The following is a 108630-nucleotide window of genomic DNA, read 5'->3' on the forward strand; positions in this document are numbered from 1 at the left end:
GTTTGCTTAGAATGGAGCAAGTGACCCTTCCAAAGCATAAAGTTGGGGACTTTTTTTTTTTTTTTTTTTTTTGTTGCCTGGTATAGAGATTTATAAATTCATCTTTTTCTAAACCAAACTACTTGGCATGTTGGTCAAAATTACCTATTTTGAAAAGGAAGAAAGGATACAAGCTCTAGGAATATATATATATATATATATATTTTTTTTTTTCTCTTTTTGAAATTGTAGAACCTTTGAATGCTCCTAGAACCTGCATTTTTAGTGTCATTATTAAATTTGTGAAATTTATTTATTTGACTTTCTTGTCCTTGACTTTTTCATTATTTTATTTCAAGGCAACAACCAGCCTTGCTTTTGTTATGGGAATGGAACTAAGGTTAGTAAGCTTCACCATATTTTTCTAAGCATCAAAAAATTAGGGAAGCGTGTTTATTATATATTTATTTGTTTATGAAGTTGAATACAGTTGAGTCTTTACTTTTCTTGCTAGTGCTGTAAAGGCCCTTTGGAGTTTCTCTGCTGGTTGCTGGGTTTCATAACTATGGACCACAATTATACCAGGTATTAGTTTTTCTGATATGCTTTAAATTATAGTTACTAACTAGCTCGAATTTAGGACTGGATTATCTAATAGGTTGCACCTCAGAACATTTTAGCATACAGAAAACTTCTTCTACACTAAATTTATGAAATTCTTTAGGCATTGCCTTGTCTCAAATGCAATATGATTTACTCTTTAAAATATTAATTGATGCTGTTAGTGACTTAAAATTGGCTAGTTATAAATGTGAATTTTCCACTCTGGTTGTACCATAAAAAGAGAGTATAATTATGTGATGAAAGTTTCTTCTATTACTTTGGCTTAATTAGCACCGACAAGAAATTCAGGCAAGCTTCGTTTTCCTTCCTCACTAAGCATGTGAATGATCTTACACTTGATGTGAATTAGTCTTGGTTTGGGTTGATATTCCAAGAACCTTGCATAAATTTCACGTTTATAAACTGTTTTATATAATCCTTCTTTCTGTGTTTGATTTTTTGTCTTTGGCATGCGTCTTTCCCTACCTATCACTTTCTCCTCAAATCCCCAAACTGAACCATTGTTAACCACACCCCTCTGTTGTGGTGTTGGTTTTAATTACGATTGATTGATTATATCTGTATAATTTTTACATGTAGGGTATCTTTGAGTTTTATGAGTCTTTCACTGAGTATCTGACGATTTTGCAATTTATAAATTTTTAGTTATTTTAGAATATAATTTTTTTTTGGTTAAATTTCTGTAACACAAATAAGGCAAAATCATTTGCCAACCATCCAATTTGTTGGCGTTGATGATGAGAAAAGCTAGAAGTGCTAGTAAGATTGTTTGCTGGAATCTGATTATTTTTACTGGTTTTTCATTGGTTCTCTTTTTTTGGGGGGTCTATAAGATTAATATACAGATTTTTGTTTTGAACGTCTTATTTACAGAAAATAACCAATGGCTTAAGTAGTTTTTTTAATGGGATAATAATTTACATGAATGACTTATTTCTTTTTCGCAATTTTTTTTTGGTGTGGAGAATTTTTTAACTCAAAAAACGGAGTAAAGATTGAGGTCTACTGATGTAGACATACACAAATCTTGAGATAGTCTTTATCTGAGTTGTGCCTTTCTTATCTTCTACTTATCAAAAGCTTCTAAATTGATGTCGAATTTGTTCAAACAATTTCAGCAAAACCTTTTGTGCTTGTGGTTTCTAATGCCCATTGCATCATAATCATGAGTCTTTCGGTTTCCTAGTGGTTTGGCTCTGTCTACCTCCAACTATACTTATATAGTCTTTTGCTTATTCTTCTTCCTTCTCATCGTTGTCCTCTTGTCCTGCAAGAAATGAGTTTTTTTTTTAAAAAAAAATGCATAGTTCATAATTTCTATTTGTTGTGGGTAGGTGGAGCTCTTTTCTTATGCTAAAATGTTATTTCGAATAGATGCTTCATAACACTTCCATTGTGTGTGTACTTAAAAAACTGTATCCAACTACGCTACAAGAATTAGCTTATTTTAATGGTATTCTCTTGGTTCCTTTTTAAAATACCATAGATACCATCCTATTACTTAACCATTGATAATATTCTATCAATTTTGTAATACATTGACATTCAAGTTGGATGTTGATAATGTTGTCATGGCCTAATGGGATTCCTAAAATTGATTACTAGTCACTAATTATGGTGTCATATATTTATGGGATTCAAATTTTCTTTATGCTTTTGATGTGCTGAATTTTTTTGTAATAGCATGAATCCATAAGCTGTTGGACTTATCTTTGTAATTGCATCTGGCACTCATGGAGTTCATGGGGGCTAATGTTTCTACTGGATCTGGAGCTGTTGCTGCTGCAGAAAGGAGTGCTGCTTTATTGACTGCAAGAGCTGGTTCCTTGGATCTATCTGCAATTCCCTCAATATTCCATGTTTCTGCTGCCCTTCAATATCCTGCTGGTGAGTCATGGCTTCTTTGTTTATACACGACATAAGTATAAAATACTAGGAAGCACCGTTATGGAACGGGTATAGGTATGGGTACGGTATGCTAGAATGCACGGACGCATGAGGGACGCCGCTGGCTGCGCATTGAACTGCGTCCATTTTTTTTTTTTGGTTTCGTGACATGCGCCGACTCGAGTTGATTCGCGCTGAAACACACCGTGCCGGTGCCGAACAAGAAAATGAAAACAAACAAAAAAATGGATAAAAACTTGTGACTGACTGTCTCTTGAGCCAGCAAAGATGGAGAGGAAAGAGGTTAGAATTATTAGGAGAAGAAGAAAGTTGGAGAAGAAGGTGTGGGTTTGGTAAGACGAAGTTGCAGTTGCTACAACCATTCTCTCTCTCTGTGTGATTGTGATACTGGTGGCCTTAACCATTTTTTCTTCTTTGCTTTTTCGTTTTCTTCTTTTTTTCGCCAGAGCCCCTGCCTTCTGTTCTGTTTCTTTTTTTGAAATGTTTTTTTTTTTTGTTTTTTTTTTTTTTTGACAGTAAAACGATAGGATAACTGGATAAGTTAAATGCCTTTGTTAACTTTATTTTGTTTTTTGTGCCTAACTGACCAAACACGTGAGCCAGGCACATCTTCCCTTTTTTTTTCTTCCCTTTTTTTTTTTTTTTTTGGAATGGGAAGAAGTTACACCTATTTTAATACCTACCACATATATCCTTTATTTTGTTTTTGGGCTGACCAAATACGTGAGCCACTACGCCACATCTTTTTATTTATTTATTTATGGAAAGCCTCATCTATTTTAATATCTTTGTCAATCATTCAGTGTCAAAAACTTTAGTGTACTTATTACTATCGATCTATTTATTTTATTATTATTATTATTATTATATGAGTTTTCTATTATTATTATATAAAAAAGTATGCTTAGCAATATATTAAAAATATAAATAAAATTTTTTTTAATCACCGCACCCGCACCTACTTTTTCAAAAATTGTCGAGTCCGCACCCAAATCCAGAAACGCATAGACGGTACGGGGCATAACAATTTTTGAAAAATGCAACTATCCAGGTTAGTTAAGTTTTTATTTCTGTTAGTCACTTCTGATTTGATCTCAAAGATAAATGTCCCTTATAATCTGTTTGAACAGGTGCTCACATTGGACCAGAGCCTACAACACAGAGATTTGTTGTTGTTATGGTATCACAGGTCACCCTCACTTTCTTATGTTATTTTTGAAGGCTAACTAAGTTTAAATGCACTATGTAAAATTTTGAAACTACTTTGGTTTAGACAGAAACTACCATGTGCATATTCTCTCCTTCCCAAGTAGCAAATGGGGCTTTCTGAACAGGTATTTATTTGGGAAATATATTCAAACCCCCCACCCACCCCACCACCACCCCACCCCCACCACCACCCCCCCCCGCGGGTGTGCACGTTGTTTTCCCCTAAGAAAACTGAACCTTGCGAGTTTCCTTCTCCCCATATGGTATTGCTTTATGTGTCAACTGTTTAATTGTGTTACACTTAACCCCCTAGGGCTTTTGGATATAACACCACCTTCCTGTGGTATTTTTGTGAAAATAATATGGAATCTTATAGTTATTTCCCCTCAAAATCTATCTTCTTATTCTATTCTTTACATAATGAAAGATTTTGGTGACTTCTCTTTTGTGCAGAGTTTTAGGTCATGGAATCTTGCACAAGCAATTTCCTCTGAAACGATTTGTTCCCAAATGATTTGGTGAGCCTGAACCATTTACTACTTGTGTTTTATTGTTGGACCGTGCAACGGAATGTTTTCAGGTTTTATGACTCCGCTACCCCAATTTCCCATGTTAAAAAAATTTAATGTTGATATATCTACTAGGGCAACAAAGTTGGATAGGGACCTAAGGCCATATGCTCTCATATCTCTAGATATCGATATTCTTTTCCTAAAATTTAAAGGTTTCTTTATTGAATTAAGATGCAAGCTAAAAGAATTTGCTAGAGTGATATAGGGTTGAGATAAAAATTCTCTTTGGTTTTCTCAATAAATCTCACATCGGTACTTTTCTCCTTATTGTGTTTTAAAAATTTTATATTGAATATAGATAACCTTGTTGCCGCTGTGTTAGATTTTATTTACGATTGAACTTAAATCTCCCTTAACTATTTGATTGACCCTTTTGTGTTATTGATTTTCTCTCTCATGCACACACATATTTGTGTGTTTGTGTGTGTATCTTCCACATAATCATTTTTAGTCTATATTTTATTATTGGAGCTTGGGATTTGTGTTTTCTCTAGCTGCATTCTTAGAGTTTGCTTAATCCTTGGGGTGATGCATTCGCAGTGCTTTAACTAAGGTTGATTTGATTTTGTTGCTTGTCAATGATACATCCTTTTGAGTAGTCTTAAAATGATTGCAATTTAAAGTTGTCCTAAACTGTGTAGCTGGGATTCTGTGTTTTTCAATTAGCTCATGCAAAAAGTCAATACCAACATCACTAAGGGTTCGCGCTTTTATGTAGTGCTTGTTCATCTATCCTATCATCTAGTTTTTGTAGATGTTTTCTTGCTTTTAGATGAACTGGGTTATCCTGTTATGGTGGAAATTCCATGTCCAATTTGGATTGCCACTTATTTTCTATTTATAGGAAGCATGATTTTTTGGTGTTTTGCCAGAGTATCATTTGGCAATATGCTCTCTTTTCCTATCATATTTCTTTATCTCTCCTACATGCATAAGAATTTTGAGGATCATTTCTTGCTTGTTTTAATTCTTTCTAATATTTGGGTCCTTCACTGCTTTTCCTAGGTTTTGATTTCGGGGTGGATTCTAATATCGAATTCACAGTCTAAGCTAACAATGGCTCTTATTAGCTCCCAAACAAGCATCTAGACATTATTACTATTTCAACCTCGATCTATGGAGTGGTTTATTTTGGGCTTATTACTATATATCTTCTGTTTATTCTTTAGTTTCTGTTGCCTAATTTTAAAGTCTATGCAAAGTCTTCTGAAGTGGTATGGGACCAGATTTTTGAGTTTTGGTTTGAAAAAGTAGGAAGCAGGCAAACAATATCATAGATTGTATAGAGTATGTGGTCTTCATTCCAATATTTTGCTAAGTTGTGATATGACATATGTTTATCATCTTCATGCAAGCTATTATAAACTATTTAATCATCATTCTGTTCCCTGTTAATCTACTGCCTTAGGTGTACAGCTGACTAGTATTTTGCACACAAATCACAAAATCAAGACAACAAAATACTAAATTTCAAGAATTTATCTTTTCAAATTACCTTGGTCATATTGCAAATGTGGGAAATAAATCGGTGCCAAGTTCTGGGAAGTGGTTTGTGCCGAGCACAGCATCGATTCCACTGTTCGCTACTGCAGTGACTTGGAACTTCAACTCGAGAAGGTTAACGCATACTACAATGAAGTGAGTTCTGGTAAATTTGTGAAAATTTGTGACTTGTGCTGTTCTGATGGACTTGGAGCCTGGGACCATAGACAGCTTGAGGTCTGGTCCTTATGGCAAGATCTTTAGGCCGGACAACTTCGTTTTAATTCTTTCTAATTTTATATTTGTAATGTTTGATTTGAAATGTGAAATGGGTCGGTAATGTTTGGGGGTTATTATTTTACCACAATTTTTTAGCTTGTTGAAAAATGTTTTTGTAATAATGTGTGTTTGTTTTTTTGGGGGGTTTAGGGTTTCAGGTGTGTCACTCATTGGGTGGTGGAACTGGGTCTGGAATGGGGACGCTTTTGATTTCGAATGTTAGGGAGGAGTACACGTTTTGGCCTTACTAAATTATAGTTATGATGATAGACTACCTTTCTTTGTTTTGTTGATAGTATGAAATAAACACAGCCTAAAAGATCTAATTGTTGGGAAATTTACTATCATAGCCTGCAAGTTTTTTCTAACTGTTTGTTTGTGCTGCCATTTTAATGTTCATTTTAATTTCCATGCAGGTAGATGCTGTGTTGGTGCTCCTTGGAAACATAATTTTATATGAGTGCCAGAACGTGTATCCTCTTATACTGTGTTCTCACACTTTATTTGCCTGGGTGTGGCTTTCCGGTAAAAAAAATTAATTTAGAATGATGTTGAAACGCTTCTGCTTTGTCATTACTAATTTCACAATGGCAACATAAAATTCCTTTTTCTTGATCTCGTCTTTAATTAGCCTCCTTCCCATAAAAGTTTATCATTTATGTTTCCTCTACTTATTATTGATACCTTCCTAGTTAAACTTTGATTTTCTTATCATTCCTAGACTTTTATGATTCTCTTATTTTGAAGTTTCTTTTGTAGTTTTTAATTCATATTAGTTTTGTTGTACTTTCTTTTTGTAGAGAACTAAACCCAGCTGTAATTGATGTATTTAGCTGAAGTGGAGTCGCTTGCTGCTTGCTCTTCTTGCCTGCCGTATATGTGTTTGAAGAGATATTATTAATCAAATTTGTGTTGCATTCCTTCACATTGTAGCAGGGGTGATCAATTTAATGTAGATTAATTGATAGGATTAAATTTCCAACCTGTCTGAATTGGAGCAACAAATTGGTGAGCCAATTGACTGGTGTCCCTTTTTTTAGTGCGCTGGTGGTGTTAGACTGGAAAATAGCATACCTTGTCAGACATAACTTTTCAAACACTCTCATTAAAAATGGTTTTACCTGCTAATTAATGTTTTCCATGTTGTGCCAAGATGTGCTGGGGTTTATTGCCTTGCCTCTTCACGTGGCCAACTTAAGCAGTCCTAAAATCATCAAGCCTTTGGCCAATTCCAGATAGGATGTTAGCTACAACAATGGGAGGGGTACACAACCCCATGAGATTATCTGAAATTATCTTAGAATCACATTCAAAAAACACATCTCATATACATCTCCCAAGCAAAGAGAACTGCTTCCTCCGTGGCCTTTGCTTCGATCTTGAAAGGTCCCAGAGATTGGAAACTCAGTTTGCTCATAGCTGCTGCAACTCTCCCCTCGTGGTCTCTAATCACCACGTCTACACCAGCACACCGAACTATTGAATGCCATCAGTGTGAGTGCATTTTACTTTGATTACATGTCAGTGGAAACAAATTCCTTTTGATTCTCCATGCTTGCTTCTTTATGGTCTTTTAAATAGGACTAAGGAGAAAACAGTCGCATTACTCAGGTCATTTATATGTTTTGTCAATTTTAGTTGACTGTTTAATTTACGTGATATGTGCAGTAAACACTTTTTTGTAAGGTACAAATGTGGATGTAAGCACTCATAAATTGTTGATTTTCCATTAAATGGCAGAAACCATAGTATGTTTTATTCTTGTGCAAGATAGAATTTGTTACCATGATGTGCTCATTTTAACGGTGGAGGGTTGAAATTTCCCTCCAGTATGCATTTACAGCTTATACAATGGCACTGCCTTAACAACAGTTAACTAATCAACCTTTTAATTTTGGTGGTTACATTTTAGAATTATTGTATTGGACCTTTGTTAACATTATGACATACATTGTTAGTTGTAGCCTTTTGTTCTTTCTTAAACACTTATCTCTTGGGGGAATTTTGCGTCGGGAGTTGCGTGACAATTCTGTGCCATCCCTGGGGAGGGCAGATGACAGAACTAGTTTAGCTAATTTGCAGAGTTGTACTTTAGGTTTATTGTAGGCCATACGGAGGGAGAGGAACAATAGAGCATTTGAAGGGTTAGAATGGTCCACGATGGGTTTTAAGATGCTTTTATTGGATTCCTTATGTGAATGGATGACTGCTTTATCATTCTGTTCATGTTCTAATATGTTCAAGTTTCTTGATGATTGTAATTTCCCTTGATTTGACCGCCTGTGTGTAATTCTTGTGCACAGGGTGATGTTCATATTTTCCTGTTCTTTAATCTCCTGTTACAATGTTTTGGTTTGTCTTGCATTGTTGTGATAAAAAGTTCTCCGATATCCCAGGAAGTTTTTTTTGTGCCTTGTTGTGGAGTTTGGTAAAACAATTTGAGTTTGCTAGTACATCTTATTTATTGACATGGGGTTTTTGCTTTTATCATCTTTCAGGTATGTGTAAGAGATATAGTCCATAATCTTCCTTCTCTTTTATTGTCGAAATTGTTAGATATTGATTTTGTTTCTTTGTACATGTACTCGAAACAATGTTAACTGTGTTGATCACTGTAGTTGAGGACATCGAATGCTCTGATGTAGCTGATGTTATTGTTGAACTGAATCTTCTGAGCGCTTCAAAAGAAGGTAATGTAATTCTTTCATTCCTTTGGTTTGTTTCTAGCAATTGCAATATGTAAATGTCATTAACACCTTCAGCACTATCAATAGTATATCAGGATTAATACACTTTTGTGTAATAGTGAGCTTATCTACTGATGTTGCAAAATTTTTTTTTTTTTTATAAGAACTTTTGTCAACTAAGTATTGCAATTCTTTTCCTTTTTGTCTTTGGTGTGAGATTGAGAAAATATTGCAGGTTTATCGCTTGGTGTCTTGGAAAAGTTAAAAGTAATATCCAGTCCTTTAACCTTGATGACAATCATCCTATGTTGTGACTTCTTGATCGTTGTAGGGTGATCGTTATCTTAGAGGTAATGTTGCACGTTTTCCAACTGGATATCTTAGAGGTAATTGTTAGGAAACATTATCTAGGACATTAGGTGAACTGCCCTATTTCTTAAATTCTTCTGACTTGGATATCCCTTCAGTAAAGCATGTAGTATTGGTGTATCTTCTTCTGTTAGTACTCTCAATCTTGTTAAGATACTAGAATCGTAATTAGATTGGTACATGAAAGTATCATCCTTCAATTGTGTTCGCCCAATTCCTTACCGTTTTGAAGGACCATTGTATTAGCCTAAAACTTTAAAGGAGACAATACAGAATGTCTCCCAATTACAAGTAAAAAATGGCCTTAGGGTACATATTGTAAAAAATGATTATGGTGATCACTTCATACAATAAATATTGTATATAAAGAAATATTCGATAATCTGCCTAGAGGTAACACATGCTGTTTTTTAAAATTATTTCAAGTTGTTTATAGTGTAAATTAGATCATGCTATGTAAGGAAAGGATTGCATACTTAGTATCATGCATCTTGGAAATGTTTGTTAGTGCAAAAATGAACTTAGATGTGTAGTTGGGTAGTTTCAAGGTAAAGTTTAATATGGCATACCAAGTCTTATGTCATTATGGAATGATTTTTGTCATCCACTACCATGCACATTAAGCTAGTTTTATTTTGATTGGGAGATGATGAGATATTCTTGAGGTTGGTTTGTATTTTTTTATAATTAAAATTGTCTTATCAAAGTCAGTGCTATATGTGATGTCTAAATCTCTTCTTCTCTTTTTATTTTATTTTTTTTTTTGGTTTTAACTTAGTTTCATATGTTCAATTTCTTTTGTTGAAGAAGAAGCATTAAGACAAAGACTGTGAAACAAACAACAATCATACTTCTCCACCAATTTGCTTCCAAGGAGCTAAAACTTCGTTTTTCAACTTAGTTAATCCAATTTTATGTTAGATGTAAATGTCAATTCTCCTGTTTAATTAATACTAGTTTGATTTGGAGCTCATCAGTCATTATTTTATTTTATTTTTTTCTAATTAGTTGGATTATTTTTATCATATTTGAAGGACAAATTTCGAGCATCAACATTGGGATTAGAATAATTGGTATCTACCAGAAATTCAGGTAAGCTTTGTTTTCCTTCCTCTCTTACAATCTCTCTCTCTCACCGAGTCTCTTACATACACTCTCTCTCTCTCTCTCTCTCACTGTGTCAAAAAAGCCTCCGTTAGGGTTCGGGTTTTTGAAAATATGCATGTCATCACCGAGCCCAAGAAATGAAGGCGAGTTGGGTTCTTCAACTTGGGTGAGTGAACTTCACTGGGCCTTCACTTCAGTGATTTTTTTTTTTTTTTTTTAATTATAAAATTTGTGTTTTTGTTTTCGGAAGCAATTTCACATTTTTAATACTATTTCCTCTGTTTGTTCATGTGGGTTTGCTTCAAATTCTAGAATTGAGGCCAAAGTTTGCATTAAGATTTACTTGGTAATGATTTAGGTTGAGTATTAATTTATTTTGTAATATTAATTTTTTTTTATTTTTGTGTTATTGTTTTTGGAGGCAATTTCACATTTTTATACTGTTTCCTTTGTGTTTGTTCATGTGGGTTTGCTTCAAATTCTGGAATTGGGGCCAAGGATCGCATTAAGGTTTACCTGGGTATGATTTAACTTTTGAGAATTATTTTTTTTTTTATATTAAAATTTCTGTTGGATTATGTTGATTTTAGTGTTTATTTTTTTGGTTGATTATTATGTTCTGCTTGCACGCATTTGTAGTTAAAAGGCATATTTGGGTTCTCTATTTCCCTGTTTGGCTAGTAAGAAAATGTGCGAAATTTCTCTGGGCTGTTTGCTTTTTCTAAAAGGATAGGCAATGTGCCATCGTATAGTGCTCATATGCATGTGTCGATTTGCAATTAGGCTATTTCGTTACTTTTCCTAGGTTTCGTTTCCATTTTTTTGGACGGATTATTAACTCCAGTCTCAGTGAGTAAGCGTTCAAATTTCTCTTGCAATTCATATGCTTTTTTGTCTGTCTTGTTTAATTTTTGGTCATTCTATGTTGGCAACCTTAATATCAATTTCAATAGTTAATCTGACAATGCCTCTTATAGGTTTGGGGTAGTAATATAACAGTGTGACCTGAATATGGTCGTAAAAGGAAATCAAGATAGTGCTTTCTCTTTTACCGGCATGAGTCTGGATTTTGGGGAATTATATGGATTTAACTTATGTTTTGGATTTGCTTCATAATTTGTTAACTTGGATTTTTGCTAATTAGTTTCCTTGTTTTCAAATACTAGGAAGCAGAGAAGAGCTTGACTTTCAGTGTTAATTGGAATTACCTTTATATTTGTTGGGTAATATGCTAGTTTTTCTATTTGTTGTTTTGCAACCCCTGCCATTCTTAGTGCATGTTATAAATCTCATTTTGAGTTACTCTTTACTGTTATTTATCATAATCTTTTTAGCATTTTGCTTTAGGTTACCTAAGTTTTGATTGTGCTTCTACCCTGGCCACTTGTTTCCGATCTACTTTAGCTTTAACAATTGTTTGTTGGGGTTTTTGATTTTCTCTTTTATTTTCTTTATTTCAATTTAAATCTTAGATGATAGTTTTGGTAAATGATAACTATTTATTTTAAAGACAATAATATCCCTATAAAAAGTTGAATCCTCTACGCTGGACTAATAATATGGGGTGGATGCAAGTAGTAAGTTACAAGAAATAGGTCTCTTACGTGTGTTCATTTTGTTTAGAACTACTGATTTGATGGTTGACCAGGTTCTTGCAGTGCAAAACAAGAAGGAATAAAAGTATGCAACTTGGGTGAGTAAACTTCACTGAGCCTTCACTTTCGTGATTGTTTTGTTTTCATTTTTTTTATTATAAAATTTATGTTATAAAATTTATGTGTTTTTGGTTTCGGAAGCAATTTCACATTTTTAATACTATTTCTTCTGTGTTTGTTCATGTGGGTTTGCTTCAAATTCTGGAATTGAGGCCAGAGGTTGCATTAAGGTTTACTTGGGTATGATTTAGGTTTTGAGCATTAATTATTTTTTTATATTAAATTTTTTTTGTTTTATGTGTTTTTGTTTTTGGAGGCAATTTCACATTTTTATACTGTTTCCTTTGTGTTTGTCCATGTGGGTCTGCTTCAAATTCTGGAATTGAGTCCAATGATCTTATTTACCTGGATATGATTTAGCTTTTGAGAATTAATTTTTTTTTTTTTTTTATATTAAAATTTTTGTTGGATTATGTTGTTTTTAATGTTTTTTTTTTAGTTTTTTTTTGGTTGATTGTTATGTTTTGCTAGCATGCATTAGTAGTTAAAAGGCATATTTGGGTTCTCTATTTCCCTGTTTGGCTAGTGAGAAAATGTGCAAAATTTCTTTTGGCTGTTTGCTTTGTCTAAAAGGATAGGCAATGTGCCACCGTATAATGCTCATATGCATGTGTCGATTTGCAATTAGGCGCTTTCGTTACTTTTTCTAGGTTTTGTTTCCATTTTTTTGGGCGGATTATTAACTCCAGTCTTAGTAAGCATTTGAAATTTCTCTTGCAATTCTTATGCTTTTTTGTCTGTCTTGTTTAATTTTTGGTCAATCTGTGTTGGTAACCTTAATATCAATTTCAATAGCTAATCTGACAATGCCTCTTATAGGTGTGTGGTAGTAATATAATAGTGTGACCTGAATATGGTCGTAAAAGGAAATCAAGATAGTGCTTTCTCTTCTACTGGCATGAGTTAGGCTTTTGGCAAATTATATGGATTTAACTTATGTTTTGGATTTGCTTCATAATTTGTTAACTTGATTTTTTCTAATTAATTTCCTTGTTTCCAAATACCAAGAAGCAGAGAAGAGCTTGGCTTGCATTGTTAATTGGAATTACCTTTATATTTGTTGGGTAATATGCTTGTTTTTCTATTTGTTGTTTTGCAACCCTTTCCTTTCTTAGTGCATGTTATAAATCTCATTTTGAGTCACTCTTTACTGTTATTTATCATAATCTTTTTAGCATTTTGCTTTAGGTTACCGAAGTTTTGATTGTGCTTCTACCCTGACCACTTGTTTCCGATCTGCTTTAGCTTTAACAATTGTTTGTTGGGGTTTTTGATTTTCTCTTTTACTTTTTTAATTTATTTTTCTTTAAATGATGCTTGTGTATTTATTTTTTATTTTGTATAATCTATTTAATTCCAGGGGTGATGCATGTGCATCCTTTTATGTTTGCATTCTTTTATGTAAGGTTGATTTGATTTTGTCGCGCTCTTTTTTTTTTTTTTTAATTTCTTGGAAGCGTTTTTCTTGAACTATGTAGCTGGGTATGTGTATTTTCAGTTTGCTACATGTGGTGGATTCAAAGCTTGCGCCACTAAGGGTTTGCACTTTCCTGTTGTACATTTGTCTACTTGTCTTGTTTCTATTGATGTTTTCTTTGTGCAGGACACAGGAAACTTGTTGGACATGGCTGCATGCGTATCCCAACCATTTTTCTGCTCCAAAATAAAGAGCTAAAATGCACTTCCTCTCACACCGATCTCCTTCCACTTCCTCTCACACTGATCTTTTTCTTCTTTTTCTTCCTCCCACGCTGATCTTCTTCTTCCTATCAGGCTGATCTCTTCTTCTTTTTCTTCTTCAGCTCTTAGATCTATAATCCTGTTTCCCTTTTATAGTTTTGGCCTTTTGCCCTTTCTGTCCATGTGTGCTTTTTATTGCTTTGTCTACCTCACAGTGTCACACATTAAGAGCTCTTTTATCTCCAGCCAACCACTTGAACAGAAGATGTGTAAATAGATGTTTCTTTTCAATTTTTTTTTTTGTCTTGTATGAGTTAAAAGCCTACCACCTATCAAGCCAGGTAGTCAACTTTGTACAATTCTTTTTTCATTATCTAGGTTGATAGTATCAGTGGCTAGACTTATAAAATGCTTCTAATAGATTTTTTAACAATTATTTAAAAATAAATAATATTTTTGTTATAAACAAATTTTATAAGTCGGAAATATATATATCCCCGATATACTTGTGTCCTAATTTTTCAAAAAATTGCCATGTTGTACTGTACCCGTAGACTGTCCGTGTTTCCTAGATTGTAGGATATAGATTTCACGTTTGAAGTGTGCATATCTATGTTTTTCATATAATTTAATGCCGTTTCCTTTTTTAGGTTTTGACTTGTGATAATTAGATGGAAAATCAATTTTTTTTTTCCTGTTGTTTTGTGATGCTTTACATGCTACCTTCGCCCTGTGGTTTGTCCACTGTTCCTTTGGGATGCCCCAATATACTATGAATGTTGAAACCCCAATAGGCAAATTATTAATAACTTTCCTAACAGTTACTTTGTTAAACAAATACCCTTTTTTATTTGCTTTATTTCAATTTAAATCTAGGATGGCAGTTTTGGAAAATGATAACAATTTATTTCAAAGACAATAATATCCCTATAAAAAGTTGAATCCTCTATGCTGGACTAATAATATGGGATGGATGCAAGCAGTAAGTCACAAGAAATAGGTCTCTTACGTGTGTTCATTTTGTTTAGAACTACTGATTTGATGGTTGACCAGGTTCTTGCAGTGCAAAACAAGAAGGAATAAAAGTATGCAAATCCCATTGAATTAAGCTAGTTGTGGACTTCATCAAGCATGACAAACTTCAAACTGAGACCTTCATTATCGGGCCAAACCAGTGTAAGTTTTCATTGGTTGACTGTGTCCTACAATTTCAATGCCTATGTTATGGAAAAACAAGTTCCTTTTTTATATTATTTTGCTTATATGTATTGAAAACAATGTGAAGGTTTATTAAAATTTCTCGTTACAATGATGTTTTGGCTTAGCTTGATTTTCAGGTGTCTCATGGCTTTCATATACCCCTTACTTTTTATGTTCTTTGAGCAACAACTCATATAGCCTTTGATCTCTTGCCATGGGCTTTGATCTGATATCTTCAAATCAGAGTTCAAGTTGGTAATATCACAGGTTTAAACATATTTCTCTCTAAATATGTGAATTATCTCTAATTTTCTAGAATGTTATGGTTGCTTTGTTTCAAAGCCGTCCCTCCTTCTCTCAATGTTTTCAAAATTCAAATCACCTAAAATTTTGACTGCCAATTAATATGTGCTTTTATTTGATCTCAGGTTCAAAACATACAGTCTCTTACATTAAATATTGGAGTTGTTTACAGGTTTGTCTTCTGTGTGTTTATTTGTAATTTTGAAAGTTTTCTAAGGTATTCATGTTCAAAAGAGATGTTCTTTGGTGGTTGCCATCTTTCAATGTCTCTCATATAAAATAATATTCTAATTGCATGATTTCCATATGTGATTAGTCTGTTAAAGAAATGGTTGCAATGTGTCTGGCGAAAGATTGAGCAAAGAGGCGGAACTTATTGAAACACACCTTTTTCAAGCATGCAAAGTCTCTTGAGATTTCTGTGAAGAAATTATTCGCTGACTTGCGACCCTTCGGAATCATGTAAAAGACCTCCTGGTTACCCATCACATTGCTGAGATGCACCTTCCGTACTTTCACTTGTCCTGGTAAGCTTGGCTATGGTTAATTTTACAGCCTAAAGATCAAGTACAACTTTGTAAAGAACAGGAGGTAATATCACAAGTCATAAACATTTGTCCACGCCATTAAATTTGAATTAAAATGCATGTAGCGATATTTCTTTAATTTTTATCTATATTTACTACATATTTAATACAATTGGATGCGCATTTCTTAAGAATTACCAATTTAGGATCTCTCACTTAACTTTAGTTATCTGTCAAAACCATCCCCACCCCTCTCTTTTCCCCAATTTTGTTTTGTTAAGTTTTTCCAATTCTTCATATTGACTAAGTTCCCCTTTCCATTTAGGTACACTGATGATATGGAGCTTGATGATGCTGTGCATATGGCTATTTTGATGCTGAAGGAGGGGTAAATGAATGTTAAGCTTTTTTTTTTTTTTTAAGAAATATTTTTATTTATTTAAAAAGCTGTGGTGAGGTGCAGCTAGAATGGTAAAAGCTTGATGTGTATGTTGACAGGCGGAGAAGATGTAGATGATGATTAAGGCTGAGAATTGCTAGATAATGTTTTGGAAGGGTGTAACTTCAAGATGCCATACATTGGTATAAGTCATTGGCTTCTTGGAGAAGCCATGTATGGATAGAAGATGCATTCCTGCCAGAATGGGTATTACATGGAGCCAAACCTAGAGAAAGTAGATTTTCTTTTGTGGTCGTAAGTTGCCTTTTGATTGGAATTTTTCCAGTTCAAGGGCTAGTTGCTTAGTTTGTGGAGAGGAAATTGAGCTAGGAATACCCGAGCCACTAGCCTTAGGACTGGTTTGCTTGGGCTGGTTGGTTTAGGTGAAAAAGCCCACAAGTGCTAGAGAAGTTCATGCTCGGCCTCAATTTGCTTTGGGCAAGAAAGGGTCATGTTTAGCATAGCTTTGGTTCAACACTTTCACATTCTATCTTGTGGATCTAGTCCAAGAGGCAGTTATGTTAAGCATCCAATTACTAGAAGAGACGCAACTACTATCCTTTTGCTTTATGAGTAGTCTGGTAGACGTGTATTCCTTTGGCAAGGTGTAGACATTCTTGGAAAGACATGCCAAACTCCTTGTTTCATATGTCACCGTCACATATGCTGTGCTAGCATGAACTAAAAATGATCATCATTAATTAATTCAAATTATTAAATTTGGTTTAACAGTCATATAAACAATCTAGAGTAATTTTTGGTAAGCATAGCACCTAATTTCGCCAATGGGCTCTAGCTTGAATAGCACTTCTTCTCCTTCAATAGTGGGACATAGGGTGAGGTTGTGGATTCAAAACTCACATGACGTGGCTTTCTAATAACAAAACTAATTTCAGAATGCTAATGAAATGCTTCTGCTTTGTCATTACTAATTTCAAAATGGCAACATAAAACTCATTTTTTTGTATAACAAGTTGTTATAACTATTCAATGGCTTCTAAATTGGTGGGTTTGTGGACATTGACTCAACTATTCTCAATGTGTGGGGATATATCCAACTTTTATACAGACAAAACCCTAACGTGTGCTTTGTTATTTATATGGGTATTAGTTTATGGTTTACTTTGAACCTTTTGATCTCTTTGTGGGTGTGCTAAACCCTAACATATTCTATGGAACTTTAAATTGTGTTCAAGTCTATTAATTTTATTACCACTAAATTGTAATTTCAACATAGAATAATGATGCCACTGAGTTACTTATTTTTTGGGGGGTGTAGAAAATTGTGTATTTGCATGCTATGGTATTATTTGCTAACATGGAGAGGAGTATTGTGGTGGAGGAGAATCATTGTAAGAGCAATGTTAATACTGTCTCGAAGTCAGATGGGCCGTTTATTCAGATTGACTCAATATCTATAGATCTTGTTAGTGTGAGGATAAGAGTGCTAGAAAGTGTGAGCATTTTTCTATGCGGTTAGCCTTCTCCCTAATCATGTAATAATCTTTCAGATTTGTTTTTAATTTTTCAGCTATGTGGCAACGATTCAATACCAGTTCTACTGTAATTGTGTGTGTGTGTGTGTGTGTGAGTTTTTGGTGGTTTTTTTTTGGGTGGGGGGTGGATTCTTTCTTACGAGAATCATGATCTTTATCACTTATAATGCGTACACAATTTCTAGGAAGTTCTTTTCCAAGTATGTTGTCTTATTTTTGAATAATCAGCAATAGTTACCTGATTTTTTTCATTTGGGCTAGGTCTATCTTTTTTTTGTTCTCTGGGCGTTGTAAAGTTCTATAAATTTCTTGAAGGGATCCTCCTGTGCACTTTTGTGTGCTTAAGTTCCTCTTTTTTTGCAAGAAAACTTTTTACGTATCACAAAATTATAAATCCTATTAATGATCATATATGTCTTCTATATTGCTCTAATTAATATTGTTATCCTCATACTTAAAATTAAATTATTTTTTTGAGAAAAGTTTGCAATTTGACTATAGTTGGCAATTAACATTGCATGGGTTACCAATGTTCAGTTCAGTAACCGCAGTTGTAAGTTTTGTTTATGGAATCTTCTTTCGTATTGTCAATATAGCTGTTGTAAGTTCTGTTTGTACAATCTTCTTTGGTAGTGTCAATCTTCTTTGATAGTCTCAGTATATTGAGGGTTCGAGTTCTTGCATATTTCTTCAACTTATTTTAGTTTTAGCACCTTAAATTTTCACCCAACTTGACTCTTCTTTTTTGTTTATTTGTGTACATTTATTATTTTTAGCACCTTAAATTTTCACCCATCTTGTTCATTTTGTTTTTTTGATTCGGGCCTTACTAAATTATAGTTATGATGATAGACAACCTTTCTCTGGTTTGTTGATAGCATGAAATAAACACAGCCTAAAAGATCTAATTGTTGGGAAATTTACTAACATAGCCTGTAAATTTTAATTTTAATTTCCATGTAGGTATATGCGGCTTTGGTGCTCCTTCGAAACATAATTTCACATGTGAGTGCTTAAACGTTTATCCATTTAGACTATGTTCTCACACTTCATTTGCATTATCCTTTTTTCTAAACAATTATGTGATGCCTTCTATAATCGAGTCCATTTACAAAAATGTACATGCTTTAATTCTGAAAGTGTTTTTTTGTCACCTATTCTTCTTCCAGGATTTAATAAACTCATATGTCATCATACCTCAAGATATGTGGGATCTTAGGTTATTTAAAAGAATGCCATCAGTGTAAGTGCATTTTACTTTGATTACATGTCAGTGGAAACAAATTCCTTTTAATTCTCCATGCTTCCTTTTGTGCTTTCAGGTTTCTAATGCCCATTGCATCATGACCTTGAGTCTTTTGCTTATTTTTCTTCCTTCTCATCGTTGTCCACTTGTCCTGCAAGAAAGGGATTTTTTTATAAAAAATGAACAGTTCATAATTATTTTTATTGGGGTGGGGAGAGTTCTTTTCTTGTGCTAAAATGTTATTTCTAATAGATTCTTTATAACACTTCCATTGTGTATGTACTTAAAACTGTGTTTCCAACTACACTATAAGAATTAGCTTATTATAAAGGTATTCTTTTGGTTCCTTTTTTAAATTCCTCAGATTCCATTCTGCCGCTTAAAAAAAACATTGATAATATTCTATCAATTTTGTAATACATTGACATTCAAGTTGGATTTTTATAATGTTATCATGGCCTAATGGGATTCCAGAAATTGATTACTAGTAACTAATTATGATGTCATATTTATGGGATTCAAATTTTCTTTATGCTTGAGCCCCTGAAATTTTCTGTAAAAACATGAATCTGTGAGCTATTGGATTCATCTTTTTAAATGCATCGGGCACTCTTGGAGTCCGTGGGGGCTAGTGGATCTACTGGGCCTGAAGCTGTTTGCTGCTGCAGAAAAGAATGTGGTTTTATGGACGGCAAGAGCTGGTTCCAGGAATCCATCTGCAATGCCCTCAATATACCGTGTTTCAGTTGCCCTTTCAATATCCTGCTGGTGAGTTTTAGGTCAATATTAAACTAGGAAGACAAAAACATTTGCTAAAATGCAACTATCCAGGTTAGTTAAGTTTTTATTTCTGTTAGTCCCTCCTGATTTGATCTCAAAGATGAATGTCCCTTTTAATCTGTTTGAATAGGTGCTCAAATTGGACCAGAGCCTACAACACAGATTCATTGTTGTTATGGTATCACAAGTCACCCTCACTTTCCTATGTTATTATGAAGGCTAATTAAGTTTAAATGCACTATGTATTCGTTTAGGAAAAATATTCAAACCCCCCCCCCTCCCCCTCTCCCCCCGGTGTGTGCGGTGGTTTCCCTTTAAAAAACCGTACCTCGTGAGTTTTCTTCTACCCCCCCCCCTCCCCCTCTCCCCCCGGTGTGTGCGGTGGTTTCCCTTTAAAAAACCGTACCTCGTGAGTTTTCTTCTCCCCCATATGGTATTGCTTTATGAGTCAACTGGTTAAGTGTGTCACACTTAGCCCCCTAGGGCTTCTGGATATAGCACAACACCTCCCTGTGCTATTTTTGTGAAAATAATATGGAAACTTATAGTTATTTTCCCTCAAAATCTATCTTCTTATTCTATTCTTTACATAATGAAAGTTTTTGGTGACTTTTTTTTTGTGTGTAGTTTTAGGTCATGGAATCTTGCACAGGTAATTTCCTCTAAAACGATTTGTTCCCAAACAACTTGGTGAGCCTGAATCATTTACTGCTTGTGTTTTATTGTTGGACCATGCAGTGGAATGTTTTTGGGTTTTATGACTCCGCTACCCTAATTTCCCATGTTAAAAAAATTTAATGCTGATATATCTATTAGGGAAATGAAGTTTGATAGGGACCTAAGGCCATATGCTCTCTTATCTCTAGATATTGATATTCTTTTCCTAAAATTTAAAGGTTTCTTTATTGAATTAAGATGCAAGTTAAAAGAATTTGCTAGAGTGACATAGGGTTGAGATCAAGATTCTCTTTGGTTTTCTCAATAATCTCATATAGGTACTTTTCTCTTTATTGTGTTTTAAAAATTTTATATTGAATATAGATAACCTTGTTTCCGCAATGTTAGATCTTATTTACGATTGAACTTAATTCTCTCTTAACTATTTGATTGTGACCCTTTTGGGTTATTGATTCTCTCTCTCTCTCTCTCTCTCTCACACACACACACACACACACACACATATTTATATGGGGATATTGGGGTTTTGCCCTTATTTAGCAAAAATAACAGCAATATATTCTTGTTTTGAAACTATTTAGATCCGTGTTCCTATTTTTGAAACTCGATTTTAACAAAATCGAGTTTGGTATAAAACTCGATATCCTCTAAATCGAATTATATGTAAATTTTTAATTGAAACTCAACTTTAGCAAAGTCGAGTTTCACTTCAATTTTTTTTTTTATTTTTTTTTTTTTTTTTTTTTTTTTTTTTTTTTTAAATTAAGTGGCAAAATATGCATAGAATTTGATATTGCTAATGTTGAGTTCCACTTATAACTCGATTTTTTTAAAATCAGGTACTAAAACAAGAACACGAACTTAAATAGTTTTAAAACAGGGACATTGGGCTAGATTTTTTACAAAATAAGGGCAAAAGCGCAATATCCCCATATTTATTTATATATATATATATATATTTATGTGTGTATCTTCCACATAATCATTTTTAGTCTATATTTTATTATTGGAGCTTGGGATTTGTGTTTTCTCTAGCTGCATTCTTAGAGTTTGCTTAATCCTTTGGGTGATGCATTTGCAGTGCTTTAACTAAGGTTGATTTGATTTTTTTTTCTTGTTAATGAAACATCCTTTTGAGTAGTCTTAAAATTATTGCAATTTAAAGTTGTCCTAAACTGTGTAGCTGGGATTCTGTGTTTTTCAATTTGCTCGTGCGAAAAGTCAATACCAACATCACTAAGGGTTTGCGCTTTTATATATACTAGTAAGTTGCGTGTGCGATGAATGGATAATGTTGTAATATTTTGTGTAAAATGGTTTTTGATAATTTTGTACATATATTATAGCATAATTGTTATAGAATTTTTTTAGTAATGAGTTCATCATAAGAATAAACAATTATAAATTGCACGTACATATCCATTATAATTATTCAATTCAAGTAATGAGAAATAAAAAACAACTTTGGAGGAATATTGTAAAATAAAAGTTAATATAAAATGTGTCTTTCTCTTTCTCCTTAATTCTTAAACAAAATACACACCCCAAACACCCACAATCAATTACATCATTTACAAAACCCACAAATTTACAACGTTTGACCATAACATCAAAATCGTAATTGTCGTATGCATGCCCCCCTTCCTTGGTCGTGGCTAACTCATATGAGTTAGGATTAGATGAGACCAGAATGAAAAAGCTAGGTAGGTATTGTTGAAAGATTGAAGGTAAATGAAATCATTTTTGGTTTGTTGTATTTAACATGAGATGACATGAAAGGCTATGGGTAGGTATATATAAAAGAGTAGAAGTGCAAGAAGTAAAAATTGTGAATTAAAATGCAAAGAATTTTGTGTGTATATGTGAGTGAGGAATAATCTTGAAACATTGAACCAAAAAATACAAAGAATATTTACTTTATAATTAAAAAAGTCTTGAAATATTGAACCAAATAAAACAAATATTTAATATTTAGTTTGTTCTTATCTCTGGTGTGGCACTTGAGAATATTTCAATTCTCTTTGCCTGGAATGCGTTTCTTGGCAGAACCTCATGCTTTCCCACATAAGGTCTTTACTTTTATATATATATATATATATAAATATTTGTGAATGTGTGTGTGTTTTCTTCCACTTTTATGTTTTCTTGCTTTTAGTTGAACTGGGTTATCCTGTTATGGTGGAAACTCCATGTCCAGTTTGGATTACCACTTATTTTCTGTTTAAAGGAAGCATGATTTTTTGGTGTTTTGCCATAGAGTCTCATTTGGCAGTATGCTCTCTTTTCTTATCATATTTGTTTATCTCTCTTACGTTCATAAGAATTTTGAGGATCATTTTTTGCTTGTTTTAATTCTTTCTAATATTTGGGTCCTTCACTGCTTTTCTTAGGTTTCGATTTCGGGGTGGATTCTAATATCAAATTCACAGGCTAAGCTAACAATGGCTCTTATAAGCTCCCAAACAATCATCTAGACATTGTTACTACTTCTACCTCTATCTATGGAGTGGTTTATTTTGGGCTTATTACCATATATCCTCTATTTATTATTCAGTTTTTGTCCTAATTTTAAAGTCTATGCAAAGTCTTCTACTATGGTTTGGGACTAGATTTCCGAGTTTTGGTTTGAAAAAGTAGGAAGCAGGCAAAACAATACTGTAGATTGTATAGAGTATGTGGTCTCCATTCCATTATTTTGCTAAGTTGTGGTATGACATATGTTTATCATCTTGATGCAAGCTATTATAAACTATTTAATCATCAGTCTATTCCTTGTTAATCTACTGCCTTAGGTGTACAGCTGACTAGTATTTTGCACACAAATCACAAAATCAAGCACAAAAAATATAAAGTTTCTAGAATTTATCTTCTTTAATTACCTTGGTCGTATTGCAAATGTGGGAACCAAATTGGTGCCAAGTTTTGGGAAGTGGTTTGCACCGAGCACAGCATCAATTCCACCGGTCGCTACTGCAGTGACTCGAAACTTCAACTCGAGAGGGTTAACGTGTACTACAATGAAGCGAGTTCTGGTAAATTTGTGTCTTGTGCTGTTTTGATTGGACTTGGAGCCTGGGACCATAGACAGCTTGAGGTCCAGTCCTTATGCCAGATCTTTAGGCCGAACAACTTCATTTTCGGCCAGTCCGGTGCTAGAAACAACTGGGTTAAAGGGCATTACACTGCAGGCGTTGAGTTGATTGATTCGGTACTCCACATTGTTCGAAAAGAGGCCAAAATTGTGACTGCCTTCAAGGTATAACATTGTCATGTAATTTTATGTTTGTAACGTTTGATTTGAAATTTGAATTGGGTCGGTTTCAAGAAGGTAGAAGGTGTAGCGCACACATCATGTACAGGATGGTATACCTGCACTATTTGCAACCAAAGAAGAGGAAAGTAAACCCCAAGCCAATGGTCAAGATGAAGGTTGGTTCAGTTGTGTGGGACTTTGCTATGCAGAAGCAGCAGCCTTTGGTGTGCTGCAAACTGTAGAAAACTCATTACACAATGCAACTGCATCATCCTAGAAGGATAGAATTTCATACAAATCTTGTGGCAACCAAGAGCACTTGAGGTCAAGTGCTTCTTAGGAAGGAGAGTCCTGATGCAGGGAAATTTGAACTTGTTGCATCCTAATGGTCTTGTAAATATTTAGTTAGTTAGTTAGTTAGTTAGTTAGATGATTGCTTAAGCATTAGCCAATAGGATTTAGACACTTGTCAACCACCTAGAAGGCTCCAATGCCAAACAAATAGTATAAGTACCACATCGTAGCTACTTTGTGATTAGTTTTGAATGCAATTACATAGATTAGCCTAGTGCTATTTTCAAGAGATGGATTTCTATTAAGAAGGTTTTGTCACAACTTGTTCGCTGTTCTAAGCAACTCTCATTTCCCTTAATCAATTCTAAGCCTAAAAAGCAGCTCCCTTAGAATCCCTGAATTAGTTCTAACATCCTGCAAGAAAATAAGAACCCAGGTCCAAAACCAAATTGGAGAAGCACTTTCTAAAGTAAAATTACATGGCTGTAGTAATAAGATTCAAAACTTCTCATGAAATTTCTTTTAGACCTCAGCTGTTATGTTTTGAATTTTGTATAACTGGATTTTGATGTGATTTGTTTTGATAATTCGGGTATTTGTTGGATTTGTGTTTGAGAGTTTCTTTTTTTTTTTTCTTTTTTTTTTTCCTATCCCTTTAGTTTCTGTAAGTTAGATTTGCATACGCTCTCGCTTTTTGAAAAATGTTTATAGGAATTGCAATTGGGAAATTTGCTTTGCAACCACATTTTTATCTTTTATTTTTATTTTTTCTAGATGACTATATGTTTTGCTGTCAAATATTGAGTTAAAAAAAAAATTATTTTGACTTGATAATTTGTGAGTTGGCAGAGTAGAAAATGAATTGTTTTTGCAGAATTGGTTTAAAATTGCCACAATTAGGGTGAGATACAAAAATCTGCATGTGGAGGTAGAGTGTGAGGTTGTTCAAGGTAAGCCCCTACCAACACTATGGAATTCTCTTATGTGGCTCTCTGTAAGTACTTTTATTTTCTTAAGAAGAAATGGCTAGAATAAGCTGAAGATAAATTTTTCAATTTATTAGTGAAAAGCATGCTAGGTGTTTGTTTAACTGGTTAAATATTTTATTTCCTGTATTGCTTCTAGTATCTAATATGGATGGGTTTTCTTGGTGTAAAAGATAATAAGTTTTGATGAAACTTCTTTGTGGGTCCATATGGGTCCAAACTCCATCATTCACAACTCATCACATGGGCAAGTCATGACAAAGTTGTGGGTTCTGTTGTGGTTCTAGCATTTTTGAGAGAATCACTGCCAAAGTGCTCTGTAGGGACTTGGGTTTTTCTTGAACGTTGGTCTATTTCTTTTGCTTTCGTTATAAAAATAATTTCATTTTCTTGATGTTCTCTTCGTTTGGTTAATTGGTACTATCTTTTTGCTTTTATTAAATTCTGAAAGTCTTATTATTGGGATGTGGGGGTAAATTTCAATGTCATGTGGAAGTTGAGTTTAATATTAATGCAAAAAACGTATTCTTGCATAATACTAGGGACCTTGGATCAGACCTTAACGGCAATGGAGAAGTGCAAAAACTGTAATTAGTGCAATACTGCCACCGTGGATGGATATAATATTCTATTGAAGCATATGAATGGGATCTAAGCCATGAATGGGTCTCAAAATTGGGCCCTGTGTCCTTTTTATAAATATTGAAGATTACCGGTCAAGTTTTTAATTTTGTTTTAAAATTTTGCTGATAAAATATGATTAGGTTTTGGTCTTTCAGTNTAATAATATATGCAGATTTAGAACCTAAAACAAATGGAATTTCAAAACCTAAACTATCATTATATAAAAAAAAAAAATGCTTTCAACTAATCTACCAAAAAAGAACGCATATCCAAACCTAAGCACTAAGCCTAAACTGAAAGACCAAAACCTAATCATATTTTATCAGCAAAATTTTAAAACAAAATTAAAAACTTGACCGGTAATCTTCAATATTTATAAAAAGGACACAGGGCCCAATTTTGAGACCCATTCATGGCTTAGATCCCATTCATATGCTTCAATAGAATATTATATCCATCCACGGTGGCAGTATTGCACTAATTACAGTTTTTGCACTTCTCCATTGCCGTTAAGGTCTGATCCAAGGTCCCTAGTATTATGCAAGAATACGTTTTTTGCATTAATATTAAACTCAACTTCCACATGACATTGAAATTTACCCCCACATCCCAATAATAAGACTTTCAGAATTTAATAAAAGCAAAAAGATAGTACCAATTAACCAAACGAAGAGAACATCAAGAAAATGAAATTATTTTTATAACGAAAGCAAAAGAAATAGACCAACGTTCAAGAAAAACCCAAGTCCCTACAGAGCACTTTGGCAGTGATTCTCTCAAAAATGCTAGAACCACAACAGAACCCACAACTTTGTCATGACTTGCCCATGTGATGAGTTGTGAATGATGGAGTTTGGACCCATATGGACCCACAAAGAAGTTTCATCAAAACTTATTATCTTTTACACCAAGAAAACCCATCCATATTAGATACTAGAAGCAATACAGGAAATAAAATATTTAACCAGTTAAACAAACACCTAGCATGCTTTTCACTAATAAATTGAAAAATTTATCTTCAGCTTATTCTAGCCATTTCTTCTTAAGAAAATAAAAGTACTTACAGAGAGCCACATAAGAGAATTCCATAGTGTTGGTAGGGCTTACCTTGAACAACCTCACACTCTACCTCCACATGCAGATTTTTGTATCTCACCCTAATTGTGGCAATTTTAAACCAATTCTGCAAAAACAATTCATTTTCTACTCTGCCAACTCACAAATTATCAAGTCAAAATAATTTTTTTTTAACTCAATATTTGACAGCAAAACATATAGTCATCTAGAAAAATAAAAATAAAAGATAAAAATGTGGTTGCAAAGCAAATTTCCCAATTGCAATTCCTATAAACATTTTTCAAAAAGCGAGAGCGTATGCAAATCTAACTTACAGAAACTATATATATATATATATATTTGGTAAAAATATATTTATATATACGTAATTGCAAAAGTGAAATTTCAAAAACTTATAGCATTATCAATGCTTTGTACACATACTTGAATTTTATTATTTCTTGTATATTATTTTGAAACTATATATGCTAAGAATGACTCAAAACTATATTTTTGAAAAAGTATTTGTCATATAATATATCATTAGTATTGGCAATATTGTAATAAACTAAGAATGTTTTCAAACGGTCAACTAGACAGTCTGCAACCTTTGCCAACACAGGGTTAAGTGTTGATCTTCGGCCGAAGTAGTGTTATTGTGGTGTGATGCAGTGTTATCATTTGCTTTTCAAGGCTAATGTTATCGTTTGCTCTTCGGGGCCAGTGTTATCGTTTGCTCTTTAGAGCCAGTGTTACCTCTTTGAGGTTACTGTTATTGTTCCCCATGGGAATCACCCACCGAGTATTTAGCAACTTATGTCTTTTTCTGACTAATGTTTAATGTTTTTCATATCAAATTACTGTTTTATTGGTATCGACCTTTATAAGTGGAAAAATTGTTTATTACTATAATATATTGTTTTTACCTATTTAGTGTATTTTGGCTAACTAAAGTGGTTATTATTTTATTTAATGATTACAGCGTTATAGTTAAATGTTTTATTCTTGACAGTTTTATAGAATATATTATATTACTGTTAAAATTGTTTGTAAATGTTTTGTAAAGACTATATTTTGTCAATGATACTAATGTTTTTCTTTGAAAGACATCCTTATGTTATGTAGTCTCTTATTGGGCTTCTAGTTCACCCCCCCTCTCTCCACCCTTTCAGATTAGAGTAGTAGAATATCTTTTGGTGGTAGATCATTGGAGACATAAATTGAAGACTTCTTTTGGAGTTATGTTAGTTGATAACTGTTTTAGTATATTTTCGTAAGATAGTGAGTTTGGCATTTGTGGAACTCTTTGAGATTGTATTTGAAAACAATATTGTTAAACTTTTTTTTATGGATTTCATAGGAAAGATTTTGATGGTTTGAAATTTGTTTGTGGATATTTAAAATACGCTTTGTTCCATTATATTATTGTTGATTACTTATAAGACAGGTTGTGCATTTAAATCCTTGGTATGGGTTTAGGGTGTTACAGGCTTTTTGTGGAGGGTTTAGAAACAATGAAAGACTAAGTTGCTTAGAACACATTAATTGGTGGATAAGTACCTCTGCAAGAACATAGTTCCAAATAGTACACCAAGGCTAATAATTCATTTAATTACCAAAAACTGATTTACAAAGAGTTTACATTCTCCTACTCATACTAGTTGTTTGTCATTGGCAGCCTCTAGATGGTTGACAAGTGTTTAAATTCTATAGGTTAATGCTTAAGAAATCGTCTAACTAACTAATTAGTTACAAGTGGATTATAATATAAACATATAGTTACTTGAAATGCCCTGCATCAGGACTCTCCTTCTTAAGAAGCACTTAACCTCAAGTGCTCTTGGTTGCTACAAGATTTGTATGAAGTTATAGGATGATGCAGTTGCCTTGTTTGATAAGTTTGCTGTTGTTGCAGCACACCAAAGGCTGCTGCTTCTGCATAGCCAAATTCCACACAAATGAAACACCAATGTAGATGCATATGCATTAAGAGGACTTCCTTTCTTGAAAGCAAACTTGTCCTCAAGTTTGGTTGACTTTTCAATTGTAAAACATGTACACCAAGTTGAACATTAAGTTTTTTGCCTCGCTAATCAATCATGCATATTTTGACACTACAAGGCTTTATTCTTTATTGGTGAATCAACCTTCTTCATCTTGAACGTTGGCTTAGGGTTTGCCTTCCCTTTCTTTGGTTGCAAGGAGTGTGGATGCACTAACTTGTACATGTATGCGTTGAACCTTCTCCCCACGATAGCTTTATATAATTTTTCACATCTTTGTAAAAGATGGAACCCATTCATGGCTACCTCCTCACAAAGAACATAACCTTTATTCTGTGTAAAATCCTCTACTTCTTGTTTTTGAACTTGCATGACCTTTGTTCCTAATTATAAATCCTTTTCTTCCTTAACAATAACAGTTGTTTCATCCATGGACTGATCATAAACAGGTTCAGCCACATATTTCATGCTAGCACTCATTTCTTTTTCTTCACCAATCTGTTCTTCAATGTAATTATCAAAAATAAGCTACCCCACATCATGATCCTCTAAATCTTCAACCAGCAAATCTTGATCTTCTAACTCCCAAAAAGTCTAGAACTTCTATCTCTTCAACCACCAAGGTTTCACCTTTTGACAAAACAGGCTGGTTCTTGGTTGGTATTTTGGAAACTTTATTAGATCTAGCAGTATTGAACTAATCTCAACATTCTCGGTAGGCTGCCTCCAATGCTTAGTGAAGTTTGATGTAGCACCACCACCACTTGGGCTGGTTCTTGAATTGAAAATGGCTGATTGTAATCTCTTTGTTTGCTAAGTCTCAATCAACACTGCTCTATTTGCTACATTTGAATTTGTCTAGCAGTTGTGCAAGTTGCTTTAGTGGGTTTGGATGTGGCTGTACTGAAAAAATTGCTTCTTGAGCTTTTGTTTTAGCCTTTCCCAAGTTTGAATCTTGATTTTTCCTTCCTTGTATCTTTGAATCTTCGACTACTTCTACCAAGATCTTGTCTTGCCTCCCACATTAGTTTCTACCAATTTAACTTTCTTGGATTCTGGAATATCATAACAAGCAAAGATCTCTTCAACTTGGCTAAGCCAATCCACAAACTCCTAATGATCCAAGCTAGCATCAAATTCAGGGAATTCAATCTGAAATCTTGTCCCAATTCTTGTTTGGCATCTTTGGTTGAACGATCACAGGATTGTGGCCATATTTCTCGTCTACAACTAGGAATATGAACAAAAGGTTGTTCATAATCGTTCTCATATAAAGCTACACTTCCAGCAGTATCATGCTGGTAGTACTTTTTGTTGTATCTTCCTATCTCTTCTCAATTGTTCAATCAAGGCTTGTAGTTGCCTCCTCAATAATTCCACTTTAGCGTCTAAGCCATTTTGAACCCTTCTATACCTTGGTCCATTGGCTGCAATACCATCTTCCTTTACTACAAGAACAACTTGCTTCTTGCCCTTATCGCGTACAAATTATAATTCTTTTTCTATATTATGAAGATTATAACTTGTGTGCAAATGTCATGCTTGTTGGAACCAATTCTGTTACACAACTTGTAAGGGAAACTGTAGTTGTTATGCGGGAGTTCACTTAGTCTGGGTAATCAAAATATCTTTAATATGATATCAAATGTGTTACAATCATTATTCGATTTTGGTTGGTATCATTTGTAGAATTGTATTGAAATAAAGAGATGAATATTAGGTGTTTGGAAAAATTATTGGATCCCTATTAGGTCACTTGGACTCTACATGGTCAACAATTGATGGCATCAGGCAGGCCAAGTGGTGGCTAGTAGCCAATGATTCGCAACGGGCATGTAATGATGACCTGCTAGGAATCAAGTGGACCTTGTGACATGCATGAGTTTGGCAAGAGTTCCTTTTAACTATTTGTGAAATTCTAATTGTTTTTCAAGACTTCCTCAATTTATGTTTCAGCTAATAATTGTAGTTGATATGTGTTCCCAGATTGGAGAAGAGCTCATGGACTTCATAATTGTGCTTCATGATTCAAAAGCTGTGAAGACATTTTGTAGTCACATGCATTTTTCTCTTGGTGCTGGTTATAGGGTTGCAACAGGACCTGTAAGGAGAGTGCTAGAAGCAGATCTTCGTGTTGGAGATAGAGGTTCTGGAATGCGCTATATACATACAATTGTAGCAAAGGTATTGTGTTATGATTTAAGTTTTGTGTGTTTGTAACTTTTGGTTACATGAATAATTAGAATCATACATGTATTTAACATGCTATTGTGTATGATGGCTTAACATGAAAAGAAAAAATGATCTTTAGAGGTTACAAGCTGCGAACCTTTTATTATAGTATCATTGGCTGTGATATGAATGTTCCTTGTTGTTTACGGTGAAAGTGTTTTAGGGTTTGATAAGTCAACCCTAACACATAAAATATTATTTATATATGAAGTACATGATATTAGGATTTTGCCCTTATTACTCATAACATTCCCCCTCAAGTTGGAGAGTATATATCATACAATCCTAGCTTGTTACATAATAAACCCAAACGAGTCTTACATAAAGCTTTAGTAAACATATCAGCAATCTGGACTCTTGTAGAAACATATGGTGTAGCAATTACACCATCTTCTACTTTCTCCCGAGTAATATGACAATCTACTTCAATATGCTTGGTTTGCTCATGGAACACAGAATTAAAGACAATGTAAATTGTTGCTTGATTATCACAATGCATAGTCATTGGCAACTTCACAACGAATCTTAATTCCTCAAGTAAATGCTTAATCCACATAAGCTCACATAATGTGTGCCATGGCTCTATACTCAGCCTCTGCACTAGACCTAGTAACAACAGTTTGTTTCTTACTTCTCCAAGTAATCAGATTTCCTCCCAGAAAAGTGCAATACCCAGTAGTGGATTTTCTATCTGACGGTGATCCAACCCAATCAGCATCAGTGTAGGCTTCTACCTGTAGGTGACCATTAGCTTTATACAAAAGATCACAGTCTGGATGTGCTTTAAGATACCTCACAATTTGAACAACTACCTCCCAATGTGGAAGGGGAGGATTTTTCTTAAACTAGCTCAAAACACTAACTGCAAATGATATATATGGGCAAGTAATTGTGAGATAATTTAGTTTACCAACCAAACAACGATATCTCTCAGGAGTAGATAACAGTTCCCCCTGATCTTCATACAATTTGACATTAGGATCCATAGGAATCTCCACTGGTTTAGATCCTAACAAGCCAGTTTCTTCCAAAATATCCAATATAGACTTCCTCTGTGATAAACTGATGCCTTTTTTAGATCATGCTACCTCAATACCCAAGAAATAACGAAGTTTACCCAGATCCTTAGTTCAAAAAGAGTTTTGAAGGTATCTTTTCAAATCATCAATACCCTGCTTGTCATCTCCAGTTATTATAATATCATTAACATATACTATCAACAAAATCTTTCCTATATCAGAGGTATGAGAAAACACATAGTGATCAGAGTGGCAACATCGCAATCTAAACTTTAACACTACTTTACTGAATTTACCAAACCAAGCTCTGGGAGATTGTTTAAGACCATAGATGGCCTTATGCAACCTACACACTTTTCTAAACTCCCCTGAGCAACAAACCCAGGTGGTTGCTCTATATACACCTCTTCCTTCAAATTGCCATTCAAGAAGACATTTTTAACATCTAACTAAAATAATGGCCAACCCAAATTAGCAGCTAAGGAGATCAAAATCCGAACATAAGAAATTTTAGCAACATGTGAGGATGTCTTGCCATAGTCAACATCGTATGTCTGGGTATACCATTTGGCAACCAAGCGAGCCTTCAAACGCTCAATAGAACCATTAGACAAATGCTTCACAGTATACACCTAATGACAACCAACAGTCGTTTTCCCTGGAGGACAAGTAACTAAAGGCCAAGTAGCATTTTTAGACAGGGTAGACATTTTTGCCTCCATAGCAGATTTCCAACCAGAGATGGACATAGCCTTCTGGACTGACTTAGGAACAATAGTAGAATTCAAGGATGTGGTAAAGGCATGAAGAGATGAAGACAAGTTACCATAAGAGACAAACTCAGAGATAGGGTGAGAGGTATAAGAATGCTTACCTTTGCACAAAGTAATTAGAAGAGAGGCAAGATCAGGAGTCGGATCACTAGGCAGGGTAGAAGTCTCTATTGGAGGTTTCTGCCGACGACAATATACCTGGAGTGGTTTCTGAGGAGATTCAATAGAAGACACAGGTGGTAGGAGAGGAAGAGAAGGAGGAGAACTATCACTCGCAACCGAAGGAGAGAAATAGGACTGAGATTCATCAAATGTGACATTAGCACTAATGAAATGACACCGAAGACATTTTTATATAAAAAATGATGTTTACAAGGAAAATGGAAAAAGGAAATGCGTAATAGCTATGAAGAAGCTAGCCCATTTCTTACAAACTTACCCACTTACCTAAGGTTTTGGCAGGGACAGTTCAAGGGTTCTTTCTCTGATTTTGCGGCGCATTAGTCTACAAATAGAAGACACAGGTGGTAGGAGAGGAAGAGAAGGAGGAGAACTATCACTCGCAACCGAAGGAGAGAAATAGGACTGAGATTCATCAAATGTGACATTAGCACTAATGAAATGACACCGAAGACATTTTTATATAAAAAATGATGTTTACAAGGAAAATGGAAAAAGGAAATGCGTAATAGCTATGAAGAAGCTAGCCCATTTCTTACAAACTTACCCACTTACCTAAGGTTTTGGCAGGGACAGTTCAAGGGTTCTTTCTCTGATTTTGCGGCGCATTAGTCTACAAAGTGCCCAGCATTCTGCAGTAGGATGCTGCACATAATTATGCAAATAGCAGAAACATGGGTCCCTCCACTCTTCCTCGGTGAGTTCTCTAGAAACTTGATTGGGTTTAAAAACCCCATCTGTGACCGATTTGTCCAGGAGCACATCTATCTCCTTTGGTGTACATGGTAGTGGCGGGGGGTCTCGTACTCCCTCCCATCTAATTTCCTCTTTTTCTCACCAATGGATACTGCCATAGCTTGAAGCATGGATCTCCGCTCCATGGGCTTGTCAGAACTAGGTCTGACTGATTGAGTGGTCTTTCTGACCTTTTGCAGCAATTGCGTGAACTGCAAAATCTCTAGGTTTTCCAATGACAACTTTGTATTCCATGATCATGTTTCCCATGCACATTTCTACTAATGTCTTCTCTTCACAATGATCATAACAATCGAGGGCTATGTCCCTAAACCTCTTGATGTACTCCATTAGGTCTTCTCCATTCTTTTGCTTAGTTCCTTGCAAAGTTGCAAGTGTTACCATTTCTTCTCCGTGAAAATACTTTGTGCAGAACACATCTACCATATCATCATATGTCAAGATCAACCCTGGCTTCAAGCCAGTGTACCAAGTGTATGCTCGGTCGCATAAGGATTTAGAAAACTCCCGAAGACACAAATCCTCATCTGCTGCATAGGGACCAAGGGTGTCAATAAACTTACTCACGTGCTTAACAACACGTGCCCTTCTGCCGTCGTATTGTGTGAAAGTTCGCAGCTCATATCTCTCAAGATATGGCTTGTTGAGTATCCTCAGCAAATAGGGAGGCCTTCATGCATAGAACCTTTCTTTGGGCGCCTTGGCCCTTTCTTGCTCCAAAAGTGCTGCCACTTCGGCTGTCGTTATAAAAAATTGTTCTACGTTCTACGAGCCATCGCCTACAAAAGTTTCTTCCTTATCTGCTGCATGCTCTGGGTCATGTTGACTTCCTTTCTCTTTCGTCTTATCCGCCTTCATCTGGCGAATCTCTTCCATTAGCTGCTGCTGGGAATGTTGCAGAAACTGCAGCACCTCAATAAAGAAGTTGGTATTGTCAGAATGAGTTCTTTGCTGCTGTTGCGGCCTAGCCCCCACTCTTTTAACGCCTTCCACCTGATTGCGCTGGTGGGGTGTTGCTAGTTAACGGCAGGAAAGACTATTGCAAATGTTATAGCAGAAAAAAAGATGCAGCAAGTTAACTAAAACATTTTTTACTAATAACAATAATACATAAAGAACTCCACGAAGGAAAATATCACAAGATGATTACGAGTGACAAGGCCACGACAAAGAGAAATTAACAGTAAGATAACAAGTTAGTCATTGAAAACAAGAGAAAAGAAGATTAGACTACTAAAGGAATAGGTTTAGCTCTTTAGCAGATACAAGTTCAAAAAGAGAACCAATCTCCAATGTGGGTAACCTCAGAAGGGGGCTACTGCCGTAGAAATTACACATTTTGGAAAAAGGACCTAGATGGCTTGATCTTGGATTCTTGATTCATTAAAGAGTGGGCTATTGAAAGGGAGAGAAATAGGTAGCCTATTGATGCTTGCTTTTATTCCTATCACTCATGTTTTTCCATTACTTTTTGTTTTCTGCATTCCTTCTTCCTTTCCCACTTTGTTTTGCTCTGTTATCTTTTATTTCTTTCTATCTTTCTATTTCTTTTGTTTGTCGTTGTCCTCCCTCTTTCACTGTGCACGTCTATGGCCTTTTATATTGTTTGCCATTATAGGATTTACCATTTTTACCCCTTAACCACTTTTAGCTGGTTGTGATTGTCCTTTCAGGACTGCCCATTGGTCTGCTAGCTACCCAGCCACCACCAATACACTATGTTGGCCGCACCACGCCTCATTACCAGACAAAAGTGATTTTGTTTTGTCTTTTTCCTCCCTTGACACTCCCATCCGAATAAAGGTTAAACTTTTCTCTTATCAACTTTTATAGCATGCATCTAGTGATTTTAGCTCATGTTTATCTCTTTTGGATGAGATGTCATCCTAGCAGGATATTTCCCCCAAAAGAGCTTGAGCGGAAACCCTAAAATAGGCGCCCCATTCTCTTCACCGCCAGACGAAAGTGGAGAATGCACACAGGCCTTTGAACTTTCATTCTCTGTATCCCATCTCTTCTTTAAACTGGGCATTGCTCGGGTTTAGGCTCCCCCCTTTTTACGTGGCCCGTGTCCCTTTTTATCCTACGTCTGTGGGCTGGCTGGTGTTCCTGTCATGCCACTGCACTGCTTCTGCTATGATATCACTTATCCTTTCGCGTTATTGTTACCTCTAGGTTTATAGGCTGAGGCACCTACAATGTTAATTTCTTATATTATTCCTTCTTTTGGTCTTTACTGCCCAACATTCCTGCTAGGCCAATCCATTCTGTACCTTAGGCTTCCTCGACCCATTTCGTTCTTTGGGTGTCCTCGTCCCATTTCATTCTTCCCTACCTCTTTCACTCCCATGGTTTTTTGCTAAATCTTTTAGACTTCCCCGGCCCAATTATCACATCCTTACCTTTCAGGCTTATTGGCCTTTAAGCCAACCCCATGAATTTATTAACTCCTTTCTTTGGGCTTCCTTGGCCCATTTTTACTTTCTCTCCATCTCTTACAATTCTCATAGGCTTACTACTTCATTCTTTAGGCTTCCTCGACCCATTTACTTTCTCCCTAGCCATGTATTATTTTTGTGGGCCTGTTGACCATTACTCCTGCCATTTTGGCCCAATGGTCTTTATTTTACTACTTTCTTTCTCTATCCTTTTCATATTGTTGGGCTTCTTCTGCCATTGGGCCCTTTTGTCAAAAGTGGGCATCAACAATATGCCGCTAGCCAATCCATATCTAAAATTATATCCTAGTCATACATGTCCATCAAAATTAAGTCTGCTAACATTTCCCTATCCTCAACTTGAATGATACAAGACTTAAGCATAGAATTACACACCAAAGAATCACCCAAGGTATGGCCACAAACAAGTCATAATCCATAATTCTAGGTTTCTTATCACATAACTTAACATATCGACAGGAGATAAAAGAGTGTGTAGATCCAGAATCAAATAGAATTTTAGCAAAGTTTGAGAATAATGGGAGGATACCTATAACCACAGTATCTGAAGCTTGAATGTCTTGTGGTGTGAGTGAAAACACTCTCCCCTGTGCTTTCCTCCTCTGATCATTCTTTTCAAGTTGTGCTATTGAGTTTTGTTTAGGAGATGTATAGGTTCAAGCTAAGTGTCCTGTCTTCCCACAATTATAGCAAGCTTTTCCTTCAAAGAAACATGGTTTATCTCCATGAAACCTTCTACATGTAAGGCAAGCATTCGAACTTCTACCTTAAGCATTCTAGAGTGGATTATTATTTTTTGGCCTGTTTGATGATGAATTACTCCCAGGCCTCTTGAAAGATCCTTTCTTATTCCAATGACCTTGAGCATTGCCTTATCAAAAGCCTGACTATCCAATATTTTTAGGTGGGTTCTCATTCCTAACATTGTTCTTGAAATCTTCCTCCAGTCTCATAGCTCTCTTAACTGACTCTGCATAATTATCAACTCCTGATGCAATCAAATGGTGTCAAAGTCTCTCATTCAACCCCTTTTGAAATCTGCTTGCTTTCTTCATCTCAGTAAGGATTAAGTGGGGTCCAAAGCAAGATAACTCTATGAATTTAGCTGCATATTACTCAACAGTCATACTTCTTTGCACCAAATCAACAAATTCCTTCTCTTTTCGTTCTTGAATCACCTCAAGGAAGTAGTTATCATAGAAAACCCCTATAAATTTCTCTCAAGTGATGGGGTTTCTCTCAGTGTCCATTCCCTCCAAAATGGCTTTAGTGGACTAAAAAGTTGCAAACCACACCTTTTGAGAATTAGTGCAATCCAGAGCTTCTAACAACTTCTCCATTTGCAAGAAACAATTCTTAGCTTCTGTAGGATTTGGCTTCCCATCAAAAGAAGGGGGATTCTGCTTCATAAAAGTCTCAAAAGAGCAACCAGTCCTTGCCTCTACTTTACTTACACCTCTACTAGCAGCACGGGTCAACCTGTCCAACAGTTGTGCAGTAGCTTCATCCAAAGGATCTGGGTGTTTCAGTCTTACATTCCCATGAAGAAGTTAAGTTATATGATAAAGAGAATGGAACGCCAAATTCATACATCTATTCACTTTTTCTTTCTGCTTACTCATTGATGTAATAGAGAGAGAGGGAATTGTCACACATTTATTGTAACTCACCACTTCATCCGTGTACAAACCATTAAGCCAACCATGGTAATTTGTCCCTTCCATCGATTTTTCAATGCCTAGCACCTGCCAAACGCCTACTCAAAACTAAGAAAGAAGGGGAAAGATGGAAGAGTAATAGCAACATTCCAGGCCAATCACCCTGGGATGTTCATTATCTCTCATGTTTTGAGTGACTTCAGCCTCAGTATCAACCTTTTCTTTGGTTAACCATTGCAAATTAACAATAGGTTCCTCCCTATTGGAATTAGCTACTCTCTTCTTTTTGGGTAGCATGATACCTAGTTAACAAGAAATCAAAGAAAATATATAGATGGTACAACAATTATTACTACTAAACACAAAAAGTAACATTGCCAAAATGATTTAAAAATATTTCTCATCAACCATATTCTAAGTACCAAATGCTCTTACAAAAATCAAGATCATAACCTAGTTCCAAACGTCTACAAAATCATATCATAAGCTCTGATACCACAATTGTAACGCCCCAAAGTCATAAATAATAAAAGTCTATTCAACCTAGATAATCCATAAAAATATTAAATAAATACAACCAGCAACCTAAAATCTCATCACAATTGTCAGAGCCCTAATCTCCCAAAGGTATAATATCCTAAAAATAATTCTTCATTACAATATTTAATACCATAAAAATAATAATAAAATCCTCAGTTCCACGAAATAATTTGTAATTGTTGTCTTTCAAGAATCTTTACTCCAATGATTCCTCTAATGTATCTGTAAGGAGGAATAAAAGGGGGTGAGATAACTCAATAAATAGAATTCACTAACATTGAGATGTGGGAAAAACCTTTAAAATAAATAGTCCATACAACAAAGTTAAAACTTGCAAACTATCTATATTTTAACATCAAACATTTCATATAAAAATATCATTATATTGTGAGCCATCATAACATACCAACACCATCATATAAACTATTTCTTAGGCTTTTCTGTGGTCAACGTTTACGCCTAGTTGATAGGGTTGTGTTGTCCCCTTTTTAGGACTAGAACCCCATTTTCATCCCCTTTTTTAAGGATAGCTCCTTCGGAACCTAAAGGTACACTCCCTTGCTAAGGAGCTCCCTTTTTAGATTCTTAATGGTATACTCCTTTGCTAAAGAGCCACCAAATGTGCACTGTCCCCTTTCTGGGACTGTCCCTTGCTAAAAACTAGCTATAGTATAATTGTCATTTGCTAAGGACTAAATACAATATTGAGCTTTTAATCATGACTTACCTTAGGGGTTCAAAACAAATTCAAGATGCTCACAACAAATAATCCAATCATAATACTAAAAAATACAAAGATTTGTCCACACATACAACTTTAAAATTTAAATAAGTTCAGGTTATCCCACAAGTTTTTCATACAACAAATAGTCAATGTTTCCATACAATATGCACATCAAACATTTATAGAATATCAACATATTTCTTTGATATGAGAATAGTTTGATAATCAAAATTGTTTTGGGAAAACCCCCAAATTAGTAAATATCACTTACCTCTTATTTGCAAAAAAAAATGAAATCAACCACCCTTGAGTCACAATAAATCAGTAGAATTAGAACTTAGCAACACCAAAATAGGTTCATCAATACACGAATTTCCCACTAAAAATCTATTTTCATACTAAACAATATAATCTTGGACAACACTGATATTTCCAAAATTTTCCATTTGTTTACTTAACTATCCAGTTCACTTTCAACTTTGATCCAATTGTTCTATTTCACATATTTTCAATATCTATTAATTGGCATGATTATTCTGCAACTCTATAAAACTCTAGCATTTCATTATATGTCTAGCCATCATATAATCTACTATTCCTTAGAAGCCACGTGTTATATTTGTTGGGGTTTATACCCTAAAATCCAATTTATTAGCATGTCATAAATAATTAAATTTTTTAATTATATGAGATTATTTATAAATGAACTAATGGGACATTATCATAGTCTTTAAAATACATTGTATGTGATTTAGTCACAGAATATATAAATCACAAATTCATTGTAAACTCAAAACGTAGTTTGTAGTCGGTGATGAAATTTGGCATTTCATTTGCGAAGACTATAACACATCAACTGAGATGGTTTGTCTTGATCATGGAAGTAGAGACTTCTAGTTAATGTGTTGATGTGTCTTAAGTGTTAAGACATATTGAACATGACCGCTATAAGATTAATTATTCAATCAACTGTTACCTAAATTATTAATCTCACGACTTCTAATTTCATAAACTCTCAATCCTTAGTGGATAGTGAACCCGATCATAAAATGTAGGTTACTTTGATATGTCAGGAGTGAGATCTAATATTGACGGTCAAAACTTCAGTATGTTGGGTAACCACACGTAATATTGAGGGAACACATTTTCTTAAGATGGAATCCATAATCTCTTTTTATAGAGACACGAAATATCTCCTTGAGATAAGTTTAATGGGAACTGGTTATTTAGAGCGCCCACCTTAGTTAGGAGTAACTAAAGTTTATATTTATGGAAATCAAATTTCAATAAATGTGAATAATTAAAAGATTAAACCGGGTACTCAATGATAAAATAGTTGTTTATAAAGTGATAGTTCATTATGACTTTGCTCACTATGGATATATATTTCATGGAGGGGTCAAATGATATCATTAGAGTCTTGGGATATAATTTATGAATAAGGCCTAGTGTGCAATTATATTTATATAGTGGTATTAAATATAATTAATGGTAACTTTGGACTTGTCAAGAGTTGACAGATAAGCTTAAGACCCATTAGAACTAGAGTCTTATTTGTTCCTTTTGGTCTCATCTCACGCCACAAACTAAAACCCAATTAGGCTGACCCAAAAGGCTGACCCAATTAGATAATCAGTTTTTATTTAATAAGAGTTATTAAATAAAGTAACTACTAAGATAGTTAGTATGTACGTATGATGAAAAGAAAAGAAAACAGTTTTTCTCTACAATGAGAACAAGAAGAACATCTTTGAAAAAGAACTTTTCTTTGAGAATCAATGTATATAGACTGATTGAGAGACCACTCTTCTTGGGCACCATGTGGAATTGAGATGTTGTTAGAGGTATTCTTAAGTCTTAGTTTTGAATTTCACTGCATCAAGGTACGCTTTCTATTCTTTGTTTTAGAATTCAAGGTTACATGTTATCTCTCATGAATGAAGTAGATCTATGTTTGTTGCTTCTGCTGTGTATTTTGTATGAGACGCAAAACCAGATTTTCGAACTATAATCATATCTAATCAACCTAATATTCATATCTATTAATCAAATAGTAGAAGCCACATATTATATTTTTATCTAATCAGTCTTAAAGCTTATGGAGGACCATATGGCTATATATACTATTTTTATCAAATCAATCTTAAAGCCTATGGAGGGCCATACGGCTATGTACTATGCCTATTTTAATATTGTAACAATCATAGGTTAGCTTTCCCATTAATATAGTGATAGGTTTAGATTCATGAAACCTAGCGCCAATTATTCTACTAGGTACCAAAATAATAGATGCACAGACCCATGTCTTCCTATAATCATAGGAACAATAACTAACCATTGAATAATTCCAACTTTCTAAAATTACTGCAAGACAAAACCATAACTGCAGTTCTCATGCACAGCCATAGAGAAGAAAAGAAAAGGCTCAATCATGTGTTACGGCTAAAACAAAAAGAAACCTCTTATATGTGTGTGTGTGTATATATATATGTATGTATAGCTTAAGAGATAAAAGGCTAGGGTTTTTAAAGCTTATCAAGACTCATATATTTACTTATTTCATCTCACTTGGGCCTCTTATACCATAATAATTATCTTATTTAAATATCTTAGACCCAAATCAATTAAATCTATTTAATTGTGGGCCTCCTTTTTAATTTATGTATAAGAATTTAATTATTAATAAAATTATGAGGGTGTTATAAGGAGTGTGGTTAATGGTAGTTCTACACCCCCCCCCCCACCCCCCCCCCCCCCTTTGCAGGATGAAGAAATGGCATTAAGAATCCAACAAGATGACAATGTTCATTCCTTTCTTGAAGGGATAGGACTTAAACCATTGGATAAGAGGCCATTGTGCTTAAATTGAAACTGGTTTCAAAGTCAGAGCCATCTGAGGAGTCAGAGGATATTATGCTCGAATCGAAACTGGCCCAAAAGCCCTTGCGCCTTCTTCTTCGCCTTGGAATGTCCCCCATAAAGGCATGATAGGACTCATCTTCAGCATCTTCTTTGGTTGTTACCCGAAACTCTTCAGAATCTACTTTTCTTCCTCTTCTTCTTCATCACTCTCCTCCTAAGGTTTGGCTTCCCCGACTTTAGCAAGGAAAACTTGGGAAGGGAGGGGAAAGATGGGAAAAAGGAGAGGAGGAGGAAGGGGAATGGGATTTGTGATCAATATTCAGCTTATGTGTCACTAGCTTAGGATTCAAGCCTAGCATTTCTCCAAAATTCTAAGCAAAAACATCTTTGTTTCCTTCAACAAAGCTACCGGCTTTCTCCTTTCTCTCTCTAGTAGGCCTTTGCTTATCTTGACCAAACTTTCTTCTCTTTCATCGTTCAAGTTGACCTTAATGAGTTCTTCCTAAACATTCTTGACAATATCGTTCATACATTCAGGGGCTTCCCTCAAGGGTTCTTCGACTACATGCACCCTTTTTGGCTGTTAAGTACGGCTAAAGGGGTTAGGACCACCATTCTCCCAATCCTTTTTCTCTGACCGTCAGAACTTGTATACCACATTGCCATCAGGCTTGGTGATTCTCCTTATCTTAGGTGGCCTGTCAGGTTCTATGACTTCTTGATCATCTTCCTCCTTCCTCTTTACTACAGTGGCATTCAAAGGAAGGATCTTGTTTTCTCCTTTAGGTTCAAACTCTTGGTACAGGTTATCTTTGCATGATGGAGTTCTTCTCTATCATAAGTCATCCTGGTGGCCTCAATGGTCACAAGTCTACCTCTCCAAACAACCTTCACACATTGATGATATGTAGAACCTACAGCTTTATGTGCTTTGAGCCAAGGGCACCCTAAAATGAAATGGTAGATAGTATCACCACCCATTACATGCATAAGAGTACATGCCTTGACAGGCCCTACCCTTAAATCCAAGGACACATGCACCAATGTGTATTGCTGTAATGCTCCTATCCCTGCCACTTGAAGTGGCTCTTGGATAATTCTTTCTCACGTAATACCTAAAACATCCAATGTTGAGAGAGGCAAGATATTGGTTGAAGCACCAGTATCCACCAAGGCCCTCTTAATTTGAGAGGCTCCCAATAAGGCGATGACATATAAGGGTCTCTCGCCATCAACTGCTTGGTTGGCTAAGCCCCTTGAGGAAAAAGTCACTGATTCCCTAGTTTCCTAATAAGCTACCTGCAATAAACTTCCCTCAGAAGCAGCCATTCCATGGCTTCTTTCCATCACTCAAGTCAAAGCCTGTGCTGCCTCCTTCCTAACGAATGGTCTAAGGCCTATCCCTTCAAGAAAGGAATGGACTTTGTCATCTTGCTGGATCCTTAATGCCATTTTTTCATCTTGCAAAGGTGGGGGTGCAAAACTACTACTGGCCACACTCCTAGCTTCTTCTTCCATGGGATCCTCACAGCCTATGAAAAAGGTCATAGCTACCTCAGGTCTATGCATCCTTTTGTCTGTACGCTTTCCATTTTTGATGACCAAATCACCTTTGGCCGCCTTCTCATAGAAGATATTTCTTAGAGTGTAGCAATCTACGGTATGGTGGTCACTTCTTTTGTAATACCTGCAGTAAAGCGCACCTCGCTTTTCTTCCTTTGTTGGCTCATGTTTGCATTCGGGCAAGACCACCACGTCATCCTTCACCCGGGCAATTAGGATGCTATATAGCTCTTCTGTTGAGACAGAAAAAGGAGGAGAAATACCACTTCTCTCTTTTTCTTGCCTTTGGTAACCTTATTTGTTTCTTCTACCACAGCTGCTTCTATCTTTTTGCTCTCTCGCTTACAAAACTATTTAGGAGCACCAGTGTTTTGTGAAGTTGAGCTCTTGGAAGGCTTTCTTACTAACATGCTGGTTCTTCTGGAAACCTCCATCAACCATGTGAAACTTGGGATCTGCAAGTTCTCCAAATAAGGGTAGTATTCATACAACATACTAGCAACGTAGATATCCACCAGTCTTTCTTCCTCCAGTAGGTCATAATATATCAAAGAGAGGTCGTTGAATCTACGAATGTAGTCTAGTAACCCCGTAGAGATCCTCTGCCTCTCCTACTGCAAATCTGATAGAATAAGCTTTTCATCCAAAGCAGGGAATTTTGTCTTGAACTAAGTAGCCATATCATTCCAGCTTATGACCAACCTTGGTAAAAGGCTGGTGTACCAAGTAAAAGCCCAACCTTCCAGGGATTTAGAAAGCTCCCTGAGTCTTAACTCATGGTCGTGAGAGTGAGCTGTCAAAGCATCTATATACCTCCTAATATGCTCTCTGGCATTCCTAATCATACCATCATATTTAGGGAAGATAAGAGGTGTGTAGTTAGTGGCACAAGGCTTTCTAGCCATCTCCTTAGGATAATGGGGTCTTCTATCAATGTAAGCAGAACTCTCCGCCTTTCTAGCCTCAAATAAAATGGCTACGACATCCTCCCTAGTTAAGTAAGGAGATGTTTGAGGCTCAGTGTGCTGTTGTGGTGCCCTCTGCTTGTGGTTTGGAGGTGGAACAAGATTCGACCTTTGGGTCTCTCCCTACAGTGGTTGGCCTCATTATGGGGTTTGAGGAGTGGATGTCCTCTAGCGCAAAAAAACTCTACCCACATAGTGGCTTGAGAACATTGGAGGTCTTCTATAGCTACCACGAGATCTCAGTTACCAGGTTGTCTAACCTTCTTAGAGGACTCTGTACCTTCAATATGCATGGAAATATGATCCATGCTTGCTTCGACCTATTTCTCTTCAATTGAACTTGTCTATGCCATTGCGTTCTTCTTTCTCAAAGGCATTGAAAAGCTAAGGAAAAAAATAACCAAAGATATAACAAATGGAAAATAACCAGAAATTCTCCCTAGTGAAGTCACCAAAAGTGTACATGTAAGTTAGACTATCAAGCTTAATGAAAGAGAATAAGCGATGGATCTAACAGTACATTTAAGTGAAAAAGCTCAAGAACAATAAAAATGAGAACTTTAACACTTTAACATCTAAAAAAATGTAAAGGCAAAACAAGTAAAGTAAAGAAGGTGTGGAACATACATGGAAAACCCTTTGAAAAGGATGAAAAACCACGGGTGAGTGAAGGGAAGAATGTCCCTCATTCTTTAGAACTCTCTATTATGTGAAAGTTAAGGTTTTTACATAATGGTGATGTTCTTCCCCAAGAAAGCCTCATTTCCCCTTACTTTCCTACCTAGACTTCTGCATTTTCTCTTTATCTTTCTTGCCTCTTACCCTAATTGCTCAGCAATATGTTTCTCTTATAGTACGAGGAATGCTGTTAGGTACATAAGGACAGGTGTCGAGCCCTGATTCCCTCATTTCAAACCCTATTACAACTATTGTACTATACTACAGCTAGAAAAGAGAGAAAGTACGCCAATGTCAAGATAGCGGGATGGAGGGCGACTTTGCTACAACGTAGAGGGCAAACCATAGATAAGGAAAGGGACATTAGGGAGGCTAAGAGTGATGCACGTGTCCTCAGTAGTGGTCCAGCACAAGCTCAGCCAATAAGGGGTCACTATTTCCCTTTTATGCTAATGTTGGGTCTCCATGCCAAGTGCATATCTCACTCTTCTCCAAGATGGTCACATCGTTGGCACAAGCCAAAGATGCTCTCCCTTAGCCAACATTCCCTTTCCTTTCCTCACAAATGGCCCACGTGTAGGGTCTAGATCCAACCACGTCAACATTCGCACTTACCTTGGTTGGTATAACATACATTGTGTTAGTTGTAAAATAGGTTGTCAAAATAGATAAAGTAATTTTTTTTTTTTTGGTAAAGTATATAATTTTTAAAAACCAAGGATGTGAACAAGTCACGGCCTACATAACACTTAATATACAAGTCATGTTGGTTTAAAATAAGCATGATTCATTTCAACCTATTTAATAAACATTTATTAGGTTAATACATAAATAACTCATTTACCCCACTTAAATAATGACAACAAAATAAATAATTTATTTATCATTATAACCATATAAAGTATTTGAATTACACAATTGTATATTTAAATGTGGAGTGTTTGAATTGGATCAATTGGGTTGATTGCAGATCAAGTAAGTAATGTTGAATTAACCTACTTATTAATCTTGTCAAAGTGGGCCCATTTATACTAAATATTAATCCACAAAAACCATGTTTTGTGTTCGCAGGTGTGTCAAATATTGGCACCCTTAGCTTGTCAAAAGTTATTTGTTTATGTACAAATTTTTTAAATATAGTTTTTTAGGGAGAAATGCTAAGTCCACAATAATTTCACAACAAATCTTATGCAGCAAGCTATTATTAATAGATAAAGAAAAATAATATTAGTGGTGGATCGAGTTTAAAACTAATAATAACTTGATATTTAAGATCTGTTATGAAAATATTGTAGAAGTGGCATTGCTATTTTTTTAGACATCATTTATCAAACAATTATTTTTTAAAGCAAAACATGCCAATAAAATTAAATTATACAAAACTGACACAAAAGTACCAAGAAATGACCCTCGTAGAGAAACCAACCATAGCTAGCAAAAAATCAAATGGGTTAAATATTAGGTGTGTATGAGTAAATGCAAAATTAGGTTTTTTGAAATGCATTTAAAATCCATATTTGATGGGATTAAAATAGTGCTACATTTAGAAGAAAAATTAAAGATGTCAAAAGAGGACGAGACAAAATTCATATTATCTGCGGCTATTGCAATATGGATAACAAAGAATCACATCATAAGGCAAAATGCAAGGGAAGTTCTTAAACCTATACTCATTAGTAATCAAATTAATAAAATATACAATGATCATTTCAATGCCTTATAGGAGTATGCAGGAGACAAGAACCCTAGATATATAGCACTTGGGACCCTTCTACCCTTTTGTTGTGAAGGTAAATTTTGGTGCAACTATCAGTGAAAGAGATCATGTATAGTAACAGTGGCCATACATCATAAAATGAGAGATCATCATCGCATGGACATAATTCACGTACCAAGGCCCTCTAATAGTAGAAGTCAGGGTAACACAATTATTAGCACCAGAGCTACAAATTTGGGATTCAAGTATGTCATTTGCAAAGAGACGCTATTAATGTGATCACAACACAACAAAACTTCACGTACTATACTCACTATGCAATTAACACATATTGTTGATGACACCAACTAGTGTTTGAACTCTTTCTCTGAATATTTTAATAATCATATTTTTAGGGAAGTTAATTTCATCGCCCATAACATATCATCCATCCAAGACTCGAACCCAACAAAACCGTCCAACTCAAAGTGAACTAAACCGAAAATCGATTGATCCGATCATTGATTCGGTTGGCAGCAAGTCTCCACTTCTGAAAACCAATTATATTAGTTATAGTGGTGCTTTTCTTGTTATGCAACTTGACCCTAATTGAAACACCATTCACAGTCGTTGCTCTCATCCTTCAAAGCCATTGTCCTTCACAAATATGGCAAGATCTACACCATCTATATGGAGATCATGACCAAATTCGACGAGATCTCGTAAGTCTTCATTGGAAATTGAAATTTTACCACCAAGCATGAGGCAATCTCGATTGATTTGGCCATCAAAACAATTGAACCATGGCATTTGATGATCCATATGCCCCTCAATCAATGAAAAGTTGTGCAATTCTAAGCCCGACGAAATACGATTTTGACCAACTTGTGGATCATATTATCTATTGAAATGAGATATTAGTAAAATTTGAGTAAAAAATTTTGTATATATCTTTATTAAATTTGTATCTCAAAAAGAGAGAAAAATAGTTTTAAAATAAACAATTATAATATAGTAAGAGCATTCACATTAAAGCTCTCAAATGCTAAAGATGCTATTTTTTAGCATTTTGAGATAAAAACACATCTACATTAAAGCTGCTAAATCTTAAAATTTTTAAGATTCAACTACAGTACAATCTCATATTTGAGGCCACACTATAGCTGGATTGTAAAAGAAAAATTCTTTTTTATTCACCTCAACAGCTCTCTCTCTTCTATCTTTCTCTTTCCTCTCTCACTTCTCTCTTCTCTCTCTGTGCTTCGCTGATGTGGTTCGTTGATGAGTGTGCTCCAGCGATGGTCGTGCGTCATGGTCTGATGTGCTTTGGCGATTTTGTGGGCCTGAGTTCATGGGTCTGGGTTCGTGGGTCTGCGTTCGTGGATCATCGACGTGATCGGCGTGAATCATTGAGTTGACTGACGTGGATCATCAACTTGATCGGTCTCATCAACGTGGGTCATCGACTTGATCGGCGTGGGTCTCTGATCGTTGTGGTGGTCGTTGGAATTGTGGTGGCTAGTGGCCAGCGGTGGGTATGATTGCTGGGTTGAGATAGTGAGACCGAGAGGGAGAGAGGGAGAGAGAGAGACAGTGAGACCAAAGAGAGAGAATGAAAAAAAATAAAAACAAAAAAGGAATAAAAAATTATAAGGAAATAATATTTAAATGAAGTTGTAAAAAAAAAAAAATTTTGATGTTTGGTATATTGTAAAATGGAATGTTAAAATTGTAAAAGTTGTGTTTTGAGATTGCTAAAATTTTTAAAGATGAGAATGCTCTAAGTTAAACATCTGCTTTTTAATAAATATTTGTGTACGGCCCCCGCGTCGTATCCTACATTGGGCCTTGGACCCTTGCCTGGGTATATGGCCCATGAGGCCAATCCCCTAATACCCGGCAACCCACCCCCGGGCCACGCGTAATGCAAGCCCGAGCCTTGCTTCTTCATCGTTTCTCGGCAACATCTTTCCGGGCAGTAATAAATATTTGACTCACGGGAAGCCCCGCGCTGTACCTACCCGGCCGAGCCCCGGAGAGCCACCGCTGCCGAGGACTATCGTGGAGGCAGGAACCAAGTTCCAACGCCATCCTCACAGTTTCCCACTCCTACCTGACCACCCACTTACGATCGATAATAGTGGACCGCCGGTTGCACTCGTTGGCAAGTAATTATGACCTCTCCACTAAACTATGGCCTATAAATGCAGGAAATTTTGAGAAAAGGGGGGTTGAAAAAAATGGCGCGCAGTAAGGAGAGTGTATGAAAAAGAGTGAGCAAAAAGAGAAGGTGACTTAGACCCACGAGGAAAGAAAAGGAAGGACCTTAGGTCTTAGCGGGAAGAACGACCCAGTGTAGGAAATCCAAACCCACTGTACAAGTAAATTGTGAGCCCAAGTAAGACCCAGCCCAAAAGGGTTTCGGTTTTGGGAGCGCACAATTTGAATATAAAAAAAAAAAAATTTAAATTATCATATAAACCGTAGTTATAAAAATGGTATTACAACGTGGATAATACTTTCTCTCAATTTGATGGATCTATTTGTTTATCTTTTGGATTTGAGCTATTTGACAATAAAAAATATCAATTGAGTTAATAGGAATGCACAACACTCACATCAGTAGGTGTATAATAGAAAAAAAATATATATGTAAAATTTACACAATTTTTCTTAAAACTGACTTATATCAGATACCTATAAAAGTGTGTAAATATACAAATTAAATATAGTAACGATGTATATTTACACATTTTTTTTAAATGTATATTTACGTGGTTATTATAGTTTTGTATCTATTATATTATTAATTTCACATTTTTAGATTATTTTCACTTTTCAATTTTCTTCCTTGATACTATTCTCTGCTCTTAGCTCTCACTACTCATCATTATCTCTCTCTTTCAACTTCCTTCCTAGTTGATCTTCTCCATCACAACTGTCAAATTGTCCTCTAACTAAGAACTCAAATTGATTTTTTCTTGGCGGCACCAACTAGGCTAGATCTTTGATAAGTAGTTTGATTTTCGCTTTTGGGTGAGTATCTATTGTGCAGTGCCAATCTTCTCCTCAAGGCGTCGTCCTCCTTGACTTTGAGTCCGTTTGGATAGCACTTATTGTTGCTGAAAGTTGATAAAAACTGATTGTTGCTGAAAACACTGTAGCAAAATAATTTTTAAATGTGTAAATAGTATCGTGGGACCCACTTTTAATATTTTTATTATTATAGTTTTGTATCTATTATATTATTAATTTCACATTTTTAGATTATTTTCACTTTTCAATTTTCTTCCTTGATACTATTCTCTGCTCTTAGCTCTCACTACTCATCATTATCTCTCTCTTTCAACTTCCTTCCTAGTTGATCTTCTCCATCACAACTGTCAAATTGTCCTCTAACTAAGAACTCAAATTGATTTTTTCTTGGCGGCACCAACTAGGCTAGATCTTTGATAAGTAGTTTGATTTTCGCTTTTGGGTGAGTATCTATTGTGCAGTGCCAATCTTCTCCTCAAGGCGTCGTCCTCCTTGACTTTGAGTCCGTTTGGATAGCACTTATTGTTGCTGAAAGTTGATAAAAACTGATTGTTGCTGAAAACACTGTAGCAAAATAATTTTTAAATGTGTAAATAGTATCGTGGGACCCACTTTTAATATTTTTAATACATAAACAGTACACTACAGTGCATGAACAGTGCTAATTGTCTCCTGCACAGTGATTTTACTGTTCATGCATTGAAAAAAAAAAAAAAAAAAGCTCCGAAACGTGAAATTGGAAACGCACAGCAACTTTGAGTGCTATCCAAACGCAGGCTTTGTGTCTCTATCGGGCAGCATTGATAGATTTGTACAACTCTGAGTTTAATTTTCAATTTCAATAGCCCCATTTTTTATTGATGTGAAAATTTTGTTTTGTTAGCTAAACAAATGGGGTTTAATATTGGAGATGGTAAAGAATTTGATGTGTTTGAGCCTAATTATCAAATGGGCACTGTTGATTTGGTTGGATTTAATTTGTTGTAGTTGTTTGCTGGAGAGGAAAAAAAATTTAATAAATAACCTGACATGAGTGCTTAAAAAAAATGGTTGCGTAAAATAAAAAATATATATTTTTATACAAAAATAAACAATAATTTTTCTACAAGTTAATGTAAATGCTCTGAAGTCTAACAGCAAAACAGTAATGTAAAAAGAAAAAGAAAAAAAAGGGGGGGCCAAACCAAATCCCAAATTAACTGGTTAAAAGTTAAAATTGGAGAAGGCAAAGACAAAGGCTACTAGAATAGAACCGAACCCTAGGAATTCAAAGAGTTTTTCCCAAAGTCAATGGCGGGAACGAAATTCCATTTCCAATCCCGCCAATAGAGTCCTACCAATTCATTTCAATTCCAATTCGTAACCGCTCCCCGTATATAAAACCGAACCGGTCGAACCGCACCAAATTACCCTTCACTTTCCCACACAGACACTCTCTTGAAATCAAAAAAACCCTAGCTCTAGCCAAGAAGCACGAAGTCCCAAAGGAAAAAAAGCGAAAATGTTGGAACTACGGCTAGTCCAGGGTTCGCTACTGAAGAAGGTTCTGGAGTCCATAAAGGACCTGGTGAACGATGCAAACTTCGACTGCTCCGCCACTGGGTTCTCGCTCCAGGCCATGGATTCAAGCCACGTGGCGCTGGTGGCGCTGCTGCTTAGATCTGAGGGCTTTGAGCACTACCGCTGTGACCGTAACCTTTCCATGGGTATGAACCTTAACAACATGTCTAAGATGCTCAAGTGTGCCGGCAACGATGACATCATCACCATCAAGGCTGACGATGGCAGCGACACCGTCACTTTCATGTTTGAGAGCCCCAGTATGTACCTCTTTTTCTGTTTTAATTTTGTGATTTTCGATTTTCTATTTTCATTTTCGTTTGTGGGTTTTTGTTTTTAGTTCTGCTAATTCAAGTTGCTGTCTTAAGTTTTTTCAAAAGAAGATTTTTTTTTTTTGGTTCTGTGTTTGGTTGCAGTGAAAACTAAACTTGGGATACTCTTGTTGCTTGGTTATTGTAAAATTATTCAGTTTGAAGCTAATTGAGCCTCTATGAATATCAAATACAGGACTTGAAATTTGTGTTTACACATACAACTGTTTTCATAACTTGTTGGTGTAATAGACTGATAATTTTGGAATACAATAATATGAGCACATCCAATTTCACAAATTGTTAAAGTGGTGGGGGAAAAAAAGTAGTGGATTCATGTAAAAGTGGTGAGCAGAAAGTGTCTACTACTCACAATTGATTGTGTCCTAGATTTATTCCATTTATTATACAATAATCACAACCTGCCTCCTGAACAGTTGTGAAATTTGTGGTGTCATTGTTGTACTTGTATCGATTAACCTGAGATTTTGATTTCTACTTTTTATGTTTTATTTTTAACAATTTGTTGTGTGATGTATTTGACATGTGTTTGTTTGTTTTGTCTTCAATTGGGTATTGGATGATTAAAGCCCAAGATAAAATTGCTGATTTTGAGATGAAACTGATGGACATCGATAGCGAGCACCTTGGGATTCCGGAGGCAGAATACCATGCTATTGTTAGGATGCCTTCAGCTGAGTTTGCCAGGATTTGCAAAGATCTCAGCAGCATTGGTGACACTGGTACTACTGTGGTTTCCTTGTTGGATTTCATTTATGGTTTTGTTATCATTCAATTATCCATGATGATTTTTTTATAATTGTGGATTTGGCAAGTTCGTAATGGTAGACATGAAAGTAGTGTTAGTGGTAAACCCTTGTGACAATCAATAATGACTTCTCAATTTAGCAGTTGGTGAAAATTTTAGTGGGATCTATAGCATTATTCTTTGTGGAATTCTGTAAAAACTTTGGGTCAATTTTTGCTTGCAGTTGTCATTTCTGTGACTAAGGAAGGTGTGAAGTTCTCCACAAGGGGTGATATTGGAACTGCAAATATTGTTTGCAGGCAGAATACCACGGTAGACAAGGTATGAATATGATACTGAGGCATTGTTATTATTTTCTGCCATCTATTGTTACAAAAAATAAAGCTCTAGCACTTGGAAGTGGCTTGATGAAAATGTGTACTGCATTTTTAGTTCAATGCAATTTGGAACTTATAGTTAATGGGTTTGTTGGTTTAAAATTTTTGCAGCCAGAAGAAGCAACAATTGTAGAGATGAATGAGCCAGTGTCATTGACATTTGCACTGAGGTATATGAACTCCTTTACAAAGGCAACCCCATTGTCAAACACGGTTACAATTAGCTTGTCTTCAGAGCTCCCTGTGGTGGTTGAATACAAGATTGCAGAGATGGGTTATATTAGATTTTACTTGGCTCCTAAGATAGAAGAGGATGAAGATGAGACAAAGCCTCAAGCTTAGGTGTTGTGCCAGCACACAACCAATTTTCCTTGTTCGTGCAAATTGCTGTTTGTTTAAGATTATGTTGAGGATTTTTCTTATGCATTATCCTCAGTTTTCTTTGTGTTCAATTGTTTGGTAGTTTAGAAGAATTTGATAATTCTGGTAACTGATGAATTTATTTTTGTTGTGTTTTATAGTTAGGATGAACTTTGTCAGATGTATGTTAGTTTATACAATTTGTGGTTTCTAAAAATCGAGGGGAAAAAAAAAAACCTTTGGGGACTTTCCACGAAAATAAACTTTAAGACTGAAGTGAGCTGTTAACTATTTGGCCGTAGTGATTTTTAATGTTCTTTTGTACTGCAGTAGACTCTTCAAGAGAAATCCTGCTTGCATGGATTTATGATTGCATGTTTGTAGAGTGCAGTGTTGAATGAAAGGACAAAGCTTTGGTCCAGTGTTTTAGTACACCGAATGAGATGAGAGTAACTTGTGGTCAATTTTTTACACATGTCATGTCTGTATTGAGTCTAGTGCAGTGAGAGCTAAACCCACATTAAAACCTTTTAGCGCAAAACTTGTTATTGATAAAACAAGTTATCTATGGACTTCAAGCTAGGTTGAAAAGGGCTTATTACGTGCAGAACTGAAAATTCTCTGCAACTGGAAATCCAAATTAATTGTGCATAAAGAGAGAAAAATATGTGAAATTATCATCTATCATTAATTCGTAAGTATAGAATTATACAAAAGAATAAAAAATAAGTGCTTAATCCCTAAACGAAGGAAAAAAGATTGAAGTTAGAATCTTCTCTCACTTCTTCCAAAGGGTTCAGTCAATATATAACCAGCACCTCATTTTGGGGGGAAAATGGTTATAACATGACATATTAATTCACAATTTATTGGAGATTCTTCCAATTTTGCGTTGCTGCACTTTGACAACCTACAGAGAACCTCTTTCTGCCTTCTGTAAAAGAATTTTAGATTGTGCAATCTATAGCATCTGCTGGACGAACATGTTTCTTCTTTTGAATTGAAGAAGCCTGCTGCTGCCTAAGATATGAAATTCATATCTGTGCACAAGATAGGATGCCTCATTTACTCCGCTTCTTGGCTTCACTGTAGAGGATAACCCCAATGACTGTGAGGATGTACCCGAGCATCCCAACAACTGATACGGGATTCCTAAATATCAAAATTGAGATAACAACTGCAACAGCTCCTTTTGCATTTCCTAAAACCTGTAACAGCCAGCATATCTTTATCTTGATGAAGACAGTGTCCTCAAATTATGATATGAAATGCACAACCAGTGGTGGTGACTACATTTAGAAGCTATGTTTTGGTCCCACAGTCCATGTCTCAAACCAGTACTTTTTTTTTTTTTTTGAGAAGGGGGTGGGGAGGATTTTTTTTTTTTTTTTTTGAGAAGGGGGTGGGGAGGAGATTATTAGCATTAATTTATTATGCAACTTTCAGAAGCTCCGGTACCTCTACATAATTCTCAATGTAGGAGAAGAGAACTTTCGCAAGGAAAATGGTATAGAGTTTGGCTACAAATTTAACAGTGTCTAATTTGTTCCATTTGGACACAGAACATTGTAACAAATAAGTGACATAAAGCACAAAATATGGAATTGGCAGGGTCCAATTTAATAAAAATCCTCCGCCTATTTTTTTCCCCCACCAATTAAGCAACTGCTCATGGTCTGTTAGGATCAAATCTTCTAAAATTCGCAAGCTTACCTGAGATCACAAATTTCCACCATCCATATGACAGTGACACACACTTGTAAACAACACACACATTAACGATCAGAAGCAGTGTGTATGTGAAACTATGTTAGAGATCTTTTATGAGATGCTACAAATTCAAAAAGAGCATTTGATTTGAGATAAACTTTTTTTCCCCTTCTCTCTCTCTCTCTCTCTCTCTCTCTCTTGGAAACAAACTCATCAAAATGACTCGGCTTATGGCACAAATTGGCATATAGATTGAATCATAGAAAGGATAATACATGAGACAATGATGGTGTAAAGAACCTAACATTATCAGTAGCTCTCTAGATTTCCCAGTGTGCAAGCACAAATCAAATATTTTCAATCAAGAATTTTGCTTTTTAATGTATGCTTCTTCTTTTTTAAACTAGCATATCCACATGATTGATACATATACACATATAAATATGTAGATGCATGTACAGGCACGTTTATTTTTATGTTTGTGAGTTCATGCTTTGCGTGTATTATCATATGTGTGCTTCAGACACTATGAAGCCCAATTAAGCACTCATCTCTCTGATAATTTTGTCCTCTAAAATCTAAAAATTACACTGGCCACCCAACTCTCATATCATGGATTAGGCACCATTCAAACTGATTACTTTTCTAGAAGAAGAAAAAAAAATGCATGCATTGTAGGGAAGAACATTCATTGTGTACAGACTTGGGAAAACACAAACTGTAAGTGATGGTCATTTGTAGTTATGAAGACAGATGCAGAAAATGGAGCTTTAAAAACGAATCAGCAGACAGAAGCTCAACTAATTATATAAAAAATGTTTATTTTCTTCACATAAATTGATCTAGCTTTTTATAATTAAATCACTTATCCTGCTTTACTATTCTATTGAAATATTACATTCTAGTGCAAAAGGACCCCGGAAAATAAAGAGTTACTAGGAAGTTTGATAGGGAGGAATTGACAAAGGAAAACAAAAATTAAACGCATGCTGCATATATTAATGAGTACAGAAAATTCCTAGCATTTGAATTTGGGAGGAATACCTGGAGAGTCAATGCACTGGTGTGCTTTGTGACCAAGAAATTGGTCAAATTTACAAGATATGCTAGTGCAGAATTGAAGATCAGATACCACAATATCTTCACATCATCTCTTGCAAGTGCAATTGTGATCCCAACCACATCTTCTTCCATCACAAGTGCTGCAACAAGAAGGAATATAACAGCTACTGGAGCCATGTACATAAGGAGGTTCATGGAATTAAGCTTTTCCCTGGGAAATCAAAAAAAGAATTTCAGTACTACCGGACCACAAGTTTAGAAAATAAGTTCAAATGCCAACTGATTAAGAATTAAGATAATGGCACTCATCCAATCATAGATTTTTTAAAATAATAAATAGGCAAATGTTGAAACTTTTAGCTGGTAAGTATAGAGGTGTTCATTACGCTTCAGAAGATAGCAAAATCCCTTGAAGCACGGACTTGAGCGCCCGTGCTGCTGTAGCACCAACACACATTATAAATCCAAAGAGATGAAAACTTGGTTCCCCCTTCAGCCATGTAAGAAAAAAGAACATTAAGAGTGAGTAATTAAAACCATCATTCTGAATTTGAATTCGCAATTGCAATGGGAAAGCGACCTAGTAAACAAGTTGAAATGAACATTCAAAAAGGTTTTTACAAGCAATGGCAAGGGGGTTGGTCTAGTAGTTTTCACGAAATCCATTAAGTCCTTTTTTGATAGGTATGAAATCTATGAAGTCCAAGGGTTCAAAGTCCTAACCAGAATATTGGGGCCACCTCTAAGGATTCCCCCCCTATAATTACTTGGTGTGAGTCAAGTGGGGGGACTACACAACCGGGGAATAGTTAGGTGCTGAAGAGCTCTGGACACCAATGTTAGGAAAAAAAAAACACACACACACACACACACACACACACAAAAGCAAGTTGAGAGATACTGTAATTAATTAGTATAACTACTTCGGTTGGTGTCTTAAGTCTTAACAGACTTCCAACTTCCGATGAGTAACCAACAAGTGAAAGTATTATAAATTCATCACCAAACCTAAAAATGATAGAAACATTACTTATAATCTACCTAATCAAACGCCAATTCAAACTTGGGACAGTGAGGTTGAGTTTTACCACTTCCAATCAAGGGGAACACCTCCCCCTCCAAAAAAATAAAATAAAATAAAATTTAAATGAAGGAGGAAGTCTTAATTAATATATGTATAACTACCGCAGTTGGTGACTTAACAAACTTCCGATGACTCACTAACAAGTGAAATTATTATAAAGTCATCACCAAACCTAAAAATGACAGAAACATACCTATAATCTACCTAATCCAACACCAATTCAAAGTTTGGACAATGAGGTTTAGTTTTACCATTTCCAATCAAGGATCCCCCCTCCACCTCTAAAAAGGAAAAAAAAATTAATAATTCAGAAAAAATTAAAGTTCAATGAAGAAAACAAATCCTGAAGCAACACCTTCCTAATTTACTAACACCAAATAATTTACTGAAACGGATTCAAATTTCCTACCATTGAAAAACCCAATTCCTCAATTGAAATTTAAAAAAAAAAAAAAAAAGTCAATAAGCAAAGCACCCACTTTTACAGACTGTAGGATTGAAATACTAAAAAAAGAAATACAATTAAATGAAACGAACTCAAATTGCAACCATTGAAAACCCCAATTCCCCAATTGAAAAAAGCAGAGGAATTTCTTTGTATCTTTATTACTTACCCCAGTGGCAATGATAACACCAGTGACAACAGGAACAAGAGTGAGATAGGTAAGCCAACTCTCTCTCTTCGAAGTCATGAAACAAGCAAACACCGCAGTGAAAAACGGCGTGGTGGCCCCAACAGCCTGAGTAAACGACACTGGAAGATAGCGCAAGGACACGTTGCCGGCGACCACCGACAAGCAAAAGATAAGGCTGAGAGCCGAAATCTTGAGGAACTGGAGGCGAGAGCGCAAGGTCTGCAATGGAGCAAGCTTGAACCAGTTGATGGCAATGTAGCTGAAGAGAGAGCAAGCAAGCATGTGGCAGAGAGTGAGGAAGATTGGGTACCTGAACCCGTAATTGCTAAGCAAGTACTTGTTCAGTAATAGCACGCCTATGTTGGAGGAGTACCATGCTGTTACTAGTCCCACCGTGAAGGATCTGCTTGAGACCTTCATGGGTTGGGTTTTTTTGGTTTTGGATTTGGATTTGGATTTGGAAGTGAAAATCGAATATTTTGGAACAAAAAGGCAATGTGGGTTCAAAGAGTTCTGATGGACACACAGAGAGTTTATGAGGAGAGAGAATATGTGTGTGTGTATATATATATATATATAGATTCTTATATATATGTATGACAAATAAAAAAAGAAATTATTTTTTTAAGGTATTGGAAGAGTTAGGCTTTATGCATCTATGAGAAGACAAGGACTAGGAGGTTGGGGGGTTTGAAGGTTTTGAGGTACAGACATAGTAGGAGACTTGTTTGTTCTAATTTTCTTTTCTTTTTTAAATAATAATTTTAAAGAAAAGGGGTTTTGGATAATGGTGAATTGTATTTCAATTTGAGAAGTATAAAAGGACAGACAGTATCATCTACTTTCACCTGACCGACAGTTGCTAGGGATGTTTGGCAGTTAAGCAGTTGTGTTCGTAGTTTCCTTCAATTTTGGTTTATGTTACCATATAATTCACCTTGACATTGACTCACAAGAAATAAAGGATAAATAAATAGAGAGAATGGCGTGTTATTAATTAAGGGTTATGTTAACAATTGTCCATTAGTTAACAATCTAGTTAAAGAAAAATTTTATGCGATAAAAAATTAATATTTTGATAGTTTTTTTTTATTTTCCATAAAAATAACGTCAAAACTTTCTTCAAATAAATTATTAACTAATGCCTTTAGGGCACTTTTTAACATTTTTCATTAACTATTTATCTATAACTCTTTCTAAAAAAAACTATTTATTTATAACTCTATAAGATTTAAAAATTAAAAAATTTATCTATAACTCTATAAGATATCACGTCGGAAATTGACATCAACATTGATTTATGTTACCCCAGAGAGAGAGAGAGAGGGAGATATTAAAGTTGAGTTTGTCATTGTGTCCCTTAGACTTTCTCGTATCTTAATCTAGTCTTTAAGATCAGTCCAATCTAAATTTTAGTGAATTGAATCCAGCCTGTACATCTTTGTCGTCATCCGGGGTTGCTACATCTGATTTAATTTCTGAGTACCCAACCAATTTCACAGCAAATTTTTACAACTGTCTAATGCTGATTGCGAGTGGCGGAAAAAAAAAAAAAACTGATAGATTTATGATGTAAAATTGATAGATAATTAATCACAATTTATCATATAAAATAATTGTGAAAATGTATGTAAAATTCGCCGTCCCTACCGACAACAATACGAAGCATAAACGAACCAATAGGCAGATGAGAAAACACCACGGAAATGTTTACCGACAGCAATACAATACATAAACGAACCAATAGGCACATGAGAAAACATCACGGAAATGGCCTAAGCCACTTCTGGTGGACTACATTAGTCTACATATGTTAATAACATCTTTAGCACAAAAACAAAAATATTAATAACGATGTCTCTGTCTCTCTCTACTTTAACCCCAAAAAAAAAATTGTTTATTTGTGCACTTAAGCCTTGGATTCCGTTTCTTTAATTTCACCAATTAAAGCTCATCGTCAGTTCGTTTTCTATACAAAACAACTTGGCTAACCAATCGAAATTCTGAACAATGATGACAAAAGTACGACTGAGTGTAGAGATGGGTACTGAGCAGGGGCCAGCCAGGCTTGCATTTGAGGTTAAAAATAAACACGGGGGATGCTGGGTTTTGTTTAAATTGATAGTTCCAGCCTTATCACCGGAATTGTAGAGCTCTGATGCATGGAAAGCCTCTTATATATGGTATATGGCATAGGGCCAACAACTTGGACGCCGGTGCATTTAAGAGGAAATTTGCATAGGGCCAGACGCTCATTACAGCATTCAAGAGTCATGGTACCCTGGCTATACATCAATAGGAGCCATTTAATAAAAGAAAAAGTAAATTTGGGGGTCATTTTCCACTGGAAAAAGCTTTTGCGCTTTGCCAATTTCACAGGCTTGAGAAGATTTCTCGGATTTTTTTTTTTTTTTGCTGAAAGATTCTCTCGGATTTTTGCTAACTCAAAAACTACACATTCTTTGAATGTTCTCTCTCCGGTCACAATCACAAGGGGAAAAAAGAAAAGAAAAGCAGAAATCACTGCAACATGATACCAAGCTGTTTAACTTGATGGGACTTGTCAACAGAATCAATACCAAACATACACCAAACATTGAAAAATGAAATAGATTTAAGGGTAAGGACTGATCATGATGACACTTTCCAATCTTGACCAGCATAAACTGCTTGATCCCCAAGCTCTTCCTCAATTCGAAGCAACTGCAAGAAACTAGGCTGTAAGTTCATAATCTTATTTGGCTTTGATTTTAACCAAGCAAAATGACCAAATGAGCAAAAATTTGTTATAAAAAACCATAAACACAAAGATTATAAGGTCCCATTTGCTAAACCACTGTTGGGTCATATTTGACTTTGGGCTCTGTGCTGTCATCAAAATCATTACAAACATTGAAAAATGAAATAGATTTAAGGGTAAGGACTGATCATGATGACACTTTCCAATCTTGACCAGCATAAACTGCTTGATCCCCAAGCTCTTCCTCAATTCGAAGCAACTGCAAGAAACTAGGCTGTAAGTTCATAATCTTATTTGGCTTTGATTTTAACCAAGCAAAATGACCAAATGAGCAAAAATTTGTTATAAAAAACCATAAACACAAAGATTATAAGGTCCCATTTGCTAAACCACTGTTGGGTCATATTTGACTTTGGGCTCTGTGCTGTCATCAAAATCATTACAAAAGTTCACACTTCCTCATCAAGCATTAGAGTCACTCAGTAATTGTAGAGAGCTTCAGAACATTATTAAAGGTATTTTAACATTTGTCTTAGTCTCTCAAACTAACCCGCAGCCAATACAATAGATCTGGATATCAAGACGAGCAGTTTTTCTTAACATAAGAGCATGAAAAACTACTTAACCGAGAATGGGATTTAAAAATTTAGAAGAATGGAGCATGTGAAAGGTTTATTACCAAAAAAAAACCTTCGCATATTTGACATGTTTGACAAAGAACTCTGTGAGATCAATATAAATGAAGCATTTAGCGAAATTAAACATCTTTCGAATTTCTTCCTTTCTTTCTTTTTATTTTTTCTGTGGAATATCTTTCTATTATCTATGGAAAAGAAATGAACAAAATGAGTAGAAACAGGATAGAAAGTCTACCTGATTGTACTTTGCAAGCCTCTCTCCTCTGCAAGGAGCACCTGCTTTGATCTGACCAATGGCAAGCCCAACAGATAAATCGGAAATGAAAGAATCTTCAGTTTCCCCACATCTATGAGATGTCACCACTCCCATATTACCTTCCTTTGCCTGCCTCACCACTTCAATGGCCTCTGTCACTGTCCCAATCTGATTTACCTAAATTTGAAAAATAAAACTATTAGACTTCTAAAGCACACTTTGTGATTCAGGCCATAAAAAAATCACTAACACAAATTGTCTTTAGCAGAACAAATCCGAAAACAAAAGATAGCCAATGCACAAAAAGTATCTTCCCAATTCTTAAAATCAGGGTGGTGCCAATTTATTCAGGGGAGAGAGAGAGAGAGAGAGAGAGAGAATAAGCACTTAAAAGTACCAGAACCAGATCCTTTTTTTTTTTTAATATCTAAGATGGTTAAATACCTTGAGGAGAAGTGCATTGCAAGTTGACTCTTGAATTGCTCTCTGGATACGTTTAGGATTTGACATTAATAGGTCATCCCCTACTACCTGCAAAATCAACCACTCCTAAAACAATCTGGACAAAATATTAAGGGAAAAGGGAAAAATAAATAAATAAAAACAAAAAAACCAGGGGCATCCAGCAGACCAACTGAAGAACTTAATCAAGTTATGCATGCAAGAACCTATGCAGATGCATAGCTATGACAATAAGGTGAACCTTGGCAACTTAATCAAGTCACACACACATCCCGTGGATCTTAAACCCACGACCTCACCCTCTACCAAGCACTTGCAAAGGGAGGAGGTGCCACTTGAGCTAGAGCTCATTAGGAATAAGGAAATATTTTATAGCCTACAACAATTGGCATTTACAATTTTTATGCCACAAGGATGGTCAAGGAAACATTTGCTAGCATCCAGATTTTATAAATTAAAAAAATCAGTAACCAAATCTAATTTTATTGTTGTAAATATCTATATCACCTTCGAAAATGTGGGACCTAACACCACAGTATTTATGCCTTCTGTAAAACAAGTTAATTTCGACAGAAATTCCAAAAGATTTTTTTTTTTTTTTTTTTTTTTTGATAGGTAGAAATTCCAAATGACTTTATATAAAAATAACGAAATGCAGAACATACCTGACAAATTCCAAGACTGAAAAAATGCTTGACGTGTTCCCAGTCCTCCTTATCAAATGGATCTTCAATTGAAACAACTGGGTACTCTAAGAACCCAAGGAAGAGAAAACAACATTAAGTCATGGTTGCAGAAGTAAGGCAGCAAAAGCAATCAGAAACATGTTAAAATAAGCTGACATACCAGAACATAGTTCTTTGTACATCTCAATCATGTCCTCTGCCGACTTGAAATTTTGCTCAGATTTGTTTGTAACTTTTATTTCCAAATCATACTTTGTGCCTAATTAGGAAGAAAAGAGAAAGCTAATCTTTATTTGATAATAGGCAAGCAACATTCATGCAGAAAAGTGCATCCCGGGCAATGGACCCAATAGATGAATGAAGAAATAATGTAGGCAATGTCAGCAGGGTAAAAGCAGGCTTTTATTCTGCATAGCCATTAACAAAATAGTACATCTCTTCAATGTACATTCAACCATATAACTTTAAGCGTGACTGCCCAATGGATCAAACATGATGGTCAATTACAACTAACTATTTTTCTTTCTTTTTTTTGATAAGTAAAAAAAAAATTAAAAAAAAAATAATAATTAGTTTCATATGCTGCTATTACAGAAGGAATTTTTTTGTTTTCTGGAAGAATTAATCACCTATGCAAAAGTCAGAAGCAGCAACATCAATTGCGATCTTTATTCTGTCATTATACCCTGTTCTGCTGATAGCCTCTTTTAAAAGGTCCAGGCCTTCTTTCAAGCTGTCAACAGATAATAACATATCATATAAAGACACTGCATGCTTCTTTAAAAATAATTTACAGTTTTATGAATTATACAGGTGGTACTTGCCTCGAGACATTTGGAGCAAAACCACCATCTTCACCAACATTACATTCATGTGCACCATATTTTTCTGTAATAACAGCCTGTCTTTTTAATACGGAAATTACAAACAATGAATGAGTGGACAAATGTCATCTCCTTATTAGAAGTTTCAAATTACCTGTACATCTTTTGTAAAAATATCATGAACATATACACTTATAAAATTTAAAAAAATCATGTGCATATAATATTTAATTACTGATAGTCCCAAATGCTTAAGCTATTGGGATATGGTAAATTTAATCATTTAACCACATATTTCTAATGTTCATCCTCACGCGTGGGTTCAAACTCCCTTTTAGCCCAACAATGGGACTTTAAATGGGAGGTAAAGTAGAGGAGACAGGAATCAAACTCAGGACCTTCTGCTATGATACAATGTTAAATTATCGATTGTCCCAAAAGCTTAAACTATTAGGATATGGTAAATTTAATTATTTAACCACATACTTCTAACAATTGAGCAAGAATAAAATGGCTGACTACCGACTTGAGTATATAGTACAAGTGATATTTGATGTATATCCAAAAATTGGTTCACTCTTCACAGTCATCTCACAAGTGCTGTTGAAAAAGGAAAACTTCACATTTATTCTGAGATTACAGTGGGTGCTTATTATGTTTGTACCAATAGAACTTAAGCATCATAAAAATAGTAAATATTAATGCCTGACTATGCACGCAAACTAACTACTGGAGAAAGAAAGACCCAAGCCAAATCCAAAGATATTTTGGCCAAATACTTTTTGTCTGCAAAACACTTCACCATGTATGGATTGCAGTTTTAAAATTAACATATCTGTCATTAGAATATTGGATACTCACTGAATATTAGAAAAATAAAATTGAAATGTATATATTCAGGCAAAATTAATTTAGCAGCAACTAACGCCAATTTAGGAGAGACAATTTTGCCAGTCAACTAATGTGAGATGAAACCTATAATTGCAACAAGCGGGTAGTGACATCACTGACATGGCTCAAAATGATAAGTAAAAAAAAAAAAAAAATGAAAATAATTAGTTTCATATGCTACTATTACAGAAGGAATTTTTTTGTTTTCTGGAAGAATTAATCACCTATGCAAAAGTCAGAAGCAGCAACATCAATTGCGATTTTTATTCTGTCATTATACCCTGTTCTGCTGATAGCCTCTTTTAAAAGGTCCAGGCCTTCTTTCAAGCTGCCAACAGATAATAACATATCATATAAAGACACTGCATGCTTCTTTAAAAATAATTTACAGTTTTATGAATTATACAGGTGGTACTTGCCTCGAGACATTTGGAGCAAAACCACCATCTTCACCAACATTACATTCATGTGCACCATATTTTTCTGTAATAACAGCCTGTCTTTTTAATACGGAAATTACAAACAATGAATGAGTGGACAAATGTCATCTCCTTATTAGAAGTTTCAAATTACCTGTACATCTTTTGTAAAAATATCATGAACATATACACTTATAAAATTTAAAAAAATCATGTGCATATAATATTAAATTACTGATAGTCCCAAATGCTTAAGCTATTAGGATATAGTAAATTTAATCATTTAACCACATATTTCTAATGTTCATCCTCACGCATGGATTCAAACTCCCTTTTAGCCCAACAATGGGACTTTAAATGGGAGGTAGAGTAGAGGAGACAGGAATCAAACTCAGGACCTTCTGCTATGATACCATGTTAAATTATCGATTGTCCCAAAAGCTTAAACTGTTAGGATATGGTAAATTTAATCATTTAACCACATACTTCTAACAATTGAGCAAGAATAAAATGGCTGACTACTGACTTGAGTATATAGTACAAGTGATATTTGATGTATATCCAAAAATTGGTTCACTCTTCACAGTCATCTCACAAGTGCTGTTGAAAAAGGAAAACTTCACATTTATTCTGAGATTACAGTGGGTGCTTATTATGTTTGTACCAATAGAACTTAAGCATCATAAAAATAGTAAATATTAATGCCTGACTATGCACGCAAACTAACTACTGGAGAAAGAAAGACCCAAGCCAAATCCAAAGATATTTTGGCCAAATACTTTTTGTCTGCAAAACACTTCACCATGTATGGATTGCAGTTTTAAAATTAACATATCTGTCATTAGAATATTGGATACTCACTGAATATTAGAAAAATAAAATTGAAATGTATATATTCAGGCAAAATTAATTTAGCAGCAACTAACGCCAATTTAGGAGAGACAATTTTGCCAGTCAACTAATGTGAGATGAAACCTATAATTGCAACAAGCGGGTAGTGACATCACTGACATGGCTCAAACGAAGAGTGAAAATGAAATGATATCGACATAAATCAGGATAACAAGAAAATAATTTTTTCCTTTTTTTGGATAGGTAAGAAAAAATAGTATTAATAGAAAACTACTCCATTAAACAAATGAAGTAGGTAAAGAGAACATATGGACAATAATAGAGAGTAATGGCAAATAGTGTTCCTAAAATTTAACTGAGTAGTGTCAGCTTGAAATGATTTATTGTGCTAACAAGAATGAAATCACCAAGAAAGAAATCATTTCTAAGCTTCATATCACATTTGACATTATATTTCCAGTTATATCTTTGCACAAAAATGCACATAAATTTGATGCAATCCTCACAAACCAATATCACAAGGAAACTATAAATTGAAGATAAATCCAAAAGCTTAGACAGTTGAGTTAAGCAGGATCACCTTTAAGTGATGATAGGTTTCAGAGCCCATCTGCAGTGCCTCCTCAAATCTGCTTGCTCCAATTGGAAGAATCATGATTTCCTGATGATATTTCAAGTGACAAATCTTTCAAAAATCTTGATGTATATATCACACAAAAAGGGTGCAGCCAACCCCAAATCTGGAAAAAAAGGAACATCCATATTGACACTCTCTCTATCTCTCTCTCTCTCTCTCTCTCTCTGAGCATAAATCACAACTCATTCCAAACAATATAATATGCACAAAACTAGATACTAAACCTTACAAGAGCATACCTGAATGGCCAGATGATTCCCAGCATGTTTTCCACCACTTATGAGGGTGAAGGCAGGGACAGGAAGAGTCAGATTGGTTTCGCCAGAAATACCAGCAATGTGCTTGTATAGGGGAACCTATTATTTTATATTTTATCCTCAGAATGTTTAAGGAAAAGAAACACAATGCCGTGTAATTATGCGAAACTGTAAAAATTTGAAATCAATAAACCTCTTTTTCAGCAGCCCCAGCTTTGCATGCAGCAATTGACACAGCTAATATTGCATTTGCTCCAAGTTCAGACTGCAAAGATAAATTCTAAGTAAGAAACACAATGCCTCACAATATTTGAAAATTAAAGCAAATTTAACTCACAATTTAATGAAAAGGAAATCTTTCCCAGGACACAAATTATAATAATATGAAAATCATAAGTGAATGTTGAAAAGTAAAAGATGCAGGGTACTGAAGGCCTAAGCACTCTGAACAAGTTAATCACTTCCAATAACTATGCTGACAAAGTTTAGAATAGAGCTACAACGAACCCTTTGATTGGGATTATAAACATACTATATTTACATTAACTGAACCCAAAATGTTATCTATTTTAAAGCAAAATTTTCTCCTTCCGTATTGCATTAAGAAAAGTGCATTAACCACTGATGTCCTCTGTGACATACGTAAATCTCTTGTGAGTTAGACTGTATGGTACCATAGTAAGTTTCAAGACAAGGTAAATAGTTTCTCTTTTATCAAAGGGGAAAAAATGCACATGCTTGATCTGGAAACAGTATTATCCAGAATTAACTATATCCAGAAAAGGAAATGCAGCATAAACCAAGAATTGAATTATTGATCTGTGGGTCAGTTATCACCTGATGTGATTTGGACTGGTCATAGCAGAAATATCTATCATAATTGTAGTTAATGCTTCTGTGCAGAATTGGGACTGGTCATAGTAAAGATGTCTATCAAAACGCCATATAAGAATATTTGTATACCTTTAAACATTGGACTAGACAACGTCAAATAATTTTTTTTTTTTTCTTTTTTGGTAAGATACAAATACACCTAGTAGGTCTTGAACTACAACCTTACCCTCCACCTACTCTTACAAGGGGAGGAGCTCCTACATGAGCTAGAGCTCATAGGCAAAGTCAAACAAGTACCCAACCAGCTTCGGAATTGGGTCTTCTAAAATATTAAACATTTGTCTAGAAATCTAGCGTCTGTCAGCTATCACATATAAAAATACATAGACAGAACAAATAATTACATTTAATCACATGAGAAAATAAAAACACTACCTTCTTTTCTGTTTTGTCCAGGTCTATCATGGCTTGATCAATCTGAGACTGAAGTGTTGGATCCATGCCAATCAATGCTTCAGATATCTTCTCATTGATGTTTTTAACAGCTCTAGTCACACTATTTCCAAGAAATGTTCCCTTGTCCCCATCACGTAAGTCAACCGCCTCATACCTGGGATTGATATATCCAGAATTTGATAGAGTGAAAAATAAATTCTTGCATTCTAACACTATAAAACAAGATAGAATTCTGAAAGGCATAAGAATGTCATATATTATGAAAGAGAAAAAAAAAATTCCATTCTTGAGATAAATTCATTTCTGAGAAGATAAACAGACACAAACAAATTAACAAAGACAGATTTTGCAATACAGCCAACGATCCCCTTCCAAGCCTTACATGCGACTTTCATTGAATACACCTTCCATAGAATCCTATATGTATCTATGAGATCGAGTACGAAATACTGTTTACTCGCTCTAAATTGAGTATCCATTTCCCTCCTTTTCCTGATATGATTGGAAATCCTGTATTTTACATGTTCATACCATTTGAGTCATTGGGGTTTCCAAAATAGTACAAAAAGACTTGCTTCGAACCATTGCTATTTAATTCGGACATTTTCTAAAAAAAGTCAAAGAAGCATTTCGAATTGTTAACCTCTAAAGGCATGATTGAGCCATATTGATACGAATAATACAATTACATCGCCCTAAGTTCAAATTTAAGTACAGCCATAGAGACCACCAAGAGAACAACTAGGAACAGTGTCCATAAAATATATGTATCATTGAATGACAGAGTCCACACAAAGTGGTATTGGTATATCATGATCCGGAAACAATACTAGGATATGCGATTGTGAAATTCATCGATGCTAAACTAGTAGATTTCTTTTTCTTTCAATGTACATATCAAATTAATCAAAATTTTGTGAGCAACCAAACTACAAGATAATTGAAAAGAATAATAAAGCTTACATTCCAGTAGTATCGCCGCTTGGAACAGAGGCTCGGAACATGCCTTTGTTGGTGAACAAATCGACTTCAACGGTAGGAATTCCTCTGCTATCGAGGATCTGCCTCGCTTTAATCTTCGTGATCACCGAAGGAACCGATTTCCTCATATGATGAGACTGTTGATTCACAACCACAATGTAAAATCACATAAACTACATAACAGAATCATTCACAATTAAACTTTGACCAGAAATGAAGATCTCAACTAATATAAAGCTAGAAAGAATTCATATTATTCGTTTTTTTTTTCCTTCATTTCCTCAGGAACCAAACAGAGGCGAGAGAGCGAGAGAGGGGATTACGATGAAGATGACGGGATCGGGGGTTTTGGCCCTAACGGCGGCATTGACGGCGTCTTCGATTTTCCGAGAGAGCATGTGCTTTTCCAGGTACTGTTGCACCGACATTTCTTGCTTCTTATTTCTCGTTCTGCTTTGTATTTCTTTGAGATTTATAATGTGTGAGTGTGCAACGAATTCAAGATTTTTCAGAAGAATTTGTTCTTGTACTGAAAGTCTGGAAACCTTGGGAGTTAAGAGGGAGAGAGAGAGAGAGTTGAGCCCTAATTTTGCTGCCTTGGTGAGTGGCTTGGGAATTGGGAATTTGAATTCACAGAGACTTTGCTGCGCTACTATCTAAACTTGAAAACCTTCGCACTTCGCAGCAGCTCGCGGGGTTTAAGAACTTTTAACTCTTCTCTTCTGTGATTGGCAACGTAATTCATGAAGACCAGCGCAGCTCGGAAAAAATAAAAAATCTAATGGAAAATGCTAAAAGTCACACGATACATTTTACAACATGTCCACAACATGTTAATACGGCAAATTTTACACCGTAACTCTTTTTTCTTTTTTATAAAAGTAACTTTTTTGAAGATAATTTTCCAACTAGTATAATTGCGGGAGCCAATACAATAAGTTAGCATGCAATGGAAACAAAACTAGAAACTAGCATCTTGAGTCTTTGAAGCTAGAGTTTGGTGACAAATTCGAGTTTCAAAGACTCAAGTTCTGGTGTTAAGCTGAAGCAATATATCCACGTGAAACTCGAGTTCTATAGAACTATCTGCAGATGACGATGAAGAAGAACCGAAGAACTAGATCGGAAGCCAAAATCGAAGGAAGAATTTGGAGAAGCAAAACCAAAAAACAGAGACCTAGAGAAGCAGAGGAAGAATCTAGAGAAGCAAATCCGAAAAAGCAGATGATCTGAAAAACAGATGAAGTGATATGGAATGAAGAAGTGCAGAAGCAGATGACAAAGAACAGGGGAAAAAGAAAAAGACTCACAAACAGTCTGATCTGAAAGAAAATGGTGGAACTCGAGTCTTCAAAACTCGAGTTCCACACAAACAGACTGCTGGGAGAGAACATGGTGGAACTCGATTCTTAAAAGCTCGAGTTCCATGTGGATTTTTGTTCACATCAGATGCCACCACTTGCAACTCAAGTCTTAAAAACTCAATTTCCATCTTGGAACTCGAGTTTTAAAAACTTGAGATGCTAGTTTGCTGAACAGTTTTGCAAACTATACAACTAACTAAAATATTAAAAAAATAAAGTTCAATGCAAAAAAAATTTAACTTTTTTGCTTACTCACCATTGTAAAAAATTTTGTAAATTGTTTATAGTTATAGTATTTTCTTTATATGAAAGTGATAGCAACTAATCACAGTTAGCCATGTAAAAGAGTTGTAGCAAAAATTTAAAAAGATGTGAATTTATGTGAATGCTCTACAGGTAGCTTTCTGACCGCATTAATGTAGAAGTGATACCTGAATATTAATTTTCAGCCTTACAACTACTTCCAAAAACTTCAGGAATGTGCTGATGGGACAAAAATCAACACCAACGACCTAATCTACACATGGAAGGTGGAAATGAAAGAAAGAATGTAGTATAAAATAGAAAAGAGACTCTGAGGGAAGGGGATCGGAGAATTAAGAGAAAAACACCATAGGAACAAGAACTGGACTTGTAACCAAATTAAAAAGAGATATATACAAGAACCAATCTCCTTGGATTATGTCGAGGACAATTTTTTTTTGGATAAAAATAGTCTATCTTTACTTTCTTGTGATCTGGGCCCACTATAATTGTTGTCTAATTCATTAAAGCCTAGTTTTCTAACTCATTCTCTAGAAATTAATTGTATTGGGCTCTTTGGACCTAAATCCTTTAACCTTTTGGGCTTAGGGACCAAATCGTGCCCATACAGTTCTAATTTGAATTTACAACTTAAATTATTTTTTTATCCACCCATAACAACTTACCACTTAAGATTTGTTATAAAAAGATTATGGACATAACATTTCTCATTTATTTATGGTATTTTGAGAACTCTTATTTTAGGCTATAAGAAAGCCCACCCAGGGGCAGCTGCACTTGAAAGTCAGAGGGTTCAAATGAACCCCCTGACTTGAAAAAAAAAATTATACATATAAAATATTTTTTTATTAATATAATTACCCTTAAAAATATTTTTGCACAACTTGGCTTAAATCTTGCACACCCTATCACAAACCAATTTAACACAAAAATCAAACAACATAGATCAGTTCATCCCAAAACTGATTAACAACACAAATCACTCTCCCTTTCTGTCATGAATCTCATCTCATCTCTATTCTCTATCTGACTTTCTATATATCTTCGACTCTAAAAGTAAAATGTGAGTGTTTGTGAGTTTTGAAGCTCTCTCTTTATTAAAAATTTATATTATATATATATGTGAGTGTGTGTGAGTGTGTGTGTGTGTGTGTGTGTGTGTGTGTGTGTGTGTTTGATACTAATTTTGTGCATTTTTTTTTTTGATATAATGTTATTTGTGTGCATTGTGATATGTGTGAAGGTGTACATGTATAGTATAAATATACTATAACTTTATATAATTTAATAACCAAGAAATACAGAGGATTTGTTACATGTGTATATTATTATGATGTTATAATAACTTTTTGTTCTAAAACTAGTGATTCAAGAAAAAAAAAATAGTAAAGTTAGTGATTGTTAAATGTATTATTTATGTATGGATGAGTGTGGTTATGTGAGTCAATAATTAATATAAGTTCAATAATTTATGAAATAACTAATAAATAATGACAACTACACAAAAATAAAAATGTTATACAAACTTAACAAAATAAAATGGTTACATCTACATGGACAATAGATAATGATATTGATAATAAACTATCATGTGACGATTTCAAAATATGAAAACTCGTAGAAGAAATTGTAAAATTTCATGTATGTGTTTTTTTTTTTTTTTTTTCAATAACATAGTATATTCAAGTTATCTTTTTATTGAAATTTGTTTAATTTAAGTTTCTTAATGACCTCCCTCAAGAAAATTCCTGGAGCCGTCATTGAGCCCACCTTTTAAAGCAATACATCTCCAAGCCCATCCTTTAGCTCAAACATAGAAGATTAGAATAAGTGATATAATTTTGGAATAAGTGACGGTGGAAATCACATTAAAAAAAAAAGTAATTGTGGAAAGACTAGAGTGAGAAAGTGAGAATGAAAAAAAAAAATATATATATAATATATATATATATAGAGAGAGAGAGAGAGAGAGAAGAGACAAGATTAGAATTAGATATCTTCTTATTATCTTATTAAATATGGTTAGGATGAAATTGTAAGTGAAAGCATAGGTGGAGGGAGGGGGATAAATTTTAGGTGATGGCCCCTTTCATTTTATTAAAAAAAAAAAGTATAAATTCTCTTTAATTTATAAATAAGTGACAGTGGAAATCACATTAAAAAAAAAAAAAAGTAATTTTGGAAGGACTAGAGTGAGAAAGTGAAAATGAGAGAGAGAGAGAGGGGGGGGGGGGAGAAGAAAACAATAGAATTAGATATCTTCTATTCTTCTTATTAAATAGGGTGACGAAATTGTAAGTGAAAACTGATTTGATTGATTGTGGTAAATAGGGTAATAAGATCGTCAATAAAAACAATACACTTGTAATTAAAAAATGTTCAGGTTGGTTTGTGTACATCTGGTTAGAGAAAATGTCATATCCAAACGAAACCAACCAAACCTACGTTCAATGACAATACAGTTTGACATGCAACATCAAGCAATCACAAGATGAAGATGCTCTTTGGATTGGATTCAATTAAGTCGGATTGGTGAGTAGGATGTAAAATGTAGCGTTTTTAATCATTGTAGTATCGACTATCGAGTGAGAGAGAGAGAACACACAAAAGTTAACTAGAATAAATATGGAATTCGATTAGAGCTGGTGCCCAATTTAGCTCTAAAGGTTGAAGCTTCCAAGTCCCAACTAACTGTGGTGGATCTTTATCAACTCTTTCACATAAAACTCTGGTGGATCTCGATTCCTTACTGCCCAATATGTTGCAATGTTTAGCAGGTCTTTTATTGATGCTAGAATTACTCCTCACTGAGGAGTCCTCAGTATTCACCGAGCTTGCACAAGCCACGATGTTTCAGCTATCAAGAGAACTTAGTATACACAACCAATTCTAAAACAACATTTCCACCTGCGCACACTCAAATCCATACTCCAACAAAATGCAGCATAATTTAATGTGTTCATTCATTTATTTAGCTTGTGTACAATTGATCATGCATCATACACAATCTGCTGGGGATAATTAGATTGGCATTAACATTATTCTTCTTTTGGATATGCAATGAGTTCAATGCCTAAAACTAGGAATACAATACAGCACAACGTAATAGCTTTACCCACTGCCTTACATATACAAAAAAGATGAACGTACTCGTGCTAACCGCTTGTCATACATAGCACACAGAAATACTTTACATAATGGCGTACATAAACAAACAATATAGAGATTCTCATGTTACCACGAAAGCACTAGATGAACCTGTGAAATGGCGAACTGATCCGATAAGGCCCTTTGAAGCACCAAAATGTTTTATCCTGTACACACCAGGAGGTGCGGATTCCGGGATTCTCCATTCTATTGTTGCCTGACTTCGAGCGCTGAATTTGGATGGTCTTGACCACTTAAAACGCAGGCAGAAATCATCATCATCATAAGCAGGAATCCAAATATCCTTTCCTAGGAGGAACTCCACGAGCACAAACGTAGCTTCAGTCATGAGATCATTTCGGGGACAAGCTGACCAGAAGGTAACTGTCACCAAGTCACCTCTCTTAAAGGTGGAGTTTTGAGGAATGTCAGAGTCACAATCCCCAAAATTTACACCTCGAGGTGTCGCATCCATCATGACTGGGGTAAGTAAGCTTATTTGCTTCTCCAAGAGATCTGGGGGTTGTGGCCCTGGTTGAACAGGTTGGTTGCTGATGATAGCACTTGCAAGCTTCTTGAACTCTTGAATATAGGCACTGAGCGTATGTGGACCATATAATGTGGAGGCTCCCTGAGAAGCAAAATATCAGTAAAAGAGAGGAGAAAAAATAATTATAAGCAACAATAGTTATCTTACCAAAGTAAATGGAAGAGTATGATCACTAATTTGACTGCACTTTATTTATTTATTTTAGTTGTGTGTGCGCAGTGTGGACAGCTGTGTTTTGACCTAAGGATCTACTTTTTAAACAGAGAGGCTATATGACTTCAAGGCCATCTTATAGTTATGCCCATATAGCAGGCATTTATTCATATCTTTTGTAATCAAATTATACAAAATTTTAAGGTTTACAGCTTTTGGATGCTTTGCTCTAGGCCTCTAGTAGTAAGGAATGGTGTGGGGTTAGGGAAATGACTTGGGTTCAAACCTTACCAAACAAGGTAATAGATAAATAAACAGCAAGTACTCTAATCATAATTAAGAAGCAACAGAAAAAGTTTTTGACTATGTACAGTAAGCTGTGTTGTATGTAATGTCCCCCAAGTTTCTCTTGCAGCATATAATATTTTCTAAGCTAATGACATCAAATGGTGCCACTTGGTTAAGAGTTCACTTCTAGTGGCATTTCATAGATAATGTTACTCCATTTTTTTGAACCTATGACTCTACATGCATGTTTGTTCCATGAAACCAAGAACTGACCTCATATCTCTGCACTTCATACTCTTCAAATGTAGTTACATACTGTGAATAGGTATTAGTCAACCCTGCTATAACAACATGAACATTGCTATTAAAGTCTCCAAGACCACCACTTGTGAGCACTGACTTCACAGCATCTCGGAGACGCCTCCCAGCCATTGTTGTGAATTCTGTGAGAACCAAAACAATCAGAAAAATGAGCAGAAAGAACCCACTGAACAACACAAAGAAGAAGAAAAAATTAATTAGAGTCTAGAAACAACTGTAAGAAGTAATTGACAAGAAAGATGTATATGTTCTCCCTCGTAATTCTCTTTATGGAAAGTGAAAATGCATAATTTCCAGTTTCTCATTCTAGACAGACCCAGGAGTTAGTTGAGAAAATGAAACATGAATCGCTTAATACCAAGAGAAGAACAGAAGAATATACAAGGCAAGCCACTACCTCCGGGTACACTGAGAATGACTAGCTGTCCTATTTGAAGGACCTGGATTGGAAGTATTGAAGGCTGCAAAAACCAATGACATACAAAATTTTTAGCAAGTACAACAATCAACCTTTATGCTGAGGGAGTGGTGGTTTGGGGAATCAAAGGCCTGAACAGTGGTCTCAAAACCAGTAAATATGAACCACAGAGGTAAGCTTAAAATTTTTTACATCAACAATTATAACTCTTTGACAGGTAGTAAATGTCCTGAAAACAATTTCATAAATCAAATGGCTGCAATCTTCCAATTACATATTGTTTGTCAAAGTTTTCCAGCAGAACTACCACTTTGAAAAATGCATTTAGTAATCCTTGGAGCTATCTATTCACAACATGGATTTCTCTTCAACTATGTGGATGTCTGCAAGCTCAATAGTCTAGCATAGCTCAAAAGGAAATCACAATTTCCCATATCTGAATTTAACTCATATGAATTCTACAAATCAGTCAACACTGTGCACAACCTATTTGAATAAAAGCTAGAAATTGTCATATCATTCATTGGAATGTCATTTCCAACACAAATACAGTTGCCTATACCAAGTTTTCATAGTTTGAGTTTGACTTCAGAAAGACACCCAACACTCAGTCTAGATCCTTCACCTAAAACTTTTTATATCTTATACAAAAGGTTTCTGTACAGAGGAAATATATAAAATTATCACTTCTAGGAATTGTAACAATCACATACAATACACAATCTATATTCATAAAATGCATACAGGTACTGCTTGTTAACACCATATTAAAAGAAATAATGTGGCTATACATGAACCTCATGCTGATCAAGATTATTTGGTTTGGGAAACAGAATGATTGGACCTTGTTCAGGCAGTAAATTGTTACAATCTACTCACATAAAAAATATGTTCACTTATAAAAACCATGAGAAAACAAGTGTGCAACTTACAGCCCAATCATATGGTTCCTTCATTTCACCAGTATCAAGCAAGATGGGCTTCGGCTGTTGACAATCAATTTGTTCCTGGTCTGGTGTTTTAAGTAAGTTTCGCACCAACTTCCAGAAAGGATTTCCCTGACATATCATAAGAGTAAACAGTGAAGATGCAAAATATGCAGCCTCTAAACAGTACATGGGCATTTTCACAATGCCCAGCCCACAAAGAATTGCTATTACAGATTACCTTGTCATCTCCTTGCTTAAAATCAAAAGCTCCAGGACCATCTGTTGTTCCAGCAGCAAATGCAAATCCCATTGCAGCAGGGCATGTTTTTACCACCTCAAACCCTCCTCCCTTTTTAGGAAGTGTCACATTAAGTTGTGAGAAGTCTATATAAGTGTGGCGATAGTCAACCTTCCCTGTTAACTGTTCAGATGCTTTGTCAAAAAGCTCTACAGCTTTTCTGAATTGCCTCTCTCCAATAATACGTGTACTTTCAAATTCATCAGGGTAGCTGCCATTTTAAATACAGAATGTAATTTATATACACAAGCATAAGATACATATAAGTTAAACCACCAAAAAACACTTCAGCACACAGAGGGATAAGTACCCTGGTCCTCGTCCATAGCATAGCTCATTCTTCCCACCACATGTACTGTGATTGAAGTCACAAGGTAACCCAGTGTCTATGCAGAATGCTCCAAGAACATTTGGGCTAACATCACCACAGTTTGATTGACAAAAGGCAGATACAAATCTAGGCTTGTTATCCTGCCTGGGAGAACCCCTGACACGTCTTGCAACAGTTTGAATGCTGGCCGCAGGCCTACCAGCAGGAGACTGGAAGGATGCAGCAAGCTCCAGTAACTCATGGTCTGCATCAGGAAAAAGAACATAAAAGATGAATAAACAAAGTTGATTTTCCTTAATTGCAGCAGTTAAAGCCTTCGAAATTTCTATCACATGTGCCGTCTTGAAACAAAATTTGTCTGTAAAGTATCCATATCATACCTAAGTTTGCTTACTTTACCCAAATATTAATATAGAAGGCTGATATAGCTTATTTACTGGCATGTATCACATTTAACCAAGTACAAATATACCTGGTAGGCAGATATCCCTGACTGAATCCACAAACATGAAAAAGTCTAAAATACAATGAGACCTAACTTTTAACATGCAAATGCACCAACAATCAAATAAATAACTAAACAAAAAATATGTTCATGACCATTTTTTTAAATCATGCTTTTAATTTTTAAACCGATCCAACTACTGTTTAATAATATACAACATATTTAGGTAAACTGGTTCATCTGCAACACAGTCTTTATCCCATCAGCACAGTCATCACTCATCATTAGTGATATACAGAACATAGAGAATTGCAAATTTGGTATGTCGGATCAACATGGTACAGATTTGACAATTTGTCCTATGACAGACCCAAGACCTATTTAAGTAGTGTAATATCTTCTGGGGCCTGCTTTAGATATTATAAAACTTTATAGCCTAAACCATCTTCAAATAATTGTACTGTAATTAAATACGAGAGCTAGTAACTTACGGTTATTAGGAAGGTCGGTAATTATGTTTGAGGCTCTTTGTGGAATTCCATCAGCTCCAAATCCTTTAAAATATGAGCTTCCAATACCTTTCTGCTCAAACCAGTCCTCCATAAATCTTGCAGCAGCGCCTTTATTATCCCCACTTATCAATGAGTTTGTACGACTCATAGAAGTTCCATGAGTGGCAAACCAATTGAAGCTACCGATTGGACCCCACTTATCACTTACAAACTTCAAAAGTGTCATTTCCTTATCAACGTCATACTTGTATTTACTGCGCTCTGCTGCTGGATTATTGAGATAAGCACTAGGGCTGCGGCTTACACCAGCATCTAGGAGCTCTCCTGTAGTTAAAAACCAAAACCTATGTCAGAATGTGAATTATATTTGTTTTACAAAGGCATAGTAACAACTTACCAAAACACCATACAACCAGTGGCGCAACACAGTGCATGGCAGGCTGAAATCAACACAATATAATAACGCTCTTTAACTGTAGGATTCCAAGTTCAGAATAGGAGCCTTATTTTTCCCACTGATGTTCTTTTTTAGATATTTATTTATCCTTTTCTACTTTCCAGTTGACCTATATGTCCAACAAGGTAGCACACTGCTGAATGCATCTATAGAAGAAGAAAACTACCCTTAATTTTTATTAAATAAACCTTGACACTAGCTTTATATGCACAGAACTGGATCTAGACAGATGAAAATCCATACTTTTGAAAAATAAACACATTAGGTAAATTACCGGGTCCTCCTAACACACACGGGTAACATCTAAAGCAGGGTAAACTAAGTCATTGGGATCAAATCATACAAAGTTTATCAGAGGTAAAGCAAATAAAAGAAGGGGGTGAATTGAGGTGATAGGCCTTTCTTTTTGATTGGTTAGTTACACACACACCAATGGCTCTTGAACCGACGATTACACCCTCCACCTAGCACTTATAAGTGAATGAGGTGACAGTTAAGCTAGAGTTCATTGGCTGAATTGAAGTAATAGCTTGACAGCACAAATAACATTTGACCAAAGTGAACAGCTCACGGTACATATGTGAGAAATCTGCTAAATAGATTCCAACTTTTTTATATTTTCCATAAATATTAAAAGACAAAAGGGGGCAACTGACTAAGTAAACAAGTAAGCATACAAAATAGGTGCTCCAAAGACAAAAGAGTAGCATGATTCCAGTTCCAAAGGGGCATATAGTATTTCTATTTCAATAGTTACATGAGAAGGGGGATTTGAACCCTGGAAGTTTTGGAAACACCAGAAGGTGCCAATCAATTAAGTTACAGGACTCTTGGCCAAAGGAGCATATAGAATTGCAGTAAATATTAATATTAGAAAAGAAGCAAATCAGAGCTCTGTAAAGAATTAAACATCTCAAATAGTCAAATTCTATTTGAGGGATTGATTGTACACCCCAAGTACACTCCCGGTGTTCTTGGGTGTTTTCTTTTTGATCAATAAAATTTCTGTTACTTATCAAAAGAAATGATGTGGTCAGCATATGAGCCTTTCTCTTACCCTTACTAACAAAAATTGATCCTGGCTGGAGATTTTCATGAGCTGCTACAATGCATTTCTCAATTCCATCAACAAGGACGTCAAATGATTGACGCACAAAACCAAGAGATGTTATGATGTACGTAACATATTGGAGATAACCCCCAGGCCCTGCATGGGTGTGAATTCCGCTAATAGCTACATTCTTTTCAGTATATAGGTCCCCATACCTGCCAAATAACAAGATTCATTGACTTCAGTTAGATGGATAGAGATGTTGTGATATCCAACAAATTCAAAATTTGGAACTTAGTATGATTAATTGAAGTTCAATCATTTCAAGAACACACCAATTACTACCTGTTTAAAAACACATAGCACCATTTGTATTTTGAAAAATATCTTCATATTATACATCATAATACGCGTTGCTCTTACATCATGGGGTGGAATTTGTTACATGTATCAATCACTAAGGAAAGTAATTGCTTGAGACATAGTATACTAATTACCTTGCCTTTAACCTCTCAATCACTTTCACTGTCACAAGCTGTGAAGCCATGCAAGCATCTAGATTTACAAATACTACCCGGTTCCCTTGTGGCTCTGCAACAATAAATGTGCGAGCTCGGAGCCTAAAGTGAACCCCAGATGCGATCTGTTCTGTATTAGCATAGCCCATCATATTAACATCAGCGGCTGGTCCTGTGATGTCATAACTTCCAAGTCCAATCAAATATTTGGAATCTGAGACTACTCCTCTACCATTCTGCAGTAGGAGTACCAAAGCAATCCATAACCAAATAGCTGCACATGGCCTCCAAACATTTGAATTAAACATAAACCCCATTGCACTCAACCACGTAGATAAATCAAAGCTCAATCGATTCTTCTCATTTTCCTTCATCAAGTACATATACTGTGTCAGACAAGCATAGTGGATAACAGCATATAAGAGTTGAAAATATGAAAAACGAAGCATACAACTTGTAAATGAGTTTTTCTAACAGATGGTCTAACATGCAATCCATAAAATCTCTCTCTCTCAAAAGTTAGGTACACCACACAACAATGCACACTCTATTTCGTTGTTTGATCAACTTCTTAAGCTAAAACCCCTTTTCACAACACTGCAACCATCTACAATTTATTTGAAGACAACAAAATAAACAATAACATATACCCGTGTTATAAAATTCAAATACCACTTGTTAGGGAAACAAATAAATTCAAGTCAAAGAAGCATTCATCCGAGGGTCATTCTACACTTCACACTTTTCTTTTGTATGTCCCATCTAGGAAGCACAGATACTCCATATTTGTTCAAGTACCAGTATCAGATACGTACCCTTACTGGACACCTCTGCATTCATGTCTCAACCGTTCCTCTTTTCTTTTTTTCTCAGAAAAGTGCTGATACATCTAGGATACCCTCTTGATACAGCCTGAATACGGTCGTAACCCAACCCTCCGATAATGAAAGATTTGTGAGGAATTTTATTTATATTTTTTATATATTGGTTTCAATGTTGAGCACTTATCTAGCTATCTTTTCTTTTACCTTTTTGGATCTTAGTTTGTATTCTAAACATGGATCCACTTTATTATTCATTATCGCTCTTAAATTTATAAATGCTTAACAATCAATGAAAAATAAATAATTAACAATATATTAAAAAAATACATTTAATAATTAATTAATATAAGTATCTCCATCATTTCCTAGTATTTCACAACACTGCAACCATCTACAATTTATTTGAAGACAACAAAATAAACAATAACATATACCCGTGTTATAAAATTCAAATACCACTTGTTAGGGAAACAAATAAATTCAAGTCAAAGAAGCATTCATCCGAGGGTCATTCTACACTTCACACTTTTCTTTTGTATGTCCCATCTAGGAAGCACAGATACTCCATATTTGTTCAAGTACCAGTATCAGATACGTACCCTTACTGGACACCTCTGCATTCATGTCTCAACCGTTCCTCTTTTCTTTTTTTCTCAGAAAAGTGCCGATACGTCTAGGATACCCTCTTGATACAGCCTGAATACGGTCGTAACCCAACCCTCCGATAATGAAAGATTTGTGAGGAATTTTATTTATATTTTTTATATATTGGTTTCCATGTTGAGCACTTATCTAGCTATCTTTTCTTTTACTTTTTTGGATCTTAGTTTGTATTCTAAACATGGATCCACTTTATTATTCATTATTGCTCTTAAATTTATAAATGCTTAACAATCAGTGAAAAATAAATACTTAACAATATATATAAAAAAATACATTTAATAATTAATTAATATATCCTATCAAAAAAAAAAATTTAATTAATATAAGTATCTCCACCATTTCCTAGTTTTTCATGAATTGTTGTATGGCAGTATCTCATATTGTACCGTAGCCATACCCAAAAACGTACCAGCGCTTCTTAGTGTGCCATACTTACCTAGTCTTAACTGTTCATCTACTATTGTAAAATATATATTAAATTTGACAAATATCCTAAGTTAACTATTTAAAAGAGGTAGGTAATACCCACTTTGCAGAGTCTAGAAAAAGTGATTGGACCTTACCTAATATTTTTGGAGACATTATTCCCTGACTTGAACTCGCAACCTGTCAGCTTATGCTAGGAAGCACAAGGCCCAAAGTATGGTACATTAACAATAAATTTTTTTTTTTAAGCGGGTAACCTATAATTAAAGCAATCTTGATCAATTCTAATAGCTAAATATATTTTAGTACAACAAATTATGCACCACTTGAGTAACAGTCTTGTCTTTTTAACAGTCCTGGCTATGACTATTATTTCAGTACGTCTCTACCGAACAAAAAATACTTAAAAAAATATAGACAAAACCCTAGAAATGAAATAATCTGAATATGAAAACCCACAAATTTTGAGTGGAGAAGAGATTCCATACCTTAGCACAGTACAGGTTGCGATTCAACGAACGCGCTCACGATCGTTTCAAAGCAGTTTTCTGCTGCTACTTAATTTGATCGAGTATTTGACAGAAATTTATAGAGCAAAGAGAGAAATAGAGAAAGAGCAAGAGCGTGGGTCTGAGAGAGTACACGCACCTAAGGTTTGCAGTGGAGTCAAAGTGAAGAATTTTGAAATGGTTTGGTTATGGGGGAAGGTTTCAATTTCAATGCCGGTGACATGGGCTTGAAAGTTGGAATGGTAGTTTTACAGTTGTTTTTAACGTTGGTTTTTAAATAAAGGATATATGTCGGCCCCTTGGGTGTATGGATGTTCTGTGCAATCGGTGGTGAATTTATGAGTTTTGTCTTCTTTCTTTTTCTTTTTTGCCTTTGTGATTGTCAAGAAATAGTCTCGTGTCTATCAAGCTCGATGGTTTTACTGTTTTAGCAAACTTAACTTTATTGAAAACGAAACGTTTTGTATTAAAAAAAAAAGAAACGTCTGATGTCTACCTCATTAACTAATTTATTAGTAGTATTTATAAAATTATCTAATAATTAATAGAACTATTTATATATATTATTAAAAGTAACAATATGGCCCGTTAAAAAAAAGTATGTGACCAAAATTATATTTGTTAAACGGTATTTTCAATCGGCGTGGAGGAAGATAATTTTAAACTAAATTTATATATATATATATATAAAATCTAATCCTGTCATAAAAAAAAATTATTAATATCTTAAATTTAAGGTAAAAAACAACATTTCATAAAAAAATAAAAAAATAAATAAAAAGTAAAAAACAACATGGGATTTGCTGTGCACACATGCACATTAACCGGAATGGATCAGGTTCTAGATTTTTTTTACTCCTTATGTCCTCCCCTTCTCATCGTTACACATTTTTTGTCCTTGGGACATGAAATTAAATGAACCCCAAAATATCATTTATTGGACAAAGAGATGAATCAAATCAAAATATCTTTTTTTTCTTTTGAAAAAGAAAAAACTTTATAAGGTCTGTGCAACTAAACCATTATTATCTTTAAGGGCCATGCACTCATGCTAACAAATGTCGTTAGAGTATTAGTTAATAATTCATTTTATGAAAATTTTGACACAATTTTTAAGAGAAATTAAAAAAACTGTCAAAATTTTTTTTTTTTAATTTTCCCATCAAAAATTTCTTTAAAGGGATAATTAACCAATACTCTAAGGATATTCGTTAGCATTTTCCTATCTTTAAAAGCTAAAACAATCTAATTCTCTGTTGTGTTCATTTCTAATTGCATTGCATGCCTATTTTGCAAATTGGTGGGAGATATTTATCAATATTAAATAAGTCATGTTAATGAATGTCATTAGAGTAATAATTAATAAATCATAATATAAAAGTTTTAGCATCATTTTCATGGAAAATATAAAAAACTGCCAATAATATTTATTATTTATTATTTTTCTAGTAAAATGTTTCTAAAAATAGCAGTTAAACCAATTTTCTAAATGCATTGGTTAACATTTCTCATGTTAAATCTCTCCCAAATCAAAGTTTGGAGGAAATAAATGCTATAAGTCTATAACAAGTTAGGACTCAGGACACTTTACTTATCCAATTCATTAGGTTTTGGGGAAAAGAATAAAAACACTAAATTAATGACAAATCAGAATTAATCTTAGAAAAAAAATGGTAATGAATGTCTTTAGGATATTGGTTTATAATCCATTTAAAAAAGTTTTTATGGGAAAAGAAAAAAAAGTAATTAATATTTTGACATTTTTTTAATTTCTCATAAAAGTAGTATCAAAACTTTTTTTTAAATGAATTATTAATCAATGTTTTAAGGACATTTGTTGACATGACCCTTAATTTTATCGTGCACTTGTTTGTTTGTTTGTTTTTTTTTTTTTAAATTTTAATATTCTGATAAGTCTTAAATAATTCATAACTATTAATTAAGCTTTGCTTTATCGGGTTCACCATTTGTGAATTATTTTTTGCACGTTTCATTTTCAAATGACTTATTGAATAATCAGGATTGCTGGGTGGTCATTGGGAGCTCATAGTCAGGATTGCTGGAGTCAGACAGAAAAGGATCAAGAGGAGTGCCCATGCTTATGAGGCCCTAAACAGGCAAGGAACTATTGTCTGAAGTGGATGTCATAGCAGTGCAGCTGACTCAGCCTATGGTGCTTTACTGGAGGCTATAGTGGATGCTGCATTGCAAGCTAGGAGGTGTGGGTTTAGCCAACTTTTGTTCATGAGCAGCAGCAAGAGGCTAGTCTATCAGTTTAGCAGGACTAGTATTCCAAATTGGATGGAGAAGACTACTTTTGCAGATCTGTCTACTTTGAAATAGTGTCTATTCTCTAGTTGTTTTGGCTACTAATTAAATCTCCTGTGCACTGTAACTGGGCTATCCCACCAAGTGTTTAACTCTCTTTCTGCTTTATTATAGAGGGTCCGGTTAATGTATATCTTTAGGGCACACATTTAACAAATTCATTTTTGGAAAAGTTTTATTGTGAATTGAAAAAGTTGTCAAAACTTTTTCAATTCTCGATAAACTTTTTCCAAAATTGATTTACTATTGTGTGCTCTTAGGGCACACATTAGTAAAATCTTATTATAAATAAAAAAGACTTATTGAATAATAATTATAAAAAAAAAATTAAAAAATTAAAAAAAGAAACCTTCTCTGTTGCGTGTGCTATTCTCAAATACAAAACATTATATAACATAACAAGCAACGTGTTGGTAACAAGATTTACAACATGAATTTCCTATGCCTCTAGGTGTAATTAATTATTTTCTGTCGCTCCCATGTTTGACGCTTACCCAACAGAATAGCAGAAACGTCTAAACCAAAGAAAGGCAACCCATGCAATTCCAAAAAAAATGGATACCCAGCACGAAATATCATCGAAAGTGTAGTGGGGCCTTAACTATTTTGGATTTGAGATCAAATTTGGTTGCATCAAGATCAGTATACGTACCTACTACTACTAGTAATGGCTTATCATGCCCTCCCAGAAAAGCAACCAAGAAAAACATATATACTTACATATATCATGCCCATTTTTTCCATTTACTTGTGACATAATAATAATCAACAAATAATCTATAGTGTCTTGTATCAAAGCCACTTTCAGTTAACGAAGGAATTTGTGTTCTATCCGATGACTTTATTAACTTCTTTTCCGTTCTAGCGTCGACATGCTGCTACATTTTTAACAAAGCAATTATTCTGTGTTTTTGTCATTTCATAAGAAGCTTCGATGCAATGAAATATGTAACTTTCCGTTCCTCTCTCTCTCTCTCTCTCTCTCTCTCTCTCTCTCTCTCTCTCTCTCTCTCTCTCTCTCTCTCTCTCTCTCTCTCTCTCTCTCTCTCTCTCAGGAGATAGGAAGAGTGATAGAACATTGTGCCATAAAAACAGGATTGTTTATATATGCAAGCTGGTGAATATGGCTCGCTACCACTATTTAGCAAAAAAAAAATTAGCAATCTACACTGTTCTGAAAATATATAAGGATCTATTACTTTTTTGAAACTTGAGATTGTGAAAGTCGATTTTTAAAAACTTGAGTTCTTTGAAAAAAATATACTCTAAAAAATTTTTTACGGTACTCAAGTATCTAAAAAGTTGTAGATCCTTACATTTTTTCAAAATAGTGGTAAATTGCAACATAGATTGCAAATAAATGCTATTCGGCTATTTTCGCATATGCAGACTACTAGTATCACTTATTGTAGCAGTTTACTTGTTAAGGTGAAGCCTAAGTACAGCCCGTGGCTAATTTCTTTGAGTCTTTAAGAACACTTTATATAACCTTCAAAGAATCAAAAACAAAGTCTTATCTTAATTCTATAGGTTGCCAACTGATTTAGAAAACACATTTGGATACGCAAGCAAAGTATCAATTGCTGCTCTAGTTTAGTCCATCGCCATGTCCGGCCTGTTTCAATGGGGTTTTCGAGCCCCGGGGATCAAGCCTAGTTTGTGTGTGTGAGTGTGAGAGAGAGATTTCATTTCATTCCTTTTAACCCACAAGCCCAAAGTCCACTTCAATAAAACCAAATTGGCAAGCTAAAAGCCCATTCAATTTAACCCAAGCCTACACTCGGGCCCAACCGAACCTCCATTATCCAAATTTACATTAACATCCGTCCAGCACAATTACTTTTCTGCCCTACTACTTCAAATAATTGTACAAGTACCCCTCCACTTTCTCAAGACTACCAAAATACCCTTAATCTTTTCCAAATTACCTTTACGTCTACACAACTTTGCCAATTTACCCAAATACCTCTCAACTTCACCAAATCGCCATAATACCCAATTAATCCCAAACATTCAGAAAATTATCAAAATACCCTCCAATCAAGAGTGCACAGCTTGAAATTAGATTGTCTAACTCTTCAAGATTCGATTAAGTCCAATAATAGACCATTCACTTCAAGCACGGATGTTTGTTTCACTCTTATCAAACCATAAGCTTTATACATATGCAAACACTTGGCCACATACAAGGCCCTTGCACAATCCAAATAACAACATGATAGGAACATTGTGTTGTTGAGCAGCTAATCCTATCAATATTTTATCATGCTTATTTAATTTATTATTCAATCAACAATTGTCATATGAATTATAAAAATTATGGGATAAATAATGTATGGTAATTGTTGCAAAACAGATGTTGTAGGGCACCTAACACATTTCCTACAGATAAATGAACATCCAAATATATTTTAACTGTTCATAGACATTTCACTACCTACGTGTACTTCAACATTTTCAAGAAAAGTATGTTTTAAAATTACGACATAAAATAAGAAAATAGAAAATATGTGTTACATTTAATTTTTAAACTTCTACTATTAAAAATACGAATTCATTTGCAAATAGCATAATATAATAAACTTTTTGTTATAGTATATTATAATCACATATAAATTAATTTCATATGATTGTTATTTATTTACGTTAAATATATTCATATTATAATTAAATAAATTATTGATAAACAAATATATTAATTAAATAAGTAAATTTTCAACTTGAATTTTAATCTACGAAGGAAGGAATAAATGCTGCTAGACCAAAGGAAAAATTAAAATGGGAACCACCTCCCCAAGGCTAGTTCAAAGCTAATGTTGATGGAGCTATTTTCAGAGAGACTAGTAAAGCAGACATAGGAGTGGTGGTGCGTGACAATCAATGATGGGTGATGGCTATTTTGTCGGTGAATGTGGAGGTTGTGCAAGATGCATAGGTCATTGAGGCATTGGCTATCCAACAAACCATCAGGTTTGCAATTAAGGCTGTGTTTGGTAACATGTAAAATATTTTTTAAGTGTAAAATATATATTATGAAAAGGAAAATATTTTTAGTTGTTTGTTTGTGTTTTGGAAAATTTGTCGAAAAAGTATTTGTAGTATTTGGTATTGCACATAAAAACTTATCTTCAAAAAACCCAACCACCATAGTCACCACCGGCCACTACAAACCCAGCCACCACCAGACACTATAAACCTAGCCTCCAGCAGCCATCATCAACCACCACATAACTAATTAACTTGAAAAATCATAATCAATATCAAAACCCATTAATCTCAAAATCAATATCAAAACCCATTTACCAAAACTCACAAGGCACCACCATTGAAACCCATAAACCACCCTAGCCACTGATCCACCACCACCAATAGGCCACCATCAACACTAAAACTCACCCCCAACCCACCACCATTGAAACCCACGAATCACCCTAACCATTGATCCTCCAAAACCCAAGAACAAATGTTATTTTACAATAATAATAAAAAACCATTTAGGGTAGCGACGACATAGGTGGGGGATGGGTTGAGGCAGCGCAATCATGCTCACCCTCATCTTCATGATCATCGACTTGAGCATGAGACTGAAAGTGAGTAGATGAGCTTAAATTGGTGCTGAACAAAATCGGGGGCGGAAGAGGAATGGGTCTAGTGAGTGAAAGAGAAAGGACAAAGGTGGAGTAGATGAGAAACTACCTTCATCGGCGAAGGGGCTTGCAGGCATAACGGTGGGGCTGTGGGTTGAGGACTAGATCTGTGCTTCGCTGGCAGTAGCTTTCTCCACCCTTCGGCCTGGGCTTGGCATAAGTGATGAGAGTGAGTGAGGAGATGAATTTTCAGAGGAGTGGAAATGGTTTGAAGGTAATATTATTGTGTAAAATATTTTTCAGGCGTGGGTAGGGTATTTTACAATCAAACTAATGTATTTTCAGTTTAACTTTCATTTCCTGAGGTGCCAAACACCATCAATGGTGTAAAACATTTTCCAATTTATAGTTATACCTGAAACAAACATAGCCTAAGACTAGCTTCAATTGTGTTATAATTGAGAGTGACTCACTTTCGGTGGTTTATACTATCCAAGACACTACTGAAACTACTTCTCATATTGGACATGTCATAGATGACGTGAAGTATGTCAATGACCTTGAGAAGTTGTGAATTCCATAACACAAAGAGGGAGGCAAACCAAATTGCTCAAACATTGGCCTGCTGTAGGGGCCCTTTTTTGTTATGTTGGGCTGGGCTATCTCCTGTGGTAATAGGCCCAAGTATTCTGAGTAAGGGAAGTTGAGACAGGTCCAACTGCAACTCAATTTGGACCGGCTTGTGCACAAATTATGCATCATCTGCCAAGAGTGTACTTATGGCAAGCAGAGTTGTTTCAAATGAGTCATGGCAGGCAGATATAATAATAATAACAAAAATAGAGTACTTTGGCTATTTAATAGAAAATGTCCAAATAATCCTTATTCACAAAACATAATCACAGTAATAACAATGACTTTTACAAAGAAAGTAAAGGGAACAAATGGTAATGTGGGTTAATCAAAAGAGATAGAAATCAAATCACGTCTAGTCCATAGGAGCAAAACCAAAAAAGGAAGAACGCCTCCTCTCAACGCATTTAATCTCCCAGGGAAATCCTGCCGTAGAGATTAATGGCTTTGAGGGAAACGGACCTGAATGGTTAGTGCCCAAAGGAATCCTTTTACTTTTGGACAGAGAGTAGGATTTCGAGAGGGAGAGAGGAAAAATCGACCCACTAGTGCGTGCCTGTCGGTCTAACTCTTTCTGTTTTTTTATTTTATTTTCTTCTTTCTTTTGTTTTTAGTCTTTCCTCTTATCTTTTCTTTCTTTTCTTTTACCATTTTTTATTTTTATTTTTATGATTCCTCAAAGGCGATCTCGCTCTCCCTTCTAGGCACAGCAAGGGTCTCCTTATATAGTGTCTGCTGTGATCAGATTTTACTATTTTAGCTCTTAACCACCTTTTTCTGGTATAGGTGTACTTGTCAACCACCACTGGTCCGTCTGTGTGCCACTCCCCTTTTCCAGACAAAGGAGAGCTGTTTTATTTATTAGTCTGTCGTGGCATCCTTTCCTGCCACGATGTGAATGTTCTCTCTCTCTATCTCTCATGGCATGCACCTAGCGATTCCCACTTAATCTTGCTTCTTTTGGGTGGTATGTCATCCTAGCAGGACGTACCCCCCAAAAGAGCTTAGGCAGGAACTGCAGAATAGGTTTTTTCCCCACTCCCTACCGCCAAACCATGCCCTCTTACCTCTGACCCATAACCATACCATGTCCTATATTGGCTGGGTACAAGCTGGTGGTGTCTGGACCTTGCACATGCCTCTCTTTCATGTATGTCCAAAATCTGCTTGCCGCTTATGCATTCACCGCAGTCTGGAGGCTTGCCTGCACAGTTTGCCATCCTTCTTTGGCCTTTTATGTGGGTTGTCCTACAATTTCCTGCTCCCCTTAAGGGCTAGGCTTTGTATTTCTTTCAGCCTATTCCTTGATTGCCATCATGTCCTGTCATATTACTCTGTCATTCCTGCTGTAATGACTTGATCCTGCTGGGCATTTTCAGGCTTGCCGTTTATTCTTTCCCCAATGGCTTAGCATGGCCACGGGTTTTCTTACTTATGGGTTCCTATGTCCATTTTGTTTTCTTTTTGGCATCCTCGACTCATTTGCTTTTCTTGGGCTTCCTTAACCCTTTTTCCTAACTCTGTGTTCTCATGGGCTTTTATTAACTTCATTGGGCTTCCCGGCCCAATTACCTTATACTCATCTTTAGGGTTCGTGGGCCTACCATCAATCCCCTGCTATCTTTACTTGCATTGCTTTATGCTTACCGTAGTCCATTCTCACTTTTCTACATCATACATTGTTCATGAGTTTGCTATTTGCTATTTCTCTCTTTCTGGGCTCCTTTGAGCCTATTTGCTTCCTCAAGACCCATTAATTTATTTTTATGAATCTGTGATCCATTATTCCTGCTGCTTCGGCTTAATAGTTCTCTTTTCTATCTATTTGCCAACTTCTTTTTGGTCTGTGTTGCTGGGTCTTTTTTTTTTTTTGTTGGGCTTCCCAAAATGACCATCAACACCCGCAATGCTATTCATTTTGATACACAGATGGTTTGGCTTGAAGAGATTCCTCCTTTTGTGTCTGTTGTAATCCAAAATGATACTGTGTAATTGCTAGTTTTCTTTTAATGAAAATTTTTAATCTGATTCTAACAATTTTTAAAAAAAGGTCAATAAAGTTGTCTAATTTTTTTTAATCTTGTTTGTTGTGGCTATCCATGGTATAATAGTTTTGAATTTTTGTCACAACTCTAACCAGGTATTAACTTACAAGCATATATTGTATACTAAATATTCAATGGAATACAAGATTTAATTCAATTGGGAAATCATATACAATATAACTATTAATAGATAATTATAAGTAAAAGATAAAGAGTAGAGGTACAAGCGTAGAAACTTTGGAAAGTGGGAGGCACAAATCAACCGATATCTATCAATTTCCAATTTCAAAGAATAATAGAGTAGAGTTATATAACTCATGTAGGTTTATTATATGTGATTATTTGGCTTATTGTCTATCGTTTTTCATCCGTTAAACGTTATGCAATACTCACTATAAACCAAATGCAATACTCACTATACACCACTGTAAGTTTCTTTAAAAAACTATTCTCCCCTCTCTTGGTGTGTGTATGTTAAAAATACTTAGTATTCTCAAAAGAAAAGGGAATGAGAGATGTTAGTAGTTTGTTTGTTTTTTTTTTTTTAATAAATTTACGGACATATGTGTACTATACGCGTAACATACACGATTTTGCTAACTACATAATAAATCTTAATAATATTACTTCCTGCAGTAATATATATATATATATATATATATGGTTTAAAATAATGACTCAATAAAATTGAACATCAATAAATCATAAGGTAATAAAATCAAGTGAGTGTCCACTTTGTATAACTTACTTTGACAAGATAAGAGTAAGTTAGGACTTCAAAATGATATGCATGGAAAAAAGTGATACTTTTAAAAAAATGTGCACAAAGGATAAGAAAGTTGAAATAAATGAACATTATACTCCACACACACGCAAAAAAAAAAGAAAAAAAAGAAAATCACATACAATATATATTTTATTTTTGTGTAGAATGACTAACAATATTTTTGTTTGTAAATAATATTTACAAACAAAATCCGGTGGAATGACTATGCCTTACTTCGAATATTGTTTAAAATGTGGTCAATAAAGGATATAAGCAAGATTATGAGAATTGAAGCACTTAAGAGTTAAGATGAAGGATCACACTCCACACATCTATATATCTATATATATATAATAAAAGGTGAAGTTGAGAGAAACTCAAATTGGAATTCCAAATTAGAGTTTCAATTTTGTGCCATGTGTCCTAAATTATTTATTCTTAAAGAGTTTTATTTCTTAATTTTAAAATCAAATATGAGACCATATAAAAAATATTCATCCAAGTGAGTTATTAAATACAAAACCCAAAAAGTCTAGAATAAATGAATCGTAAAAAAAAAAAAGTGCTTTAAAATAATAATAATAATACATTAACAATTTACATTTTATACCTAATAATATCCTTAAATTTTTTTTTAAAGAGTTAACAAAATCTAAAAAAGACTATCAGTAGTATTTAAATTATATATATAAGAATTATATTATGCATCTTATTGTATATCTTTAAGTGTATCCATGCATATGCATGATATTACAAGCTAATTTAATAGAAATGTCATGTTCAATATCAAAAGTTACTATTCTTTTAGTTGTCATTTCCTTCGCCAAGTCTCTATCACCATCCATACGAGAAAATATATACAAAGTCACTTATGTAATAACCCAATGAATGAATGCCACGTGATTCAATTTTATACAGAATTTTCATAATTTGGTGCACAAATTATGAAACTTGTTATTTGCTAATTAGGTTGTTGTGTGGGGAATCGCTTGGAAAAACTGTTATAGAAGATACTTTCTCCACTCGTATGGATTTTTTTCCACTTAAAATAGCAATAACTCAACCACAAAAATCATACCAATAGTCTAAAACCATTAGATTAATTTCCATTAAATGAAGCACCACCAAAATTCACCAGCTAACGAACGTAATTGACGTGTGTCGAGACTTGAGATTAGGAGGGTTTACATAGTAATGCATATTAATAAATTCTAAAGTATCACTGCACACCCTTAGTACGATGATTACTCCATAAGTATAAGTGCTTGTGGGGTCTAGGAGGCAAGGGCCAAGGTTCAAGTCTCTCGGAAGGAGCTTCACACGCACATATACTTAGATTAGACTAGAGTAGAATTCTACCTTGTATATAAAAAAAAAAAAAAAAAAAAAAAAAAAAAAAAAATCTAAAGCATAGCCCATTGCCTTTTGGGCAAAGCAATGCATAAGATAATATTTCCATACCTAGTATGGCATTATGACAACCCACAACTATTACGAATCTTAATTTGCTGTAATATCTTAATATCCTAATAATTATTGTAGTTTCATCCCTTCAATTAATAGTTAGTTACCCGTGTTGGGATTTTGATAGAATTAGTTAGAACTCTTGGCACAGGTGAGACATTGACCACATGGATTAATTGGTGAGAGTACGTGCTTAATCAATAAGCCGATAGGGTTGAGACATGTGTGGCCTATAGGAAGAGAACTTAAGTTTTATAAATAAATAGTGCTTGTAGCCATTATTTGATATATCTTGAAGAATAAACTAACTCCTTGCTGAGCTCATTTTCTTTTATATCTTAATAGTTATCTATAAATGGTGACTACTGACTACCTCGAATTAAGTCTATTCACATGCAATTCCCATCCACTTCTGTACACTTCCCCAAGCAACTGTGCATAATGTCTCCTCTATTTCATTTGTAGTATACGTGTAGCATATGTAAGCTCCACTCCTAAACACATGGCAACCACTTTTTCCATTTTTTGGAGAAAAATAACAACTTATTGTAGAAAACTAGCATGCCAATTCTTTAAGGCATAGGTGCAAGCTCAACATATTTTTATAAGAAAATCTTGATAAAATATTTTTGTTAAAACAATCTACATTTTGTAGGAAGAATGTCTTACCACATATTCCACATGAATACATAAACTTGTTTGGCAATCTTCACATCCCAAAATATTTTCCAAAGTTGTCGATTTTCATCCATATTGGACAATCGACCATGAGAATCATCATGAAACTAGGATCACATTATAAAATATACATTATTAAATGAGTATTGTCTCGTTTTGGTACTATGCCAAATTAAAATGCCATAATCACAAAATACATAAAGAAACGCCCTTAATAATTACAACCACATGAGGTAAAAAAGAAAAAAAAAAACCTAGGTCAATGCGGCCTCTTCCTAAATCCCAATCAATGGTTAAAATTATCATCAATTGACTTACTTACTAACATTATGTTCGAAAGTATTCTGCATGAGAAAATAACTTTGTGCGTAGTTGGCATAAGATACCTGTTATCATGTTAAATACAAATCTTTGCATGGTTACTGACTCCTCAACTCCAATCTTTTTCATAATAATCAATAACGTTTAGTAGGTAAATTTATTAAAAAAAAATAAAAAATAAAAAACTCCCATTGAAAAATATGGAAAAAGAAAAAGAAAACTAAAAATAACGTCCGTAGTTAGTACTCAGTGAGTCAGTTGTCTTGTAACGCCGTTATCTCACGTTAGCAAGAAATGAATATAAGCCCAGTTGTGACTCTCGACTCTCAACACTTCGTCACAATCTCAACACTTTGTCTCTTGTCTCTGTGTGTTGTGTGTCTCTCTCAGTTGTGCTTTAGAAACACAAAACCTCCCAACAATCTCTACGAACCTTAGCAATCTTAGATATCCTATTCATCGGTCATACATCTATATCACTTACCTCTTGTTCTTAATATATAGAAATTAATTCGATCTTTAAAACCCTAAATTTTTATTTTTATTTTTCTTTTTCATCTACAGGTATAGCAGGGTTAGGGTTTAGGGTATTGAATCGAATTTTTTTGCTGTTTCAGATTATTTCAGGTATGAGATTTATATTTACAGTCTAGCATTGTATCTATTTCTTGATATCTTTTGGTTGCTGAGAAATCGAGGGAAAAGAAAAGAAAAGAAAAGAAAAAGATTGAAAGAAAATTTTGGGACTTACAGTTACTGGACCTTTTTGGCAACCAAATAGATGATTAGGGTTTTCTCTTCTATGCGTTATCCATGATTTATTTCGTGCGTTTTCGGTTTTTGCTGCCTATTTATTCGCATTGCACAGTTAAAAAAGATGTCTTTGTGATTGGTTTTTGTTGCTCTTTTCTTCAATGTCTGTCTGATAATGTTTTGTGTTGACTTGATACTTGGACATAAATATTCGATTCCTTTTTTCGGGTGTTTATGAAGTTTTGTGTGATGTTTGTATGTGGAACACACTATTGGTTTTTAATAACATAAGCATACTGTGGACTACGACATTATGGTTCTGTTTTTATTTAGGATAATCGTTGAATTCCGAAAATTGGAATTGGACTCAACAATGATATATTTTGTAATTTAGACTCTTGGAAGTATGTAGCGGGCACTAGTTAATTTCTTTTGTGTAAAACCTGTGTACAGGTGAAAGCATTGATGCGCTGTGGTAGTTGAAGCTCGGCTTATAGGTCAGCATGGGATTTGACAATGAGTGCATACTGAACATTCAAACTTTAGCTGGAGAATACTTCTGCCCTGTCTGTCGTCTACTTGTTTATCCAAATGAAGCATTACAGTCACAATGCACTCATTTATACTGCAAGCCCTGTTTGACATACGTAGTGGGTACTACTCGGGCTTGCCCCTATGATGGCTACTTGGTGACTGAAGCTGATTCCAAGGTTCTTTCTCACACTATCATGGTCTTTATTATAATCCTATTATATATCTTTTTTGCCTATAGTTTTTTATGATGACTGCTCATTGCAGCCACTTATTGAATCAAATAAAGCGCTTGCTGAAACCATTGGCAAAATAGCAGTTCATTGTCTCTATCATAGGAGTGGATGCACATGGCAGGGGCCTTTATCTGAATGCACATCTCATTGTACTGGATGTGCATTTGGCAATTCTCCTGTTGTATGCAATAGGTGTGGGATCCAGATTGTGCATCGCCAAGTACAGGAACATGCACAAAATTGTCCTGTGAGTGCCAAAAAATTTTATTTCATTCTCTTTTCACAAATGAAAATATGTTCTGCTGCATTGTTTTGGTTGATTGATTCTCATTATTGTTGTCTGATGACAGGGTGTGCAGCCTCAAGCAGAGGGTGCTCAGGACACATCAGCTACTGGCGGAACTGCTGCTGCTGATCAGACTCAGACTGCCACTCAGGCAGGAACAACTCCTCAGGCCCAGACATCTCAAACAACAGCAGCCACTATACCTGGACAGGATCCTAATCAGCAAGCAAACCCAAATTCTCAAGCACAAGCTTTAGCTCAGTCTGCTGTGGGAACTTCAGAACAGTGGTATCAACCTTTTTGACTTGATTACGGGATCTACCCAATTGGTCGACCTCTCAGGGAAGAGAGGTCTGGACGAATAGGAGATGGCTTAGTTGTTTGGCAAACTGCATGTCATGGACGACCCCTCTGGACAAATAGGAGATGATCACTTTTTCGCTATCCCATCAAATAGTATTTATATGAATGTTCATGAACTAAAAACGTTTAGTAGGTAAATTTATTTATTAAAAAAAAAAAAAAAAAACTCCCATTGAAAAATATGGAAAAAGAAAACTAAAAATAACGTCCGTAGTTAGTACTCAGTTGTCTTGTAACGCCGTTATCTCACGTTAGCAAGAAATGAATATAAGCACAGTTGTGTCTCAACTCTCATCACTTCGTCACAATCTCAACACTTTGTGTCGTCTCTGTGTGTTGGGTGTCTCTCTGTCTCTCTCAGTTGTGCTTTAAAAACACAAAACCTCCCAACAATCTCTACGAACCTTAGCAATCTTAGATATCCTATTCATCGGTCATACATCTCTATCACTTACCTATTGTTCTTAATATATAGAAATTAATTCGATCTTTAAAACCCTAAAATTTTCTTTTTCTTTTTCTTTTTCATCTACAGGTATAGCAGAGTTAGGGTTTAGGGTATTGAATCGAATTTTTTCGCTGTTTCAGATTATTTCAGGTATGAGATTTATATTTACAGTCTAGCATTGTATCTATTTCTTGATATCGTTTGGTTGCTGAGAAATCAAGGGAAAAGAAAAGAAAAGAAAAAGAAAAAGAAAAAGATTGTAAGAAAATTTTGGGACTTACAGTTACTGGACCTTTTTGGCAACGAAATAGATGATTAGGGTTTTCTCTTCTATGCGTTATCCATGATTTATTTCGTGCGTTTTCGGTTTTTGCTGCCTATTTATTCGCATTGCACAGTTGAAAAAGATGTCTTTAATGTCTGTCTGATAATGTTTTGTGTTGACTTGATACTTGGACATAAATATTCGATTCCTTTTTTCCGGTGTTTATGAAGTTTTGTGTGATGTTTGTATGTGGAACACACTCTTGGTTTTTAATAACATAAGCATACCGTGGACTACGACATTATGGTTCTGTTTTTATTTAGGATAATCGTTGAATTCCGAAAATTGGAATTTGACTCAACAATGATATATTTTGTAATTTAGACTCTTGGAAGTATGTAGCGGGCACTAGTTCATTTCTTTTGTGTAAAACCTGTGTACAGTTGAAAGCATTGATGCGCTGTGGTAGTTGAAGATCGGCTTATAGGTCAGCATGGGATTTGATAATGAGTGCATATTGAACATTCAAACTTTAGCCGGAGAATACTTCTGCCCCGTCTGTCGTCTACTTGTTTATCCAAATGAAGCATTACAGTCACAATGCACTCATTTATACTGCAAGCCCTGTTTGACATACGTAGTGGGTACTACTCGGGCTTGCCCCTATGATGGCTACTTGGTGACTGAAGCTGATTCCAAGGTTCTTTCTCACACTATCATGGTCTTTATTATAATCCTATTATATATCTTTTTTGCCTATAGTTTTTTATGATGACTGCTCATTGCAGCCACTTATTGAATCAAATAAAGCACTTGCTGAAACCATTGGCACAATAGCAGTTCATTGTCTCTATCATAGGAGTGGATGCACATGGCAGGGGCCTTTATCTGAATGCACATCTCATTGTACTGGATGTGCATTTGGCAATTCTCCTGTTGTATGCAATAGGTGTGGGATCCAGATTGTGCATCGCCAAGTACAGGAACATGCACAAAATTGTCCTGTGAGTGCCAAAAAATTTTATTTCATTCTCTTTTCACAAATGAAAATATGTTCTGCTGCATTGTTTTGGTTGATTGATTCTCATTATTGTTGTCTGATGACAGGGTGTGCAGCCTCAAGCAGAGGGTGCTCAGGACACATCAGATACTGGCGGAACTGCTGCTGCTGATCAGACTCAGACTGCCACTCAGGCAGGAACAACTCCTCAGGCCCAGACATCTCAAACAACAGCAGCCACTATACCTGGACAGGATCCTAATCAGCAAGCAAACCCAAATTCTCAAGCACAAGCTTTAGCTCAGTCTGCTGTGGGAACTTCAGAACAGTGGTATCAGCAACAACAACAGTATCAACAATACTACCAGCAGTATCCTGGATATGATCCTTATCAACAGCAATATCAGCAGTACTACCCTTATCAACAGCCGACAGTTCCACAATACCAGCAACAGCAATTGCAAGCTCATACGCCACATGTGACTGTCCAGCATCAACCTCAGGCTTACATGCAACCTCAGCCACATATCCAGCCTCAACCCCAACTGCAATCTCAGCCTCATGGACAGTCTCAATTACATGTTCAAGCTCCAGCAGTTGCTCAACCTCAGAACCAGGCACAAGTTAACCTGCAACAGCAACCACTAACTGCGGTTCAGCTACATTCTCAAATTCAATCGCAGACTCAACCAGCCCCGAGCCACCCACATCCTCAGCCTCAGCCCCATCTGACCCAAACTCATCCACAACAACATGTCCCAATGCCTCAATATCAGCAGCCTCATCATCAAATGCAACATCCACAGCTCCAAATCCAGCAACAGGCCCATCAGCATCCTACCTCTCAAGCTCAACCTCATTCACAAGCTCAGCTACAAGCACCTGTTCATCCCCACCTAAATCCTAATGTGAATCAGATGCAGCTTCCATCAGCCCATGCTGTGACCGGCCATCAATCATATCCTCAGCCTCAGCCTCAGCCTCACCAGCAAGCGCACCCAGTAGTCCCCCAACAACATCCAATGCAAATGCACCCTCAAGGTGGGTTTCAGCCACAGACTCAACATCCTGGTCAAATGCCAAGCCAATATCCTCAACAACATACTACCATGCGTCCAACCCATTCTCATGGTACACTTCCAAACCAGCAACAGGTGGGTTTGTTGCCATCACCAGGTCAAGGCCAAAACATCCCTCTTGCACAACAGCAGCCAGTTCAACAACCTGGACCCCCAATACTCCAGCGCCCTGTTATGCAGCAAGTTCAACAGCCCATGACACATCAATATGTGCAGCAGCAGCAGCAGCAGCAGCCTTTCGTTCTGCAAGGTCCTTTTGTACAGCAGCAGATGCCTACCCAATCTCAGTTACGCCCCCTGGGCCCGCCCCATTCATATCCACAACATACTACTGCCTATCCTCAGGTGCAGCAGAATTTACCATTGTCACATGGATCTCAAAATGTTGCTGGAAGGCCTGTGTTGCCAAATCTTGGAGTACAATCACACCCATATCCTCAACATGCTGGTGGTGTTCAGGCTAGGCCAATCCATCCCGGTGCAAGCCAACCAGCAGCAAATCAGACTAATATACTCAGGAACAGCAATCAAGTACAAGTGTCTACTGAACAACAGTCTGGGGTGACTTCAAGACCAACAAGTGTGGGTGATCAAAAAGGTGAATCATCTTCTGAGAATGCTGTTAAAAAGGACTCAAATGATTTGGGTGCTGGTCTTGGTGCTGATGCTGGTGATGGTAAAACTGTGAAATCTGAAACTGAGTCCAAGGATAATGGTAATGCTGAACCTGGATCAAATGCTTTTGAAAATGGAGAACTTGTTATGCGGATGGTGAAGGAAGAGGTTACAGAAAGTACTTTGGAGCATTTAAAGGGTAGTAAATCAGGTGAATTTGTAATTGAGATCAAGAAAGATGTAGAAAATTCTGCTATGGAAGATAGAGAAAGTCAGGATGATCATCTACTGAAAAAAACCCCATTGCAAGAATCTGAACATGTTGAAAAGCTCAGTGGGAAGTTGCAGAAGGATACCAGTGGAATTCAGCAGCCTGATGAAGGTTCACAAACTTTGTCTACGATTTCAGCTCCTGTCTCCCGTAGTCCTGCTCAGAATGTTATCCCAAAAGGATCTGTTGCTCATGGTCCTGGAGTCGATGAATACAGAGGTTTTCCTCCACCTGGTCAGGTGCAACCTGGGGGCTTCACGCAGCCTTCTCACCCAGGTCCAATTGCTGATCAGGGAAGGCATTTTGGGCCTTCTACTCTTCAACAAAGGCCTGGTGCTCCATTATTACAAACAACCCCTCATGCACTTCCACATTACCCACACACAGCAGGGCACCCTCCCACTCAATTTAGGCCTCAGGGACCTGGGCATGCACCTGAGCACTTCCAGCCACCTGTGTTTAAGCAGTCTCAAGGTCTTGAAATTCCTCCTGGTGGCATCTCAGGTCCTGGCTCCGCAGCATCCTTTGGGAGGGGAACAGGTTATCATGGTTTTCCCCATCAAAACTTTGAATCACAATCTGTTGCTCCTCAAGGCCCTCATAGTCAAGGGCATGCACTCCCTACCCATGCTGCAGCTTCCAGACTGTCTCAAGGTGAATCTGTTGGACCACCATTTGGTATACTAGCTCCCGGTGCAATTGATTCACATGGTGGAATGGCTAGAGCACCACCCCATGGCCCTGAAGGTTTGATGGGCCAGCAGCGGCCTATTAATCCAATGGAAACTGAATTGTTTATAAATCATAGACCTGGCTACATGGATGGTAGACGACCTGATCCACATCTTCCCGGGTCTTTGGGACTGGGTCCAGTTGGTCAGCCTTCCGGTGTGATGAGAAATAATGGCCCCCCTGGCCTTGAGTCCTCATTCACACACGGGTTGCGGGATGATAGGTTTAAGCCTTTCCCAGATGAGCGATCCAATTCTTTTCCGGCAGGCCGACATGTAACTGATAAAGGAGAGTTTGAAGATGATCTCAAGCAATTCCCTAGGCCTTCTCGTTTGGATGCTGAGCCTTTACCAAAGTTTGGGAGTTATTCATCAAGGCCCCATGATATGGGACCCCATGGGCCAAATTATGATACTGGTCTGAAATTGGATCCTGGGGCAGGTGGTGCCCGTTCAAGATTCTTGCCTCCCTTTGATAGAGGAGACAGACCAGTTGGTTTACCTGATTCTTCTAATATTCATCCAGATTTTCTTGGACCAGTTACTGGTTATGGTCGGCGTCACATGGATGGTCTTGCTCCTAGAAGTCCAGTTAGAGAGTACTCTGGCATTTCCTCACATGGTTTTGGAGGCCTTCCTGGCCAGTTAGGCCCAGATGATTTTGATGGCAGCGAGTCACGTCGATTTGGTGATCCAATTGGCAAGTCCTTCCATGAAAGCAGGTTTCCTATTTTGCCCAGTCATTTGCACAGAGGTGAGTTTGAGGGTCCTGGTAAGATGCGAATGAGTGAGCATTTAAGGAGTGGTGAATTGATTGGTTTAGATGGCCATTTACGGAGAGGCGAACATATGGGTCCTCAGAACATGCCCAGTCATTTGCGGCTGGGAGAGCCAATTGGTTTTGGTGATTATCCTGGTCATCCACGGATGGGAGAACTGGCTGGGCTGGGGAACTTCGAACCATTTGGTGCAGGCAACAGGGCAAGTCATCCAAGATTTGGTGAGTCTGGATTTAGGAGCAGTTTTCCTCGTCAGGGATTTCCAAATGATGCTGGAATTGATACAGTTAAGTAAAAGTTTTCTGCAGCCACTGTTCTCACATTTTCTTGAGCCTATTTAGTTGACTATGTGAGGCTTACTCAAGCTTTAAGTTTGTCCTAATATATATGAAGTTTCTCCTGTGATGTGGGTGCATTTTATAGGTTCGCGTACGTAGGTTATTTGTTGAGGAGACTTTCAATTTTTGATGTTTTGTGCCTATTGATATCTTCAGGGAGAAATGGAGTCTTTTGGTAACTTGAGGAAGCGGAAGGCAGCTAGCATGGGATGGTGCCGAATCTGTAAAGTTGATTGTGAAACAGTTGAAGGCTTGGAACTGCACTCACAAACAAGGGAGCACCAGAAGATGGCTATGGATATGGTACGGAGCATCAAGCAAAATGCAAAGAAACAGAAACAGTAAGTCATCCTGGTTATTTTTATAAATGCTTATGTGCTTAGTTATTTGAAACTTTTATTAATTAAGCTATAAAAGTCTAATTCTCTATCATCTTTTGTTTCTACTTTATTTTTTTAGAACATCTGGTGACAACTCCTCACTTGAAGATGCAAGCAAGTCAAGGAATACCAGTTTTGAGGGCCGTGGGAATAATCATTAAGTGATTATGGTGTGTAGAAATATGATTAATGCCGACTTTGGGTTCAATTTTCTTTGGTCTTGTTGCATTTAGTGATATAGGCTATTGACCCTTCATGCCTCTTTTCTACTTTTAGGAAGGTTTATGTTAGTTTTGTTATTTCAGGTTGCTTCCCTGTTTATGGAGATGGTTTGGAACTGAAGTGCAGTGGCAGTTAAGTTTGTTGGTTTTTGACTCTGAAATCTTTATTTTGGCTCTAGGATAGTTTTGTTTTGTCAAAACTAGCATTATCTAGTTGCTGTTATTCCGTTGTGCATGTGATGTTACCTGCAATGCTTGAGATGGAATTTTTGTTTGTAGCATTTTTTAATGTATTCTTTCAACCCCGATCCTGTACCTGAATTTATCTTGGTGCTTTTACAGGGTTTCATCACTAGAATTAAACTTTGTCTGATATGGTTGCTTGGTTTTGCTGGTGGTTTGCTTCTGGTGTCAAAACTTTCAGGTTTATAGACTCTTCAACTTCTATCTGAGTGATTAGGACCATCTTCTATTTTGAAGATGGGAATCCATATGTGCAGAACTCTTACTTTTTGAGGAAGATATACATCTTTTGTTGGAATAATTTCCATCATTTTGTTCCTCTTACTGTCTCTTTATGACATTCGGAATAAACACTTTGCTATTATTATGTTGGCTTTCCATCTTTTTCCTTTTGAAATTGTTTAACCATGTAATCTTGTCATTGGCCAACCAACTCTCTTCTTCTCTCACATGTGTTCTGTAGAATACCTTCTAAATCTTCAAATTCTGTGTTTAAGGGTGGAAAGGTGGAATCTCATGAGATTATTAGCTTAGCAAAACTCTCTTGATGCAGTTAGTACTGGAATTATGAATTAGATTGTATTGGCTTTTTATACATTTTAACCACTTGGAAAAAGGGAAGAGAAGAATTATTGAGTGGAGGAAAGAATCCTGAAGTTTGTTTCAGACTTTCCCTCCTTTTTCTTTTTTTCAAAATTGTTTGGCAATGATGGCTTTATAGTCATTACCTAGTTCTGAGGTTCTTTTTTATTGTTTAAAGGTCTTCCAACTATACAACTTACAGGACATGGTTTACTCAAATGCTAATAACTATGCAATTTGTACTACGTTTTAACTTATTATTATTTCTAGATACCATTACTTGATATCTAGCTGTGGCATCTAATTGCTGCCTTGTTCAGCTCCTTTTCTTTTCATTCAAAAGCAGAACCAACTGTATATATATCAAAATTTTATTAAATTTATTTTTGATTCCTAGTAATTCAGTAGTGAGGATTGAACAAATTGCAACACATTATTGAGATTAGTTATCAGCAGCACTTTACTAAGATTATGAGTTATGACCTATTATCATAGCATTTTCATTGCGGTGGAAATATGATTTTTGCTAGGAGATGCATGCACTCTCTGAAAATATTTGAACTTAGGGAGCCTAATGATCGTATTCCCTGTCTTGTTACTAGTGTCATAACTTAACTGAATCTTATATAAGCAGATATGAATGATTGAATGACATTATAGTCTGGAATATGTAATAATAGAAAATAGAGAAAGACCTAGGGGAAGAAGCAGAAGTGGAGGACAGTTTGGTGATCATACTTATTGCTTGATTATTCTAGGTAGAGCTTCAGTGTGTTTACTTGTTTATGGGGCTAGCAACACATGTGGTGGGTTACTTAGAGAAAATTTTTATGTAATAAACATGATTTTAGGCAATATATAAAACCATAAAAAAAAAACAGTATTGCTGTTTCTTTTAAGTGGCGGTTGTCTTAATCATTAAGATTACAAGCTATATGAAGGTTTGAACTGCTGTAGACTTATCTGACAATAAAAGAAAGAAAGATGATAATAATGATAACGGGGTTTGAACTGGCTATGAAATTAAAATTATTCTTCATACAATGGATGTTTGACACATCAAGATTTTAACACCTGAGGCAGTAAATGTCTTTATTTAGGGATTACATTTTTATTTGTCAGTCTATTATAACTTCCTATTTTCTTTAGCTGGTGGCTTGGTGAACAAATCTGATTTAACTTTAGGTCGAGTCAAACAGCGTTCTTCAATAGTTTAGTTTCATTAGTACGATTTTAGTCTCATTGCTAATTATCTTTATTCTTATATGAGACCTAATGCATAATACTATCAGAATTCAGTTAAGCCTTCAAGGTCTATGTTTGAAGTTAATTTTTGTATTTTTGGTGAAATTTCTTTTTTACAATAGATTTTCAATTCGACCTGTCTTTTTACGGCGAAGCAGACGACAAAATGGCTGAAAGTTCAGTGGAAAGGTTTACTCGGTGACCTTATATGGATGTGGTAAGAATGTGTTAGATCTGCAGATTTTTCTTAGTGGCAAATGTTTGCTTCTTTGTATTGATTTTTAATTGGTGACTTCTTGTGGGATTTTCTGTTGCCTTGTTGACACGCTGATACTCTTTGTTAAATAGTTCTATATTTCACTTGTTGTGTGATTGAATTTTAACCAGTAGGATACATGAGAGGAAATATGAAAGCATTCCATGTGGGCATTATATAGGTTTATTTTTTAAGCTTCGTACTTTGTTCTTGTGTGATAAATAGGATTTCCCACATCAAGGTTTATTACAGGATTTTGAGGGCTGACTTGTATATTACCCTTGTATGCGAGAATACAGCTTTCTTTTGTCTGATGAATTATGATTTAGTTTGAATGCTTTTTGGAACTGAGGGTATAAGGTTAACTTAAGATAATTTTGGACAGTTGGTTAAAGTTGAAATACTCAGCATCTACTGAAAAAATTTGTGATAAAAAATTTGATTAGCATATACTTGAAGGCAGGAAGGTTTTTGACTCACCATTTTGTTTTGACCAAGTAGGCTGATTTTTTGTTAGATGAAGTGCTCAATAGGGTGAAAAAAGAGGCAGCAATTTTTTGCTTTATATTTGGATGGAAAACTTACTGTTTTTCATAGAAAAGGAGAAGAGAGAACTTACAGTATTGGGATACACTTGTCCCCTTTTTGTGACTATTTGAACTGCCAATCTGTCAGTCAAAGATGATTAGTTGGTGCAGTGTTAGTGTTTTATGCAATATGTTTGTTTGCAGAAGATTGATTTATAATAAAAAAAAGTTTGCTAGCAGAAGATTGACTTATAAAAAAAAATGTTGTCTGCAGAACATTGATTTCTTCTAAATTACAATTAATGTGATCTTGTTAACAGAATTGGATTTTCATTGTAATATATATCTGTGAGGCTACTTTTAGGCCTTTGACATAGCCGTTGAATGTGACCCATTGCTTTCTCTACTTTTAAGGTTGAGATTGATGTCCTACTTGAGGTGGAACCCTTTGTCACTTGTATGTGTATTGATTTATAGGTTTTGTCTACTTGTGAAATAGCTTGTATTTATGAAGTGCTAACCATTTTTTTCATATCACTTCTATCTAGTATGTAGTGCACAGGAAAGAAGTATTGTAATTTTAGATACAATCCTATATAGCAATTAAGTTGTCAGTCAAGAATTAGAATGAAAGATCCAAGATGTAGTAAAACTAAAAACCCCAAGGGGTAGCACAATTGGCTGTGAACTAGGTCTCATGAAGCAGACATCACTAGTTTGAATCTCTCTTTCACTCTCCTGTAGAGCTGGAACCAAATTATCATAACAAAATATGTATTAAAATTAAAGAAATAGGATAGGCCTTTTTGGTCAGTGATACTTCTCCTCTTGAAGGGGTGGGGGTGTAAGCTTCAAATCATAACTGCAGACATCACTAGTTCAAAACTCCCCTTCACCAAAATTTTCTTATAAAAAACTAAAATCTCACTTATCAAAAAGCCAATGAAGTGGACGCTACTAGCCTGAATCTCCCCTTCCCTCTTCTTTTATGCCAAAACTCATTTATAAAAAATGAAAATCAAAGAAATTGTATAGGCCTTTCATCCTCTACTTCTCTTTTTTGGGTTGGTAACATCAAAAGGCCAATGGCCTTGTAATCCACTGAATTCTGAAATCCTACTGTTTGGTCCTAACATTAAGAAAAGGGTAGCAAATCATTTTTCTTTAAAAACCAGTAATAAATTACATAAGTACGACACTAGTAAAAAGGCCTTTGCCTCCATTGGAAGCAACAAGAGCACACAATCAAAGGCGATCCATTTGTAGTCTATTAGAGCAACTGCAATGTAAACTTTGAACAAGCTAAACTGATCTTACATAACATCATCAACTCAAGGAAAACTTGTAAAAGCCATAATATTAATACCTATCCTTGCCATTTTATCTGGTACTTTAATTAGTTTTTGTTGTAGGTTTCTTTTTTTAACTTTTTCATTTTTTATGTCTTCTCTCTTCGTATATGTGATTTGCTTGTGTTTTGATCTTGATATTTCAAGTCGCCGGCATTGGGTGTTGAAAGCATATTTAGTATGATCATTACCATTCATATTTATCCTCAGGTAATTCTGTAGCCACCTTTGTTCCTCTTCCTTTGGGTTTCCTACTTGTCCTTGATATGCCATGTCAAACCTTAGTTGTGTCGAATATCACATTCTGATTATTGTAATTTATATTTGAAAATCCAACTCCATGATCCCTCTTGAAACTTGTTCTCGTTTCAAAAACCATTGGATACGTTGATTCGCAATAGTATCACCATCACTTAATTTGTATTGGTTGATTACAATTATGATCCTTTGAGAATTTTCATGCTTCTTAAACTTTTTCATCATATTTTTTTTATCACATGAAATTTGGGGTTTTATTGAAGTTACGGAGTGGCCTTTTCGAAGTTGGATGCAATTATGGAATTCAAACCCTGCTTGGTCGTGTTTTTACCAGGTTTGTGGTTTTGAAGGCTTTTTTTTTTTGGTAAGAAATTCTGTCTTAAATATTAATTATTCTGTCTTCTTGCTTTTTTTGTCTGCCTTTTAAGATTGCCTGAACATTTTGTGTGATACTGCTAGTTGTATACATACAGGTGGTCTTAGATTTGAAATTGACTAGGAACTAAATACTTCATTCTTTTGTCTCATTTATTATTTATGATAACGGAGCACTAATCATGGTTTTATTTATTTATTTATTTATTATCTAAACTTGTCTTGCACAGGTGTGCACAAATTATTTCTATAAATGTCATGACATTACTAGAAATGTCTAGGGGAGACAGCCTAGGTTAAATTATCAATATTAGCTTTAGCACATGCACTGTCTACCACATAGATGTTATAGTTCTTAGTGACCAGTCACCTGTGGATAGTTATTCTAGATAGAGAATGCCTTGATGGTAAAAACAACATTGTAGATAACATAGATAGTAGGAACAATTAACTGGATTGGACTGTACTGGCTCTCAATTTGTTTGATGGTAGATTTCAAAGGGCTTCATTTAATTGTATTGAATTTGATGTTTTCTCAATATTTTTTGTGTTAAATTATCTTGGTAATTGACCTTTTTGGAATTCAGAGTTTTTTTTTTTTTTTTTTATAAGATAAATTAACTTGGTTTTGAATGTTGAGGAATAAAATTGACACAATTAATTGTTAAGGCCTACAAATTGAACTTTGTCTAATAGTTGAAAAACCAAATTAGTAATTTTACCTATAAAATTTTATGCAATCTGATTTCTTAGGCTAAACTTTAGTTCAAATTGCACTTTTATACTCATGTTACTAACTTATGGTTTTGGCCAGTAACAACAGGTTTTAGAGGCTAGCAAATCCAACCTCTAATACTTTGCTAAAACGCATCTGATTCATTTTCCAACCATAAGAGAGCTACTTTAGAGGCTTTCACTCGTACTTTCATTGCTTTCTTTTAATAGTTTTTGGAGGTAATGAATGTCCAAAAGCAAGAAGAGCATGAAGACAAATTTCCTCCTGATATCCACCCAGTTGAAATTTTGAAAAGATCATTGGATCTTAACAATTTTCAATTCTTCAATAGTGAACGACAAGCAATCCATAATTAAAAAGCTTCTTCTCAGTAATAAGAAATCAAAAGAGTGGAGCATTGACTTGTTTGAGAAAGAAATTTCACTATTCTTATCAAAAGGGATTTCATTCAACCCTAAAGCAAAAATTGACCATAATTCTAGTATCAACAGCAAAATCTTGATTAAAAAAAAAAAAAAAAAACTCTGAATTNGTGGCTCATGCTCTCTTTATAAAACATCTTTATCAACACACTTTATTAATTCAATTCAATAGAAAATTTCAACTTCATAAAAACCAACAGTATTATACATTTGTCATTCAAATTCAACATTTTGCTTGAAGAGTTGAGTTTATTGTAATATTTTTGTTGTTTTGACAAGTATATTACACAGTCTCTCTTTTTTTTTTTTTTAAATAAAAGGTTAAAAATGCATTATTAATAGAAAAAGGGATTACAAAGTTACATCACAAACAACAGCTCGCATAAATTGACTAGCAAAGACGCCAACCGACCACATTCATGCACAATAGTCTATCATTTTCTTAATCATATCCTTCTATTTTTGGTAAGATTAACCATATCCAATTATTTGATTTTTTTTTTCCAAATGTTTTTAAAATTTGATGAAAGTTCTTTAGGGCATTCCAAAAAAAAGTGCACACCCAAATGAAAGTATTGAGGATTAAGTACATGCTAAATTAATTCTCCCGCAC

General features: G+C 35.3%; 6 protein-coding genes across 14 annotated transcripts; 3 read left to right on the forward strand and 3 right to left on the reverse strand.

Annotated features, from left to right (window-relative positions):
- Window positions 1-50844: 50844 nt before the first annotated feature.
- LOC112012131 (proliferating cell nuclear antigen) lies at window positions 50845-53343 on the forward strand. The gene is made up of 4 exons (XM_024044511.2): window positions 50845-51457; window positions 52099-52251; window positions 52501-52598; window positions 52766-53343. The coding sequence occupies exons 1-4, from the start codon at window positions 51139-51141 to the stop codon at window positions 52994-52996; spliced, it is 801 nt and encodes a 266-aa protein (XP_023900279.2). The 5' UTR covers window positions 50845-51138; the 3' UTR covers window positions 52997-53343.
- A 336-nt stretch (window positions 53344-53679) lies between these two features.
- Window positions 53680-58270, reverse strand: LOC112012132 (probable sugar phosphate/phosphate translocator At3g11320). The gene is made up of 4 exons (XM_024044512.2): window positions 57485-58270; window positions 56173-56276; window positions 55769-55997; window positions 53680-54222 (listed from the first exon to the last, which is right to left on the reverse strand). The coding sequence occupies exons 1-4, from the start codon at window positions 57923-57925 to the stop codon at window positions 54076-54078; spliced, it is 921 nt and encodes a 306-aa protein (XP_023900280.1). The 5' UTR covers window positions 57926-58270; the 3' UTR covers window positions 53680-54075.
- Window positions 58271-60397: 2127 nt separating this feature from the next.
- On the reverse strand, window positions 60398-69235 carry LOC112012129 (cytosolic enolase 3). The gene is made up of 13 exons (XM_024044506.2): window positions 68762-69235; window positions 68421-68575; window positions 67437-67611; window positions 66361-66432; window positions 66150-66266; window positions 65854-65934; window positions 64422-64498; window positions 64227-64330; window positions 62448-62546; window positions 62267-62352; window positions 61584-61670; window positions 61119-61316; window positions 60398-60504 (listed from the first exon to the last, which is right to left on the reverse strand). The coding sequence occupies exons 1-13, from the start codon at window positions 68864-68866 to the stop codon at window positions 60433-60435; spliced, it is 1428 nt and encodes a 475-aa protein (XP_023900274.1). The 5' UTR covers window positions 68867-69235; the 3' UTR covers window positions 60398-60432.
- A 3770-nt stretch (window positions 69236-73005) lies between these two features.
- On the reverse strand, window positions 73006-82164 carry LOC112012114 (neutral ceramidase 1). 3 transcript variants are annotated; one of them, XM_024044493.2, is made up of 10 exons: window positions 81886-82164; window positions 79464-79852; window positions 78973-79181; window positions 77438-77782; window positions 76481-76745; window positions 76111-76381; window positions 75876-76001; window positions 74923-74986; window positions 74478-74647; window positions 73006-73844 (listed from the first exon to the last, which is right to left on the reverse strand). In XM_024044493.2, the coding sequence occupies exons 2-10, from the start codon at window positions 79799-79801 to the stop codon at window positions 73296-73298; spliced, it is 2337 nt and encodes a 778-aa protein (XP_023900261.1). In that variant the 5' UTR covers window positions 79802-79852; window positions 81886-82164; the 3' UTR covers window positions 73006-73295. The 3 variants fall into 3 exon arrangements, with proteins under 3 accessions (XP_023900261.1, XP_065631509.1, XP_065631508.1); XM_065775437.1 differs by lacking the exon at window positions 81886-82164 and adding an exon at window positions 80300-80335; XM_065775436.1 differs by lacking the exon at window positions 81886-82164 and having other exon boundaries at window positions 79464-79940.
- Window positions 82165-94062: 11898 nt separating this feature from the next.
- On the forward strand, window positions 94063-95838 carry LOC136061127 (uncharacterized). Its single transcript, XM_065775409.1, has 4 exons — window positions 94063-94355; window positions 94935-95191; window positions 95280-95495; window positions 95599-95838. Exons 2-4 carry the CDS (start codon window positions 94985-94987, stop codon window positions 95836-95838), a joined length of 663 nt encoding a protein of 220 aa, XP_065631481.1. The 5' UTR covers window positions 94063-94355; window positions 94935-94984.
- A 358-nt stretch (window positions 95839-96196) lies between these two features.
- On the forward strand, window positions 96197-107414 carry LOC112012105 (uncharacterized). Of its 7 annotated transcripts, XR_010629728.1 has the most exons (12): window positions 96197-96330; window positions 96433-96495; window positions 97054-97310; window positions 97399-97614; window positions 97718-101371; window positions 101580-101764; window positions 101883-101973; window positions 102109-102156; window positions 102367-102448; window positions 104217-104311; window positions 106374-106436; window positions 106748-107414. XR_010629728.1 is itself a non-coding variant. In XM_024044483.2 (8 exons), the coding sequence occupies exons 3-7, from the start codon at window positions 97104-97106 to the stop codon at window positions 101962-101964; spliced, it is 4344 nt and encodes a 1447-aa protein (XP_023900251.2). In that variant the 5' UTR covers window positions 96197-96330; window positions 96433-96495; window positions 97054-97103; the 3' UTR covers window positions 101965-101973; window positions 102109-102345. The 7 variants fall into 7 exon arrangements, 1 of the variants encoding a protein (XP_023900251.2); XR_010629726.1 differs by having other exon boundaries at window positions 106374-107414; XR_010629727.1 differs by lacking the exon at window positions 106374-106436.
- The last annotated feature ends 1216 nt before the right edge of the window (window positions 107415-108630 follow it).

The sequence above is a fragment of the Quercus suber genome, unplaced genomic scaffold (assembly GCF_002906115.3).
Source record: "Quercus suber isolate HL8 unplaced genomic scaffold, Cork oak 2.0 scaffold_111, whole genome shotgun sequence".
Lineage (NCBI taxonomy): Eukaryota > Viridiplantae > Streptophyta > Magnoliopsida > Fagales > Fagaceae > Quercus > Quercus suber.

Excerpts from the sequence above, each read along its gene's own strand:
- LOC112012131 (XM_024044511.2), top strand. The coding sequence starts at position 51,139 with ATGTTGGAACTACGGCTAGTCCAGGGTTCGCTACTGAAGAAGGTTCTG. Across the intron at positions 52,252-52,500 it reads CAGCAGCATTGGTGACACTG|TTGTCATTTCTGTGACTAAG; the intron begins GTACTACTGTGG and ends TTTTGCTTGCAG. Across the intron at positions 52,599-52,765 it reads AGAATACCACGGTAGACAAG|CCAGAAGAAGCAACAATTGT; the intron begins GTATGAATATGA and ends AAATTTTTGCAG.
- LOC112012132 (XM_024044512.2), bottom strand. The coding sequence starts at position 57,925 with ATGAAGGTCTCAAGCAGATCCTTCACGGTGGGACTAGTAACAGCATGG. Across the intron at positions 55,998-56,172 it reads ATTTTGCTATCTTCTGAAGC|GGAAAAGCTTAATTCCATGA; the intron begins GTAATGAACACC and ends TTGATTTCCCAG. Across the intron at positions 54,223-55,768 it reads CCAGTGCATTGACTCTCCAG|GTTTTAGGAAATGCAAAAGG; the intron begins GTATTCCTCCCA and ends TGGCTGTTACAG.
- LOC112012129 (XM_024044506.2), bottom strand. The coding sequence starts at position 68,866 with ATGTCGGTGCAACAGTACCTGGAAAAGCACATGCTCTCTCGGAAAATC. Across the intron at positions 68,576-68,761 it reads CCGATCCCGTCATCTTCATC|TCTCATCATATGAGGAAATC; the intron begins GTAATCCCCTCT and ends GTGAATCAACAG. Across the intron at positions 62,353-62,447 it reads GTACAAAGAACTATGTTCTG|AGTACCCAGTTGTTTCAATT; the intron begins GTATGTCAGCTT and ends TTGGGTTCTTAG.
- LOC112012114 (XM_065775436.1), bottom strand. The coding sequence starts at position 79,933 with ATGCTTCGTTTTTCATATTTTCAACTCTTATATGCTGTTATCCACTAT. Across the intron at positions 74,987-75,875 it reads AGGAACCATATGATTGGGCT|CCTTCAATACTTCCAATCCA; the intron begins GTAAGTTGCACA and ends TGGTTTTTGCAG. Across the intron at positions 73,845-74,477 it reads ATGAAGTGCAGAGATATGAG|GGAGCCTCCACATTATATGG; the intron begins GTCAGTTCTTGG and ends TTTGCTTCTCAG.
- LOC136061127 (XM_065775409.1), top strand. The coding sequence starts at position 94,985 with ATGGGATTTGACAATGAGTGCATACTGAACATTCAAACTTTAGCTGGA. Across the intron at positions 95,192-95,279 it reads TGACTGAAGCTGATTCCAAG|CCACTTATTGAATCAAATAA; the intron begins GTTCTTTCTCAC and ends TGCTCATTGCAG. Across the intron at positions 95,496-95,598 it reads AACATGCACAAAATTGTCCT|GGTGTGCAGCCTCAAGCAGA; the intron begins GTGAGTGCCAAA and ends GTCTGATGACAG.
- LOC112012105 (XM_024044483.2), top strand. The coding sequence starts at position 97,104 with ATGGGATTTGATAATGAGTGCATATTGAACATTCAAACTTTAGCCGGA. Across the intron at positions 101,372-101,579 it reads ATGATGCTGGAATTGATACA|GGAGAAATGGAGTCTTTTGG; the intron begins GTTAAGTAAAAG and ends TGATATCTTCAG. Across the intron at positions 101,765-101,882 it reads AATGCAAAGAAACAGAAACA|AACATCTGGTGACAACTCCT; the intron begins GTAAGTCATCCT and ends TTATTTTTTTAG.